Source organism: Colius striatus, chromosome W, assembly GCF_028858725.1.
Source record: "Colius striatus isolate bColStr4 chromosome W, bColStr4.1.hap1, whole genome shotgun sequence".
Lineage (NCBI taxonomy): Eukaryota > Metazoa > Chordata > Aves > Coliiformes > Coliidae > Colius > Colius striatus.
This window is the reverse complement of record NC_084789.1, coordinates 40507955-40650395: the sequence shown is the minus strand read 5'-3', so window position 1 is coordinate 40650395 and position 142441 is coordinate 40507955. Positions and strand designations below refer to the sequence as shown.

Sequence of the window (142441 nt, the reverse complement as noted above, 5' to 3'; positions counted from 1 at the left end):
CAAAATAGCCCATCAGGAGACTTCCAATTGCTATTTATTTTTTCTAGGGTTTTCCCAAAAGGACTTAAAATCCCTAATTTCTTCAAATGGGTTTGCATTCATTTTGTTTTTCCAACATTGAGTTTGATTGCCAGAGCAGTTGGTAGTCCAGTATCCATCAGGTGACTTTGGCCACCAGGTACTACTCGTTGAGTTAGTGGTCAAGATCATTTTGCAAGGTGTATGTCCAACATATTGTGTAAAATCACTATTTCTAGATATACAAAACTGGCCTATTACTTCATGACTTAGCACCCAACCTTCAGGCCTGTTTGTGCTGGATTTATGGGTATTGTTCCATTCTAATAATTGTTGGGGTTCCACACTCTCTCCTCTCCATGGCCACTGCTCAGTCATCTGAGACCCTCCACATATCCAACAAGAGGATACATTCAATTCTGTAGCTATTTTCTGCATCAAATCTACAAATAAATTCTGTCCTCTAGTTGGTAAATCCCATGTGCTCATCCTTTCTTTGAGTTTTTCATATAATGATTTTGAAGTTGAAGGAGGTCGTTTGCGATTTGTTTTTAATCTGTGTGTAACATTCTTTACTAATTCTTCTTTAAATCTATCTTGTTGTCCTCCCCCATCTGAATACCCCCACATTCCTCCTTGAGTGAAGCATATATATTTCTCTCCCTTGGGACAAGTTCCATAGCCATGGACTACTCTTCCTGTCTTGTCTCCAAGATTCTCAGCTACCCAAAGAGTCAATCCCGCTGTTTGGCATTTTTCCAATTGAGTTCTTTTATAACACCCAGCATTTATGTGGGTATGATAGGCCAGAGTTGACACCGTTTGTTTCCCATATGCCACTTGTTGGTATCATTTGGAGCACGAATCGGCTGAAACTCCATGTAGGATTAGGTTGATCCATACAAACAAAATCAAACCCCACCTTTTTACTCCTCTGCCTCCACCGCCTACTGGGGTGCTTCCAGCAGCGGGGTTATTCATCTTCACGGCAGCAGGGGTATTCTTCAGGGGTCTCATATGGATCATGCTAGATGAGTCTCGTATGGATTTTGCCAAACTTCAGTATTAAAGGGATTTCCTAGTTTATTTAGTTCAGTTTCTAACATGTGGCCTAACAATCCTTTAAACTTGTGGGGAGTTTCTCCCTACCTTATTGTAATAGCACTTTATCTTCAAAGTGTGCTTAGGTGTTGAGGGAGGGAATTTTTCGCAAAATGATCTTACCACCACTCTCAGTTACCGTCACAAAGTCTCCTTTGTTGCGTGTTCTTTCAAGATCTTCTGAGGGTCAATTTAGTCTCTCCAGGCTCAGATGCGACTTTCCATTCTTTCACTGGACCTTTTACTCGTGAAACGTGGGTCCATCCTTTTTCAGCAGTTCTCACAGCCATCTCTGTAGTTAACAAAACAAGAAAAGGTCCCTCCCAGAGAGGAGATAAGGTTTCTTCCTTCCATGCTTTTATTAGAACTTTATCTCCTGGTTCTAATTGGTGAATTGCAAATCCAATTTGGAGTCTGGGCTAACATTCCAATTTCTCTTAATTCTTTTAATCTTTTTCCAATGGTTACCACATATTTCTGGACAGTTTGATCCTCAATTACATTGTTCTCTAGAGGCATCCCTTGGGAATAGGGCATGCCATATAACATTTCATATGATGATAATCCAGTTTCACTGTGGGGTTTAGTTCTTATATTCAAAAGTGTCAATGGCAAGCACTTTGTCCAGGACATTTGGGTCTCAATCATCAATTTAGCTAACTGTTGTTTTATTGTTTGATTATTCCTTTCTACTTTTCCAGAACTCTGTGGGTGCCAAGGAGTATGGTATTCCCACTGGATACCTAGTGATTGGCATAATAATTTTATTACTTTAGAAGTAAAGTGCGTGCCTTGGTCTGAGTCTATGTACTGGATTATCCAATATCTAGATACTAAGTGTTCTAGTAACATTTTACTACCATCTGTGCTGTGGCTCGTGCCACAGGGTAAACCTCTACCCATTGTGTTAAGTGATCCACAATTACTAGTAAGTATTTTACCCTTCCCACCTTGGGTAATTCTGTAAAATCAACTTGTACTCTTTCAAAAGGTCTATAAGCTGTTTTTCTTCCTCCGGTTGCTACTTGTCGAAATATTTTCTTATTTATCTTTTGACACATTAAGCAACCCCCTGTAATTTGCTTTGTTATTTCAAAGATTCCAATACAGCCAAATTGTTTAAGAAGGTGATCACTTAATGCTTTCGTACCCCAATGCGTTTGTGCATGTAAGCGTTCCATAATCTGTCTAGCAAGGGCTTTTGACAACATTTCCTGCCCATCAGATAACATCCATTTCCCTTGTTCTAATTTGGCCCCTATTTTCTCCAACTTATTTAATTCCTCAGGGGTAAATTTCTTTTCTCTTTGTTCTTGTTCCTTTTCATTGTTGCCTCTCTTAGTTTGTACTACACAGACTTTAATCGTCTGAGCCCTGAGAGCTGCTTCCTGAGCCTCCTTATCTGCTAAGTTATTTCCTCTAGTTCGATAATCTAATCCTTTTTTGTGTCCTCTTACATGTACTATGGCTATTTTCTTTGGCTCCCTTAGAGTTTTTAGGATTTTTATTATTAATTCTTGATGTATTAAATTCTTCCCTTGGGTATGTCCTGGTTTTGGCTAGGATAGAGTTAACTTTGAGGAGGAAGTAGGAAGGGGCACAGCATGGGCAGCTGACCTGGGCTGGCCAACAGGTATTCGATACCATACTGACATCATGCCCAGTACCTAGAAGCAGGGAGCTAGTCGGGGGCGGGGCTTCGGGAGCACGGGCGGGGCTACCGGTCGGAGGGGGAGTCGCGTCGGGTCCTGGGTGGTGAGCAGCCGCGGCACGCGCCATTCCTTTTGTATATTCCCCTCGTGTACTGTTAAAACTGTTCCTTTTTCCCCCTGAACCTGTTCATTCTTATTGTTGTTCTATTAAACCGCTCTTATTTCAACCTACGCGGGTTTTTCCCCTTTTTCTCTGGTTCCCCTTCCCACTCCACCGGGAGGGGAGGAGTGAGCGAGCACCCTCGTGGCTCTTTGTTCCCGGCTGGGCAAAACCACGACACATTTGGCGCCCAACGTGGGGCCCGCGGGGTTGAAATAAGACACAGTAGGCTGAAACAATTGTCACAATGTTGATGGATTTGCTTAACTGCTGTTGGCCCGTAATTTGTCATATGCACTATGTATTCTCTCTGATAGTGTTTATGTCCTTTGGAAAAGGGACAAAAGCACTCGTTCTGATGTACTGGCTGTTACTGGCTTATGGCATGGTTGTGTCACTGGGTATGGAGCTAGGCCAATACTTGTACATGACTGGGTTGGCATTTCTGCAACTTGGACATTTATTTTCAGAAGGTAGTGACACTAGTGACACTCAGTTCATGGGAAAAATGGAGGGACGTAATTTTTCCATTTTTTCCATCCTCCCTTACTCATTCAAGTTAACTGCAATAGCTTTTGACAATTCCGAACGCACTTGGGATGTCCCAGCCATTGTGGTTTTATTGCTCTGTTCCCCAGGTAGGGTGTTTTTCTTGGGTAGAGTTGTGAAATGTGTTTTCCAGACTGTTATGAGGTTGGGCAGCTATGGAGGGATTGATATACAGAAGAATATGAACCGGTATTGGAAGAGTTTTTTACTTGTACAGATTAGGAATGCCACCCCAGCAACCACTGTGGCTATTCAAACTGAGGCAACTGATGCTGTTGCTGCCCTAACTCCAACAGCAGACACTGATTCTGAATCAGAGGATCAACCTGTGGCAGTGTCAGTTGCTCCTGTCCAGAAAAGGAAACACATAAAAAAAATCAGTTCGCCTTGTGAGGGATGAAGATGAACCAGTGTCATCACGGGAACGGGAGGAAGAGTCAGAGCCAGAGCCAGAGATAATCACCCGATCCTTGTCCCTGAGCGAACTGCGAGAAGTGCGAAAAGATTACAGTCGCCACCCAAGCGAGCACCTTGTTGCCTGGCTGCTCCGATGCTGGGAGAATGGGGCCCACAGCTTGGACTTGGAGGGCAGGGAAGCCAGGCAGCTGGGCTCTCTGTCCCGGGATGGCGGCATTGACAAGGCGATTGGAAGGAAGACAGAAGTCCTCAGCCTCTGGAGAAGACTTTTGTCTGGTGTGAGGGAAAGATACCCCTTCAAAGAAGATATCATATGCCACCCAGGCAAGTGGACCACAATGGACAAAGGTATCCAGTACCTGAGGGAGTTAGCTGTGCGGGAAATGATTCATAATGAGCAGTTACCAACAGACCCAGATGAGGTCCAGTGCACACAGTCTATGTGGCGAAGATTTCTGCAGAGTGCACCATCATCTTATGCTAATTCATTGGCAGTCATCTCCTGGAAAGAAGGTGAGGGGAAAACAGTGGGGGAAATGGGTGTTCAACTTCGGCAATATGAAGAAAGTCTGTCTTCCTCCCTACAGGCTGTTGTCTCGGCTGTAGATAAAATGTCAAAAGAGTTCCACCAATTCAAAGAAGATATGTCCCGCACTCCACCTGCCCGAGTCCGTACTTCAGCCATTAGTAGATGTCCCTCTGTTCAAGAGAGGGAATATAGAGGGCAGACACCACGAGGTGCTTTGTGGTCTTACCTGCGGGACCAGGGAGAGAGCATGAACAAGTGGCATGGGCAACCTACTTCGGCCTTAAGGGCACGGGCACGGCAGCTACGGGGAAAAACCACTACAAGGAGCAATTTCTCTTGGAAAGATGCTGCTCCAGTTTCCAGTGAGCAACTCCCTAGACAGAATAGAAGTGTTGAGCTCTATTCTAGTCCCCTCGAGGGGACTTCTAGCTCTTTTCTACAAAAAGTATCCAATGACTGCCATGGCCAGTACTAGGGAGGCCCTGCCTCCAGCCAGGTGGAGGAGAGGGACAACCGAGTTTATTGGACAGTGTGGATCCGATGGCCTGGCACATCAACCCCACAAGAGTACAAGGCTTTAGTGGATACTGGAGCACAATGCACTCTGATGCCATCAAGTTGTAAAGGGACAGAATCTGTTTGTATTTCTGGAGTGACAGGGGGATCTCAACAGCTAACCTTGTTAGAAGCTGAAGTGAGTTTAACTGGAGATGAGTGGCACAAACACCCCATTGTAACAGGCCCAGAAGCCCCGTGTATCCTGGGCATAGACTACCTTAAGAGAGGGTATTTTAAGGACCCAAAAGGGTACCGGTGGGCCTTTGGTGTGGCTGCAGTGGAGACAGAGGAAACTGAACAACTATCCAGCATGCCTGGCCTTTCAGAGGACCCTTCCGTTGTGGGTTTGCTGAAGGTTGAGGAGCAACAGGTGCCAATTGCGACCACAACAGTGCACCGGCGGCAATATCGCACCAGCAGAGATTCAGTGATTCCCATTCATAAGTTGATTCGCCAACTGGAGAGCCAAGGGGTGATCAGCAAAACTCGCTCACCCTTTAACAGTCCCATATGGCCAGTGCGAAAGTCTACTGGAGAGTGGAGACTGACAGTAGACTATCGTGGCCTGAATGAAGTCACGCCACCGCTGAGCGCAGCTGTGCCGGACATGCTGGAACTCCAATATGAACTGGAGTCCAAGGCAGCCAAATGGTATGCCACCGTTGATATTGCCAATGCATTCTTCTCAATTCCTTTGGCAGTAGAGTGCAGGTCCCAGTTCGCTTTCACTTGGAGAGGGGTTCAGTATACCTGGAATCGACTGCCCCAGGGGTGGAAACACAGCCCCACCATCTGCCATGGACTGATCCAGGCCACGCTGGAGAAGGGCGAGGCCCCAGAACACCTGCAATACATTGATGACATTGTTGTGTGGGGTGACTCAGCAGAGGAAGTTCTTGAGAAGGGAAAGAAGATAATTCAAATTCTTCTGAAGGCTGGTTTTGCCATTAAACGAAATAAGGTCAGAGGGCCTGCGCAGGAGATCCAGTTTTTAGGAGTAAAATGGCAGGATGGACGTCGCCATATCCCAATAGATGTGATCAACAAAATTGCAGCCATGTCTCCCCCAACTAGCAAAAAGGAAACACAAGCTTTCCTAGGTGTTGTGGGTTTTTGGAGGATGCATATTCCAAATTACAGTATGATTGTGCGCCCTCTCTACCACGTAACACGGAAGAAAAATGATTTTGAATGGGGTCCTGAACAGCAACAAAGTTTTGAACAAATTAAACAGGAGATAGTTCATGCGATGGCACTTGGGCCAGTCCGGACAGGACCAGATGTTAAAAATGTGCTCTACACCGCAGCTGGAGAGAATGGCCCTACTTGGAGTCTTTGGCAGAGAGCACCTGGGGAGGGTCGAGGCCGACCCCTTGGATTCTGGAGTCGGGGATACAGAGGATCCGAGGCCCGATACACTCCAACTGAGAAGGAGATACTGGCGGCATACGAAGGGGTTCAAGCTGCATCAGAAGTGATCGGCACAGAAACACAACTTCTCCTAGCACCCCGACTGCCAGTGCTGGGCTGGATGTTCAAAGGGAGGGCCTCCTCCACACATCATGCAACTGATGCTACATGGAGTAAGTGGATCGCATTGATCACACAACGAGCTCGTGTAGGAAGTTCTAGCCGCCCTGGAATTCTGGAACTGATCACGAACTGGCCAGAGTGTGAAGACAGTGAAATATCACCAGAAAAGGAGGCAATCCGTGCTGAAGAGGCCCCATCATATGAGGAACTTCCAGAAGATGAGAAGCGGTATGCCCTGTTCACCGATGGGTCCTGTCGTCTTGTGGGAAAGCATCGGAGGTGGAAGGCAGCTGTGTGGAGCCCCCTACGCAAAGTTTCAGAAGCTGCAGAAGGAGAGGGTGAATCGAGCCAGTTTGCAGAGGTAAAAGCCATCCAGTTAGCTTTAGACATTGCTGAACGAGAAAACTGGCCAAGGCTTTATCTCTACACTGACTCATGGATGGCAGCAAATGCTGTGTGGGGGTGGTTGCAGCAATGGAAGCAGAACAACTGGCAACGACGGGGCAAACCCATCTGGGCTGCCCCAATATGGCAAGACATTGCTGCTCGGCTGGAGAAGCTGGTTGTGAAAGTGCGCCATGTAGATGCCCACATGCCTAAGAACAGGGCCACTGAAGAACATCTGCATAACCAGCAAGTGGACAAGGCTGCAAAGATTGGAGCAGCTCAGATAGATTTAGACTGGCAACACAAGGGGGAGTTATTTTTAGCTCGGTGGGCCCATGACACCTCAGGTCATCAAGGCAGAGATGCCACCTATAAATGGGCTCGTGATCGAGGGGTGGATTTAACCTTGGATGCCATTGCACAGGTTGTCCATGAGTGTGAGACGTGCTACAATCAGACAAGCCAAGCGGTGGAAGCCCATATGGTATGGAGGACGATGGCAGAAATATAAATACGGAGAGGCTTGGCAGATTGATTATATCACACTGCCACAGACTCGCCAAGGCAAACGACATGTGCTCACAATGGTGGAGGCGACCACCGGCTGGTTGGAAACGTATCCTGTGTCTCATGCCACCGCTCGGAGCACCATCCAGGGCCTTGAAAGGAAAGTCCTCTGGCGACATGGCACCCCAGAAAGAATTGAGTCAGACAATGGGACGCACTTCAGGAACAACCTCATAGATGCCTGGGCCAAAGAGCATGGCATTGAATGGGTTTATCACATCCCCTATCATGCACCAGCCTCAGGAAAAGTTGAACGACACAATGGACTATTGAAGACCACACTGAGAGCAATGGGGGGGTGGAACATTCAAACATTGGGACACAAATTTAGAAAAGGCCACCTGGCTAGTCAACTCCAGAGGATCTGTGAACAGAGCTGGCCCTGCCCAATCGGAACTTTTACATACTGTAGAAGGGGATAAAGTCCCTGTAGTGCACGTAAAAGATCTGTTAGGGAAAGCAGTATGGGTGAGTCCTACCTTGGGTAAAGGTAAACCCATTCGTGGGATTGTTTTTGCTCAGGGACCTGGGTACACTTGGTGGGTGATGTGTAAGGATGGGACAACCCAGTGTGTACCTCAAGGAAAATTGATTTTGGGTGAGAATAGCCTGTGAATTCGTTGAATCAAATTGTATTATGTTAGTTGTTAAATAACATTGTTGTTATATGTCGTCATTACCATAGTTGCTCTATGCCATACCACTGACACTACAGTAAGGACCACCCAGATCACCGAAAGATGGACATGGACAAGCAAGATACAGAATAGCAGAATGTGAATTGGTGCCCAGTGACGTCCTCAAGATCAGTGCTTTCAACTTACAGATAAGACACACCTAAACAGCCAAATGGACTTAATGGGAATGTTAGGGGGGTGGCCTATAAACTGAGGGAATGATATACTTCTCTGTGTGTGCCCCTATTTTTTCAGGGAGAGGAAATGTGGTGCTCAGATGTTGTATATTGTGAAACTAGGCATGATGTAGATGGTATAGAATAAGGGGTGGAATGTCCTGGTTTTGGCTAGGATAGAGTTAACTTTGAGGAGGAAGTAGGAAGGGGCACAGCATGGGCAGCTGACCTGGGCTGGCCAACAGGTATTCGATACCATACTGACATCATGCCCAGTACCTAGAAGCAGGGGGCGGGACTTCGGGAGCACGGGCGGGGCTACCGGTCGGAGGGGGAGTCGCGTCGGGTCCTGGGTGGTGAGCAGCCGCGGCACGCGCCATTCCTTTTGTATATTCCCCTCGTGTACTGTTAAAACTGTTCCTTTTTCCCCCTGAACCTGTTCATTCTTATTGTTGTTCTATTAAACCGCTCTTATTTCAACCTACGCGGGTTTTTCCCCTTTTTCTCTGGTTCCCCTTCCCACTCCACCGGGAGGGGAGGAGTGAGCGAGCACCCTCGTGGCTCTTTGTTCCCGGCTGGGCAAAACCACGACAGGGTATTAATTAAGCCTCTTTCTTCCCAAATTTTTCCAAAAGTATGTACTATCCCATATGCATATTTAGAGTCTGTGAATATAGTCCCGCTCTTTCCTTTCAATAATTCTAAGGCATACAACTAAAGGGCATACAACTCACAAGCTTGAGCTGACCATGTTGGGCTCAAGGGTCCTGACTCTTACTATATCTAACCCTTTATTTATTATTGCATACCTCGATTTTCTCTTTCCCTCCACCATTCGAGAAGATCCGTCGATGAACAGTATTTCCCCTTCTTTTAGTTCAGTATCTCTTAAGTCAGGTCTAACTTTTGTTTGGGTCTCGATTATTTCTAAACAATTGTGTTGTAGTACCTCTAATGGTTCTCCAAATAAAAATTGTGCTGGGCTCTGTGCAGATGTTACTTTTAATTCTAGGTCAGGGGAATCTATTAATATTGCTTCATATTTTAAAATCCGACTATCCGTTAACCATTTTCCTGCTTTTTGTTGTCAAACTGTCCTAACATTATGTGGGGTGTACACTTTTAAGGGTGCACTAAAGGTAATTTTCCTGGCTTCCTCTATTAATAAAGCTGTCACGACTAGGGCTTAGAGACAAGCGGACCATCCTCTGCTTACTGGGTCAAGTAGTTTAGAGCAATATCCCACAGGCTTTTTGGTTCCTGCCCAGTCCTGAGTGAGGACTCCATACTCTGTTTGATTTGAGGTATTTACAAAAAGATAAAAAGGTTTCTCTAAGTCTGGGAGACTCAGTACAGGTGCTTGTATTAATGCACTCTTTATTTCCTCAAATCTCTGGTCATCTTCTGCAAGCCACTTAAGTTGGTTGTTAGTTAATTTGTTATATAAAAATTTTACTTTCTCACTATAATTTTCAAGCCATGGTCTGCAATATCCTAACAATCCTAATATCTGCCAAATTTCTTTTTTTGTTTTTGGTGGTCTTAAAAATAAAATTCCAGATACTCGTTCAGGGTCTAATTTTTTTCTTTCTCTATTTAGCCAATGTCCTAGGTATTTTACTTCTTGTTCTACAAATTGTAATTTTGACCGGGACACTTTCAATCCTCTCTCTCCCAAAAAGTTTAACAACTTTATGGTAGCCTTTCTAGTCTCTTCCTCAGTTTCCCCTGCCACTAATAGATCATCTACATACTGCAATAATTTAATTTCTTTGGGTATTATAAAATCCTGAAAAATTCTTTCTAAAGTTTGTCCAAATAGATTTGGTGATTCCGTAAACCCCTGTGGCAGCATGGTCCATCTTAGTTGTTGCTTTCGTCCTCTCTCAGGATCCTCCCATTCAAAAGCAAAATAATCTCTGGATCCCTCTTCCAAAGGACAAGCCCAAAATTCATCTTTTAAATCTATCACACTATACCAAGTATATTTTGGAGAATATCAATACTCAATAGAGTATAAGGATTTGCCACCACAGGGAATTTAGTGATGGTTTGCTGATTTACAGCCCTTAGATCTTGTACCATTCTATATGATCCATCTGGTTTCTTTACGGGGAGGATAGGTGTATTATGGGGTGACATACAGGGTTCCAAAGTCCCCTGTTCTAAAAGTCTGTCAACCACCGGTTTTAACCCCTTCCGACCTTCTATGGATATGGGGTATTGTTTGATTCTTATTGGGCGATGTGGGTCTATTATTTGAACACTTATGGGGTCCATTTGTATTTTTCCAGTTTCTCCCTCTTTATACCATACTAAGGGATTAATATTTTTCTCATCTTCTTGTGTTAGGGGATATAACTTAATCTGTAACTTGTCCCCTTGACTCTGGATGCTTAGATTTAATTTCAGGATCAGATCTCTCCCCAGTAAATTATATTCTGCTTCAGGGAGTAACAACAAATCATTAAGGCAAATTTTCTTCTCTGACTCTATTTCTACATCTTTTAGAATGGGCACTTTAAAGGGTTCTCCTTTTGCCCCAGTTACTGACATAATTTTTCTCTTTTTCTATCCCTTTTGGGAGCTTTTGGATGGTTGACTTTTCAGCACCCGTATCGACTAAAAATAAAACTTCTTCCTTATGGGGACCTATTAGTAATTTTATCAAGGGCTCTGTTGATGTTGAAGTCCCCAACAAATATAGCCCCTGACTCCCCTATTCTTCTTTAAACATTTTTTCATCTTGTTCCCGTTTTCTACAGTTCTTCTGAATATGCCCCTTCTTGTTACAGTAGTAACAGATGGGAATACTAGACCTCTCTCTAGAAGGTCATCCCCTGGGTGTCATCTCTATTTTCTTTTTCCCTTTCTCCCCAGATGAGATTTCAGTTTCCTTACTCTCTCTTATGGCTGCTACAAAGATTTTTTGCTTTTGCTTCTTGCTTTTCTTCGTCCCTCCTTATGTAGACTTTTTGAGCTTCTCTAAGTAATTCCTCTAACCCTCTATTTTGCCAGTCCTTTAATTTTTTCAATTTTCTTCTTATATCCCCCCAAGATTTTGCTACAAATTGTGTTCTAAGGGGGGCAGTCCCAGCCACTGTATTTGGATCTATTCCAGAATACATTTGTAAACTTTTTCTTAACCTTTCTAACCATTCCGTTGGTGATTCGTCTTTCCCTTGTTCCTCATTAAATGCTTTATTAATGTTTTGTCCTCGGGGGACCGCTTCTCTTGTCCCTTGGATAATTAATGTTCTCAGGTCTCTCATGTTCTGCCTTCCTTGGGGTTGTTGATGATCCCATATTTGGCCATTTATGATCCCCAGGAGGTCCAGCCTGATTTTGTCTTTCCCAAATTCTCATTCCAGCTTGTCTAATCATACCCCTTTCCTCATCAGTAAATAAGATCCCTAAAATAGATTGTATTTCTTCCCAGGTATAAGTATTGGGGCCTAAGAATTGGCCTAATTTTTCAGCTACCCCAAGGGGATCATCTAATAGGGTCCCCATTTCTTTCTTAAAATTTCTTACATCTGTGGTATTTAATGGGACTGCCACAAACCCAATGCCTCCCTTATTACCTCCGAGGGGTACTTCTCGTAAGGGATATAGAGAAGCTCCCTCAGATGTGGCAGTCCTACTTCTCGTAAATGCAGCCAGAGGTAGATCTAATTCCGGTGCTGTTGGTGGTGGAGGCAGGGGCAACGGTGGCACTGGTGGGGGTACTACGGCCACCGGAGGGGGAGCCGCCACCGGAGGTGGATTGTTAGAATATGGAGGCGGTAAGTTATCCAGTGGCTCCCATTTATCATCTTTTTCCTTTACTTTTCTATTTTTATCCCCTTCTTCTTCCTCAAACTTTTCATCTGCTTTCAATGTAAGTATTGAGGCCGGAAAAGGACGTGAAGTCCTAACCCATAATCCTGCATAATCACTTTCCTCCTGACTAAATGGTTCCTTTGAATTAACATATATATTTAAAGCCTGGAAAATCCAGTCCTCAAAAGATCCAAAAACAGGCCAAAAGATATGTGGCTTTAAAGGTTTCTTCGGCCTTGATGTGTTCGTGGTAGTGGTCCAACATAGTCAATTTGCCAGGCCTCACCATATTGAAAACCCAGCCATCGGCCTCTGTTCCAGGGAGACTTGATTCGTGTGGCTCGCTTGATTGCAGCACACGTTTCACATTCGTGGGTGACCTGTGTAATGGCTTCCATGGTCAAGTCCACCCCTCGATCACGAGCCCATCTATATGTTGCATCTCTTCCCAGATGTCCTGATGTTTCATGGGCCCACTGAGCTATAAATAGCTCACCTTTGCGCTCCCAGTCTAGGTCTACCTGAGTTACTTCAATTTTGGCAGCTTTGTCTACCTGTTGGTTGTTGCTGAAGACGACGGGAGACAAGCCCACCCTGTAGTGCAACAAGTCTCAACTTTATTTGCAAAGATACAACTCTTTTATAGATACAATAATCAGGCTCATACATATTGCAAAAGCTAAGCTCATCATTGGTTCCCAGTTAGGTGCAAACCTCGCCCTTGTTTCAACATACTCCAGATACTTGTGGCTGCTTAACCCAAACTAAGCTCCTGCTTTTTCATCCTGTTATCATACAGCTCTCTTGCTCTCACGGCCTTGAGCAGGAGTCCAATAGCTTATCGCTTAGTGCTTACTGCCTAACCAGCTGTATTCTATCATGTCCTCTTTTCTCTATCCAAGTCTCCACAAAACTCCCCACAGGTTGTTCCATTGTTCTTCAGTGGCACGGCTTTTGGGCACGTGAGCATCTACATGACGTATTTTCAGAGTCATGTTTTCCACCCAAGCAGCAATGTCTTGCCATAATGCAGCAGCTCAGATGGGTTTACCCTTGTGCTGCCAGTTGGTCTTCTTCCATTGCTGTAGCCATCCCCATAGAGCATTAGCCACCATCCAGGAGTCTATATAAAGATAGAGTACTGGCCACTTCTCTTGTTCTGCAATCTTTAGAGCTAGTTGGATGGCTTTCACTTCAGCAAACTGACTCGACTCACCTTCTCCTTCAGTGGCCTCAACAACTCGTCATGTGGGACTCCACACAGCAGCTTTCCACTTACGATGATTTCCTACCATGCGGCAGGATCCATCAGTAAACAAAGCATAATGCCTCTCATTTTCTGATAGTTCATTATATGGTGGTGCCTCTTTGGCACGAGCTACTTCCTCAGGCGATGCTCCAAAATCTCTGCCTTCTGGCCAGTCCATGATCTCTTCCAAGATTCCTGGGCGATTAGATTTCCCCAGCCGAGATCGTTGTGTAATCAACGCCATCCACTTACTCCATGTAGCGCTGGTTACATGATGTATAGAAGGGGTTTTCCCTTTGAACATCCAGTGTAACACAGGCAGACGTGGTGCCAAGAGGAGATGAGCTTCTGTGCCAATGACTTCTGAAGCAGCTTGAAGTCCCTCATATGCTGCTAGTATTTCTTTTTTAGTTGGGGTGTAGTGGGCTTCTGATCCTCGATATCCTCGGCTCCTAATGGTCGACCTTGGGTTTCTCCAGATGTTTTCTGCCAGAGGCTCCAGGTGAGACCATGGCTCTCCAGCGGCAGTGTAGAGGATATTCTGCACATCTGATCCTGTACGGATGGGCCCAAGGGTGACTGCACGAGCTATTTCCTGTTTAATTTGTTGAAAAGCTTGTTGTTGCTCAAGGCCCCACTCAAAACAGTTCTTCTTTCTGGTTACTCTAAAAAGAGGGCTCACAAGCTGACTATAACCTGGGATATGCATCCTCCAGAATCCCACAAGGCCCAGGAAAGCTTGCGTTTCTTTCTTATTAGTTGGTTGAGACATAGTCGCTATTTTGTTCACAACATCCATAGGCACATGCCGACACTCATCTTGCCATTTTATGCCCAAAAACTGGATCTCTTGTGCAGGTCCCTTTACTTTGTTTCTTTTTACAGCAAAAACAGCTTTTAGGAGAATCTGAATTATTCTCTTCCCTATCTCAAACACTTCTTCTGCCTTGTTGCCCCATACAATTATGTCATCAATGTACTGTAAATGTTCGGGGGCATCACCCATTTCCAGCACAGTTTGGATTAGACCATGACAAATAGTAGGACTGTGTTTCCACCCCTGGGGCAATCGATTGGACACCTCTCCATGTGAAAGCAAATTTTGGCCTGCACTCTGCTGCCAAAGGAATTGAGAAAAATGCATTAGCGATGTCAATCGTAGCATACCACTTGGCTGCTTTTGACTCCAGTTCATACTGGAGCTCTAACATGTCTGGTACAGCAGCACTCAGTGGTGGTGTCACTTCGTTCAGGCCACGATAGTCTACTGTTAACCTCCACCCTCCATCAGATTTTTTCACAGGCCATATGGGACTATTAAATGGGGAATGAGTTTTGCTAATTACTCCTTGAGCCTCCAATTGATGAATCAACTCACGGATGGGATCCAGGGAATCTTGATTGCCTCCGGTGCACCGTCCTGGTAGCAATTGGTACCTGTTGCTCTTGAACTTGCAGCAATCCCACAACAAAAGGGTCTTCTGAGAGGCCAGGTAAACTGGAGAGTTGTTTGATTTTCTCTGTATCTACAGTGGCTATACCAAAAGCCCATCGATACTCCTTGGGGTCTTTGAAGTATCCTCTCCTGAGGTAATCTATGCCAAGAATACAAGGGGCCTCTGGACCAGTCACAATGGGGTGTTTTTCCCATTTGGTCCCTGTTAAGCTAATACAGATAATACAGATAATTCTTCACATCCCCCTGTCACTCCAGAGATCCAGACAGAATCTGTGCCTCTATACCTCGATGGCATCAATGTACACTGTGCCCCTGTGTCTACTAAGGCTTTATACCTTTGTGGGTTTGATGTGCCAGGCCATCGAACCCACATAGTCCAGTAGATTCGGTCATCCCTTTCCTCCTCCTGGCTGGAGGCAGGGACCCTCTATTTCTGTTCTTCATCAGAGTATTCGCTATCTGATCCTTGCAATTTTAGACCTGAAGTCTCCTCATTGGCATCGAAGGAAGTGGTTGCAGTTCTTCTATGTCTTGGAGATTGCTGATTGTCCTCTTTTGTTCTGGCAGCTACTATGCTGACAGTCCTCTTGGCTGGTCCTTTTCTAACAGCTGTCTTCCCCCTTAGTTCACGTACACGCGCTTCCAGCTTAAAAGTGGGTTCACGATCCCATTTCCTCATATACTCTCCTTGGCCACGCAAAAAGAGCAAAAAGAGTTCATTTCGTGGTGTACTCCTGCGTCTGGGACTTCCTTTTCCCCTGGTCAGGACAGTGGATGACCGAATTCTTGGGGCAGTTCTGGCAGTCAGGCCATCATCCCACACTGGTGAAGAAGTGCAGAGGCTCTCTTCATAGTTCTGTAACCAAGAAGATACTCTCTCCACTGTTGGTATATCCATGTCTGGATGATACACCATTGCCAAGATATTAGAATACGTAGCTGGGGCACTCTGAATCACTTTTCTCAACATGGCCCGTGTACACTGGACATCGTCTGGATCTGTGGACGCCTCACCATTATCTAGATCACCATAGATGACTTCCAACACAGCTAATTCCCTTAGGTATTGGATGCCTTCATCAGCTCTAGTCCACTTTCCTCGGGCATTTACAAGATCTTCCTTGAATGGGTATCTTGCCCTTACACTTGAGAGGAGACGTTTCCAAAGAGGTCTTCTTTCCAATGCCTCTATCAATTCCCCGATCCCTAGCAAGAGATCCCAGCTGTTGGGCTTCTCTACCTTCCAATTGCTGACTGTCAGCCCTGTTATCCCAACATCAGAGCAGCCAGGCACCAATCCGCTCACCTGGCTGGCGACTGCAATCTTTTCACATATCTCTAAGATCTGTTGAGGTGAGGGACCGAGTAGTTTCCATTTCCTTTTCGCTTTCTTTCACTCCTTCTCCTGATCTCCTTACTGAAGGACCAGCTTCTTCTTCTAACCTTTCCTCTTCCTCCTCTTCTGCCCTTACTAATCGAGGATATGGACTTGACCTCCTTGTCCACTGTCTCTTTTTCACTACTGGGGCAACCACTGTGGTTGTTGTTTGATTCCCATGGTGGTCTCAGATAAACTTTGAATTTCCACCTCGGCCATAGTTCTCTGAGAGGACTGGAGTGCGGCTCGGTAGGCAGAGGCTAGGCCCCAGTATAGTGCCTGAACCTGATGGGCCTCATTGGGGTAGGTAAGACACCCTTCTATCAGGTGGTGTGCCAGTAAAGCAGGGTTTTTTATCTGTTCAGGTGTAAAATCCCAGGTTACAGGAGGTGATAACCGTCCTAGGAATTTGCCCAAATTCATCCACACACCCTGCCACCCAGGGACTGGCCGCTTTAGGGGGCATTTTAACATGTTTCCATCCCAAATTTGTCCTCTCTGATACTCAGATGTGTCCAGACTCCACAAGATATGTAATATACCAACCATGTTAATTAGTAATATTAAAACTCTCATATAAGGGTGACTAAGGACCTGGGAAGTCTGTATAACAAAATTGTCTACATCAGTCCGAGCTGAGGGGAAAGAGGTGCTTTGCCCCATGACCTTCACAAGACAGCTCCCACAGCACAGTAAATCCATCAGTAACAGAATGAGACTCACAATTATTATTTGGGCCATCATGTTCCCAGGCCCTTTCATCCTTTTCACAAAAATCATATAGCCAGCTTAGCAAAGCTATCAAGGTTAGAGCGCAGCACAGAGTCAGTGTTAGTAGCATCATGTCCCAAACATTACAAAGTGTAAGATAAGCTGCATTACAGCAAGGCTCCGTGACCAGCACAGGAACTTTGCACTCATTGGCTTACTGTAATTACAATGCAGTTAATGTAAAACTGCTATTATCTCGCCCCACGTTGGGCGCCAAAAGGGCTGTGGTAGTTTGAGCCTGGCTGGATGCCAGGTGCCCACTACACTGCTCTGTCCCCCACCTCCTCAGCAAGCCAGGGAAGGGGAGAAAATAAGATGGGAGTCTTGTGGGTTGAGATAAAAGCAGTTTAATAAAGAAGCAGCAAAGCCGCGCACGGGAAGCGAAGCAAAAGCAGATAAAGCTGTTACTCTCTACTTCCCATCAGCAGCGATGTCCGGCCACCTCCCGAGAAGCAGGGCTGCGGTACGCGTAGCGGTTACTTTTGGAAGGCCAGAAATGAATCTTGCCTCCCCTTCCTGCTCCTCTGCCCCAGTTTATATTACTGAGCTGACGTCATATGGTATGGAATATCTCCTTGGTCAGCCTGGGTCAGCTGTCCTTGCCATGGTCCCTCCCAAGATCATGCCCACCCACAGCTATTGGTGAAGGTGGGGGAAGGAATGCTGGAGGGACAGCCCTGATGCTGTGCAAGCACTAGTCATAATATTGATATCAACAGCAAGAGCTGCTGTGGAAAATCACTACTATCCCAGACCCACTACACTGGTTAAACTATGGATAAATGTAACCGAGGGGAAGTCTCCACAAACTATACAGTTTGATGCCTGTCAGGTATTGGACTGTGGGAATTTGAATAGTCAAAGACAACTTAGTAACCGTGATAAGTATTTGTGCCCAGAGAATAGCAAGCAAGCAGAGAGGGATTGACTGTAACAATTTAGAATGTAATCCCATAATGCTTACTGTCAAAGAAGCTGATTGCCTAGTAAATAGAACCTATGGACTTGGAGCAGATATAAGTGGAACAGATCCCATTGGCAGGTTCAGAATTGTGTGGAAATCAAAGAAAGGACAAAGCCAAAGGATAACAACTCCCACTAGGGTACCCAAAATAAAACAATGGGACTCACCAAATGACCCAAAGATTGTAACTATAACTGAAGTAAAGAACTTAACACAAACACTTGAGATGGAAACAGGATATGGAGATGCAAATGCCTGGATTGAATGGGTTAAATATACAGCGCAAAGTCCGAATTATAGTAATTGCTATGCATGTGCCTCAGGAAGATCTACTGCACAAGTGGTTCCCTTTCCATTAGGATGGAGTAAAGGACCACAGGGAATGAGATGTATGATTGCCCTATACCAAGAAAGGACTGCATGGGGAAAAGAGAGCTGCAAGTCTCTCTCACTGTTATTCCCTGCTCCGCAGAGCAAAGACATCAAAGTACCTCCTGTTTTCTCTGCAGTTGCAGGTAACCACACAGTTTGTCTCTCACGACAGGGTGAACGGGCTATCGGGTATCTCAGAGACCTGGAAATGTGTACTGAGTCATTCAATGTGACTGAGGATAAAGCCGGAAATTTTTTCGGCTGTGAGTATCCCCAGGGCAGATCTGTGGTGGTATTGAGGAGGAAGAATCCTGAGGCCTGTGCTCCCTCCAAAATGGAAAGGCACATGTGCCCTCATTCATTTGGCCATTCCATTTACCCTGGTGTCAATTAATGTCGTGGTTTTGCCCAGCCGGAGCAAAGGGGAAGGAAACCGCGACTCCTCCCCCTCCCCCTCTCTACGGAATGCGGAGGGGATCGGAGAGGGAGAAAAAAAAGTAAAAGAGCCCGCGTAAGTTGAAATAAGAACAGTTTACTGGGGAAATTGAAGAGTAACAACTATAACAAAGACAAGGGGATATTACAAAGAAAACTGGTGAGTGATACAGTTGCTCACCCCCCGGGACCCGACATGAGCGACCGCTCCGGACCGGCGACCCAGAGTCCGCACCCCCCGGAAGAGCTTCTGCCGGCCAGCCCCCACCTATACCCTGGGCATGACGGTTAGGATGGTATCGAATACCTGCTGGCCAGCCTGGGTCAGCTGTTCAGGCTGTGCCCTTTCCTGGTTCCTCACGGGAATTAACTCTATCTTGGCTCAAACCAGGACACCTGGCATTTGAAAAAGGATCATATGTTTCAGGAAAAAGAATAAAAAGAGGTCTGGGTGTGTCATTTGACAGAATCTATATTGATTCAATTGGAGTCCCCAGGGGGGTGCCTGACGAACATAAAGCACAAGATCAAATAGCAGCAGGGTTTGAATCCTTTTTATTTTGGTGGGTGACAATAAACAAAAATATGGATTGGATAAATTATATTTATTATAATCAGCAACAATTTATAAATCATACAAGGGATGCAATCAAAGGGATTACAGAACAACTAGATGCCACTAGTAGAATGGCATGGGAGAACAGACTAGTTCTAGATATGATATTAGCTGAAAAGGGAGGGGTCTGTGTAATGTTAGGGGACAAATGTTGTACTTTTATACCAAACAACACAGCACCAGATGGAACCATAACCAGAGCATTACAAGGACTTCCTACATTAGCAGAGGAATTGGCTGAGACTTCAGGGATAGATAACTCTATCACAGGGTCGTTGGAATCATGGTTTGGGAAATGGAAAGAAATGGTTGCAGGGATATTGATGGCAGTTGGATGCTGTATAGTTCCTTGTGTTAGGGGGCTTGCACAGTGATTAATAGAAACTGCATTGTCTAAACAAATGCCCTTAGACCTGCCTCCCTACCATGAGAAAATGTTCCTTCTCAAGGAACAAGAAGAAAATCAAGAAGAACTATTGTTAAAAAATAACTGTGAAATAATGTTGTCTAACCTGGAAGAGTCATTGCAAAAAGCAACAAATGTATTTTAAAAAAAGGGGGGGAAATTTGTAGGAATAGGAAATATTAATGTTGTTTTTGCAGGATAGAGCCAAGGGGATTAAGAAAAAGAATTTCTAAAGTTATCTGTTTCTTTGTACTGCTAATCAGATGCCGATGAGCTTTGAATTTTAAATTTTAGATAAGACTGGAGGGGTATGGGTGACATGCCTCGAAGTTTTCGGCTCTTGGCCTGAAAAAAACAGACTCGAAGTCTGAGAACCAGGCTCGAAGCCTGAAAAACCAGCTCCAAGCCTACTTCATGCGGCGATCAACCCAGGGTCCGATTCTCAGCTGGGTGGGAAGAAATCAGTCCTACTCAATGTGAGTGATAGCAGAAATCTTCTCTTTATTAAAAGCAGGCTCTAACTTATATCCAGCAGCTTCAAAGCTAGGTCAGCAACAGCAGCTAATAGATTACATTCTCATGTTCATCCTACTTGCGGTTTCTGCCATAAGCAAGCTCCCTCACATTTTCCCATCTTGTTTTTCTCCAAAGTTGTTTTCCACCTTGAGCTGTTAGCTCGTTAGCTGAAAACAGCCCGACCTTGAAGGAGCAGAAAGCGGCCTGCTGTCTGCGCTGACTGCGTGACAGCAACTGCTTTAACCATGGCTCTGACTCTGGTCTTGATTGTGCATTAAATTCATATAACTAGAACTCAGATTGCCTTGCCCCATCAGGCCTAACATTATACCCTGGGATCCATGTCCATGCTCCCTTAACCATTCCTCCACAGTGACAAGATAAGATCCTGACAAGAACCAGACATCCCCTGAGGGGAAGTTGTAAATCTTGTAGTACCTAATTAATGGGGAAACAAGGGAGGGACCTTGCAGGCTGGATAGGGAATAAAAAGCCGAATATTGTATCTATCAGCTGTGCCTACTAGCTAGGACACCCGCTCTTGCAAGAATGCTTAAAAGTGCTTCACTGCAGAGTCTGACCTGAGTCTTTCGAGAGAAAACTTGTTTATTACAGATGGGGGCTCGTCCAGGATCCCAAGTCGTCTTCCTGGGGGACCTCTGTCAGGAAGACGCATCCCGTTGATTTTAACGCTCTTGTGGATCATCGACAGGGGCTCCAGAGGAGACCAACTGGATCCTGAGACCAAGTTTGAAGGCAGACCCAGTGAACCACAGGGGGAAGGATAGGAATAGTACGCATGATCATATCGACCAGGAAACTCTGTGCATGGACCAATGTAAGAAACAAAACAAGCTTGTATAGTTTGTGGAGCCTCCCTGTCAGTTACATTTATCCATAGTTTAACCGAATACTACTTTGTCCCACTCCAGTGGTCATGATGCTGTCCCCTGGATTTCCAACAAACAATATCTGATTAGCAATACAAAGAAACGGTTATGGTAGAAATTCTTTGTCTTAATCCCCTTGGCTCCATCCTGCAAAAACAACATTAACATTTCTTACACGGGTGAATGCAGCCCCCTCTTGGGCTCCACCTGGGGGTAGGAGGAGTCGAATCCCAATCCCCCCCTATCCCTGCAGGCTGCAGCCCCCTCCAGCCCTGCCTCAGTTTCCCCATTCCTCTGCAGCACCTGCACCTTCCCCAAAAGCCACAGGGATGGCTTTCCCACACCTGAAGAAGCTGGTGGAAGCCTCTGGACCCCTGTGTCAGCTCCTGCCTCCCCTGCTCCCTGCCAGCCCAGGCATCGCAGGGACAGGCCTAGCAGCATGTCTCACTCCTACCTGAAGGGCTCCCTCGTGTCAGTGGCTCAGCCCCACCCCAGCCCTGGCTGTCCCTGGAGCATGGGGCTGGTGGTGGGATGGGGCTCCCCGCTGCCTCCCACCCACGCCCTGGCCCCCCAGCCCAGCAGGGTCAGCTCCCAGCCCTACTGTACTCAGTCTGGCTCCCACCCAGCTCCGTGCACCCAAAACCACCCCAACACTGAGGCAGAGGTGCTGGTGGGGGAAGGGGCAGCATAACAGGGGGGAAGAGGAGGATGATGGCTGTGGGACCCCCAACCCAGGTAGGGCTGCAGGGAAGGGGCTGGAGTGGGATGCATAGTAGAAGGGAGTTTAGGTCCTCCTGCCCCCCCAAACTACCCTCCACCCAGGTGCTGCTATCCCCTAGCCTGGGCAGACCCCATCCCTGTCCTCCTTTTTCCCTTCTGTGATGTGGGTGTACTGGGAGGGTGCAGAGTGGGGTATGTGTCACCTAGCACGGTTTGCCGTGGGCAGGTGGGCTGCAGGCCAGAGGGAGGCAGGGTGCACAGAAATATATGGGTGGCAGCTCCCACACCAGTTGTTCCTTCCCCCTGGGAGTGGAGCGAGTGAGGCTGGAGGGAGAGAAGTGGGCTTGTGTCCCTGGGATGGGGGATGGGCTGCAGCTGCTCCCTATAACATGTGGGTGTGGGTGGCTGCACAGGAACTGCTCTTCCTGTCCCACCTGTGGCCAAGCCACCCAGCAGTGCAGTGTGACACTGGCCCTCCCAGGGAAGCACATGCCATCCCTGCCACTCTCAGCCCAAGCAAAGAGAGCTGTCTGCTTTCTAAAACGTCTCCCAATCTGCCACACGTGCTCCTCAGTGACAGGAATCCAAATAAACAAACCCCAAACCCCATCACAGTGATGTCAGGCCCAGGACTCGATATAAAGACACGTTTCAGCCTTGAGGCAGAGAAAGTTACATTTAAGACATAAAGGATTCCTGCTTCTAAAACACTGCTCTGACCTCTGAAAGGAGGCACAAAAGGTGATGTCAGTTACAGTCAACAAAGAAATAAAGGATTTCTGCTGGAGAGCTGGGCACACATGAGATCCTGAGCAGGGAGTGGGCAGGTGGGCACCCTTCCCTGGGTGCAGATGGGGACTCCTCCTCCATGGCAACTGGCCTTGGGAAGTTGTAAGTCTTGGAGTACCTAATCAACGGGGAAACAAGGGAGGGACCTTTTTGGGATAGGGAATAAAAAGCCAAATAATAATAATAAAAGTGCTTCACTGCAGAGTCTGACCTGAGTCTTTCGCGAGAAAACTGGTTTGTTTCTTACACCGGGCAGGGGGTGCTGAGGCCTATGTACCTGCACCCCCCACGCTGCTGGTGTCTCTGTCCCTGACACTAGTGCAGGACACTGGATGTGGGGCACCAGCCTGGGAGTGCTGGTGGCCAGGCTAGGGGGGGCCAGTGTGCCCAGCCTGTGCCCCAGACCACTGTGTCCCGCTTTCAGCAGCAGTTCATTCTTTGTGGGCAGTGTACCCCAGTGTGGTGGTGCCCGGGGAGCCTCAGCCCTGGCTTGGCATGGATCTGTGGCCAAGGGGCTGTGGGATGGGCTGGGGCTGCTGGGGGAACGCTCTAGTCGGAGTGCCTTGACAGGACCCTGTGGGGGCACTGAGGTCCCACCACAACATCCCTGGGGCACCCAGGCACAGCCCTCTGGGCACTTGCTCAGAGCCTGGGGTTGAGGATTGCTCCAGTGCTGGGTGAGGGAGTGGTGCATGGTCCAAAGGTCGTGGCAGAGGCTGTGTGCTGGCACTGCTAGGCACTGCTGCCACTGTCGGCCCCTCTTCTCACTGGGCTGCACCATGCCAAAACACCTTCTGAGCCCAGTGATGGGCACCGGCACAGTGGCTGCCCCAATAGTTGCTGCTGGCACCTGCCCTCAATGTCTGCCTCAGTTTCCCTGTTGCCCTGAGCCATGTCCTGGTTTGCCTGGGGCCATTGGGTGTGCCAGAGCCATGTGTCACTGCTCAGGTCCTGCCCTTCTAGCCCTTCTGCCCCTGTGCATGATCCTCCTGGGCCCCGGCTACCCTGGGGGGGCTACGAGTCAGCCCTGGATGTGGGGAGGGCTCAGCATGGGGCTAGGCATCTCTCCATGTCACTCTGGGAAGGAAGGTCGCTGCCCTTGGCCACCCGCTGCTCTGGGCATGGGGCCTCTGGGTGTGTTGTTGGGGCAGAGTGCCCATGCCTGACCCCCTCCCTATCTCCCCCAGAGTCACTGCTGGATGACATCGTGCTCACACACTCACTCTTCCTGCCCACCCAGCGCTTCCTGCAGCAGCTGCACCAGCAATATCCTTGGGGGGCAGGGGGAGGGCGTTGGGGGTGCCATGAGGGTGGGCACAAGGGTGCAATGGGGAAGGGTCCAAGGTTGGGCACAGGGAGGGTGTGAGTGTGGTGGAAAGGTGAACATGAGAGTGCAAGCAGGAGGGCCTCAGGTAGGCATGAGGGTGGCACAAGGGTGGATATGGGGTTGCAAGGAGGAGAGGGGCATGGGGATGGCAGAGTGCTGTGGGGGGGCACAGGGGAGCAGCAAGGAGGGAATTGGGATGCCATGATGGTGGGGTGATACCAGGGTGGGCATGAAGACACTCACAAGTGGCCAGGGTGCAGTGGGTGCTGGTGAGTGCCTGGGGTCCCTTCCCACTGTGATTGTCCCCCTGGGCACTGGTGAGGCTGCACCTTGAGTGCTGTGTTCGGTGTTGGGCCCCTCACAGCAGCTGAGGGAATGGGGATGTTCAGCCTGGAGAAGAGGAGGCTGAGGGGAGACATGAGTCCTCTGCAACTCCCTGACAGGAGTTGACAGGCTGTGGTGAGGTGGAGGTTGGTCCCTTCTCCCAAGTAACAAGTGACAGGACAGGAGGAAACAACCTCAAGTTGCCCCAGGGGAGGTTTAGATTGGAGCTGAGGAAGAACTTTTTCCCTGAGAGAGTTGTCAGCCCCTGTCCCAGGCTGCCCAGGGAGGTGGGAGAGTCCCCATCCCTGGAGCTATTGCAAAGCCGTGGAGCTGAGGTGCTGAGGGCCATGGGTTAGTGGGCACTGTGAGGGCAGGGGGTGAATTCCATGAGCTTAAAGAGCTTGTCCAACCAAAATGATTCTGTGTGTCTCCTCTTTGACATGTCACCTTTGTGCTGGTCATGGACAGCCCCACGCTGCGCTGGGAGGACGGAGCCAGGCTGCGGTGCAAACAGGCTGTGCTGGCCGTGCTGCTGCATTTCCTTGAGACCTACAAGGGGCTGCTGCAGGAGGAGGAGAGTGCCAGTAAGGTGATCAAGGTGGGTGCCCTCTCCTCATGGCCCCACAGCCCCCCCCCCCACCCCCTGTCCTGAGCCCCTCTCGCCCCATCAGGAGCTTTACCTGTTCATCATGGACACATCCCTCCACCACGACCTGGAAGATGAGATCATGAAGCTGCACCAGCTTGTGGAGACTGTGGAGCTCAAGTGAGGGGGAAAAAGGAGATCCCTGGGGGGAGGGCAGGGGGTTCCTGTGGGTCAGGGGGTCCCCAGGAAGGACCAGGAATTGTATTCTCTGGGGATGCCCTGGAGCTGGAGGGGTCATGAGCTCATTAACAGCCCTTGTGTAATGAGTAAGGACTCATTACACGGCGGTAAACAAAGCGGAGGCAAGGCTCGTTTATTCGCGGCTTTGCGGCCGATTGAGGTAATCCGGGGCTTCCTGGAGCACGGGGATTGGAGGACAAGCGAGGAGAGCCGCCAGGACCAGGCAGCTCTCGTGAGGGGGACGGTCTTGCCGGGAGGTGGAGCCGCAGCAACCGCGGGGGATTTAAACGTCTCCCAGGGAGCGTGAGCGATTAGGAGTGTGGTGGCAGTTTGTGCAGGCACGGTGAGTAGGGAGGACGGGCAGGGAATAACCCCGTGTGGTAGTTTGAGCCTGGCTGGATGCCAGGTGCCCACCACACCGCTTTACCCCCCACCTCCCGAGAAGCAAGCCAGGGAAGGGGAGAAAATAAGATGGGAATCTCGTGGGTTGAGATAAAAGCAGTTTAATAAGTAAATAAGCAGCAAAGCCGCGCGCGCGGGAAGCAAAGCAGAAGCAGATAAGCTGTTACTCTCTACTTCCCATCAGCAGCGATGTCCGGCCACCTCCCGAGAAGCAGGGCTTCAGTACGCGTAGCGGTTGCTTTGGGAAGGCCAGAAATGAATCTCGCCTCCCCTTCCTGCTCCTTTCCCCCAGTTTATATTCCTGAGCTGACGTCATATGGTATGGAATATCTCCTTGGTCAGCCTGGGTCAGCTGTCCTGGCCATAGTCCCTCCCAAGATCATGCCCACTCACAGCTATTGGTGAAGGTGGGGGAAGGAATGCTGGAGGGACAGCCCCGATGTTGTGCAAGCGGTAGTCATAATATTGATATCAACAGTAAGCACAGCACTGCAGGAGCTGCTGTGGAAAATCACTACCGTCCCAGACCCACTACACCCCGCGTCCCTTTTAGAGAAGCAGACGTCAGAGAAGTGCCCCAGCTTCAACCTAGCAAAATGGTGAGCCAGGGCTCAGGTGGATAAAACTTATTTGAAGGTCAATGCATCCACCCAGACTGGGCCAGCTAGTAGAGAAGCTTCGGTCCAGGTGGAATGCAGGGAGAGTTTAGACTGCTTAGGGACCTATGCCTCTGAGGCAAAAATGTGTCACAGGTGCCCTCAAGTTCAAGAACTGCAGTGCCTGGTGAAAGAGCTGCAGGAAACTGTGAGTAGGTACTGTAGTATTGGAAGTGGGGGAAGAAGTGGAGATAGATGGAGACTTCCACAATCAGGTGCAAGCCTCCAGTGAATCCAATAAGTCATGGACCCTGGTTACAAAAAAAAGAAAGGCAAAGGCTCATCTTCCAAGCCCTCCTTCCAGAGTGCCCACTACGAATAAGTATGAGGCACAGGCAACAAGGGACTTTGATGAGCAAGCTCCAAGAGGGGAAAAACCCAATAAACAACCCATCAGCTGCTCCACCTGCAGTAGGTAATGGACATGGCAGGAAGAGGTGAAGGGTGCTTGTTGTGGGTGACTCGCTCCTAAGGGGCACTGAGAGACCCATCTGTGGAGCAGGTAGGGAGTCAAGAGAGGTGTGCTGCCTGCCTGGGGCCAAGGTCAGGGATGTGGCCGAGAGAGTGCCACGGCTCATCAGGGATGCAGACTACTACCCCCTGCTTGTGTTCCATGTAGGTATGAATGATGTCATGAGGCATGACATCTCTGGAGTTGAGGTGGATTTTAAATCCTTGGGGGAGCAGGTAAAAGGTAGAGGGGCTCAGGTTATTTTCTCCTCTATCCTGTTCACTGGTGATAAAGGAGGAGTTTGTAATGGAAAAATCAGCCAAGTGAACTCCTGGCTGAGAGGCTGGTGCCGGCAGGAAGGCTTTGGGTACTTTGACAATGGATCCTTCCTTGGGGACTACAGCTTCATAGGATGGGATGAGATTCATCTCTCCCGTAAAGGCACTGGATTATTTGGGAGTAGGCTAACAAATTTAATAAAGAAGTCTTTAAACTAAGGGACTTGGGAGGTGGGGGGAGAAGCAAAACAGAACAAGCTGACCCCTCTAGCTGGGAAACAGGGCAGGACAGGGAACACAATGATAAGTGCCCTTCATCTGTGCACTGGGCTGAGATACGGAAGGCTCACCACCCTGAGAAAGAACCAAACAGCGGAGGAACCTCCTGCACCCGCCCAGGGGAACATGTGTGTTTGAGTAAGCCCCTGTGCTGCCTCTACACCAATTCACACAGCCTGGGGAATAAGCAAGAGGAACTGGAGATGTGGGTGCAGATACGGGGCTACAACCTCGTGGTCACAGAGACATGGTGGGACAGCTGCCATGACTGGAGCACAGCCATGGAGGGTTATGTATTGTTCAGGAAAGACAGACTGACAAGGCATGGAGGTGGAGTTGCTCTCTATGTGAGAGAGCAATTAATGTGTACTGAACTGTGCCTGGGTGGGGATGAGGAGAGTAGAGTGCTTATGGGTAAAAATTAATGGCCAGGGCAAGGCAGGTGATATTGTTGTAAGGAGACCGCTACAGACCACCTGATCAGGAGGAGGATGTGGATGAGGCCTTCTACAAACAGCTGGGAGCTCCCTCACAATCACAGTCCCTGGTCCTCATGGGGGACTTCAACCACCCTGATATTTGCTGGGATAGCCACACAGCCAAGCACACGCAGTCCAGGAGGTTCCTACAGATTGCTGACGACAACTTCCTGTCACAGATGATCGAGGAACCAACAAGGAGGGGTGTGCTGCTGGACCTGGTACTGACGAATAGAGAGGGCCTGGTTGGGGATGTGAAGGTTGGAGGCAACCTCGGCTGCAGTGACCATGAGATGGTAGAGTTCAAGATCCTGTGTGGAAGGGGCAGAACACAAAGCAGGACCGTGACCCTGGATTTCAGGCGAGCCGACTTTGGCCTCTTCAAAGATCTACTTGGACGGATCTCATGGGATATGATTCTAGATGGTAGAAGTGCCCATGAGAGCTGGTCAATCTTCAAGCAGCACTTCCTCCAAACCCAGGATCAGTGTGTCCCAACGCGCAAGAAAGGAGGAAAAGGAGGTAGGAGGCCTCCATGGATGAGCAGGGATCGGTTCTGGGGCCAGTCTTGTTCAACATCTTCATCCATGACCTGGATGAGGGGACAGAGTGTACCCTCAGCAGGTTTGCTGATGACACCAAACTGGGAGGACTGGCTGATTCCCCAGAAGGCTGTGCTGCCATTCAGCAGGATCTCAACCAGCTTGAGAGTTGGGCAGAGAGGAACCTCATGAGGTTCTACAAGGACAAGTGCAGAGTCCTGCATCTGGGAAGGAACAACCCCATGCACCAGTACAGGCTGGGAGTCGAACTGCTGAAGAGCAGCTCTGCAGAGAGAGACCTGGGAGTCCTGATTGATAATAAACTAAATATGAGCCAGCAATGTGCCCTCGTGGCCAAGAAGGCCAATGGCATTCTGGGATGCATCAAGAAGAGTGTGGGCAGCAGGTGAAGGGAGGTTCTTCTCCCCCTCTACTCTGCTCTGCCCTGGTGAGGCCTCATGTGGAGTACTGTGTCCAGTTCTGCGCTCCTCAGCTCAAGAGGGACAGGGAAGTGCTGGAGAGAGTCCAGCTCAGGGCCACCAAGATGATCAAGGGTATAGAACATCTCTAATATGAGGAAAGACTGCGGGAACTGGGGCTGTTTAGCCTGGAGAAGAGGAGATTGAGGGGAGATCTTATTAACATTTATAAATATCTAAAGGGTTAGTGTCAGGAGGTTGGGACATCCCTCTTTTCTATAGTAGATAGTAACAGGACAAGGGGTAATGGGATGAAGCTGGAACACAAAAAGTTCCACTTAAACATAAGAAAAAACTATTTCACCGTGAGAGTGACGGAGCAGTGGCCCAGGCTGCCCAGAGGGGTTGTGGAGTCTCCTTCCTTGGAGGTCTTCAAGACCCGCCTGGACATGTTCCTATGCGACCTGATCTAGGTGAACCTGCTTCTGCAGGGGGGTTGGACTAGATGATCTCTAAAGGTCCCTTCCAACCCCTACCATTCTATGATTCTATGACTCGTGAGGGGGGTGGAGGGGGTATTGCAGAGCACTCTAGCACAGCTTGGGGTGCAGCATCCAAGGGTGCTGGCCATGCTGGGGGCCCTGCCTGAACCCATGCTGGTGCTGCAGGGTGGCTGATGAGACTCCCACTCTAAACAAGCAAGTGAAGCCGCTGTTCAGGCACTTCTGAACATCGCATCGACTCATGCCTGCAGACACGAGTGACCTTCTGGAGCTCTGATGAGAGTCAGTGACTATAGCCGAGTGCTGGAGTGGATACTGGGTGGTGAGATGGATGTTGGGTACCAGGATGGGTTCTGGGATGGGTGCTGAATACTGGGATGGGGGCTGGATGCCAGAATGGGTGTAGGGATGGGTGCTGTGTGCCAGGATGGGTGCTGTGTGCCAGGGTCCCCTCCTTTAGCTCACCAGCGACTGCGAGGGGCTGTACCTACTCCGTGACTCAGTTTCCCCAGACAGCTGCAGAGCAGCCTGGGGGGGGGTTGTATAGAGCCTGGCCTGGCCCTGACCTCCCCGTGCTCCCTCTCACCAGTCTTCTGCCCCATGTACATGCCCAACCACTCATACGTCACCATCCGCAGCTGCCTCTCAGCCTCATGCAGGACATCCTGGCCTCCATTACTGAGAAGCTGCAGTACTTGGAGGAGCAGGGCGTCCGCGAGGACACCCTCATCCTTGTCACCATGGTCTCCTCCGGAGGTGCCTCCGGGGCATTGGCTGGGAGGTGTTGAGGGCAGGGGTGGGGGTCTGGCTGGCGCTGACCCCCTGCCTGCATCATGCCCACAGAGAAAGCGGTGCTGCAGCCTAGCGAGGAGTGTGTGTTCACCACGCTGGGCATCAACAGCCACCTCTTTGCCTGCATCAGAAACACCTTTGACTCACTGGTGAGCACAATGCTGGGGCTGTGATGCCCCCCCTGGGCCCCCCATGGCATAGCCCTTTTCTGAGCATCCCCCTCATCCCCTGGAAGATGTCGTTGCCTGAGGAGATACAGGTAGTGCCAAGGGACATGGAGATCCATCACGTGGAGCCAGAGGAGATCGCCAACCACCTCACTGTCTTCCACTGGGAGCTCTTCCGCTGCATCCACGAGGTGGGGAGGAGGGAGAGCCCTGGGGGGGGCTGTGCCATGGTGTGTGTGTGTGTGTGAATCCTGGTGATGAATATCCCCTCTGTGTCAGCTGGAGTTCGTGGATTATGTGTTCCATGGGGAGCGGGGCTGGCGGGAGATGGCCAACCTGGAGCTGCTGCTGCAGTGAGGTGCAGCACTGGGTGGGCATGGATCTGCTGCTCTGTGAGTTGCTGGGAAAATGCACCCACCTCCTCAAGAAGCTCATCAAGATCACTGCCATTTGAGTATGGGGGCTGAGGGGTGCATGGGGAGGTGTCTCTGCCCACCCCCTCACCCTCTGTCCACGTCTCCAGCTGCAAGCAGAACCAGGACATGCTCTCCTTCTACGCCATCATCATTGAGCTCAACAACACAGCCATCAGCCACCTGCACCTCACCTTGGAGGTGAGGGGGCTTGGGGTCCTCCTGGAGCCCCCCCTGGGTGTTCAGGGGTCCCCCTGAGTTCTTTATGTTCCCCCCCCCTCCCCAGGTTTGTCTTGCAGAAGCTCTCAGGGAAATTCAAGAACCTGTTTCAGAAGTTTGAGAACCTGATGGTGAGAGCATCCCAGGAGTGTTAGGGGTCTCTCCCAAATCGTGCCCCCCCAGGGGGTATTTGAGGAGCTGATTGGCAGGAGGTGATTTCATGCCATCCCGGGGTGTCCTTGGCCTCACTGCAGCCAGAGTGTTGTGGGGGGGTCCAAGGCAGACTGAGCAGAGTGATGGCACCCATGAGGAGCTGCCACCCCCCAGTTCTGACCCCCCGTCCCCACCCCCCAGGATCCCTGCAGAAACCGCAAGACCTACTGGGAGGTGCTTGTCAAGATGACTCCCCCCCCGCCTTATCCTCTTCGTGCCGCTCATCCTCAAAGGTGATGGGGGACACAGGGGCTGTCCACATCCCACATGGGTCAGGGTACCACTGCCACCTCATGAGGCCTTGTCCCTCACCCCCTCACTCCCCTCCATATCTGAACTTCCTGCATGAAGGCAGCAAGACCCTCCCGGACAGGCTGGTCAACATGGGGAAGCTGGTGGGTACCTCTTGCTGGGGACACACACGACATGGCTGAGGAAGCCCTGGGGTGAGGCTAGGGAAGGGGGAAGTCCACTGAGGGGCTGTGACCCTCCTGCCCCTGCTGTGGAGTGGGGGGCCTTGAGGGGTGTGGGGGCTCTGGGAAAGGGATGCCCTAGAGTGGGGACAGTCCCCAGGGTCCCTGGGGGCTGGAGGCTGATTGGGGGGATTCTCTCTGCCCCAGCACTGCATCGCTGAGAAGGTGCGGACTGTCTGGAAGTACTGGAGCCTCTCACTCTGTGAGTACAGTGGAGACCCCCTGGGACGCCCCCCCAGCCCCAGCTGGGGAGGGGTGAGGGGCCAGTGCTGTGAGAGGGGATATGCATGGCCCTGCCATCCCTGCTGCTGGCTCTATATTGCCATCCCTGGCCCTGCATCCACCTTTCTGTGTCCCTGTCCCTGTAGCCCCACATCCCTGGAGGTGAGGGCCTGGTGCTGTGGAGGGAATTGACCCCACAGATGGAGGGACATGCATGGCCCCACCATCTCCCCGGTGCTGGCTCTATGGGGTGAGCATGTGTCTGGACCCCCATGTCCCTTCTTGCTTTGACATCTTCCCATCCCTGCATCCCCATTTCTGCATTGCCATCCCCCTATCCCTTCATCCTCATTCCTGCATCCTCCTCCTTCCATCCCCACCCCCACATCCCCATCCTGGCTCCTGTCCCGGGGGAGGGGCTGCTCCTGCTCCCCCCAATTCCAGCACTGTCCCCCACCCCAGGCCTGGAGCTGGAAGCATCCCCCAGCCAGCTGCAGACCAAGGCCTATATGCGGCAGCTGCGTGTCATTGACAACCAGAACCTGCTCTTCGAGCTCTCCTACAAGCTAGAACCCGGCAGCCAGTGAGGAATGGGGGGGTGGGCCTCCAGTCCGGTGACCACCCCCCCCACCGGGCCTCCCCCAGCACTGACGCACGCCAGGGGCTCCTTGGCACGGGGCGGGGGGGGATGGGACGGGTTTAGGGACCTCGGGCACATTCTTCCCCCCCTGGGACTCCATCCTGGGGGACCCATCTACCCCTCGCCCCTCCACACTATTTTTGTACGTCTTCCCCTTGCCCAACATCCCCCAGACTTGTATGTTTTGTACCGAACCGCCGTCCGGAATTTATTTTTTAAGACAAATGAGGAAAAAAGGAAAAAACCCAATCAAACAAAAAACCCAAAACAACCAAAAAAAACGACCCAAAGCGCGGGGAGGGGAGGAAGCCCCAGTAAAAGGCTGTCCCGGCGCTCGGCTCCTGCTGTAATGCTAGGGAATGACATTGTAGGTGTCACGCCGGGGGCACCGGCGGTCACAGCCGGTCCCCCCCCCGGTTCCCAGGAGGAAGGAGGAGATCTCGACCTTCTCAAGGTGGCGGCGGGCGACCTTTCCAATATGGCAGCTCACAGGGCGTCACCTGACCTTCCCAACATGGCCGCGGCCGGGGTTCCGTCCGCCCTTCTCAACGTAGCTGACGGGTGGGCGGACCTGGCAGTAGTAGCTGTGCTCGTCCGCGGCATCTCCGGCCTACAGCGGCGGCTCGGTGAGTGAGAAATCATTTTCCGGCGTTGCCGCGTTCTCCTCTCGCTCCTCTGGGCGCCCGCGAAGCCAGGTGCTCGCTCCGCTTGAGTGACCTTTCCAAGATGGCAGCCACAGAGCCTCTACGGCCTCGCGACCTTCCCAGCATGGCGCCGCGGCCCAGCCTACATTCGGTGCGAGGCATGGCGCAGGCGCATGGTGAGGTGGCCGCCGCCATTTTGCTTGTCGGCGGCTGGAGGCCGGACGGTGTCTTGTGGCCGCGTTTCCGGGTGTGGCGGGAAGAGGTAGCGGGTGAGCGCGGGGCACCGGCATGGGGGCTGAGGGGGACGGGGTTGCGGCCCGCGGGGTTTCCTTGTGGGAGACGGTGGTTCGGGATGGGCGTGTGAGGTATGGTGGGGGCTGTGTGGGGCCCCTGAGGAGTCCAGGAGCGGCCATGGGGTGCGCGGGGAGCGGGGGGTCGGGGAGAGCTGCGGAAGAAGAAAGGTTTTCACCGAGGGGGCTGTCAGCCCCTGTCCTAGGCTGCCCAGGGAGGTGGGGGAATCTCCATCCCTGGAGCTATTGCAAAGCCGTGGAGCTGAGGGCCATGGGTTAGTGGTGGGCTGGGCATTGTGAGGGCGGGGGTGGACTCTATGAGTTTAAAGGGCTTTTCCAACCAAAACGATTCCATGATTCTATAGCCCTGTTGGGATGCAGGGAGGATTGGGCTGGCTGTGGACGCGTTAGGGATTGTAGGGGGACTGGCGTGGCCGTAGGTGCGCTGGGCCCTGCGATGGCCGCAGTGACCGTTCCCGCAGGGACGCTGTGGAGGAGTTTCCCGGAGGAATGTCTGTGCTGGGGGGGAGTTGGCAGAGGAAGCTGTTGACGGCGGGAGGGGTCCGCGGGGATTCTAGGAGAACTTCCCCTGCTTCTGTTTCTCCCCATCTCATAGGAAGGTGCTTTTTCCTCAACCCCTCCCCCGGGGAGCAGAGTGGGCTCTGTGTCTGGGCAGCTACTGCGGGAGGTTTGAGTGACCAGTTGTGCTGTCCTGGAGGGGGTGATAGTCCCAAGGTAAGGCCAGGCCCAGGATCTCTAAGCAGCGTTGCAGCCTGAGCACTCCTCTGGACCTTGACATTGTCAAACTGACCTGAGCAGCCTCTGTCTATGAAATACCCGGACGTGGAGCAGCATATGGCCATGCAGTGAAATGCTGCGTGTTCTACTGCAGAGGCTGGACTCTCCCTTCTGCTCCAGGTAAATGTGGTGGCTCTGTGCTCCCTCCGCCGGCCCTCTTCCCCCATGACAGCCCCTGCCCTGCACTGCCCAGGCATCATCCCGGCCTTGAGAACACAGTTCCTCCCGCAGGTTTACGCTCTGGACCCATCAGAGCCCTGTCTGTAGGCAAACAAAACAAGTAGCTGATTGTTTTCTGCTTTTCCTTTGGGACAGAGGGAGAGTAGCAGTGTTGTGGTATGAGCAGTTGCAGCCTTTCCCCCCACAAAGACTCAGCAGAATTGATGCAGCTTGTGTCTGTCCTTGAGTGCCTATCTGGTCCCAATGAGAAGCTCTTGCCCACCCTGACTCTCTGTTCTCAGGACTTCCCATGCACCTTGATGCCCTTAGGAGGGCTGCAGATGGGTTCATGCTGTGGGGTACCTGTGCCGAAGGGGGATGAGCCCAGCAGGTGGGCTGTGCCCCTGAGCTTCTGTGTCTGGATATCGAGCTGTCCCTCCTCAGGCTCTGCTCCCATTGAATCATAGAATGATAGGGGTTGGAAGGGACCTCTAGAGATCATCTAGTCCAACCCCCCTGCAGAAGCAGGTTCACCTAGATCAGGTCACATAGGAGACAGTGTCAAAAACCTTGCTGAAGTCAAGGTAGATGACATCCGCTGCTCTAGCCAGCTGATTATGCACTCATAGAAGGATATCAGGTAGGTCAAACAGGATTTCCCCTTGGTGAAGCCATGTTGACTCCCCCTGGCAATCATCTTTTCCTTCATATGTTCAGTGATAACATTCAGGATGAGTTGTTCCCTCACCTTTCCAGGGATGGAGATGATGCTGACCGGCCTGTAGTTTCCTGGGCTGTCTTTTCTGCCCTTTTTGAAGACTGGAGTGACATTGGCCTTTCTCCAGTCCTCAGGCACCTCACTTGTCCTTCATGATTGTTCAAAAATGCTGGAGAGAGGCTTAGCAATCACATCAGCCAGCTCCCTCAGCACTCTAGGATGCATCCCATCAGGACCCATTGACTTAAGAGCCTTAAGCTTGGCCAACAAGTCTTTAACCTCTTCCTCTTCCACCCAGGGCAAGTCCTCTGCTATCCTGGCCATCCTGTTATCCTTGCTGGACTGGGCTTCCCTAGGGCCAGCCTTGGCCATAAAGACTGAAGCAAAGAAGGCATTCAGTACTTCAGCCTTCTCTGCATCCTCAGACACCAGGGCACCCTCAGTGTTTAGCAGTGGGCCCACACTCCCCCTCGCCATCCTTCTGCTGGTGATGTACTTGAAAAATGCCTTATTACTGTCCTTAACATCCCTGGCTAAATTTAATTCTAGAAGGGCTCTAGCCTTCTTAGTTGCACCTCTGCATGCCCTGGCAATGTTTCTATACTCTTCCCAAAAAAAAAAGTTTTGGTCTGGACATTGTTCCTCCTTGGCACACGAGCACACCGCTGCCTGCTTCACCTCTCACAGGGCACCACTTGCTGGTCTCGGGCCAACTGGGATCTGAGTGACACCCTGAAACACACCAAACCCACTCAGCATTGCTGAAGGGGGAGCATTGCCATGAGCAAGTGCTGCCCTGCTGTATGAAAGCCCCCAGATTATTGTACAGAATTACATCATCTCAGTTTTGCTTTTACATCCTGCTGATCTTCAGACTTTGCCTGTTTTCCACTCTCATGCTGCTGCTTTTCACACTCGCAACAGGGCATTCTGTAATATTACCTCATTGGCCCACAATCAGTCTCAAACTCTGAAGGTCTGTTTACATTTTTTGCCAATTACCAGTTCTTTTTTCCCACAGGGGGGTTTACCTCAAGTCCCTAATCCAGCTACCCCTCTGTGATGAGCAGAGGCCCAGGCTATGTTCCTCCTGCACCTACTTGGATTTGAGCAGTCTTTCCGGGGCCTGTGGAGTGGAATGCAGAGGGAGGAGATGCCAACTGCCTCCCAATCCTCAACTGACAGGCAGATATGGGACATTGAACTGATCTGCTGTACATTTCCCCACTCTAGTGGTCTGGGGAACACTGTCCTCACCTTGTCCAGTGGGAAGGCAGCAGCAAGGGGCTGGTGCAGCAGCATCCTTGAGCCAGGTGGAGGCAGAGGTTTGACATGAGAAGTCATTTTGGTGAATGTGGTCTGGGCTGAGTGGGGGCTCTGGGCCAGGTGCTGCTGTCCCAATTAGGCCTTGGTTCACCTTTGGCAGACTTGGCTCTGGGCAAGTGTCCGCCTGGGTTGCTCTGGCCTGGCCTGATCTCTGATATGGAGTGTCACTGTACTGAGCTGCCACAGAGACTGATCTGCCCTGCTGCTGTCTCCAGCACCAAAGGAGTCAGCAGGGTTTGCAGATGAGGTGTGAATCCATCCGGCTCCAACAGGGCAGAGCTACCTGTTGAACACATCCTCTGCTTTTCTCACCTCACTGCCTGCCTTCCTTCCTGCCTGTCTCAGCTTACCATGTCTGTCATGTCCTCAAGGGATTTTGGCACCACTGTTTTGGCTGAGGCCCCCCCAGGCGTGACATCCTCTCCTGTGGTGGTGGTGGTACAGCGGCTCTCCTGCTTGCTGCAGTGCAGGAATGCAAAAGGCAGAGGCTGCTTTGGGGCTGGGAGAGAACAGACCCTTCTTTGTGCTGTGGGGGACGAGGGAGGGTTTGGCTTCATCTTACTGGAAACAATTGGGGCCTGTTGGCCATGGCATTGCCAAGCTGGTACCATCTGGAGCATGTGGTGCCTGGCAGTGAGACGTGAGCATGGCACAAAGGGCAGCACTGCTGACTGGTGCCACTTTTCCCAGGGAACTGGCTCTCTGGGAGTTTTTGCCACTAAAAGCAGGTCTAAATGCAGACATGAGAGGCTGCAAAGCTTTAGACCCTGACAGGGAAGTCACCACGCTGAGTGTCACTTGGCCACAGTTGGGCGTTCTGCTCTTGCTGAAGGTATTACCCCCAAGGTGACACACACTGCTCCTCCCTCTCTGCCAGTGCCAGAGGGAGTGCCAGTGCAGTTGAACTGAGCTGCCTGGGGAGTGAACAGTTAGGTTTTGCCATTTTCCATTCTCCCACCAAACCACTCCTGCTTTGGCTTGGATTTTACTTGCGTTGGTAAAAACAGTTAGGCCTTTAATGGGTACTGTTGATCTCAACGGCCGGTCTTCCATTTGAAATTTAACAGAAAACAATTTATGGGATGGATAATGATTATTTATAGTCCCCGGATATGACAATAAGGCCCACTGTAATTCATCTGACTGTTGCAGTGCCCAGTTCAAGAATTAATCTGTGAGAGGAACAAAAATGACGTCTGCCTCAATCCAGCAGAAGTTTTCTGGCCTTAACTATTATTTTCGCAATTGCCTCTAGTCTCATGGTGATTGTTTTTTGCAAATTATATGGCAAAAATATCCACTCCAGGATCCTCAATGGGTCTTTCGCTACTGAATCCCATTGCATCAAGACTGCCTGCATCAAGACATGCTGGTTTTGACTTATCACAGCAATGTTAATTGACAAGTCAGGATCATATCGGTGACTGTAGTTATTGACTATTTTGTTTCCTATTTTTTCTATTGCTTGTATTTGCTGCTGGGACAGTTTTCGTGCACTGTCAGCCTCTACTGAGCCTTTTAACAAAGGCATTAGTGGTGCAAGATCCTCATTCGTGATACCACATATGGTTCGTACCCATTGGATATCACCTATTAGCTTTTGAACGTCTGTTAAATTAGCAATATCTGTTTTAATTGCCACCTTCTGAGGATAAATGCGCGCATCGGTGATAATATTACCTAAATATTTCCAAGAGGCGTGCATTTGTACCTTCTCTGGCGCGATCACCAACCCGGAGATGCTCAACTGTCGCTTCACTTCTTGTAGAATGCGATGCTGGTCCAGGTCTTTTCCTGCAATCAAGATATCATCCATATAATGGTAAAATAAGACACGAGGGTATTTTTTGCGCAGAGGTGCCAGCGCCCAGGCAACATTTGTTTGACAAATAGTTGGCAAGTTCTTCATTCCCTGAGGTAAAACTGTCCATTGATACCGTTTTGCCAGCTCTTGTTTGTTAATAGATGGTACTGTAAAAGCAAACTTCTCACTGTCATCCTCATGTAGAGGAATTGTGAAAAAACAGTCCTTTAGGTCAGTCACCAATAGGGGTCATTCTTTTGGAATCATTGCAGGAGAGGGTAATCCTGGCTGTAAAGTACCCATGTCCTGCATCACTGCATTAACAGATCTTAAATCATGTAACAGCCTCCATTTCCCTGATTTTTTTAGGGACAGTAAATATTGGTGTATTATATGGACTAGTGAATGGCTTAATATGACCTTTTTTTTCTAATTGTTCATTTACTAACTCATGAATCTGGGCAAGCTTTTCTTTGCTTAGCAGTCGTTAACCAATCCAAACTGGTTTATCTGTCAGCCAGGTTAACTTCAGGATTGGTCGCCCATCAATGGCCGCCACTAAAAATTTTCATTTGATGAATGAAAGCCCGTTTGGCTTAAGGCATCTCTACCTAAAAGCCAAACTGGGTCTAATTGTACACACCTATTTTCTTCATCCTGTATCCATACTGAAATCAGGTCTCTGCTAATTTTTGTCATCTGTGTGCCTCCTACTCCGACAACAGGGATGTCTAAATTCTTTAAAGGCCAGCTTTTCAGCCAGTAGGATAACGGAACAACAGTTACATCTGCTCCCGTATCCAGTAACATATTGTACCCAAACATTTGTTCACCATTTGGATGTTGGAATACAACCGTCTGAGTGGGCTTTGCCTGTGAAAATGGCATAGCAAGTCTTACCTCAGGTACTCCTGTGGATCCAAAACCACCATCTTGATGCTCATGACCACCTGTAAATGTAACTTTAGCCCTGAAAGGAACTAATTGAGCTATTTTAGTTCCTTTAGGTATATAAACTGGTGGCTGCCAAAGTTTAACCATTATTCCAATGTTTCCTTGATAATCTGCATCAATAACACCAGGGAGCACGAAAATACCCTGTCGAGAGGCCGATGACCATCCTAAAAGCAGAGCACTTAAACCATAGCTAAGGGGTTCATTAGCACTGGATGAGATAACTGTTATATCCATATTGTGGATGGTTACCTCTACTAGTTTCCACATCCACTCCTGTGCTTCCTGCAGTGACTGATCTGAGGCCATCCAGGCAGCTGCTGGAGATGAAGAGTGTTTTTGTGTCATTGCGCTCACCCTTTTTGCACTCCTTAATCTATTTCCCTTAGGCATTTGTGGTAGTTTGACCCTGGCTGGATGCCAGGTGCCCACCACACCGCTCTATCCCCCACCTCCTCAGCAAGCCAGGGAAGGGGAGAAAATAAGATGGGAGTCCCATGGGTTGAGATAAAAGCAGTTTAATAAAGAAACAGCAAAGCCGTGCGTGCGGGAAGCAAAGCAAAAGCAGATAAAGCTGTTACTCTCTACTTCCCATCAGCAGCGATGTCCGGCCACCTCCCGAGAAGCAGGGCTTAGGTATGCGTAGCGGTTGCTTTTGGAAGGCCAGAAATGAATCTTGCCTTCCCTTCCTGCTCCTCTTCCCCCAGTTTATATTACTGAGTTGACATCATATGGTATGGAATATCTCCTTGGTCAGCCTGAGTCAGCTGTTCCCTCCCAAGATTGTGCTCACCCACAGCTATTGGTGAAGGTGGGGGAAGGAATGCTGGAGGGACAGCCCTGATGCTGTGCGAGCACTAGTCATAATATTGATATCAACAGTAAGCACAGCACTGCAAGAGCTGCTGTGGAAAACCACTACCATCCCAGACCCACTACAGCGTTACATGTCTGGGTACTTGAGAGTGGCACTCAGTGGCTCTATGTCCAAATTTGCCACATTTGTGACAATTGCCATGAAATCTGCCCTTGGACCCTGATGGTCTGATTGAGCTGTTTGTCTGTACCAATGGTCTGGATCAACATTGTTTTTTCACGTCTCATTTTTCCACAATTGAAGCATTTTGGCCTCCAATTTCCTTTGTCCTGTCGAACTAATGGTTGCAATGCCGTTGCCATAGCTTCAGCTAGATGTGCCAATGATCCTACTCGAGAGCAGGCTTCTATCATGTTGACCAAAGTTGTCATCCACAGGAGAGCCTGCAGGATCTTTTTGCAATCATGGTTAGTGTTAGCAACTGCCAAGTGTAATCCCATTTCTGCTTTTACTTCGGCCAACATATTTGGTATACGATCCAGAGCTGCTCTTAGACAGTCTAAAAAGGTCATAAAAGGTTCATTGGGCTTCTCTATAATGGTTGTGTATGAGGGAACTGGCACCCCCATGTCAGGGACGATCTTAAACGCTTGATGAGCCAGTGTCTGTGTTGTAAAATGGATTCATGCAATCGGGCTTGTACCTGAGGATCAGCAAATGGTCCTTTTCCTAACATCATATCAGCTGTGATGACTCATCGCAGATCTCCCTGCTGTAAGTCCATATTTTCTACTGTTGCCACATCGACTCTTTTTTCCCATTCAGACTCCCATAGTAATACCTGAGTGGGCTTCAGGAAAGTTTCTGCTAGCTTCCGGCAGTCAAATGAGGTCATTAATCCACTGTCGAAAATATGATCTAATAAGGTTTGAAGGTATGGGTTGGTCAAGCCATATTGCATCACAGCTTTCTGGCCTTCCCTTACCAACTTCCAATCCAAAGGTGCCCATTGTCGTTTTGCACGATTATTATGTGCTACTATTACTGGAAAGGCTTGCGGAATGAATTCTCCTTCAATTCCCGCATTGCATATGAGGCCTCTCCATTTCTTAGCCAGATCATAGTCATCTGGCCGGGGGTCTCTGAGCACCTGTGGGGGTGAAACTTTAATCTCTGGTTTAGTTAACTCATTAAGCCGTTTCAACAGTTGATTAGCTGTTGCTTTTGGCTTTTCTATCAGTTCCTCCAAGTTGGTCAAAGTCCGTTTCGGATTTTCTCCGTTCCTTATTAATTCTTCCTGTAACAATTGTCTTTGTTGATCTTCCCCTTTCACTAGATGTTGGGGGTGATGATGGAAGAAGAATACACTCAGGGGTTGATGAGTTCAGGGGCAATGGCAGATCTGTAGTATCATGGGCAAAGCGTAATTTTCATTCTCTGGCAGGTACTCCTTCAGGCATGGCAGCAGGATGGTGAAGGGTGGGTGGGAGGGGAGGAGAAACAATGCGTACATTCAGCTCCTGGGACAGTGACCTAGGGGGTTCTGGGGGGAGGGTGGGCTCACATCCACACTTTCCTCCTCAGGAGGTGGAGCCAAGGGTACTATGACATTATCACCTCCAAAGAACCTCTTCTATGGCACTATAAAGTCACCACCTCCAAAGAACCTCTTAGTGTCTACTGGAAACGCAGACAGCATAGCATTTTCCGCATTCACAGTAGCAGCCATAGCCCACTCAGCTTGTAGCTGTTGTAGAAGGGATAATACCAGTTTACACAGGCCAATAGCATAATTCAACATGTCTCCTAGATTTTCCCAATGTCACACTTCATATACTTCCTGTGGGGAGGCGAAGAAACCTACATCCTGTCCCCATCTTACAAATCTTAACAAAAATCTCTCTTTCATAGTTGAATCCTTTCTCAGCAAGGATACACTGGAGAGTGTTAATAGGGTTTTCTTCTTTGTTTATCACCTTTTCCATTATACCGGTTTAGTTGGCTCACTTGCCTTTTCAGACAGGAATCCAGGCAATTTTCTGCCGAGAGGTCTTAACCCAACAAATTTGGTTGATTATGTCGGGGTCACCAAATGTTGTAGCAGTGCAAGAAATATTCATTCAAAGATGTAGAGAAGCTAGGTAATGCACATGCAGAGACATACACAAGCAACATAATACAACCAACAGAGTTGACTCAAAGCCACCCTTCCTTTGCTAGCTACTTCCTTATATGCTGCTTCTGCCCATGTGATCACCCAGGGCCCAATTGATTAACTCACAGCAGCTGTTTCTGATAACTGGAAGTAGCTTGCCAGCTGCATTAACTTGTCCCTACCATCTTTATTCAAGCTGGCTGGTCCAAGTCATATTTGTACCTACACTATGTGCTGAAATGAAATGACCTATTTCTTGGGAATTCAGCTCCAGTTTATCTTCAAGCTGCTTTAGCTTAAACTATTCTGACTCTTCTAGGTCAGAGCCTTTATCTGAATGTGGATTTCAGTGCAGCACTAGTTTTAAGGGCATGTTAGATATGGGGAGATAATGACTCATGGTTTTCTTTGTAGAAATAGCCCTCTCCTCCATGACTGTGCTTAGGGGAGTCATTTTTGCTGTGGGATTTTCCTTGGCTGACACAGGGCTTACGTGGAGGGCAGCAGGGCAAAGGGGGAGACCTGAGCAGCATGTGTCCATTTGCAGACGTGTTGCTGACTTGTCTTCTGGCAGCTGACCAGGCCCTGTCTGTCCATCTGCATGTGATAAGGCAGTGTGTCCCCATCACGGGACTGTCTGAAGGGGCTTTTGTGACCCCAAATGCCATCGAGATGCAGAGCTAGGTGGGAAGCATCACCCTATGAAAAAACAACTGGCTGAGAGTATAAGGGGGAGGTGATAGGGATGTTTCTGTTCCTATGGGTCAGGAGCAGAGATGACAGCCCACAGCGCTGGCACTGCTCCTGTGCTGGCTCAGGCCTGTGACATGAGATCCAGGCACGAGTCTTGTTACCTGGCACGTTACTTAGCTGTATCTCTGCTAATTACCTCCAGTTGTTGGTGTTCAAACAAGGCCAGGGCACTCCAGCTTGTCCCCTCCTGCCAGTCACACCAAGGTGCCATCACACCATGCCCTCGACATCATGCTCTGCCCTGGCAGCAGCAGCTCATGCCAGCCAGGCCTGGAACCATCTTGCCATCTTGGCTGAGAAGGAGCATGGTGGAAAAGTGCTCCTGTTGAAACATGTCCTCGCAGTGCCAGCAGGTCCCAGATGAGCACATTATGAGCCACCTCTGATCTTTGGTGGGAAAGGTACCAACCAAATGGCTTTGACAGGCTTTGTTCCAGTCCGGGGCGTCTGTCATGGTTTTGCCCAGCCAGCAATGAAGCACCACAACAATCTCTTGTTCGGTGCCCCACATCCACCCCCACCCTCCTTAGGATGGCGGAGGCCCCACGAAATGGGAGGAAAAAGATAACCAAGGATGTGGATTAAGACAAGGGCAGGGAGGGCTCACTGCCAATTACAGTTCCGGGCAAAACAGACTCCAGTACTCGATTTAGAGAGGAAAGTTTATTCTACTGCCTACAAGAAACAGAACAGAATAAAAAGCAAAAAGAGAGCAGAATGATGAGAAAATTACAACCAGCACTTTAAGATCTCCCTCCTCCATCCCTCCTTTCTTCCTGAGCCCAGCTCACTGCTCCCAATATCTCTACCTCTTCCCCCCTCAATGGCTCAAGGGGGCAGGGAATGGGGGATGTGGTCAGTCTCTCACAGATGGGCTCTGCCGCTTCTCTCTTCTCAGAGGATGACTCCCCTGCTCCAACACGGGGTCCCTCTCACAGGACACAGTCCTTAATTAACTCCTCTGGTGTGGGTTGTTCCCAGCAGCTACAGCTTCTGCTAATACAGGATCCCTCACATGGGACACGGCCTCCTCTGGCCATAGTCACTGCCCCTGATGGGGGATCTTTAACAAAATGCAAACAACTCTCAGCTTCACCAGTCCTCCACAGGATGCAGGGGAGTCTCTGCTCTAGCACACCTCCTCCTCTCTTTCCTCACTGACCTTGGGGTCTGCATGGTTGCTTCTCTCTCAACTCCTTGCACCACCACCATCCGGAAAAGAAGGAAGGACAGAACAAGGATCAGGAAGGACTCTCCTCTTCTGGCTTCTTCTTCTTAAAAAGTGATCGTGGAGGCATCTAATTGGCTCAGCCCCAACAGTGGGTCTGGCTCAGAGCTAGAGAGAGTTTCGAGCAACTTCTTACAGGAGCCATCTTTACAGCCCCTTCCCCGTTACCAGAAATGGCTCCATGTCAAACCATGACAGTGTCCTGGCTTGGAAGGAGAAAACACTGGATGTTGGCTTTTCTGTTTGAGGCCTCCAGCTTGGTCCAGATCAAGGTAGCACTGCATGTGTGGGGGGAAAGCAGGAGTGAGGTGGCTGACCCATCATGACAGATGAGAACCTGCTGAGTCATGACAGGTTCCCCAGCTCCACAGATGTGTGTCAGGTGCCACCAGAGAGCTGGAGATCTCAAGTGACTTATAAAATGCCAGAAGATGGAGGGAAGGATGTCTTCCCAATGAGGCTGCCCGTAGCTGAGGAGTTTCTGACTTAGTAGAAGAGCTACTTTTAATTAAAAGGCAGTTTGCTTCTTTATTCTCCTGATGTACAGAGAGATGGTGGTTTGCTGGAGGGCAGAGGAGCCACTGGCATCACAGCAATGCTGCTCATCCATTTTTCCTGTTCTCACACCTCTGCTGTGACAGAGAGTGGCAATGTCTGCCACGTGAGGACCAACCTAGTCTTAGCCTGGCCTCCATGTACCATGTCATTGGTTAAATTGTAGCTTATCTAGTAAAGGGTGAGTCTGGATTTTAGTACCTGGTAAAAAACATTTCAAAGATCGTGGGCAGCTGGATTTCAGTACCTGGGTTGTAAAGAGACTTTCACTGTCGTGGTGGATGTATCTCTGGCCTCTCTGGTTGTGTGCCCTGGAGGTCAGGGATTGGGAGTTGGAAGCTTCAACTGTGCAACTCTCTTGTTCTTACCTCACATTGGTATTGTAATACCCTTTAATAGTTAAGGAATGAGTTTTCCTGGGGGAAAGACATCCGTGGCCCAGAGAGGGACATTTATCCTCTGCCTCTCAGTCAGCCTCGAGTACCCGAAACTCCCGGTGTGGCGAGTGAGGCCTCCAGTCACCACATTCCTATTCCCTGAGCCGGTGCTGCCGGGATGGCCCTACCTGCACACTGCTCAGAGCTGCTCAGAGGCATGAGCTTGCCAGGGACCTGTCCTGTGACCTCCTGGTGATTCAGACTCCTCTTCCTGTCCCCACTTCCTCTGTGCTCGCTCTGGGATGCTGACCGGAGCTGCTGGGCTCGTGCAAAGCACTGGGAGCCTTTTTGGGTAAGCCATGGGGTGGGATGAATTCATTGTGGGCTTGTGATGAAATGAAGCGTAACCAGACTGATGTTGGGAAAGCATGTTTTGTTGCCTGCTGGGATAGCTTCAAGGGAGCTTTGGGGTTGTAGAAATGGAGTGAGGCTCAGGCAGCCTTCAGAGTGTTGGGAGATTGTTGATGTAGGATCTGAATGGTTGGGAAAATCTGCTTTATGTGTCGGGGCTGTTCGGGGACAGGTGCGTCTCTGCTTGTAGGTGCCCCAGGACAGCCCTGTGCTGTGTCCTCTGCTCGGTGATCTGTCTGGCAGATTTAATGGTGCTGGTGACTGGAGGGACCCGCTGGGCTGCATGCTGGGGCTGACCATGCTGCCTGTGCCTTTGTCACACTTCCACATGAGGAGCCTCCAGCTGTAGATAAAGGAGCTGGCTTGGTGGCATGGGATGAGCTTGGCTGGGTTTTCTCTGCTGAGCAAGGTGGTCGTGTGAAAAATGTCCTGGGTTTCAGCTGCAGGCTCTGCCCTGGCTTGGGAGCTCTGGTTTGGGGTGAGGGGTTGTGCTGGCTTCCACAGCTATGACCTGCTGCTCTGGTGTGTTGGGAGAACATCTGGTTCTGGGCTCCCCAGCTCAAGAGGGACAGGGAACTTCTAGAGAGAGTCCAGCGCAGGACCACCAGGATGATCAGGGGACTGGAGCATCTCTCTGATGAGGAAAGGCTGCGGGAATTGGGGTTGTTTAGCCTGGAGAACAGAAGGTTGAGGGGGATGTCTCATTAACACTTAAAAGTATTTAAAAGGTGAATGTCAAGAGGATGGGACTGCACTTTTTTCTGTTGTCTCCAGTGACAGAACAAGGAGTAATGGACATAAGCTGGAACACAAAAAGTTCCACTTAAACATAAGGAAAAACTTCTTTACTGTTGAGGTGAAGGAGCCCTGACACAGGCTGCCCAGGGAGGGTGTGAAGTCTCCTTCTTGGGAGGTTTCCAAACCCACCTGGACGTGTTCCTGTGCTCCCTGATCTAGGTGGACTTGCTTCAACAGAGGGGAGTGGACTAGATGATCCCTAAAGGTCCCTTCCAACTCCTACCATTCTGTAAGAACCAGGAGGCCCTTTGAGCTAGCTAGGAGAGAACAGCCCCAACTTCTGCACTTCGTGGAGAGCTCCAGGCACAGGGCACTAGTTTACTAGCCTGGGGCCATGTTTCTGTGTGGCCACTTCACTGGCTTTCTCCTCAGTCCCTAGCCACTTCCTCCTTTCCTGCAGGCATGAGTGACCAGGCTTGTCCCCAGCACTGAGCAGCCAGAGCCACCAGGAGCTGGGCCAGGATGCCGATCCCTCCTCCACTGCCTCCTACATTCAGTCAGGTAGGACTCTGGTGACCTGGTTGATTATAGGGTGGGGAGGTGGCCTGTCTCCACATGGTGCTACTTGCCAGAGGCCCCTGTGTTTTCTCTGGACCTTCTCATGTCCAGCCTCCAAGAGCCTCAAGCGCTCCATGGACTGTGCTTCAGTTTCCCTTGCAGCAGAGCACATGGAAGGGGTGACATGTGGCTTTTCTTTGCGTTAGTGTCAGAACAGAAATTCCACGACAGCTTGGGAGGGGAGGGCAGGGGATCTTGCACATGGCTGTAACTGAGCTGGGATGTGGGTTGCAGGATCAAGGTCTCAACCTCACTCTATAGAATAGCAGTGTTACCTCCTGGGGCAGCCGCATCGCTCCGTCTGGAAGGGAGCCCCTGGAGAAGGCTGTCTGCTGGCAGGGCTGGGGGTGCTTGGGTGCTCTGTGTGGGAGGAGCAGGAAGCGGAGAGTGGGGCTCTGTGGACCAGGGTCTTCGTGTGCACAGGCAAACTGCTGAGCTGCTTCTCGTCTGCAGGTGAATACAGAGCTGCCTAAACTGAGCCGAGAGGAGCAGCGAGGCCGCGGGGCCCTCCTGCAGGACATCTGTAAAGGGACCAAGCTAAAGAAAGTGACACAGGTCAATGACCGGAGCGCCCCCATCCTCGAGAGTGAGTATGAGCCCAGTCTGTGTGTCCCCCCCACCCCGGGAGGCTCTCATCCCCATGCTGGGTGCTGCTGTGCACTTCAGAACAGCTCTTGGGCTCTCACCCATCTGTTTTCTGGCAGCTGCTCGTTGGAGGAGCTGATAACACCAGGCTTAACCTCTCTCCTTCCAGAGCCCAAGGGCAGTGATGGGGGCAGTTATGGCTCGAGCTCGGCTGCGATCCAGCTGAAGGGCAGCCTCTTCCAGGGTGGTGTGCCCAAGCTCAGGCCCATGGGAGCCAAGGACAACTCTGGTAATGGCCATCTGACCATATTTCACCTGCGGGTTCCCCGGGGAGGTCCTTGAGCAGGAGGGAGTTGAGGATCTTGCCATGTTTGCCTGAGGATTTCAGCTAGTTAGAGGCAGAGACCCCAAACCAACACCTTCAGTGAGAGAAGCTTGCCTTTTCTCCCTGCCACACTGTCTCGCCACACAAACCTCCTCAGAGGGCCTGGGAGTCACGTGTCTCGCTGAACATTTCTCTGTGCTGTTTTCTGTGGCAACCTGCCTTCCAGCAAGCCAGAGAGCGAATAGCAGCGGTGAGAGAGGAGCTATGTGTGGCTGAGCACGGTGCCAGCTCCCTGCCCATGCCAGACAGCGTTCCCCTCAGTCTGGCTGCCCTCAGCCAAGCAGGCAGGCTGCCCTGTGCAGGCTTGGGGACACAGCTCTGCACCCTGCCTGGCCACTCACTCTCTTGCTTTTCCTTCCCTGCAGACAGCTCCTGTAAGCAAACCCTGCAAGTCCCTGGCTCCAGGGCAGCCACTCCAAGGCCCCCAGTGCTGACCAGCAACAACCGACCTCAAGATGATGCAAACAGCAGCCACGGCTCCCCGCCGGAGCTGCCGCGCACGCAGAGGCCATCACTGCCTGATCTGTCCCGGCCCAATGCCGCTGGCAGCATGGGCATGAAGCACAGCTCATCTGCCCTGCTGCCACCACCGCCGGGCCGCCGTGTCACAGCACCCCCTGCCGCCCCCCCCCCCCCCCGGCCCCAAGGGCTCCTCCTACAACCGGGAGAAGTCTCTACCCCCCGGACAGCGGCTGCTCGGTAGCAGCAGGGACGGATCCCCTGCCCCACCACTCATCAAACCCCCTCTCTCCCCAGTCAATCTGCGAACAGGGTCAGGGGCTCAAGGTCAATCTCTCACCCCTCCACTGCCCCCTTATCGACAGCCCCCTGGTGTCCCCAATGGCCCTTCCAGCCCCATCAATGAGTCTGCCCCGGAGCTGCCACAGAGACACAACTCCTTGCACAGGAAGATGCGGGGTCTGGCTCCGCCACCGCCCACTTCAGCCTCCCCGTCTCTCCAGAGCAGTCGTCCCCCTCCACCTGCCCGAGACCCTCCCAACCGGGGAGCAGGTAAGAACCACTTCCTCTGCTGGGCCCAGCTCCTTTGTGCTGTGGTGGGTCAGGATGTGGCTGTCCGCCTATAGGGACTGGCAAGGAGATGCCAGGGGAAGTCAACACCAAGGCTTCTGCACATGGCAGTTGGCGTAGAGATTGAGCCAGGGGAGGTAGCTGGGCTGTCACCTTCCATATCCATCCCTGGTCCTGCCCTCTGGTTATCCAGCTCCTTTCAGGCCTGATGTTGGTGGTGGGTTGTGGCTGGGCAGCTCCTGCCTGTAAGCTTGGTGTGTCCTGGGGACAGGGAGGTGAGAACATGATGGAACCAGAGCCATGTACGTTGCAACTGCTCCCCTAACCTGAAATGTCACTGGGATGGTGACAAAAAGCTGTGGCAGAGCAGGGAGAAACCTTTCCCTCAGCCCTCAGAAACTGTCCTGCCCCTGTCTGGGCTGTTTTCAGCACTGCGTGGTTCAGAGCGCAGCTGGTGCTAAAGGCTCTGTTGCCACTGGTGCAGGGGTTTTGGTGTTGAGTACCTTTTGAAAGGGTCACTCGGTGAAAAGCTCTCACTGTCACTGCCATGCACACATCTAGGTGTGAGTGTGTCCCTGCTGCCAGGAGCAGCAACGGCTTCACCCAGTGCCCCCTCCCCTGTGCTCCTGGGCTCCGTGTCCAGACTGCAGCTCCCACCTGGGCCCCTGCCAAGCCACTCTGTCCTTCCAGCCCTGCCAGAATTCCTCCTTTGACTTAAGGCTGGGGATTTGCTCTCTTTAGTTCTGTGTGTAATTAGCCTAATGAGAGGCATGAACTGCCACTGTGGGAGGCTGGGCAGGAGTGAGAGGTGGGTTGGAGGGGCCATGGGCTTGTCACCACCTTAGTGGCAGCACAGATGTGGTTTCCCAGTCCTGGCAGGCAGCATCTTGAGGTGCTGTCCTCAAACCCTCGTGTCTGCGGGCTTGTAGCTGCTTCTCAGATCCCCTCTCATACAGAGGGTGACCCCGGGGCTGGCTGTGGGATGGTGGGGTGGGTGGTGAGCTGTGGGGGAGTGGGCTGGCAGGTCCCCTCCACTGCAGCTGATGAGAGGAATGCAGATGTCAGGAGTGAGCAGGAAATCTGTGGGTGAGTGTAGGAGCATCCTTGGACTGTCTGCTGGAGGGTCTGTCTCGGCACCCAGCCTGGAATGATGCCTCAGAGTGTGTCCTTGGCCCCGCTGCTGCAGGGAGGGTTTGCCCTAGGGCCGCTGCACCTTGACAGGCCATAGGGGGCTGAACTGGCACTGACCCCGCTCTCCCTTTGCAGCCCCACTGCCCCTTCTGCTGATGCTGCGAAACAGGGGGCGTGATGCCCCCCCACCCCCGCCCCCCTACAGACTGCATGGCTCGGCCGAGCTCCCAAGCCGGGGGAAGCCGCCGCTGCCACCCACAAGGATGCCAGCCGGGCTGCCGCCGCCACCCGTGCACAATGGGCACCGCGACCCCATATCCACTGTCAGAGCATTCCTGGGTACGTGGGGCTGCAGGGGACTGGAGCTGAAACTGGGGGGAGCCCTGCTGTGGGGCCAAGCCCTTCAGCTCATCCAGAGCCACCTCCTGACTGGCCCGTTTTCCTCCTCCTCTGCAGATGACTTTGAATCCAAATACTCCTTTCATCCTGTTGAAGACTTCCCAGCCCCAGAAGAATATAAATGCTTCCAGAGAATCTACCCCAGCAAAACTAACAGAGGTAAGAGAGGAGGAGGAGGAGAAGGAGGAGGAGGTGGCCTGTCTCCCTTCCTGTGGCTGTCCACTGTCCTGTGTGTCCTGCTCAGGGTGGATCATGCTGGGGCTGGTGAGCCACCCCAAGCCCTGGACTCGGTGAGGTGCTGAGGAACACAGTGGTGGCAGCGTGAGGTCAGGGGTTGGACTTGATGATCTTAAAGGTATTTTCCAAACAAAATGATTCTGTCATTCTACGTCTTGCCCATGTCTGTGCAGCAGTGTTGCCCTGGGGCCTGCACACGCCCCAAGCTGTTCTTGCAGGGTAGGACCCCTGAGGATTTGGGCTGTGAGGACGTCTCCTCTGACCTGTCCCCTCTTTTATCTGCTGAGACCATGTGGAGAAACACCACAGGGCTTGTTCCTGCCCAGTTAAGGGCCTTCAGTACTGAGTGTGTTCCCCACCTGCAGGGTAATTGTGGCAAACTTCGGAAGTAAAGCAAACCAGAACTTCACTTTTACACCATAATTATACGATTGGAATTGGGAATGTATTTTATATACAGCCTCAATCAGGATAAAAATATAGATTTTCTGTTTAAGGAGGCAATGGGTTATAGGAACGTTTACTACACAATACTGTAGCTACTACTTATTAATTGAATTAACAGTTCAAAGCTAGCTTAATGATCCCTTATTTCATGGAGAATGATGTTCCTCACCCATATTAATGACAGTGGGTGATTCTCTTTCTCTCAGCTCCAGAGGGTACCCTCGAAGGGTGTCCCTGCTCAAGGGAGGAATTTCCAGACACACTCTAAGGAAGAGTATGTAGGAACCCCCTACCCCACAGCAATGGGACTTGGCTTTTATAGAATAAAGTGATGAACTGTCAGTCATCTGTTGCTGAATTTCCAGCTCAGCAGAGCTGGCAGAAACCTCTGGTTTCTAGCAGCAGTGTTACCTTGGACATGTCTGTCTCGCAGCCCACTGTAACTCCCCAGTTGTTCTTGGAGATATCAGTCAGGCTGGTCTGTGCTAGCCTGAAGCTTATGAATTCAGCTTGTATCTTTTCATTAGGCACAGCATGCTGCTCCAGTTTGGCTACCAAATGACCCCAGCAGCTGGCCCCATGGCTGACACTGGCATGGGGCAGGAGCTTGAGGGGGCAGAGAGCCCATTGGTGGGGCCATGGCACAGCACAGAGAGCTGCTGCTGCATGTCAGTTCTGCGGCTCCCGGAGGAGACTCCAGGGAGAATGGGATGCTCATTTATTTTTAGAGCCAAATGAATGTTTAATGTGGATTTGAAAAGCCCTGAGCTCTCCATGGCATGCTGCAGTGGCTGGTTCCAAGTCATAAATCCCAGGCTCCAGATCTCTATGAAGAGGGAAGAAGGGGGGGGGGGGGCAGCTGGCATGGAGAAGGGAAAGCAGCCATGGTAGATCCTGCTCTGTTCTCCTCTGAGCTGGTGCTGGTGCCTGTGGCATGAGGCATGCCATGCCAGCCACCACTCTCAATGGGCTTTCTTGTCTCGCAGCTACACGTGGGGCCCCCCCTCTGCCTCCCATCCCCAGGTGAAAGTGGGCTGCAAAGGTGGATTGTTGCTGAGCAGAGATGGACCTCCTTCCCCTTCCTCAGGCGCACCCCCACCACCTCCCTGCTCCCCAGGATCCTGCATGAGAACCTCCCGGCGGCTCTGGTTTCCCCAGCTGTGCCAGGACGGGCCGACACTGCCAGCCCAGCTCTCTCCTCCAGCCCACCTTCATCTATGCATCTCCCCCGGGACTCAGTGACCTCGTTGGCAAACCTGGACGGGACATTTCCTCCTCCCTTGTCGCAGATCCTGGGTTGGGCTGGGACCCAGCCACCAGGACTTTGGGGCAGAGGTTGGGCCTGTCAGCAGCTCGATGCCCCATTCCTTGGGGCTGGGGCAGAGTGAGGGCCCAGAGAGGAGCTGGGGTAGGGCAGGAGATGGACATGCTGCTGTGTGCTCACCGGCTGTGCCAGCACCACAGCAGAGGAGCCGGGACCCCTGGGAGCTTTGTTATCCCAGAACAGCCCATTGTTTTTTTTGCACGGGAGCCACTGGAGGGGAGAGGAGTGAGCTGGGGACCATCTTGAGGGACCCTAATGGGGCTGAGGGAATGACCCCTCCTCCCATAGGGGCACATCCCTTCTGCACCCCAGCAGCATCGTACTCAAAACCCCCCCTCAGTCACTGGGTTTTTGCCATGCTGGGATAAGGAGGCTTTTAACACTGAATGACCGAACTCTAGCTTTTTCCCAGGAAGACACTGACTATCCATGGAGGAAACTAGGGGTGACATTAGGGGGGGAGGAGGCGTGTGGGGAGGGCCCTGAGCCTCCAGCCCCTTCCCCTAGGGGAAGCTGCCATTTTGTCTTACAACCTTCCCTGTCTGATGGTTGTGGCTGGGCTGCATTCTCTGTATTTACTCTCAGTGCAAGGTGGGGAGGGGGTGATTTGGACATTAACTGTAGTTACTGATTGGTTTTGTGTTGTAGAAAGCTTGGGCTGGCTGCAGGTAGGCTGAACCCTCCTCTCTAACCCCTTTGGGGTTTGTTTGGGTTTTTTGGCTTGGTGTTGTTTATTTGCAAAACAAAGGGTGAGGGGGGCTTGGGTGGGGGGCCGATTCTCTAGAGGATAAGTTCCTTCTTCCCCCCCTCCCCCTCCCCCCCCTGCCGCACACACACACCCCGGTGCTGCCATTTGGTTTAAAAGAGATTAGACCAAAAAGGTTCTCCCCCTGTGCTGGCAGCCCCTCCTGGGGCACAAGGGGCCATTTGAAGAGGGAACAGAATAAAACCGGAGGAGCTTGAAATTACATTTAGATAAAAGTTATAAAGATCCACGACTCTTGGTGTCTGAGGAAAGGCGGGGGCTGAGATTGTGGAGAGGCTCAGTGCTTCTCCTATGGATCCCTCCGCTCATTTTGGGGGGTGGTGATGGCTGTGGGGAATGGGGTCGGGGTGTGGCTGGTACTGGGAGCACGGGGGAGGTGAGACATGGGGGCACGGCGAGCGGCTGGCGGGGGGGGGAAGCAGTTCTGGGAGCACGGGAAGGTCCCGGCACCGCCCCGGCAGACTACACTTCCCGGCGGCCCCCGCGTGCCCTCGCCGATTGGCTGCTCCTTCGGGCGGTGGCATTTGGCGCGGAACGTTGCGATTGGCGGCGGCGGCTGGCGTCGCAGCCAGTGAGGTGATGGGGACGCGGTCCGGCTTGGTGGTGGGAAGCGCAGAGTCAGAGCTGAGTTGGCGCAAAGACTTGGTGGTGGTAGAGGTAGGGAGGGAGGGATTCGTGGCGGGAAGGAGCTCGGGGGGATATGGGGGGCTTCGGGGAGTCAGGTCTATGCCAGTGGGAGGGTAGTGGGAGCGGAGGTATGGGACGGGGATGGGAGTGAGCGCAGGGAGTGGTGGGCAGGAGGCGAGGGCGGCCAGGAGTCGCGGGACCGTGGATCTCCTTGCCCGACCAGTGTCCCCTCTCTCTCTGTAGTCCACCGCCATGGCTAGCAGCAGCCCGCAGCGCCAGCCCATCATCGACTTCCCCTGCAGGAGAAGCTCCTGCTATCTCGCTGTCCGCCCCCAGTCCACAGCACAACCCAAAGTGCTGCCCCTGAGCCTCTGCAAGCACCTGAGTTGCCCCTTCCTCTAGGACCTCCCGGGAAAAGTGGGGTGGAGGGCACCCATTTCCCAGAAGCTGCTGTGGGGCTGGGAGCTCCCCCTGGTAGGGCTGGGGCAGGCAGAGAGAGGAACCCAGCCCCATCCTGTCCTATCTCTTGTACAGCTGCGTTTCTGGCTTCCCCCAGTTTCAGGGGGAAACTGCTCCGGGGGGGCTGAAGTGCAAAGTCTCCCCCCAGGGAGAGTGATGCCTTGTTGCAAATAGCTTCTTGCTTGCACACGAGAGCACCAAGATTGGGCCCATGCACTTGGCTGCTGCCCTGACTCATCCTCTCTGCAGGTGATGATAACCTCTGCAACATCCCCTGTGCCCAGCCCTGCTCCCCACCTAAACATAACAAAGAGAGCTAGAGGCATCACTTGTTTTTTGGGGACTGCCCCCTCAAGAAGCCCAGTAGTCCAGAGTTGTGGTGGGGAAGGGGGGCAGAAGAACCCCTAGAGCTCAAGGCTCAGGGGGCAGCCTTCCTGCCCCCAGCTCCTCAGGCAGGAAGGTGAGTGTGGTTGGGGAAGGGGAACGGGGTCTTGTTGGTGCCACAGTGTTGTGGTTTGGCCCAGCTAGCACAGCAGCACCACGACAGTCTCTTGCTCAGTGCCCCCATTCACCCCCACCCTTGTTAGGATGGCAGAGGCCCCAGCACAATGGGAGGAAAAAGATAAGCAAGATTGTTGTGGATTAAGAAAAGGGCAGGGAGGGCTCACTGACAATTACAGTTCTGGGCAAAACAGACTCCAGTACTCGACTTAGAGAGGAAAGTAGGAAAGTTTATTCTATGAGAAACAGAATGGAATAAAAGCAAAAAGGGAATAGGATGATGAGAAAATTACAACCAGCACTTTAAGATCTCCCTCCCCCATCCCTCCTTTCTTCCCGGGCCCAGCTCACTGCTCCCGATATCTCTACCTCCTCCCCCCTCAACGGCTCAGGGGGGCAGGGAGTGGGGGATGTGGTCAGTCTCTCACAGATGGGCTCTGCCACTTCTCTCTTCTCAGATGAGGAGGACTCCTGGCATCCTTCCCCTGCTCCAATACTACAGGGTCCCTCCTCCAGGACACAGTCCTTAACAAGTTTCTCTGGTGTGAGTTGTTCCCAGCAGCTGCGGCTTCTGCTGATACAGGGTCCCTCACACGGGATGCAGTCCTTGGTGAATATCTCTGGCTTGGATTCTTCACCACGGCTGCAGTTTCTGCAGTTACAGGGTCCCTCTCTCGGAACAAGGCCTCTTCTGGGCATAAGTTTAATGAGCTTCTTTGTCGTGGATTCCTCCCCAGAGTTACAGCTGTGGATAAAGGGTCCCTTCCTCGGGACACGGCCTGCTCCGGCCATAGTTTTAAAGAAGAAAATCACTGTCCCTGGCTCGGGGTCTGCAGTGAAGTGGTTGGGTCCCCCCCACCGGACACGGCCTCCTCCGGCCATAGTCACTGTCCCTGGCTCAGCGCCTTTAATGAAGTGAATCGCTGCCCCTGGTCTGGGGCCAGCTTTAGCAAACTGAGTCTCTACTGCTGATGCGGGATCTTTAAAGAAATGCAAATAAATCTCAGCTTCACCAGTCCTCTCTGTAGAATGCAGGGGAGTCTCTGTTCCAGCACACCTTCTCCTCTCTTTCTTCACTGACCTTAGAGTCCGCATGGTTATTTCTCTCACTGTTTCTACTCCTTGCACCACCACCAGCCAGAAGAAGAAGAAGGGGCAGAAGCCTCTTCTTCTGGCTTCTTAAAAAGTGATTGTGGAGGTGTCTAATTGGCTCAGCCCCAGAAGTGGGTCTGGCTCAGAGCTGGGGAGAGTTTCAAGCAACTATTTACAGGAGCCATCTTTACAGCCCCTTCCCCATTACCAGAAAAGGCTCTCATGTCAAACCAGCTACCCCTGAGCCCCTCTCCCTTCCTGGTTCAGGTACCTGCTACCAGCAGGCGAAGCAGGTGCTGTATGTGGCTGTGCCCAACCATCTGCATGGCAGAGAGAGGGAGATGGGCACCATCCAGCAGTTCCTGTGGGAGCACATCTGCAGGTGCCAGCCCGGCAGCCTCTACATCTCCAGAGCCCCTGGGACAGGGAAAACTGCCTGTCTGAGCAGTGTCCTGCTCAACTGCAAGGTGTGCCATGGCCGAGGGTTCTGTTTTGGGGGTACTGTGGAGTAGGGAAAGGTTGGTAGGGGAGACCTGGCAGGAGGAGTGAGAACTGAGCATGGCTCAGGGGAGTAGCAGGTGATCAGTGGCATAACACTCCTGCCTCTGCCAGGATGAGCTCACCAAGAGCAAAACCATCCTCCTGAACTGCATGTCACTGAGCAGCCCTCAGGGCATCTTCCATGCTGTGGCACAGCAGCTGGGCCTGCCCGTGGCCACTGGCTGGGAGAGCCCACAGCCAGCCCACAGTGGCTGGAGAAGCAGCTGACAGTGCAAGGGCCCATGGTGTAAGTTCCCTGCCTGCTGTGGGGGTGATGGGGAGGACCCTCCCTCAACACCCCGAGCACGTGGCCAGCTGGGAAATGTGGCCCCAGAAGCAGCTCTCCTGTTCAAGGTGCTGTGAAGGGGCTATGGGAGTGGTGGGCAGAGCTGGGGCTGAGCTGGGCTCCCCTCCTCTCCCCACAGTCTGCTGGTGCTGGATGAGCTGGACCAACTGGAAAGCAAAGGGCAGGAGATGCCCTCTTTGAGTGGCCCCAGCTCCAGCATCATCCTCATGGATGAGTCTACAGCTGCATGGTACCGCCTGCCCTTGCAGACCTTCCCTGATTTGGGAGGCTGATGGAGGATTTGCACAGCCCCCATCCTTCCCCTCCTCACCCCTCTGCCCATACTGATGGCCTGTGGTGCCTCAGGAGGTGGCTGGTGACCCCATCCTGGATGCCACCACATTCCAGTTCTGCACCCATAAAGACTTTGCGGTCTCCGGTGATGCTCGCAAGGCCCTGGATGTCTGCAGGTCAGTGCATGTCTCGAAACCCAGTGGTGCCAGGGCCAGTGTTGGTCCCTGCAAGCCCCACATGGCTCCCCTGCCCTGGGAGTCCCAGTGCTCAGGGCTGTCTCTCCCCAGGTGTGCCGTGGAGGTGGAGCTGGAGGTGTGGAGCCAGACCCTGCTCAAGCCACTGCCCAGTGGTGAGTAACTGCTGCCAGCAGCCACAATCTGACAAGAGGAAGTCTGTGTATGGGCAAGGGATTATGATCTGGTGGCTATTGCAGAGACATGGTGGGACAGTTCACATGACTGGAATGTGGGCATGGATGGCTATGTCCTTTTTAGGAAAGACAGGCCAGCCAGGCGAGGTGGTGGAATTGCTCTTTATGTGAGAGAGCAACTTGAATGTACTGAATTCTGTCCAGGTGAGGATGAGGGGCAGGTTGAGAGTTTGTGGGTTAGAATTAAGGGGCAGGCTAGCAAGTGTGACACTGTTGTGGGTGTCTATTACAGTCCACCTGATCAGGCTGGGGAAGTTGATGAGGCCTTCTACAGGCAGCTGGGAGCAACCTCAAAATCACAGGCCCTGGTTCTCATGGGGGATTTCAACTACCCAGACATTTGCTGGAACACCTACACAGCTAGTCACAATCCAGGAGGTTCCTTCAGTGCATCGATGATAACTTCTTGATGCAAATGGTGGATGTGCCAACTAGGAGAGGAACACTACTGGATCTTGTACTCAAACAAGTAGGGTCTGGTTGAAGGGGTGGAGGTTGAGGGCAGCTTTGGCCTCAGCGACCACAAGATGGTGGAGTTCAGGATCTTGTGTGGTAGGAACAGAATACCAAGCAGGATCACAACCCTGGGCTTTAGCAGGGCCAACTTTGGCCTTTTCAAGCAATTGCTAGGGGACATCTCATGGGACAGGGTATTAGAGGATAAAGGGGCCCAAGATAGTTGGTCTCTTTTCAAGGATCACTTCCAGGCTCAGGATCAGCATCCCAGCAGGTAAGAAATCAAGCAAGAGAACAAGGACACCCACATGGTTAAACAGGGAACTGTTGGTCAAACTCAAGTGAAAGAAGTGAGTCTATAGATCATGGAAGGAAGGGATGGCCACTTGGGATGAATATAAGACTGTCATCAGAAGATGTAGAGAGGCAACTAGGAAAGCTAAAGCTTCATTGGAGTTGTGCCTTGCAAGGGAGATCAAGGACAAAAAGAAGGACTTCTTCAAATATATTGCAGACAAAACTAATGCTAGAGGCAATGTAGGCCCATTGCTGAATGAAGCAGGTGCCCTGGTGACAGAGGATACGGAGAAGGCAGAGTTACTGAATGCCTTCTTTGCCTCTGTCTATACTGCTGGAGACTGTCCTCAGGAGCCCCAGACTCCAGAGTATTAGCATTACTGTATATGGAAAGTTAGAAGTAGTTAGGCTAAGGTCTGTATCGAGGCCTAGTGAGCAGTGTGGGAATGTTGATGTAACCTAGCAGTTTAGGGAACTAGTGGGGCATGCTGAGCTTGTGTATTCTTGCTTAAACAAGCAAAGAGATTAGTGAAGCATGTGGAACGCCGAATCTTGTTTTTCTCAAAGAAATTGTTATCTCAAATGATTACTCGTTTGTTATCTATAGAATTTATGACTGTGGATTTAGACAAGCATGTAAGAATTATAGTCTCAAGTAACTGCATGAAAGAGCACAATATAATCATAAAGTTTAGGAAAACTGGTAAACAGCACGTGGACCTGATGAAGTAATCATTTGTGAAAAGTATATAAACTCTGTGAAATTTTCTGTTAGTGGGGGCTCTGACTTTGGACACTAGTCCTCAGGTCCCTAGGGCCCTCAATAAAGCACCGCATAAAACGACCTCGGTTGTTTTGTGTTTTCCTTCGGGAACGGGCAACAGTTTTCTGGCGACCGCGGCAGGACTCCGAAGGTGGCTGGGGCGGTTCGCGTGCTGATTTACCCCACGCCGGCACCGAGAGATTCTCGGGGAGTCATCGGTTCGTGCCTGACCCCCGCACCTGGCGGACGACTGCTATAAGGTAAGCCCATAGGTGCTTTATTTTCTGGTATGGGTGCCTGCTCAGGGTCCCTCTGCTCCACCCTATGTTCCACCTCAGATGGAACAGGATAGTGAGGACGATGATAATGAGGAGGAAGAAGAGGAGAACGAAGACAACGGAATAGTAAAATTTCCCAGCCCTCCTAGAACTCCTCAGGTTTCAGTTACTCTTCGCCCTCAGACTCCCTCTCCGGCGAGTCACTGAAATATACAGAGAACCCCCTTGCAGAACGTACCAGACAAGGTAGAAGGAATCAGGGAGAGCCTCAGCTAATAGCTCCTTTACGGGAAGCAATGGGACCCCAAGGAGGGAAGGTATTAATAAAGGTTCCATTCTCTCCTAGCGACCTGGTGATTTGGAAACAGTCAGCTGGTAGTTATCGGGAGGACCCTGAACGAGTAGCGCGAGTGGTTAAGATGGTAATGAAAACTCAGAATCCTGATTGGAATGACTTGCAAGTTTTATTGGATACAATTATGGATACTACAGAAAAGGAAATGGTTTTAAGGCTCTGCCCAAGGAAGAGGTGGTTATGGTCAGGGAAGAGGGGGATTTCGAATGGGAAACCCTAACCAAGGAAAGTTAGGTTTTAATCAGTGTGCTTTTTGTCGACAGATAGGACATTGGAAAAATGAATGTCCTGTGAAAAATGGAATGGAGGGTGGCGCCGGGACAATGGGTAGTTATCCTATGCCTCCGGCAGATGTCGCCCAAGCCCTGGTTTTGGGGAATTACCAAAATCAGAGCTGACTAGAGCAAGGGTTAAAGGTAAGGTTAGAAATAAATGGTAAAGAACAGGAATTCACAGTTGATACAGGAGCTACTTATTCAGTTCTCAACAAAAGACTGGGACCAATAAGTGATACGACCGTACAGGTGGTAGGGACTATGGGTCAGCTGGAAGAAAGACCATTTTTGCAGCCTCTAAATTTGAAATTTGGGGGAAAGGAATTGGATCATCAATTTTTGTATATGCCCAATTGTCCCAAGCCCCTGTTTGGAAGGGATTTATTGTCTTTGTTAAATGTGAAAATAATATTTGAAAATGGGAGAGTAAAATTGGAGATTCCAAATGAAGAAATTGGGAAAATTTTTGTAATAAAGGAAATAGAACCTACTCCCATTCCAGAAGAAATAGATCAGGCAGTTGTACCCTGGGTATGGGAAACAGGGACCCCAGGAAAGTCAAAAGCTGCCCAGCCTGTTGTTGTAGAACTGAAAGAAGGAGCCCAGCCGGTTAGGGTTAGACAATATCCAATTAAGTTGGAGGCTAGGAAAGGAGTGGCTCCACTGATAACCCAATTTTTGATTCAAGGAATTTTACAGGAATGTGAATCTGAGTATAACACTCCTATTTTTCCTGTAAGTAAGCCTAATGGTAAATATAGGCTAGTGCAAGATTTAAGGGCCATAAATGAAATTGTAAAGGACATTCACCCAGTGGTTGCTAACCCTTATACTCTGTTAACATCTGTGTCGGAAAGGTTTAAATGGTTTACAGTAATTGATTTGAAAGATGCCTTCTTCTGCATCCCGCTGGCATTACCAAGTAGGAAGTATTTTGCATTTGAATGGGAAGATCCAAATTCGGGAAGGAAGAAACAACTGACATGGACACGGCTTCCGCAGGGTTTCAAAAACAGCCCCACTATTTTCGGAAATCAATTAGCCAAAGAGTTGGAGGAATGGAAGACCGAACAGGTAAGAGAATCTCCATTCTCTTATGTGATTTTGCAGTATGTGGATGATATTCTGTTGGCAACTGAGGAAAAGGAAGTTTGCCTGAAGCTTACAATTGCCTTACTGAATATGCTGGGACAAGCAGGATATCGAGTATCTAAGGAAAAGGCCCAGCTCCTCAAAGAGAATGTTCTTTATTTGGGATGTGAATTGATGCAAGGTCAGAGACGATTGGGCACAAACAGAATTGAGGCAATATGTGCCATACCCCTTCCAAGGAACCATCAGGAACTGAGATCATTTTTAGGAATGGTTGGTTGGTGTAGACTGTGGATTCTAAATTTTGGATTGTTAGCCAAACCCTTGTATGAGGCTTTGAAGGAGCCCCAATTGGAATGGAGTCCACAAAGGAAAAGAGCCTTTCAGGAGCTAAAACAAGTTCTGAAAGAAGCACCTGCCTTAGGGTTGCCGGACTTAAATAAGGATTTTCAACTTTATGTAAATGAAAGGCAGAATCTGACTCTGGGAGTGTTGACCCAGAAAATAGGGTCATGGAAACGCCCAGTGGGATATTTTTCAAAACAACTGGACAATGTTAGTGCTGGTTGGCCGTCATGCTTGAGGGCAGTTACGGCCACAGTGATCCTCATACAGGAAGCCCGAAAACTGACTTTGGGAAGGAAAATGGAGGTCTTTGTGCCCCATATGGTCTTGGCTGTCCTGGAACAAAAGGGGGGGTCACTGGTTATCATCCAGCAGAATGTTACAATATCAAGCTATATTAAGAGAACAAGATGATGTGGAACTTAAGATAACTAACCATATCAACCCAGCAGGATTTCTTCGCAGTAAACAGGAAGAAGGGGAGCTGGTTCATGACTGTGTAGAAACAGTTGAACAGGTGTATGCGAGCCGAGCAGACCTAAAGGACACACCGTTAGAAGATTCAGATTGGGATCTCTTTACCAATGGATCTAGCTTTGTGGAAAATGGAACCAGGTATGCGGGATATGCGGTGGTCACAGCTGCACAAGTGATTGAAGCAAAGGCTTTAGCCCCTGGGATATCTGCTCAAAAGGCAGAAATAATTGGACTAACCAGGGCATTAATTTTGAGTACCAGAAAGAAGGTAAATATATGGACTGACTCGAAATATGCCTTTGGAGTTGTACATGTTCATGGTGCCTTGTGGAAGGAATGGGAACTGTTAAACTCACAAGGGACTATGATAAAACATAGATCGGAAGTTCTCGCCCTGTTGGATGCGGTACATAAACCAGAAAAGGTAGCAGTAATGCACATCAGGGGACATCATAAAGAAGAAGGAAAGATATATTGAGGGAATGAACTAGCAGACATCACTGCTAAAGAAGCTGCTCGACAGGTTTGGACTCAGATGGCTTTAATACCAACCAAGGTGAGCCCTGTTTCTTGTTATATGATTCGGGAACCGAGCTATTCTGCCGATGATGAGAAATTGGCGACATATCTGAAGGCCCAGAAGAATGCAATTGGATGGTATGTAATGACAACGGGACAAGTGGTGACACCCAAAAATGTTATGAAGTCCATATTAGAGACTGAACACAATAAATGCCATTGGGGAGCGGAGGTTTTGGTAAAATTTTTGAAAAAGGAAATAATTTCCAACCAAATGTTAACGCTGGCGAAAAGGGTGAATGCCATGTGCCCAGTTTGTTTAAAGAATAATCCTATTGTAAGGAAACAGGTGCAGTTGGGAAAATTACAAATAGGACCAGAGCCTAGAGATTATTGGCAGGTCGACTTTTCAGAACTTCCAAGGGCTCAGGGACTTAAATACCTGTTGGTGTATGTGTGCACCTTTTCGGGGTGGCCAGAAGCCTTCCCTTGTAGAACAAACCAAGCGAATGAAGTGGTGAAAACTTTGTTGAAAGAAATAATACCTAGATTTGGAGTACCACTGGGATTATCATCAGATAGAGGCCCACATTTTGTGGCAGGGATAGTTCAGGAGGTGGCTAGGACGTTAGACATTACCTGGAATTTACACACTCCATGGAGACCCCAGTCTAGTGGTCAAGTAGAAAGGATGAACCAAACATTGAAAAATCATATCAAAAAGATATGTCAGGAGGCCAAACTTCAGTGGCCCCAAGCTTTGCCGTTAGCGTTACTTAGGATTAGGATAAAACCTAGGGAAAGGATAGGAGTAAGTCCGTACGAGATACTGTACGGCAAGCCACCGTGTTAAAAGGAGACCCGCATGTATCGGGAGACCAGGTGATTTTAACTATGTTATGTCGCTCAATAGAGTTCTCAACGCTTTACGGGTGCCCTTCAATGGAATCAGCCGCTCCCGCTGGAAAATCCAGTGCATGATATTCAACCGGGAGATCAGGTCTATGTGAAGAATTGGTTCACAGACCCACTGAGAGAGACATGGGACGGTCCCCATCAGGTGATCCTGACAACTTTCACAGCTGTGAAGGTAGCAGGAACCGACACTTGGATTCACTACATTCGAGTCAAGAAGGTTCCAACCAAATGGGAAACCCAAGTAGTATCCCCAACTCGAATGATATTCCGAGCAAAACCGCATTTCTGATTATTGTGATATTAGTATTGTTGAAATTTGTACCTGTTGATGGGTTTGTACTTGTGACTATTACAGAACCGGTGGTTGCTGTCATGGAGGGAATGGATGTAAACTTGACCTGTGGAGTTACGAACGACCAGGGAGCTGGAGCTGAGGAGATGATTGTGGTTTGGACACAAGGATCAAAACGAATTAATGCAAGTATTGTCACTATTTGGAATAGGGATATACAGGAAAGAGAGATAATTGGTGTCGGATAGCCAAAGATGCGTGGTGGGCCCACTCTAGGATGTTAGTATCATTAATTAGAGGCAAATATAGCCGAAGGAGAATACGGGATCTAGGAAATGGGACAATAAACTTCCATGGAGATGAAGGACAGGAAAACTTAGTGGTCGGGTTGATTAGAGATTTTGGAATGATTCAGAATGTATCTAAGATTACAGCATGTTTGCCACTACCTCAGGCTGCAGGTGAACCTATACCCTGGGGAATTATTCCAATAACAACCATGCCAGAAACCTCTGTTAATTTTACTTGGAATTGCAGGCAAGTATCAATAAAGTATGAAGAGTGGATAAATGGGTGTTTAATAAAGGGGGATTTAACGGAAAAAGAGTGTAGATCATTGCCGGGGTATTATAGATGGGTTAGAACAGGTCCTTATGGGAGAGGTGGCAATATTAAAGGTTGCTGTACAGTAGATGGTACTATTCCAATAATTGGATATTGGTGTAGTAGCACAAGAATAAAAGTTGAAAAGATTAGGAATGAAGAGATCTGCCAGAATGTTACACGACAACAATCTTTGGAAGATGAATGGGACACAGTATGGGGACCTGGTTTGTTGGAATCATATAGTTACCTAGGTCCAGTACAATGGTGTATACAATGGACAGGGGAGAAAGATCAGACTCACGATAGTGTGATGGCTACATACACTTCCGTGAGACCATCCAGTGATCAGAAGGAAATATAGAACTGTACGAAAGTTTTTACTTGTGACTCCCCAGAGAGTCAGATAGGTTTAGTCCCTGTGAGAATTCTGCTGAAATGGGGGTGTGAATGTCGGGGATACAATCATATGATTAAAGACAAAATAAAGGGAGATGTACATGAGAAAGGGATGTATGGAAAAAGGGTCATTAGTTGCAAATCCACTACAATCAGAAGTCCAGGAAACTTAGTTTGGGTTATGGGTCATGGGCAATGGACCACCCATTTACCAATTGATGGTCCAGTAACTCAAATAACATTGGGAGTTCCCACATTGTGCCCATTTTGGAGACAATCTAAATTAGAAACGAGGATAGCTCGGAAGAAAAGGGAAATAGGTGATGATATCAAGGTAGAAGATGAGTGGCATGAACCAAGTGATGGAGTAAAATTTGGCTGGGCTTTAGAGTCTTTGTTTGCACAGGTTGCATCCTACCGTAATAGGGAAATGTTGTATAAGCTACTAGGCCAGACTGAAAGATTAGCAGCAGCCACCAAGAAAGGGTTTAAGGATATGAATTTGCAGCCACAGGCAACTAGCAGAATGACTTTGCAGAATAGAATGGCCTTAGACATGTTGCTGCTGCGGGAACATGGGGTCTGTGGTTACCTGAGCAAAAGAATTGATCACTGCTGTATCCATATTCCAAACATGACAATCGAAGTAGAAAAAGATATTTTACAATTGGAAAAGGTTGAAAACGAAACCAAAGAAATTGAAGAAGAAGCTCAACATAATTGGATAGGAGCAATATTTGATTCATTGGGGCTCCAGGTCTCTGGGTGGATTTCCTCGGTCATCCAATATGTAATTATGTTTGTTATACTGTTGATGATAATTTATATAGTTTACAAGTATATTTTAGGAACCATTACCAGAGAAAAGCTCAACACCCGCAGATTAATGAATGAGATGACCAGAAATGGAACTGGAAATGGGTCTCCTCCTCCGTCATATAAGGAAACCACTACTTGAGACACGGACAATAGAGACAGATGATGTTGAGCATCCTTGCAAGATAGAAGAATGCTCAAAAGGGGGGACTTGTTAGCATTACTGTATATGGAAAGTTAGAAGTAGTTAGGCTAAGGTTTGTATCGAGGCCTAGTGAGCAGTGTGGGAATGTTGATGTAACCTAGCAGTTTAGGGAACTAGTGGGGCATGCTGAGCTTGTGTATTCTTGCTTAAACAAGCAAAGAGATTAGTGAAGAATGCTGAATGCTGAATCTTGTTTTTCTCAAAGAAATTGTTATCTCAAATGATTACTCGTTTGTTATCTATAGAATTTATGACTGTGGATTTAGACAAGCATGTAAGTATTATAGTCTCAAGTGACTGCATGAAAGAGCACAATATAAAGTTTAAGAAATAAATAAAGTTTAGGAAATATGCATAATAAAGTTTAGGAAAAAGTTTAGGCATAATAAAGTTTAGGAAAACTGGTAAACATCACGTGGACCTGATGAAGTAATCATTTTTGAAAAGTATATAAACTCTGTGAAATTTTCTGTTAAGGGGGGCTCTGACTTTGGACACTAGTCCTCAGGTCCCTAGGGCCCTCAATAAAGCATCGCATAAAACGACTTCAGTTGTTTTGTGTTTTCCTTCGGGAACGGGCAACAAGAGGAAGTCAGGTTAAAGGAGTTTTGTTTGGTTGATGAGGACTGGATTAAGGATCAGCTGAGCAGTCTGGATGTACATAAATCCATGGGCCCGGATGGGATGCACCCCCAGGTGCTGAGGGAGCTGGTGGTAGTCATTACTAAACCACTCAATCATCTTCAGTAAGTTGTGGAGAACAGGAGAGGTGCCTGAGGACTGGAGGAAAACAAATGTCACATTTGACACTGTCTCCCACAGCATCCTCACAGCAAATCTGAGAGAGTGTGAGCTGGATGATCAGGTAGCAAGGTGGATTGTTAACTGGTTGAAGGGAAGAAGACAGAGAGTTGTGATTGATGGGGCAGGGTCTAGTTGGAGGCCTGTGTCTAGTGGATTCCCTCAGGGGTTAGTGCTGGGACTGGTACTGTTCAATATATTCATTAATGACCTTGATGAGAGAACAGAGGGCACTGTCAGCAAGTTTGCTGATAATACTAAACTGGGAGGAGTGGCTGACACACCAGAAAGCTGAGACCTGGACACGCTGGAGGGTTGGGCAGGGAGAAATCTAATGAAATTCAACAAGGGCAAGTGTAGAGTCTTGCATCAGGGGAGCAGCCCTGCTCGCCATCTACCAGTACAGTCTGGGGAATGAACTGTTAAAAGAGTAGTGTAGGGGAAAGGGACCTGAGGGTCTTGGTGGGTAGCAGGATGACCATGAGCCAGCAATGTGCCCTCATTGCCAAGAAGGCCAATGGCATCCTGGGCTAGATTAGAAGGGCTGTGGGCAGTAGGTCGAGAGAGGTTCTTCTCCCCCTCTACTCTGCCCTCATGAGACCACATCTGGAATATTGTGTCCAGTTCTGGGGCTCTCAGTTCAAGAAGAACAGGGAGCTGCTGGAGAGAGTTCAGCACAGGGCCACAAAGATGATGGAGTGGAGCATCTCCCTTATGACGAAAGGCTGAGGGAGCTGGGGCTCTTCAGCTTGGAGGAGACTGAGGGGTGACCTCATTAATGTTTACAAATGCATAAAGGATAGGTGTCAGGAGGATCATAGAATCATAGGATGGTACGGGTTGGAAGGGACCTTTAGAGATCTTCTAGTCCACTCCCCCTGCAGAAGCAGGATCACCTAGATAACGTCGCATAGGAACATGTCCAGACGGGTCTTGAAGACCTCCAAGGAAGGAGACTCCACAACCCCTCTGGGCAGCCTGTTCCACTGCTCCGTCACTCTCACAGTGAAATAGTTTTTTCTTATGTTTAAGTGGAACTTTTTGTGTTCCAGCTTCATCCCATTACCCCTTGTCCTGTTGCTAACTACAATAGAAAAAAGGGATGCCCCAATGTGGAGGAATGGTTAAGGGATAATGGACATGGATCCCGGGGTATAATGTTAGGCCTGATGGGGCAAGGCAATCTGAGTTCTAGTTATATGAATTTAATGCACAATCAAGACCAGAGTCAGAGCCATGGTTAAAGTAGTTGCTGTCACATAGTCAGCGAAGACAGCAGGCCGCTTTCTGCTCCTTCAAGGTCGGGCTGTTTTCAGCTAACGAGCTAACAGCTCAAGGTGGAAAACAACTTTGGAGAAAAACAAGATGGGAAAATGCGAGGGAGCTTGCTTATCGCAGAAACCGCAAGTAGGATGAACATGAGAATGTAATCTATTAGCTGCTGTTGCTGAGCTAGCTTTGAAGCTGCTGTTTATATAAGTTAGAGCCTGCTCTCAATAAAGAAGAAGATTTCTGCTATCACTCACATTGAGTAGGACTGATTTCTTCCCACCCAGCTGAGAATCGGACCCTGGGTTGATCGCCGCATGAAGTAGGCTTGGAGCTGGTTGTTCAGGCTTCGAGCCTGGGTTTTTCAGGCTTCGAGCCTGGGTGTTTCAGACTTAGAGTCTGGTTTCAGGCTTCGAGCCTGGTTTCAGGCTTCGAGCCTGGGTTTTTCAGACTTAGAGTCTGGTTTGCAGACTTCGAGTCTGGTTTTTCAGGCCAAGAGCCGAAAACTTCGCGGCATATGGCGCCCGAACAGGGACATCACTGGATGTTACCGGGTAAGGAGCCTGCCTGTGAGGAGCTGAGACTTGAAAATCCGGAGGCAGAGGCAGTCGTTGGAGGAGGAAGCCTGCCGGATCCCAAGCAGAGTTTGCTGTACCCAGGGGAGTGACTACAGGTTGCGGTGAGACGAGGATCAGACAACATGGATAAGGAGGTAGCACTCTCACTTTTACATCGCTTTTTAGAAAAGCGGGGGGTGGACTTAAACTGACCGATTTGTCTGGTCTACTTGTACATAGTAATTGTAAAGGCTTTTTTAAAGACTCTGAGAAATATTTTGATGAGGAGGAGTGGAGAGCATATGGGACTTGTCTTTGGGACTTGGTTATAGACGAAGATAAGACTGCTCGGAAACTGATGAAACAGTGGAGAGAAGTAATTAACTGTTTGAAAAAGTATAAGTTGGAAAAGGATTTGGCCGCTGCTGTAACTAAGTGGCTTGATATGCCTGAGACTGTAGCCGAGCCAACAGCTGGACTGTTTGGTATCAGGACTAATTATGTCTCACCTCCCTTTTCTGGTGAGTGGCGAGAAATTGGAAACCTTCTCTGGGAAGCCACTATTAGTGGTGATAAGGACAATAGTAAAATCAGTAAAGATCTAGGTCTCGTTTGGAGAGACGTGCTGAATACTTTAAAAGAAATGCCTGCAGCCCAGGGGTTGACCGTTGCGCCGAGGCTGAAGGAGACAGACAAGGGAACGGACAGGTTCCTGCAGGAAGTATTGAAGAAACTGGAGCGACAAGGGACCATCGAGACACGGCCTGTCACCACTGAAAGCCAGCCCGGTGCGCAGCCCGTCGCTGAGCGGGGCGTGCTGAGAGAAAAAAAAAAAAAAAAAAAGAGTTCTTCTCTACACAAGAGTTTTACAAAGTCAGAGAGGCGAAGGGCCTTCGGAGCAGAGCCCCCGCGGGAGAGCTACTCCCCATTCAGAGCCCAACACGACGAGTTACCCCTGGGACGACTTGCAGGGGAATGCCGAGCGGGCGGAGTCGGGCGGGGGTGCAGCGCAGGATGATCAGAGGAGAGTGGGGGAGCGCGACCCCGTGTTAGACTGGGCACCATCGGGCATGTGAGGGGAGACAAAGAAAACACAGGAGAGACTAATACCGACTGCGCCGCCGGCGCCGGGGCCGGCACGGAGTGAGCCAGACCCCCCCCGCCCCTTCCATCCGCATCCGCCGCCGCGCAGCCGCTTCCCGCGCCCGGTCAGTGTCTCCGGAGCCCCCCACACACACCGCGCCGACACCGCCGGCCCCGGCCCTCACGGACCGCTGGGCTCGTCCTTTCCATCCTCAATCCGTTGCCTCAACGAGTGTAAAAACTGTTGATCGTGATGTTATGCAGTTTGCTGTAAATGTGATGATGAATATTGGTTTTCTTACAGTGGAAACTTTCTAAGGTGTTTTAGGTGTCAGGAACAGAACATTTTGACATTGAGAAGCTAAAAGGTGGTTTGTGTTTTAGACTCATTGGTGAAGGATTTTTTTTGTCAGGAGTAAAAAAAAAAAAAAAAAGGATTTTGTCATACTGTTGATGCTTCAAATGATTGTGGTAAATGGTTTTAGGCAATTTCAACAAACCAAGCAAAACATGTGGCTTACACTGGCCAAAGCAATCAATCAGTCTACAATATGTTTATCAATGGCCACTACAGATAATTATTTTTCTACCTGTTTGGTGGGAGTTCCATCAGATGTGGCACAATGGCCTGTACCAAATGCATTAAAAACAAATCCCTTCGTTAAGGGTAATGGCAAAGTTGACAGCTGGGATTTGATCATTTCATGGTTGCCAATAATGACAACAGAGCCACAGGAGTTAGAATTATTGGGATCTATAAAGATGGATTTTTGTGTTATGTTTAATTTTACCAGCAATACCAAAACATTTGGGACAGAATGTGGATCCCATCCTGGGCATGTATAAGAACACAACATCTTCGTGCAATTATACTTCACCAAAAAGATCCAGGTCTAGTCTTGTGCCTATACAGTTACCAAAGGGAATTTTTCTGATCTATGGGGACCAGGCGTGGCCTGGAATATCCTCAAGATTACAGGGGGGACCACGCAGTTTGGGACAACTGACGGTCTTGATGCCTAATCACACAATGATTTAGAAACATCATTGTCCAAAACAATTTGTGCATGCATTTACTGACAAATGTGATGACCATGTTACCTTTGGTCTTCCTCAGCAATAATAGCAACTAGTGTATTTGCTCCAGGTGTAAGAGTATCTGCTTTATTAACTCAGCTATGCAAAGTAGGATGCTGGCTTAGCAAACAAAGTAACCAAACCTCAATGACATTAGAAGGCTTGATTAGTGATGTAAGTAGTATTAGACATGCACTTGTGTATCATTGTATGCATGATATCCTCATTGCTCAGGAGGAGGCATTTACTGTAGATCAAGAGAAAGATCTAGAAACCATGTTATTTAGGGAAACTAGCTTTGTTTGCTCCTCGACAGCAGGACTGGTTAAAAATTACCAAGTTACGGAAAACAAGAAACACCCACAACTTAAAAGGAGATTGTGATGGTAAAGTACAATTGTGGTCCATTATGGCGAATGTATTTGCTTCAGCATTTGTACCTGGGTTGGCTGCAGCCCAGGCCTTACGGCAGTTAGAAAAAATTAGTGTGTTGATCGGAGCAGCAAGCTAATGTTACTACTGATGTTATTGAAAAATTGTTAGCAGACCAGAAAGGCCTTAGACATGCCTTATTGCAAAATCATGTAGCTATTGATTTTTTGCTATTGGCACAAGGGCATGGATGCCAAGACTTTGAAGGCATGTGTTGTTTTAATCTTTCTGATCATAGTGAATCTATTCACAAAGCTTTGACATATTTAAAGGCTCACGCTAAGAGTATTACGGTGGGTTATAACCCTTTTGATAATTGGCTTCAATCAGCTTTTGGGGGTTGTCACCTTGGTTGACTATGTTAATCAAAGAAGGGTTAAGATGGATTTTGGTTATTTTGCTTTTGCTTGTAATGTTTAGAATAGTATATAGTTGTATTATGAAGGCAGTGCATAAATTGACTGACTCAGTCTTGATTGTGCAAAAACAAAACGGGGGATTTGTGGAGGAATGGTTAAGGGAGCATGGACATGGATCCCGGGGTATAATGTTAGGCCTGATGGGGCAAGGCAATCTGAGTTCTAGTTATATGAATTTAATGCACAATCAAGACCAGAGTCAGAGCCATGGTTAAAGTAGTTGCTGTCACATAGTCAGCGAAGACAGCAGGCCGCTTTCTGCTCCTTCAAGGTCGGGCTGTTTTCAGCTAACGAGCTAACAGCTCAAGGTGGAAAACAACTTTGGAGAAAAACAAGATGGGAAAATGTGAGGGAGCTTGCTTATCGCAGAAACCGCAAGTAGGATGAACATGAGAATGTAATCTATTAGCTGCTGTTGCTGAGCTAGCTTTGAAGCTGCTGTTTATATAAGTTAGAGCCTGCTCTCAATAAAGAAGAAGATTTCTGCTATCACTCACATTGAGTAGGACTGATTTCTTCCCACCCAGCTGAGAATCGGACCCTGGGTTGATCGCCGCATGAAGTAGGCTTGGAGCTGGTTGTTCAGGCTTCGAGCCTGGGTTTTTCAGGCTTCGAGCCTGGGTGTTTCAGGCTTTGAGCCTGGGTTTTTCAGACTTAGAGTCTGGTTTGCAGACTTCGAGTCTGGTTTTTCAGGCCAAGAGCTGAAAACTTCGCGGCACCCCAACCTCCTGACACCCACCGTATAGATATTTGTGAATATTAATGAGATTCCCCCCTCAATCTCCTCTTCTCCAGACTAAACAGCCACAGTTCCCACAGCCTTTCCTCGTATGAAAGATGTTCCAGTCCCCTGATCATCTTGGTGGCCCTGCGCTGGACTCTCTCCAGAAGTTCCCTGTCCCTCTTGAGCTGAGGAGCCCAGAACTGGACACAGGACTCCAGATGAGGCCTCACCAGGGCAGAGTAGAGGGGGAGCCAAATCTCCCTTGACCTGCTGGCCACACTCTTCTTGATGCATCCCAAGATGCCATTGGCCTTCTTGTCCATGAGGACACATTGCTGGCTCATGTTCAGTTTATTATCAACCAGCGCTCCCAGCTGTCTCTCTGCAGAGCTGCTCTCCAGCAGGTCAATCCCCAGCCTGTACTGGTGCATGGGGTTGTTCCTTCCTAGATGCAGGACTCTGCACTTGTCCTTGTTGAACCTCATGAGGTTCCTCTCTGCTCACCTCTCAAGCTGGTCGAGATCCCGTTGAATGGCAGCACAGCCTTCTGGGGAATCAGCCAGTCCTCCCAGTTTGGTGCCATCAGGGAACTTGCTGAGGGTACACTCTGTCCCCTCATCCAGGTCATTGATGAAGATGTTGAACGAGACTGGCCCCAGAACCGATCCCTGTGGAACTCCAACTCGATTCTGTGCCATTGATCACCACCCTCTGAGGATGGAGCCAGGCTGTTCTCAGTGATGTCCAATGATAGGTCAAGGGGCAATGGGTATAAGCTGGAACTTAAGAGGTTCCAAAGAAATGCAAGGAAGAATTTCTTCCCTGTTCAGGTGAGGGAGCACTGGAACGGATTGCCCAGAGGGGTTGTTGAGTCTCCTTCTTTGGGGACATTCAAAACCCACCTGGATGAGTTCCTAGGTGGTGCTGCTCTGGCGGGGGGGTGGACTAGATGATCTCTCGAGGTCCCTTCCAACCCTTGAGATTCTGTGATTCTGTGAAGGAGGCACCTTCAGCCTGACCTCACGTAGGGGGTCCAGGGTCCCTTTGGGACACCTGCTCTGCGCTGCCCCCCACCCCCTGAGGTGCCCTGCAGCCCCGTCTGTCCCTGGTGTCCACCATCCCCAAGCGCCTGGGGCTGCTGCACATCTCCCATGTCATCTCAGAGGTGTTTGAGGAGCGTCTGGCAGCAGGGGGCCAGGGGGGGCCAGGCCGCCTTTCCCCTGCAGCAGAAAGTGCTGTTCTGCTCCCTGCTCCTGTTTGTCCAGTGCCTGCGTGTCCGGGAGGTAATGCTGGGGAAGGTGAGTGGTAGTAGGACCCTTGGGGCTGGATTTGGGGAGTGGGTGGGTGTACCTGGGGTCTCCCTCAGATGCTCTGCTGCGGCATAATGCTTGCCCTCCCCTTCCCAGCTCCATGATGCCTACAGCCGGATCTGCCAGTGGCAGCAACTCCCTGCCGTTGACCAAGCTGAGTGTCTGCCCCTTGTCATCCTTCTTGAGCCCCTTGAGCTGAAGAAGGCCAAGGAAGCCCGGCTGGCCAAGGTACCATAGGGGGTGCTGGGGTGGGGGGTCCGTCAGCAGGGCAGGGGGTCTGTCAGCATGGGCACAGCCCTGAGCAGCTCTCATCTCTCCCCCTAGGTCTCCTTAAAGATGGAGGAGGTGGTGCTGGAGCACATGGTGCAGGAAGTGTTGGTGGGCAATATCCTGGCCCAGGGCCTGGGTTGACCCTCTCCCCAGCACCCGCTCCCTATGCCCCTCAGTGTGAATTGGGCTGTTGCTGTCCTGGGTGGGATTTTGGTGTATGCAGGGCTTGTCTGGGCTATGGCAGGAGCAGGAAACTGGCTCCTAGAGGCTTTGGATGTTGTTTGTTTTGTTCTGCCTTCTGAGGCTCTTGGTCTGGGGTGATTTTATTATTATTATCATCATCATCGTTATTATCGTGTGTCTGGAGCTGTGGTGGGAGGCTGGCACCAATGGCTGTGGGTGGTGGGTGCTCTGGGTGCTTCTCTCATCCCCGCAGGTGTCATCCCCGGGGCTTGGTGTTGCTCTTTGCTCTGAGCCATGCCTCTGTTTTGGAGCCTTCTGGGGCCCCACCAAGCCCCCAGTTGCAGGAAGGACAGTCCTGGTGGTGGCAGAGGCAGAAGGAATGCATGGTGCCCTTGGCTACCACCTGTGCCTAGCCAGAGCACTGGGCCCTCTGCTATCTCCTGGCATTAATAAAGTCATTTTGCTTCAGCTCTGGTTCCTGCCTCTCCTCACCTCTCCCTCCCCTCCCTGTCCCAGGGCTCTGGGGGCCTGACTCTTGTGCCCCCCCCTAGCCCCATTACTCCCAGACTGCTACCCTCCAGCTCTCCCCAGCTCCTGGCCCCAGCTCCTCTGCTTGTGTGAGGAGGGGCTAGAGCTCTATGGGTGCTCTATGTCCAGCCAAAGCAGAGCCTGGTGCTGCCACCATTGAGCCTCCTGCTGCAGCCCCCCCTCTCACCCCACATTTTGGCATGCTGTGGCATGGCCAGTCCCTGTTATGCCAGAGGACACCTTGGGCAACAGGCAGGGCTCATTCCCCATGGGGAACAGGGGGGAAACTGAGGTAGAGGCAGGGGGGCAGTGCTGGGGGCAGTCAGCAGCCGGTAGCCCTTACTGGTCCCCCGGGGCAGCTCAAGCTTGCTGGAACCGGGCTATTTATAGCCTGAGCCGCTGCCATGTGTCATAAGTGTGCTGCGGCCCAGGAGGGGAGTGGGGGAGGTGGCAGGTTCAAGCCAGGCTCTGCTCACTCTTCTCTCTGTCCCTATCTTGTGGTGGGGGAGGGTGAGGGGGGATACTGTCCCTAATCCCTCACCACACCATGGGGCTGAGCAAGGACCGTGGTCCTGCTGCCCAGCACCAAGCTGAGTGGGTACGGGCATCCCCACACCCTGTGCCTTGGGCTGGGCACAGGCTGCTGGGGGGGCGTCCGCTCCCCACAGGCCATGGCGGCCACATCTTTCCCTGCACCAGCCCTATGGCTGTGACACAGCCCCACAGCACAGGGCGAGGGTAGGAAGGAAGTGGCTGGCAGCGTGTCTGACCACAGTGATGGGAGTGGGCACTATGGTGCTCTCTAGATCCTGACTGCTCTTGCTTTCCCTATGCTCACCATGGTGCTGGGTGAGAGAGTGGCAGGCAGAGTATGGGGCACCCAGGACAGACCATGCTGAGCATCCACTGGTGAGGCTGGAGGGTTCCTGGTCCTGGCACTGTCTCCCGAGTGGCCTGGCTGTGCTGGAGAGGACAGGGACAGTGTGGCAGTATGCGGGGACATGGCCCCGCAGTGTGGGAAGGTAGGTGCCCTCTCCATGCCATCCTGCCAGGGTGCCCACAGCCGCAGCTTCATTCTCTGCCACAGTGGATGAAAAATTGATAGCACAGGTGGATTGAGCCACACAGGTGCCAGAGCTCCTGCTGGAGCCATTCATCACCACCTGGTGAGGGGTCAGCAGTGCCAGGGCAGGAACATGGCAGTGCGGGGAAGTCACTGCTGGGACACTCTGGGCCACCCAGGTCCCTGCCAGAGCCTGCAGCTGGGGGAGGCCAGTGGGGCCCTGCCCCCTCCCACCGCACTGGCACCAAGGTTCCATCTGACAGCCCCGTTCTGCTCAGTGTGCCAAAGGTGGCGGGATGGGGACAGCAGCTCTGCTCCAATGGCACCCCCCATCCATGCTTCGGCACCCCGACACCATGGGATGGGGCTTGGGCCCCACAGCCAAGGGCAGAATCCAACCAGATTTATTAGCCCCCCAGCAGGGGGGTTCCCAGTGTGCAGTGGTTGCGCCAGAGGGCCACTGCCGGGGTGGCGAGCTGGCTGCCGAGTACATCTGGCAGTAATTTGACACATTCCTCCGGCCTGAGCACATGCCTTGCCTGCTAATGGGATTGGGGGCCACAGCGGTCGCGCCTCGGGCCGTGCGTGCCGAGATAGCGCTGCTGCTTTCGCCTGAATTGGGGTGGCCTGTCTCGCTCTACTGAGCGCAAGGGGAAAACTGAGGCACGGGAGAGAATACGCGAAGCGGCCCCTTTAAGAAACTGCTCCCGCTCCGCGTGGCGGGCGCACCCGCATTATCCCCCTCCCCCCTTCTCGAGATTTTTCAGAGTTACAATGCAGCGCCGGCCCCGCCCACGTCACGCCCCGACAGTCAATAGAGGCAGTGCCCCATTTAGTGTCGGGGCGTGTCGTGAGCGGGCTCCGCGAAAGGGGTGGGGCATCTTCCCGCGCTCCTCCACCCCCGCCCCCGCCGCCCCGGGTAAAGTTTCCCTGCGAGCACGACTCGCAATGGCCGCAGCTGCCGCTCGTTAAGTGTATCTTGTAGTTCTTCCCCCTCCCCCCGTTACCTAGGTTCCTCCCTCCCCAATTTTACGCTTTAGGTCAGGTCACCCCATACTGCCGCCATGCAACTGCTGCCGCCGCTACCACCACCGGGAGCTTCCTGGTTTTAAGGATCTCGGTGTGAAATTTCCGTGATCAGGTAAGGAGTACAATATCCGTGGGAGGGGTCTCGTCACGGCTTAGCGGTGTTGGGGGTTTTGGGTAGGGGAGTTCCGCCGCTTTCGCGGGGTTGTTGGGACCGGGTGAGGGTGGTGGGGGCCGTCCCGCTGTGCACTCAGGATTTCTTCTACTGTGGGTTAGTGTCCGTCCCCACCTCTGTGAGGGGCTGCTGGAGGGGGTCCTAGGGCGGTGTGTGGTGGGGGAAGGGTCCCATCTCTGGAGGTGGCGTCGGCGATCGCTTTCCGGTAAGGGGGTTATCCTGCGGATCGCCCTCGCTCTGTTTCGATAGTGAGGTTCCCCCCGGGAGAGTAAGGGGCCCCGCCTGGCTGAGGTTGCCGTGAGACCCAGAAGGGTGGCATTGACCCTGACTCCGGATCGTGGCTTTGCCTCCGCCTCCCCACCTCGGCCTTGACGGTGCTGGGGGCCCCCTGGTTACCGGTGATGGGGTCTCTTGTCCCAGGACCGGCTGTCTAGGCGCTCCCGAGCGGCAGCGCTGCCTGTCCCCATTGGGCACCCCCAACTCGGGAGACTGAGGTTCGTCACCGCCCCGGGGGGGGTCACCGCCAGGGAGCGCGGGGCTGGGGGGGAAATCTCCCCAGAATCGCCGGACCCTCCCCCGGGGCCGCCGGTGCGGGCAACCGGGTTCTCCCCCCGTCTCCTCCGACGGGGGCGGGCAGGAGGGGGAAGTCGAGGCCGTTTCCTCTTTTCGGGGTGCGGGGGAACCGGAGTGCAGATGGCGAGGCCCAGAGGGTGAGAAGAGCCGAGGATGCAGGGGGCACTAGCGGCGTCTGCGCCGTTTCCTGGCAGGCGGAGGAAGCCATTGCTCTCCGCCACTGACAGGGCGCTCGCGCGGGGGCGAACTGGGCTGGAGGCGCCGACCACCGCCTTCCCCCGCCGCAGCAGATGCCTGGGGGCGGCGGAATCCCCGGGGGCTCCTGGTAGCGGAGGGATGCATGTGTGGAGGGGGTTGTCCCGCTTGGGGCTTCCTGGGCCGCGGCACCGTGGGGAGGGGGAATACCTGTGTGGGACGGGCAGCAACCCCCCGGGCGGTGCGAGAAGCCGCAGCAGAGCCCCCCTGCCCGTCCGAGTCGGGATGTCCCCTAAATCTGTGCCTCTGACCTTTGATCTCGTTGAGTGGCAGGGGCCATCCTGCAACCCAGTGGGTGCTCGAGGAGGGAGGGGACACGCAGACACAAACGCTTTCCCTGCAGTGCCCATGTTGGTCCCTACTGCAGGAGTGGCTGTCCCGCTTGGGATTTCAGGCAGGCACTGGCTGGTGGCTCTGGGTGCGGTGCCCCAACTGCTGGGCTCTGTGCTGGTATTAGCAGGTGATGGCACTGAGGCTTAGTGGCCCTGTGGCTGCCCCTCCTGGACCATATGTCACCCGTGGGCCCTGCATCCTGCCCTTGGGGGTGACCTTGCTGCAGCATGGGGACATGCATGGCCCCGCTGGTGCTCACACCAGGCATGCCAGTGGGTGCCCGATCCCTTCATCTACTGCTCACAGACACCTCCCCTTCCCTCAGGTGACGTGGGCACCAGGACAGTGGTGAGGAAGGCATGGCCCTGTACCCCATCCCACACTGCCTGGTGCCAGTGGGTGCTCTATCCCAGCCAGCATACCCGACTGTCCTTGCGCACCCACCGTGTCCCCAGCACTCAGTCCCTGTGCCAAGAGCAGCATTGTGGCCGCCGAGCCTGGGGAGGGCCTATGCCTGCCCTGCAGTGCTGGGATTCACCAGCTCTGTGGCTTTGACTCTGGCATGTCAACGTGCCACACTTGGCTGTTCTGGCTGTGGGCAGTGTGTGCCCAGGGACACCCATCCCAGAAAGGGCCTGCACCAATACCAGTGCTGCCACCAAGGGATGACTGGGCTCTGGAATCCCCTGGCCCTTTTTTGGGGTGCTGCTGCAGGAGTTTGGGGACCTCTCAGCTGGTGGAGCTGTGGAGCCTTTGCAGTGTGTGCCTGGAGTCTACAGGTACCTCATCCCATGGGGCACCCCCATGCCAGTGCCTACTCTGGGGCTGGGGAAGGCATGTGGTGCTGGCAGGCACGGTGAGGGGAGTGTGATCATATCTGTAGTGACACGTGCTGATTATACGTGTGCCTGCCATGGCCTCTTATTCCCTGGCTGAGCCACGACTGCCAGGCTGGTGACAGGGAGATGGCAGTGGCACACATCCACATGCCCTCCTTCCTGCAACTGGCCTGGCTATGTGGCACAATCAGTTGTAGTGCTTGTGGCACAAGGTGGTTTGCCCACCACTCTCCCAAGTACACCAGGTCCCAACCTTGCCTGGCTTGATCTTGACCCACCCCATGGGAACCTGCCCAGGCCAGGGGGCGTGGTGTCACCAAATCCTGGTGTCCAGGGGATGTTGTGCAACTGCCTGCCCTGTGGGTTCTATTCACCCCCACCAGCAACGGGCACTGTGTCCTGAGCGTCCCTGTGCTGTGGGCTGGTGGTGCAGCCAGCTGCACTCGTTTGCCTTCTGTCTAGGGCTGTGCTGTTCCCGGCATGCCGTTCCCAGGGCGATGGCTGCTGTGGCACATCCAGGGCTAAAAACAACTAGGGGCTGCTGCGCTGCAATCCTTCTGCTTCCTGGGAACTCACAGGGACACCTGTGATGGGGTGCCTGTTTCAGATGGGGCACCCTGGAACTGGGACATCCCTGATGGCAGGGCTACGGGACCTGTGCTTGCCTGGGCTTATTCTCAGGCTTGGGATTGTGCTGCAGTGTGAGGGCTGGACTGGGCCCCGGGAGTGCCCCCTCTGTGAGCAGGCAGTGCCAGGCTGGGGATCCCCAGAGCACTGAGGGGCTGATGGGCTTAGGCACTCCTGGGCCTTTGGGGTTGAGCTGGCCTGGCCTGCTCCTTCCAGGTTCTGGCGAGCCGACATCCATGGTCCGTCCCAGGGGCCATGGCACCTGTTCCCACTGAAGAATGGCATGTCTGGCAGTGGGTGTGGGAGGTGTAGAGCGGCACATTCCTGGTGTTAACTGGAGCTGGTCTGGCCGCAACAGGTGGAATTTCAGTTTGTGGCTCCCACCTGGCAGTGGGACTTGGGAGTACCGGTGTGAGGACCCATGCAGTGGGACTCCTGATTGCTCCCTAGGGTTGCCCCCCAGGGGGCAGACAGGCCAGCACAGACAAAGTGGCAAGGACACCATCCCCACTGGCCACCATTGTGGCTCTGGCCCTCTGTTCTTGCTAGGGGAAGTGGTGGTGGTTGGGTATGGGCTGCTGCTGGCCTGCAAATTGCTGGGGTATAGGGGCACCAGAGCTGCCCAGGGACCTGCCATGGGACTGAGTGAGCCCTCGGATGTGCTGCTGGCCCTCAAGAGCAGCATGCAGGGCCTGGCATCTGCACTGGCCCCAGCACCCGCGGATCCCTTTGCATGAGGGCCACAGGCAGCCCTGGCTCTGTGCAGGCCACCTGTGCCAAGCGTGTGCCACTGGCTCTGGCCCTGCTGTTGAACTGGGGCATGATTCATGCCTGCTTGGGGATGTGAGAAACGTGATGGTGACTCACAGCTGAGATGCTGTGGGGATGCAGGGAGGAGGTAGGTCTCAGTTGGCTGTGCTGCTGAGTGTGGGGAGTTTTGTGGAGACTTGGCTAGAGAAATGAGGACATGATAGAATACAGCTGGTTAGGCAGTGAGCACTAAGCGATAAGCTACTGGACTCCTGCTCAAGGCCGTGAGAGCAAGAGAGTTGCATGATAACAGGATGAGAAAAACAGGAGCCTGGTTTGGGCTGAGCAGCCACAAGCATCCGAAGTATGTTGAAATGGGGGGGGGGGGTCGTATGTAATTGGGAACCAATGATGAGCTTAGCTTTTGCAATATGTATGAGCCTGATTATTGTATCTATAAAAGAGCTGTGTCTTTGCAAATAAAGTTGAGACTTGTTGCACTACAGGGTGGGCTTGTCTCCCGTCGTCTTCAGCAGCTGAGGGGGGGATACCTCACACCCCCTGCACCACCTTGGCTGACCTGAGTGTGGTGGCAGAAGGCAGCTGGGCCCTTGGCCTCATGTGTGAGACCACCCCAGGCTGGGTGCTGACAGCAGCGAGGAAACCACGGACTACAACTGCATGGTAACTCCATGGATGCTTTCTGCCCTGCCAGGGCAGCTGCCAGTTGAGTGAGGCCACCCCATTCCCCATGTGCGGGGGACATGGCACATGCTGCAGCAGAGGACTGGCACCAGGGTGTCCCCATGGCCTGTCCCAGTGAGGATGGGGGCATGCAGGCAAACAGCCACCACTGCCAGATTTGGGGAGCAGAGTAGGCTGTCAGGGAGCTGGGCAGTGGGCTCTGGGGTGGCAGTGGTGCCAGGGCAGGGGACCAGGGTGTCAGAGTTCAGAATGGCAGGGAAGCAGGATGACAGTCTGGGGTGGCAGAGTTGACTGAGACTGAACTGAAACCTATCTGCCCCAGAATTGAGAGCAGCAAGGGGAAACTGCGCGGGAAGAGGTTCCTCGTGTCTGGGATTTGGCTCAGGCCTTGCGGCTGTGTTTTCCGTGGGGCTTGAATGAGGCACCAGATTCCAGGAAGCTCCGAGCCCTATCCAGCTCCTGCTGGGGACTGGAGGAAAAGGCACTAGGGAAGCACAAGTGTGGACCCCTGCTGAGGGACTGCGTGACCTTCAACCCCACACTGCTGGCCTGGGATGCTCTGGGATCAAGGCCTGGACAAAATGCCCAGGACCCCTGTTTGGGATGCCCAGGACTTCCAAGTCAGGTGTGCTGGGGTCTGTGTTGGCACAGGTACCCATGGGGACTCCATCAGGCTGCAACTCCTTCTACCCACAGGGACCCATGGGAGCGGGGCTGGCTGGGCTCCCTGGACCCTCCTGGCCACTGATGGTCTCATGGGGCTTTGGGAAAGAGCTGACGGGGCAGCAGCCACTCTCCATGTTTGAGGCGCACAGTGACCAGGCCAGGGTGCTGGCCTGACTCAATCCCAGGCCAGTGGTGTGTTGGGGGGGCAGGAGCAGGTTAAGTAGTTGGGCCCTGGTATGATTGGCACAGTGCCTGGTGAGCACTGGGCACCAGCAAACAAACAGTTCTTCCTGTGCCTCCCTCCCTGCTGCTCCCCCTGGACAGTGTGGCTTGGGGGCCACAACCTGGCTGGGGGGGGGGGGCATGGCAGCCCCTTGCACTGGGGACCAGTGTTCCTGTGGCTTCGCACAGGGACTCCACATGAGGTCTGTCACCTCCCCAGCACTGAGCCATGGCCCCTGGGCCTGGGTGGACGCTGGCCTGGCGTCCAGCACTATGCTCTGGTGGTGCCCACAGGAATCCCGCATGTGTTGTGACACCCAGCAAGGCACTCTTTACCAGGGCATGAGGGGGGATGTGACCCTCACCTCAGCCATTGCTGAGTGCCCACCGCAGGGGCAACTGGACTGGGAGTCTCCTCATAGGTGTTCCAGTGGATCCCCATGGGGATGGGGGGGAGGGAGGTCGATGATGGGGCCGGGGATGCTGGTGTGAGGTGGGAGGATGGGGGCTTTGCCTTCAGTGGATACACCCAGCTGGGTGCTGAGGGGATGGGCAGAGCTGTGCCGTGCCTGGCCCAGCCCCTCCCCAGTGCATTGCCAGATAACCCAGTCTTGTTCCTCTGGATCCTTTTCCACCTCTGCAGGACCAGGAGCCAGCTATCTCGGCAAATAAACAGCCCCTGCTGGGCCCTGTGCCAGTGCTTGAGTAAACAGCCAGCCTGGGATTGTGAAAGCCCCATGGCCCCCTTCCCACCACCGCCCCCTGCCCTGGCCTGGGCCATATGAGTCTGTGCCCCACAGATTGGCGTGGGAGCTGCTGGAACGGTCCAGCACATGGCATGGGGTGGGGGCTGCACCCTGACAGGCAGCACCCAAGCCCTGTGGCCAGTGGGCATGCTGAGCCCCTGGCTGCTGGTCCCAGGGCCACTGAGTGCCCTCTTGCCCCCGGGCCAGGTAGTTGAGCCCCTTCACATTCGGTGCAGACTTAGGGGAGGTGTAGCTGGCAGGGGCACATGACTGACAGCAAAGAGCTGGGCTGCTGCCGAGCCACTATTCTCAGGGGACCCCGGTGTGCCGATCCACCCCGCAATTGCCTCGCAGCCCCCTGTGCCTGGGGCAGGGGGTGCGGCCCCCTTGGGACCTGTCCTGTGTGTCCCTACTGCCAGGGCAGACCTGTGGGAGTAGGTTTAGGGGGCCCACTGTGTGATCCCTTGCCCAAGGGGATGGGTGCCCTGTGGGGCCTCAATGTCCCCACGCTATTACTTGCCCCCTCAGCTGCTAAAACAGGATTAGCAACCTGTGCCTGCTGGTCCTCACCGGTCCTGTTGTCATTAATCTGGGGGATTATTGTTAATCTCACGGGGAGTGCTGGACCTGGCTGGCTGCGCCCTCGGGAGGGAATGTGACCCTCGGGGATGGGGAGGGTCAGTCTGGAGAAACTGAGACATGGCTGGTTACTGCCACATCAGGGTGGGGGTCAGGCATCTCAGCCCCTCTGCTAACATCCTCCCCCTCTGCTCTCCCCTCAGTGTCGCAGGAGCCAGAGAGAACAGTTGCTGGGCAGCAGGTTGCCCATGGGCCCCATTCTCTGCTTGGCCCCTGTGCCCTGCACCTGAGAGCCCTGCACCCTATGCCAGAGATCCATCACCATGGCCAGCAACAGCAGCTCCTGCCCCACGCCGGGAGGGAGGCACCTCAATGACTATCCAGTGCCCCCCTACACCTTCTTCTTCCCCCACATGCTGGGAGGGCTCTCACCTCCCAGCACGCTGGCTGGCATCCAGCACCACCTGCCTGTCAGTGGATACAGCACCCCATCACCTGCCAGTGAGTACCATGACTGTGCTGGGGGGATGGGGGGGTCATACTCTGTGCTGGGGTCTGTCGCCAATATGAGATGTGGGTGCTGACCCCAGGTTACTGCTCCAGCAGTGGTTCATGACCTGCCCAGGGTGGTGACACTGGCAATGGGGGCAGGGAGGTGGTCTCCTGACTCCCAGCCATTGCATTGCCCACCTGTGGGCTTTGGGGCACCAGCTCCTTTTCTGGTGGGAAGTGAGTTCTGGATGCTTCTCCTCATGTTGTCTCCCTCTATGTTGCCACTGAGGAAACTGAGGCACAGAGTGGGGCAGTGGCAGCTGGTGAGATGTGTGTCAGTAAATTGCTGTGGTTTGGCTGCCTTTGTTAATGGCTGTGTTTATACACTGTCTGTTAATGACCCAGCTAGGGCCTGTTGGCTGTCACCATCCCTTACAGCCAGCCGGGCTGAGAGACAGGGACTTGGCAGTGGCGGGGGGCTGGGTAGGCTGGTCCCACACTGCATCCCTGCAGCGGATCTTTGTTCAGTGGTGGCATGGGGGCTGCCTGTGGGGGAGACGATGAAGGCAATCATCGTGTCTGCTTCTGATTCAGTTTCCCCTGACAGGGTCATCCATCACAACCCCAATAATCACCATTCTGCTGTGCCAGCAGCTGGGTCCTTCCTGCACCATGTCCCCAGCCCTGGGCTTGCAGCCTGCCTCAGTTTCCCCAGACCCTCTCTGGGTGTCATGGGGTGGCTGCCACATCCCCTTCCCATTCCTACCACTGCCACGAGCCAGTGCCTTTGCCCGTTTCCATGCCATATTGGCATGGGTGCCTTGCAGCACCTGCTGTAGGGGAGGCCCCTGTGGGTTGGGGTGTAGCGAGGCCCCCACCAGCCCATCCCTGGCCTCCGGGGATGGTACAGGAACCAGGAGCTGGAACTGCCCCTGCAGTGGTGGGACCCAGTGGGACCAGTTCAGTGACTGGGTGGCCGTGGGTGGGGGCCGCCCCACCCCTCTCCTTCCCCCTCCCCTGCACTGGTTCTGGGGACATTCCCAACGCACAGTCTTGTGGGAACAGGCTGGAGGAGTGCTGTTTACCCGATCCCTCCTTCTCTGACTATAGGGACAGGGCAAGATGGTGCCCTGGGGCTGATGGCAACTGGCTGATCTGTGCCTCAGTTTCCCCTTCCCTGATGGGGTGCACCAAGATCCCAGGGGACACAAGGGGTGAGGACACCATGTCTGCCATCCCTCCATAGTCCCTGTGCAGCTTGGTGGGTGCCTTGTTTGTGTAAGTCCTACAGTGTTTGGTGTGTGCTGGATGCCTCTGCTCTCACTCATAGTGATGCCAGGGTCTGTATCCTGGCTGAGAGGGGACTTTGGGGGGGGGGGGGGGGAATACTGCAGAGGGACTGATGCACTCCTCCGTCCCCCCATGCATGTCTGGCCTGCCCTTGCCAGATGTACTACAGCTGTATGGCCCCCAAGCTGATCTGGCTGGTCCCTCTTGGGATTCGGCTGGGTGCCCTGCTGAGGCTGTTGGTGTTGGGATGGGAATCTAGTGGTGTTGGAGTTGCCAGTGCTGGATCTGGCCTTCCAATGCGCTATGTGTGTTGCCCCCAGTGTGGGGAAATGGCTTTGACTGTATGCTGTGTGTGGGGCTGGGGGCTGCCCTGCTCACCTTCTCCTCAGGCACAGGGTGCAGGTGGGGGCCTGTTGCACTCCCTAGCCTGAGTTGGGCATCCCTGGGAGCCACTGTCCTTAACAGGGCCCTTTGTGCTGTGAGTCGAGAGCACTCAGCAAAGGGGTTGTGAGCAGAGGTGCTGGACACAGGCCTGGGGACTCCTGGCACAAGGAGAGTACCCAGATGTGAAGGTACCCTGGGGTAGGTGGAGAGCACCCAGGTTGGTCTTGAGGGGGGCTATGAGGGCTCGTGAGAGGCTCCCTGGGCTGCCACCCCCATTGGGGACCCTTTCTCCACCCTGTTTCCCAGACTGTGGAAAATGAAACCCCAGCATGGCCCCCTCCCCCTGTAGCCAGGCCCCCTGGCCCTGCCCTGTGCTGCCAGGCCAGGAGACTCGGCAGCTGGCTCCCAGCCTGTCACCCTATATGCTGGCTCTGATTTCCTCTGCATCACAGCCACTCCCTCACAGTGCCCCATAATTAATTAATTTTTAAAAATTAATGAGCAAAATGTGCTCCTGTAGGCTGCAAGCAGGGAGGTTGGTGAGGCTGGGAGGGCTCACTTGGGGTAAGGGGCTGGGGAGCTCCAGTGGGGTGTGGTGCTGAGACCACCCCCCTGACCCCTTAATCTCCACCTGGGGAAGATTGATGAGGCCAGGCTGAGTGCTGGGCCTCCATGCCTGGGAAAGCCCATTACAGCAGAGGTTTTCTATCACTGTCATGGGGGCTGGATGGAGCCGCCTGCGCCAGAATTCGCTGCTCTCAGAAGCTGCTGAAGGGGATAAATGGGGTCTTTTGAAGTGGGTAGGAGGGAAGGGGGGCTGTGGGGCCCCGAGATGTCAATGTTGGGGATGGGGGAAGGGGTTAGGGCCAGGAACCATGTACCCCAGGCTGGGATTGGTGGGTTTTCTGAGCATCCCTGTCCACCTCTTGTTGTCTGCTGGGGCTGTGTCCCTGCACTCCCAAAGCTGCCCATGCTGGGCACAACAGAGTCCCCTGAGGTGTCCCCCATGGGATTTGTGGCTGGGGCTCCATCATGTTAGTGGGGACAGTCTTATGTTCCCTGGAGCATCAGCCACCCTATTAGTGGGGTGGGGAGGAAGCGTGGCCAAGGGGTGCTGCTGAGGGGAGGGGTGGCCCATCCTGGTGTTTCCAGGCTGTTGGCATGGTGATGGGACAGGATGCCTGGTGGGGTGTCCCCAGCCCCCTCATGCTGTGGGGCTGCATGTAGAGTGCTTCCCTCATCCAGTTCCTCTTGGCTTCTACATTAAGGTTTTGGGTTTGGTTGTGTTTTCTTGTTTGTTTTGTTTTGCTTTTCTTTAAAACTGTTTCTTCCTGTTGCCACCAGTGTGGACAAGAAGCGGTTGCCGCCAGGGCAGCTGCTGGTGTGTGTGCATGGCAGAGCCATGCCATGGCCCAGTGGTGTGGTGCCACTGGCCCAAGTCCCCTGCGTCCCCTCCTTTGAAACCACATTCTTTCCAGCTCTGATATAAATGAGTCAAAGCAGACATTTGTCATGTTCACCGCAGGAAGTTGGAGGAGTGCTGTGCTTTTGTTCAGAAACCTGCTGGCACATGCGCGCGCACACCCACCCACACCCACACCCACACACCCACCCACACACACCCCCCCCCCCCCCCCCGGTCTTTTTCTTAATTCTTTGTTTTGTTTTCCTTCTTTCCCCTCCTCTCATTATAGGGGGGGGAGGGCTGGCTGCTCACTTTGGGGATGGAGCTAGCCAGCATGTGCAGGGCAATCATAGGTGAGTGGGGTGCCCTCAGCATCAGGGGAACATGTGCACATGTTGGGGTGGGGTTTGTGCATCCTGCCGTGTGTGCACACACATCTGCTCATGCATGTGGCCATGCAGGGCCAGTGTGTGCTGTGGCCCCTGCATCTTCCCACCTCTATTCCTCAGTGCATATGCCTGTGCTCCTCTTGCCCCTTGCCTGTGCCAGGATCTGGGTAGGGGTTCAGTCTCCTTCCAAGGGCTTTACTGGGGTGGGCAACATGGGGCACAGGGGCAGAGCAGAGCCCTGTGGTGTGGTCACCGGGGCTGAGCCCGAGGCATGGCTGTGGAAGAGGTGCCATGCCGCAGGAAGCAAAGGGGGGGAGGGTGAGACCAAATGATGGGCAAGTGTCACCACTGGAACCTGGCCTGGGTCTAGCTGTGGTGTGTTGGGATGATGCTGGGCTATGTGAGCAGTGTTGTCACTTCTTGGGTTGACCCCAGAGGGATACCCTGGGTTTGGGGATGTCAGCCCCAGGGAGGGGAAAGGTAGAGTTTGATGCTCTGCCCTACATAGGCCCTATACAAGCACACGTGTGGGCAGTCGGGCTGTGCACATATATAGATACAGCAGGGCCATGCACACACATGCATTCTCACCCCCGGGGGGGGGGGGGGAAGGGTGCCCAGGAGTCAGGCCGAGGTGAGCCCTTCCCCGCCGGGTTCACCCGCAGTTCACCCGCATCCCATTAGACAAATGAGCCGCGGCCCGGGCAGCCTCCCCTGGCCTGTTCCCTACCGGTGCTGTCTCCCTGCTGCTGTGTCGTCTTCCCATCACCTCCCCCGCCCAGTGCCACCCGGCCCGGGGATGGGAGGCGGTCGGGGGCGGCCCCGCGGAGCGGGGCGGGTTAAGGCTGTTGAGGGGAGGTGACTGGTGTCGGGAGGGACCTGGGCTGCCGGAGCCGCAGAGCCGGCGGGGCTGCGCCTTCCTCCTCCACCATCGCCTGCCCGGGCGCGGAGTGGCGGGGCCCCGCTCCCCGGGCTGAGCCGCGACGGGGGCCATGGCAGCGCGGCGTAGGGCGGCCCAGGGACCCAGCTACCGCGGGGGAGGGGAGAGTTGATCGCTCGGGCCCCCACCTTCCACCTCCGCTGCCGCCGAGGGCGCGGCGGTGGCGGGGCTATTTCCCGGCCCCTTCCTCCTGATGGATTTCTACGGGTCGAGCCGGGGTTGCCTGCTACCGGAGCGCGGCCTCCCCGCGCCCCGTGGGCCTCCCCATGCCCCCCCTGCCCTGGAGCAGCTTCGGCCACTGTAGGTACCTGCGCTCCGGGGGCGGACGGGCCCCTCACCGTAGCCTCGGGCCGCGACTGGAGCCCGACCGAGCGGGAAGAGTGGCGTCGAAACCCGGCTCAGAGCCGGAGGGGGGGGGGGGGGGGGCGGTGCTGAACAGGGTGCTAGGTGCTAATCCCGGTGAGGGGGTGCTGAGCTCAGCCATCGGCTCCATCGCCGGGCCGAGCTCTGTGCTGATGGCGCCAGTTCGACAATAACTGAAGCCTGGGACTGAGGCTTCGGCTGAGCCTGGCACAGCGTTCCCCCTCTTAGACCCCACCGGGGCCGTGCTGTCCTGAGTGGAGTGTCTGGTGGCCCATCATCTTCGTTGTACACCCAGTCCTGTGGGAGAGTGGCCCTCCCTGTTGGCCACAGCTCTGGGTGTGATGACTGTGATGCCAGGGGCTGGGACACCTCCAGGCTTTGGTCATGGTGACTATGACTTGGTGGGCACTTGGGCAGTGGGTGCTGGTGGGACTCCCTGGCAGGGTGCCCTGCTCTCTATGTCATGCTAAGGTGCTGTGTCTCTCCATCCCAGGAGTGCCAGCCCTGTGGCACAGCTCAGTGGTGTCAGGGGCAGCCATGCTGTGCCTTGATTTCCCCAGAGACAGCGGTGGCCAGTGGGGCTGGCCCCAAGGTGCTGCCTGCTGGCCTGACACTTGGTGCTGCCTTACCTGGTGGGATGCCATCTCACTGATCCTGGGGGTGGAAGAGCCACTCCTCAGGGCACAGGGAACCTTCCTGCTACTGCAGCGGAGCCTAGGGACGTTGCTGCACCACAGTTGGGGAAACTGAGGCACGATGTGGTTCCCAAGCTGTAGCAGAGATGTTTGTGGGAGCCCACTGAGGCAGTGGGCATCCCATGCCAGGGTGGACCTGCATATTGCAGAGGGGTTTTGGGGGATGCTGTGAGGGTCTCAGGTGGGTACATGAGATTGGGTTGCACATGAGCACTGCCTTGCTAGGCACAGGGTGGCCCTGCTGTTGCCTTGTGTTAGCCACGCTCCGCCAGCCTGGGCTGGCCAGTTGTGCTCAGCACTGTGGCACGGGACGGTGGCAACAGCATGGCAGATGGGTGAGTTAGGTTGATGAGGACCCCAGTGCTGGCAGGGAACAGGACCCCCTGGGTCAACTGAGCAGGATACCCTGTGAGGACCAAGTGTGGTGACAGTGCCCAGTGGGCTAAGCATGGCGCCTGACATCATGTCAGCAGGACCAGACACCCCACAGGCCTGGAGCACCCCATGTCTCAGGGCTCCTGTGACTCTCCCCCAAGCCCTCACTTTCAGAGGCCCAGGGATTTGGGGTGTGTAGTATCCTCATGTACAGGAAAGCCCTAGGTGTGTGCCCACCCTCCAGCTGGGTGTGCCAGGCCCTGTGGCGCGGGCACGGGGCTGCCCTGTCTGGTATGGTGCTGCTTGCCACACTGAGCCCTGTGACGGGCATCAGACAGGCTTCACTCCTTGTCCGACCGGCTCCAGAGCTGAGACTTGTCCCCAACTCTATCCTGGGAGTGCTGGCTGATGCTGTTGGAGGTGGTGGCAGCCTGGCCTCCTGGGTGTCCCTGGGCCCTGACACATGGTGTGACCCTGAGGGCACTTTCCCATCCCCGGGTGGGGGTGCCCCGGAGCGCTGGCGGAGCAGGGGAGGGGGGAGACCCATTCACCAGGGGATGCTGACGGAGCCACAGCATCTAATCTGCAGTTGTGCCCCACTTCCTCCAGCCTGTTGGGGTGGGGGGCAGAATGCCAGAAGGAGAGGGGACTGGGGAGGGAGCCCGGATGAAAGGGATCCCTAATGTCCTCTGCACCCATCCTGCTAGTTCAGCTCCTTTGGATGCTGCTCTCTGCTTTCCCCTGGGTGCAAGGAGCACCCAGGCCTGATGCCACCATGAAGGGCTCCTGCGGAGCTGGCCAGGCAGGCAGCTGTGCCCGTGGCCCTATCCTCTTCACGGTGACATGGTGGTCCCTTGGCCAGTGGCTGTGGTGGCTGGGGATTCCTGTGGTGCTGGCACAGCCGTGAGTGACACTGGTGTGCGCTAGCACAGGGGAAACTGAGTCCCCTCCCTCCCTCTGCACACAGCACATCAAAGTCTTGTCAAATCTGGTGTAACTCTCCACGAGGAAGTTCTTAAATTATATAAAAGAGGCGATAAATGATGTTTTCTCAGTCACTTTAATGGCTCCACTCCCTCCAATGGCAGCAGTGATTTATTCAGTACCACCTGGGAAGTGCTGCCTGGTGTGATCACCTCCGTGCCCCACACACTCATACCTACCCTGCACGCTTGCCTCTGTGTCCTGCACACTCATACCCACCCTGCATGCTCATACCTTCCTCCATGCTCATGCCCACCTTGCATGCTCATACCCATCCTGCACACTCATATCCACTCTGCATGCTCAGCTCTGTGCCCTGCATGCTCATATCCCACTCTGCATGCTCCTACCTACCCTATGCACTCATACCCACCCCACACACTCACCTCTGCACCTACACACTCCTACCCACCCTCCATGCTTGTTTTCATGCCCCACACACTCATACCCACACTGCATGCATGTGCCAACCCCACATGCTCATGCCCACCTAGAATGCATGTCTCTGCCTTGTACACACCCCACACGCTCATACCCACCCCCACACCCTCATGCCCACCCCCCACGCTTGTACTCCATGTGCCTCAGACTTGCTTCCTACCCTACACGCGTACACATCGCTGTTGTGCCATGGGACAAGTGTTGTGGGTGGCTTTGTCTCTGTTGTCCCCGGGCCCATTGGCACCCATGACCAGTGGCACAACCAAGTGGGGACCCCCCTGCCCTCACCGCCAGTCCCAGCCTTTAATATCCTGTTTGACTGGTTTGCTGGGCTCCAGTGCAGAAAAACATTCACTAACATCCCAGAGGAGCTGGGGCGTACTTAACTCCTTCCTAGCTGCACCCCGTGCCTTCCCTGCAGCTGAGGCAGGTGACAGGACTTGTCCTGGGGGACTTGGGCACCTTCCAGGTGGGCCTGGGACAGGGATAAGCCTAGAGGGTAGGAGGGAACACCTTCTGGGTGGGCCTGGGGACAGGGATAAGCCTAGGGGGTAGGAAGGAACTAGCACATCTCATGGGATTTTGGGAGACAGGAGGGGTTCAGGCACGTCTCATGGGATTTTGGGGAGTGGGGAGCACTGACTGTGTCTCCTGGACTGGCTTTCAGCATGTGGTAGTTGGGGACTGCCCTCAGCACTGCTGGCAGGGACACTCCCTCACCAGAGACGTGTGGGGTGCCAGCTGGGTGACACTGTGCCTGACCCCTCTCTGGTTACTGAGCATTCAACTCCAGGGTGGTGGGTGCAGCAAGCAGCACCCCTGGGCCATGCACATGTATGCCCACACATGCAAGTGGATGTGTGGCATCGGGGCCCCCCCACTACCCATGGCAGGCCCCACAGATGCTGTGGAGGGGGCTCCTGGGATCCCTTCTTTTTTCTTTCATTCTTCAATCTTTTCTGTGTGTCTGCCTGTGTTCTGCGACATCTCCGTGGCCTGGAAATGTCAAGTTTAATCTTCTCAGCTCATGTGCTGACCCCGTGTGACCCAGCCCCATGATTGAGCAGGACTGGGGTGGACAGTGTGAGGAAGGGGGCTGGCAGGACCCTCAGACTCGGTGACAAGCCCTGGCACTGTCACAGGGATGAAGGGCAGGGAGAGTCTCCATGGGGTCCAACCTTGCCTGGGGGTCTCTGTGCCCCTGAGCGCCGTTGTCTTCCCTGCAGCTGTGGAGACGCAGAGCACCAGCTCAGAGGAAATCGTGCCCAGTCCCCCTTCGCCCCCGCCCCTGCCCCGCATCTACAAGCCCTGCTTTGTCTGCCAGGACAAGTCCTCGGGCTACCACTACGGGGTGAGCGCCTGCGAGGGCTGCAAGGTGAGAGCTGCCAGCATCCTGTGCTGGGGCCACTGTCCCCATGGCTCCCCAGCAGGGTGGAAGTCCCTGGGCTGGGTGCTGACTGGGGCGTGTGGGATCCCCAGGGCTTCTTCCGTCGCAGCATCCAGAAGAACATGGTGTACACATGCCACCGGGACAAGAACTGCATCATCAACAAGGTGACACGCAACCGCTGCCAGTACTGCCGCCTCCAGAAGTGCTTCGAAGTTGGCATGTCCAAGGAGTGTGAGTAGGGATGGGGACAGTGACAAGGACACCCTGCTTAGGTGCAGACCATCCTGGCAGCCCAGCAAGGGGGAGGAGAGGGGGCTTGTATCACGTCCTGACTGTTGTCTAGGCAATCTGATTGATGATGTCAGAGATAAATGACACCTGCATGCCAGTTGTCATGGTACCCAAGCCACGCAGCATCACTGGGGGTGGGTGAACAGGGGCAATGGTGCTGGGGAGCAGGTTCTTTCCCCAGCTGTTTGCTCCTATGGGGCCCAGGACCACCCCTGGGGAGAGGGATGGTGATGCTGTGGGGGTTCCCAGGTGCTGCCAGGGGGTGTTTGGCATCACAGTTCACCCTGCACTAAGGAGGAGGGGGTCCTGGCCCCCCCAGCCCACAGAGACTGTTCCTCCCCACAGCTGCTGCCTCTGCGCACTCCCACCATGAACGCAGTGTCTCAGCCGCCATTTCCCTTTCCGGTGTTTCTCTCATCTGTATCAGCTTTAGAGAGCAGAGCTGAGCACCATCCCCATGGTCAGGACTGTGCCCCCCTCTCCCCTTGCCTTGGTGTCACCCTAAATTGCGTCCCAGTGACTTGGGGGCTTATTGAAAGGAAAACTGTGGGGCTGGTAGCTCCACCTGCTACAGATCCCGTTGCTGCTCTGGGAGGACAGAGCATGGTGGGGCTGAGACTCCACCATGGGCAAAGGCCGGGTGACACTGGGCAGGGTGACACTGACCCTGCTGTCCCTGCAGCTGTCCGCAATGACCGGAACAAGAAAAAGAAGGACGTGCTCAAACCAGAGTGCTCGGAGAGTTACATGATTACGCCCGAGGTGGAGGAACTCATTGAGAAGGTGCGCAAAGCTCACCAGGAGACCTTCCCTGCCCTCTGCCAGCTTGGCAAATACACTACGGTGAGTGTCGGGGGGTCCCAGGGGAAAATGTTTGGGAGCATGGGCAGCCCCCCCCACCAAGCCTTCACCCCCCTCACCACCTCCCACTGCAGAACAACAGCTCAGAGCAGCGGGTCTCGCTGGACATCGACCTGTGGGACAAGTTCAGTGAGCTGTCCACCAAGTGCATTATCAAGACAGTGGAGTTTGCCAAGCAGCTCCCTGGCTTCATCATGCTCACCATTGCTGACCAGATCACCCTCCTCAAAGCCGCCTGCCTCGACATCCTGGTGAGCTTGGGGATGGGGGTGAGGAGAGGGGATGGGATGCCAATCTGAGCCCCCTGCCCTTGCTGCCTCTCCCCTCAGATTCTGCGTATCTGCACGCGCTACACGCCAGAGCAGGACACCATGACCTTCTCGGATGGACTGACACTGAACCGCACGCAGATGCACAACGCCGGCTTTGGGCCCCTCACAGACCTGGTCTTTGCCTTTGCCAACCAGCTGCTGCCACTGGAGATGGACGACGCCGAGACAGGGCTGCTCAGTGCCATCTGCCTCATCTGTGGAGGTGGGTGCTGGGGCGGGGGGTGTGCAGGGATGGGCACCCCAACCAGCTTCCCCAGCAGACCCCCACTGCCTGCCTGACTGTCCTCCCTAAATGTCTGACCAAGGGAGACCCCCCAAATGATGCCTCCCCAGTCACCCCTTTGGTACAGGGAACTGTGCCCAAGGAGGGATGCCAAGGCCCCTTATAACCACTGTGTCCCCCACCGCTTTCCCCAGACCGTCAGGACCTGGAGCAGCCCGATAAAGTGGACAAGCTGCAGGAGCCGCTGCTGGAGGCGCTGAAGATCTATGTGAGGAAGAGGAGGCCCAACAGGCCCCATATGTTCCCCAAGATGCTCATGAAGATCACGGATCTCCGCAGCATCAGTGCCAAGGGTGAGCACTGTGGAGAGGGAGTGGCCTCGTGTCCCAGGAGAGCATCCTGGGGGAGCAATCCTTGAGCTCAGCATCATCAGGACAGGTCTGAGTTGCTCATCCTTGCCCCAGGGCACAGCATCCTCCGGAGGGAACCAGGGAGGGGATATCCACAGCACTGCATCCTTCAGGGACACTGAGGACATGGTTATGTCCCTTGTCCTTGGCACCCAGGGAGGAGCAGAGCTGGGAGGTGTTGGTTTAGGGGTGCTGACAGTGCCCTGCCCCACTGACCCTGCCCCATTCCCGCAGGCGCTGAGCGGGTGATCACGCTGAAGATGGAGATCCCGGGCTCGATGCCACCCCTCATCCAGGAGATGCTGGAGAACTCGGAGGGCATGGACGTGCTGGGGGGGCAGGCGGGCAACCTGGACCCTCCCCTGGGTAACTGCAGCCCCAGTCTTTCGCCCAGTTCCAACTGCAGCAGCCTGGCCACACACTCGCCGTGACCCATGTCTGGCTTGCACCAGGACAGAGCCTGCCAATGCCGGCACACAGCGTGGGTGGGGTGGGGGGAGGGAGTTCGACTCCTTGACCGCCCCCCATCAGTGCTGCCCCAGGACCCCCAACAACCCCCACAACTGACAGAGCCCATGGTGAGCCCTGCAGCCTCCCAGTCCTGGGCCAAGCACGTTGGTTGAGTCACATTTCAGAGGCGCGGGGGCCCTCGTCTGCAGCCCTCCAGGGACGCCCTGGCCCCACCAGCACCAGCACACATGGGATTGCCACCACTGAGCCCCTCCCTGCCCCCTAAGCCATCCAGTGGGGAGGACCTGGCCAGACCTCGCATGCTGAGGAAGCAGCAGAGTCACTTTAAGGAGAAAAGAAAGCAAAATAAATAACTATAGATATCTATAAATAAGTTTTAAAACCTTTGTAAAAGTTTGGAGGGGTTTTTAGACCTGTGCAGGTGAAGGGGCCAATGGTGGATGCTGCCAGGGGATGTCATGGGGGGGGGGGGGGGGGGCACACAATTCATTATTATTAAATCTTTTTGTTGTTGTTGTTATTGTTGAGATTTTAGTGGTTTTAATGTTGAAGGGTGCTGGGTGGGCCCTGCTCCAGACCCACCCAGGCAGGTGGGGGCTGGGTAGGCATGTGGTGATGCCATCCCAGGCAGCGGGACCCAGCCCTGCCGGTACAGGGAGGATAGTGGTGGGGGGGGGGGGGCTGGCTCCAGAATAAAGTTTATTTATTCTAGTTCCTGTCTCATTCTTGCTGTGGGGGCACCGGGGGGAAGTGGTGGAACATGGTCAGGGCTGTGGCACCCCCCAAGTCCAGGGGGATTCTTTGCTGCAGGATGACACACAAAAACCCCTATCTGCCCTCCCTGGCTCTGGCTGTCCCAAAAGCTGGACTGAGGTGCCCTCAGCAACCCCAAAATTCTGTTCTGACACTGCAGCTGTTTCCCAAATGCCAGGGGCCAGCCCTGGTCCTGCAGATCTCCAATGCATTCATGACATCCCCAGCACAGGGTGTGGGAGCAGTCCTGTCCCCTCCAATCCCCCACTGCTGGGCTGAAGGGGGCAGTGAGGGGATCAGGGGTGTCCCTGCCCCTGCATAGGGATGAGATTTGTTTGTTTTCTTTTTTGTCCATATATTTTTCCAGCAGCTGCCAGGTGAGGCCCATCCACCACCCACAACAAGAACTGGGGGCACTGGGGCACAGTCCAGCCCTGTTTCATCAGCACAGCGAGGGCTGTGGCAGGGCTGAGTGGCCACAACTCATGGTGGCGATGGCCTGGGCCCAGCTACACCATCAGGTCTCCCCATGGTGAGGGGGACAGTAACTCCTCAGTGGCCCCAGCCAGCTGCCCAGGTGCTGGGCCACGCTCCTGCATCCGGTGGCAGCAGCTGGGCTGTGACGGGGGGCCTTTGCACGGGAGGTGGGCAAGCTAGGCCAGGATGAGCAGTGCCAAGATCAGACCAACCATGAAGTAGAAGTGGATGATGATGGTTTTTCTCAGTGGGGCAGGAGATGAAGCAGTCGACGCGGTGCAGGCAGGGCTGCTGGCAGCAGATGAAGAGTGGTTGTACCCTGAAGCTGTAGAGCAGCACTTGCCCCCGCAGGAAGCCCAGCTTGGCTGCAATCTGTGCCACCACACTGCCCACGTAGAAGGGCTGGAGGTGGCAGGCAAGCCGCCCCAGGGCCCTTGTGCCCCATTTTGGCTGCTTGGTGCATGATGAAGATGATGAAGAGGGTGGCTGGTGCCGAGAGCACGATGACATGGAAGACGAGGAAGCGGTAGTGGGAGATGGGGAAAGCAGTGTTGTAGCACACAGGTTTGCAGCCCAGCTGCTGCGTGTTGGCAAACTCCTGCTCATCCTCAAAGATGTCGCTGCCCACTGTGGCCAAGACCAGGATGCAGAAGAGGAGCATCACCACCAGCCAAAACCTCTCCACCATGGGCGAGTGCTCCTGCACTGCATCCAGCAGCAAGCTCAGGAAGCCCCACTCACCCATGGCCATGCTGCAGGAGTGGAGTCAATGATGGAAGGGATGCTGTGCCCATGAGGATGGACCCCAGTGGGCAGCAAGGCCCCCTCCAGCTCCCTATCCTCCATGCCAATCCCAGTTGCATCACACTAGCCCTGCTTGCAGGAGGGTGCTAGGGCAGTGCCAGCCCTGCTCACTCCATCATGAGTGACCCCAGTTGTCTGCTGTGCCCCAGGACTCGCTCCCCCAGAGATGGGTCCAGGTACACCAGCTGGGGCAGAACGAGCAGGTTCCTCATCCCTTGTTTCCCTTCCCCCCTCCAATCCCACTCAGCCCAGCAGATCAGCCCCAATATCTGTGGAGGCTGCAGTCGTGGTATGCAAGTGTGGCTGGTACTGGCTGTCCAGTCCCTTGTCCAGGGGTGATGGAATGATGGTCCCATGGCCATGCCTGGAGTCTTTTTAAAGAGACAGAGCAGCTGCAGGGGCACCCAGAGGGGAGGGAAGGGCTCAGCTCTTCCTAGGGGGTGAAGGAATAGGGGGAGACAGACACACACCTCAAGGACAAACCCTGTCCCTGTCCTGGGGCCAGCAGCTGCAGGGAGTGCAGGGGGCAGTGGGCCCCTCCCATACAGAAATACCTCCATGCCCATGCCTCCCTAAATTCCCCCTGGGGCCTCAGGGGTACAAAACCACAGGACTCAGCCCCCAAAAGTGCCCCACAATGTTGACATCACCTCCCTGCCCCTGGCAGAGCCCAGATGCATCAGCTGCATTCAATCATGTCTCCTGCCCTGTGGTCCTGCCTGGGGCTGGGCTCTCCCACAGGGAGCTGGGATGCTGTGCCTGGGGATGCTCAGGATACCATGCCTCCTTGCTCCATGATGCTGTGCCCAGGCTGTCGGGGCCATAGAGGGTCCCATGGGCCATCTCAGACTGTACCTGGCTCTGGCATATGCTGATGGGATGCCATGCTGCTGGGCAACTCTGGGGTGAAAGTGTCACAGCTATGTCCTGCTTGACCCCCTGTGGCAGCCCAGGAGCCACTGCCAACTCCCTGTGCCTGCTGGCATGTTGGTAGCCCCACTTCCACCATGTCCATGAGGCTATGAGGGCCCTGAGCACCTACCTGCATGGACATGGGACAGCACAGCTCATCCTCCAGGCCCTCATTAATGACCCTGATCCCATTTCTGCCAGGATCAGCCAGAGCAGAGTCCTTCCTGCCCCCAAACTCCATCCAAGAGCATTAGCTTCACTCAAATCCGTCATAGAATTACAGAATAATTTAAGTTGGAAAAGCCCTTTAAGCTCATGGAGTCCACCCCCTGCCCTCACAGTGCTCAGTCCACCACTAACCCATGGCCCTCAGCACCTCAGCTCCACAGCTTTGCAATAGCTCCAGGAATGGGGACTCCCCCACCTCCCTGGGCAGCCTGGGACAGGGACTGACAACTCTCTCAGGGAAAAGGTTCTTCCTCAGCTCCAATGTAATCCTCCCCTGGGGCAACTTGAGCCCATTTCCTCTTGTCCCATGATATTACTTGGGAGAAGGGACCAACCCCCACCTCACTACAACCTCCTGTCAGGTAGTTGCAAAGTGCTCATGTCTCCCCTCAGCCTCCTCCAGGCTGAACACCCCCAGCTCCCTCAGTTGCTGTGAGAGGCCCAACACTGAACACAGCACTTGAGGTATAGTCTCACCAGTGCCCAGTACAGGGGGACAATCACTGCCCTGGTCCTGCTGGCCACTATTTTTGATACAAGTCACAATTCCATTGGCCTTGGGCATCTGGGCACACTGTTGGCTCAAATTCAGCCATCTGTCTCCACATCCCATCACTCCAGAGTAAAACTCTCCATCCTGGGGGCACTGAGCACATCAGAAACTTGCGGCTGCAGAAGCAGAACCTGAGGTAGATGGTTATGTGGGCAGATGTTGGGCGCCACAAGGGCCTTCACAGGAATTTGGAAACCTCAGTTATGGAGTCAAGATAGTGGTTTTGTAAAGCCACAGTTGCAACACCAGCTCTAAAACCCTGATTTGAGCTTTCACTTTGCAATGGCAGAGCAGAGAGCTTGATGCAAACTCTGCAACAGTCATTTCCATAACAATGCCAAAATTGGCTAAAATCAGCACTGGAAATAACCTGACCCATTTAAGGACCAGTCATGGCAGCAGAGAGTGGGAGCCGATGACCTCTTGCTCTTGTGAAAGTAAAGAGCTTCAAGTCTTCAACACGAACAGAGCCAAGTCATGGCTCAGGGGAAGCGGCACAAGGGAAAACAGAGGGAACAGGCAGCTGAGGATAACTCCTTTTTATTGAAAAAAGGTTTTATTACATATACAAATATTTACATATATATTACATTGTAGTGGGTCTGGGATGGTAGTGATTTTCCACAGCAGCTCCTGCAGTGCTGTGCTTACTGTTGATATCAATATTATGACTACCGCTTGCACAACATCGGGGCTGTCCCTCCAGCATTCCTTTCCCCACCTTCACCAATAGCTGTGGGTGGGCATGATCTTGGGAGGGACTATGGCCAGGACAGCTGACCCAGGCTGACCAAGGAGATATTCCATACCATATGACTTCAGCTCAGTAATATAAACTGGGGGAGAGGAGCAGGAAGGGGAGGCGAGATTCATTTCTGGCCTTCCCAAAGCAACCACTACGTGTACTGAAGCCCTGCTTCTCGGGAGGTGGCTGGACATCGCTGCTGATGGGAAGTGGAGAGGAACAGCTTTATCTGCTTTTGCTTTGCTTCCCGCGCGCGCGGCTTTGCTGCTTATTTATTAAACTGCTTTTATCTCAACCCACGAGACTCCCATCTTATTTTCTCCCCTTCCCTGGCTTGCTGAGGAGGTGGGGGAGCAGTGTGGAGGGCACTTGGCATCTAGCCACGGTCAAACTACCACAGCAAGAAAGGAGGAAAAGGAGGTAGGAGGCCTCCATGGATGAGCAAGGATGTGCTGGGACAACACAGGCAGAAAGCAGCCACCTATCAGAGGTGGAAACAGGGGCTGGCTTCTTGGGAAGAGTATAGGAACATTGCCAGGGCATGCAGGGATGCAACTAAGAAGGCTAGAGGCCTTCTAGAATTAAATTTAGCCAGGGATGTTAAGGACAGCAATAAGGCATTTTTCAAGTACATCAGCAGCAGAAGGATGGCGAGGGGGAGTGTGGGCCCGCTGCTAAATGCTGAGGGTGCCCTGGTGTCTGAGGATGCAGAGAAGGCCGAAGTACTGAATGCCTTCTTTGCTTCAGTCTTTATGGCCAAGGTTGACCCTCGGGAAGCCCAGCCTGGCTAGGATGACAGAATGGCCAGGACAGCAGAGGAATTGCTCTGGGTGGAAGAGGAAGAGGTTAAAGACTTGTTGGCCAAGCTTAACACTCATGGATCCTGATGGGATGCATCCTAGAGTGCTGAGGGAGCTGGCTGATGTGATTGCTAAGCCTCTCTCCAGCATTTTTGAACAATCATGGAGGACAGGCAAAGTGCCTGAGGACTCGAGAAAGGTCAATGTCACTCCAGTCTTCAAAAAGGGCAGGAAGGTCGACCCAGGAAACCCAGGCCAGTGAGCCTCACCTCCATCCCTGGAAAAGTGATGGAACAACTCATCTTGAATGTTATCACTGAACATATGAAGGATAAGATGGTTATCAGGGGGAGTCAACATGGATTCACCAAGGAGAAATCCTGTTTGACCAACCTGATATCCTTCTATGAGTGCATAACCGGCTGGCTAGATGAGGGGACAGCAGTTGATGTCATCTACCTTGACTTCAGCAAGGCTTTTGACACTGTCTCCCATAACATCCTCATCAGAAAGCTCAGGCAGTATGGCTTGGATGAGTGGACAGTGAGGTGGATCAAGAGTTGGCTGAATGACAGAGCCCAGAGGGTGGTTATCAATGGCACAGAGTTGAGTTGGAGGCCTGTGGCCAGTGGAGTTCGACAGGGATCGATTCTGGGGCCAGTCTTGTTCAACACCTTCATCAACGACCTGGATGAGGTGACAGAGTGTACCCTCAGCAAGTTCCCTGATGACACCAAAGTGGGAGGACTGGCTGTTTCCCCAGAAGGTTGTGCTGCGATTCAGCAGGATCTCGACCAGCTTGAGAGTTGGGCAGAGAGGAACCTCATGAGGTTCAACAAGGAGAAGTGCAGAGTCCTGCATCTGGGAAGGAACAACCCCATGCACCAGTATAGGCTGGGGGTCGAACTGCTGAAGAGCAACTGGGAGTCCTGATTGATAATAAACTAAATATGAACAGCAATGTGCCCTCGTGGCCAAGAAGGCCAATGGCATTCTGGGATGCATCAAGAAGAGTGTGGCCAGCAGGTCGAGGGAGGTTCTATTCCCCCTCTACCATCAGTTTAAATGAAGCTTCCCACTCTGCTACAGATTTGCACATTTTCAAGCAGTGATTTAAAGCCAGAGCTATAGTTTGGTTACTTGGGGAGGAAGAGTAGACACAGGCAGTGACAAGGTGTGATGGTCCACGCTCTGGGTTCTCTCTTCAGTTATGTCCAGCTCCTCCGTCAATCTTTTCACAGAATCTTAAGGGTTGGAAGGGACCTTGAAAGATCATCTAGTCCAATCCCCCAGTGTCCAAAAAGCTCTTTGATCTACATCTCAGACTGTATCCTAGTACTGGTTTTGTCTCAAGCCCTCCTAAAACCCCTCTTCACTACTCAGACTGGCAATGGACCACCTTCCAATGGCCACCTTGATGTCATGACTCCCTGGCTCAAAGCAGTACTGCTCCTATCCAAGCTAGGAAGATGAAGCAAGCTTTCACTTCCCTCCTATGCAAGACATAACAGTTATCCTTTTTAGTTTCCTTGTTATGACATAAAAGTCAATAAAGAGCTAATGGAGAAGACTACAAGGGAGTCAGCCATCTGCACGGAACATCAACATACATCAAGTTGTTCAATGAAAATAGTAAGGTCTTCCTTTCACAGATCAACGTCACTCCTGTGCTTCAGGTTTTCCAACTCCTTTTTCTAAAAGGAATCACAGTTGATAATCATTAGTCACATATTTTTTAAATTCCACCATTAAAAAAAAATTACATAACAATGCTTTTCTAAGGAGGAAAACCATACTTTGTTATCTCTCTGCTTGCAGAGCTCATCTTAGAATCACAGAATCATAGAATGGTAGGGGTTGGGAGGGACCTTTAGAGATCATCTTCTTTCTTTTTAGTCAGATACCAAAGGGGCATGTTCAGCAGATAGTTGAAATGTGGTCTGGTAGCTGCAGCTGATTCTTTGTCACTCTCCTCCTCCTCCTCTTCCTCCTCTCATTCTTGATTGTGGATCAAATATTGTCAAGAAATCTAGTGACATCCAAGAGTCAATATTGATCAAATTTGGACTGCATCGCAGGTGCTCCATGTGCTTATGGCGTCCTAGACTCTTCTAGAGCCATTCAGAAATGGGTGAAGTTATGCTTCCTGAAGCTTCAACTGCTATCACACAGAGGAATCTATCTGCAAAAAAAATTCTCAAAACTCTTTTGCTTTGCTCTCCTCAGGCTAATTAAGAGCCATCTTTCACAACTGTGTCTGTCATGGTTTGACATGACAGCCTTTTCTGGCAAGGGGGAAGGGGCAGTAAAGATGACTTCTGTAAGAAGTTGCTCAAAACTCTCCCCAGCTCTGAGCCAGACCCACTTCTGGGGCTGAGCCAAATAGACACCTCCATGATCACTTTTTAAGAAGAAGTCGGAAGAGAAGGCTTCTTCCTGTTTCTTCTTCCTGTTTCTTTCTTCTTCTGTCCCTTCTTCTATCTGGTAGTGGTGCAAGGAGTAGGAAGAGTGAGAGAAACAACCATGCAGACTACAAGGTCAGTGATGACAGAGAGGAGGACATGTGCTGGAGCAGAGACTCCTCTGCATTCTACGGAGACGAATGGTGAAGCAGTAATTTGTTTGCATTTCTTTAAAGAACACACACCAGAGATATTCACTAAGGACTGTGTCCTGGGGGAGGGACCCAGTAGTATCGGAGCAGGGGAAGAATGTCAGGAGTCGTCCTCATCTGAGAAGAGAGAAGTGGCAGAGCCCATCTGTGAGAAACTGATCACATCCCCCATTCCCTGCCCCCCTGAACCATTGAGGGGGGAGGAGGTAGAAATATTGGGAACAGTGAGCTGGGCCTGGGAAGACAGGAGGGATGAGGGAGGGAGATCTTAAAGTGCTGGTTGTAATTTTCTCATCATCCTATTCCCTTTTTGCTTTTATTCCATTCTATTTCTTGTAGGTAGTAGAATAAACTTTCCTACTTTCCTCTCTAAGTTGAGTACTGGAGTCTGTTTTGCCCAGAACCATAATTGGCAGCGAGCCCTCCCTGCCCTTATCTTAATCCACAACAACCTTGTTTATTTTTTTACTCGCATTTCGCTGGGGCCTCCACCATCCTAAGGAGGGTGGGGGTGAATGGGGGCACCGAGTGAGAGACTGTCGTTGGTGCTGCTGTGCTAGCTGGGCCAAATCACGACAGTGTCTCACAGGCAGAAGGAAGCCCTTAAGCAAGAGCAGAAATTGCTGTGGCAGGAGGACTTGACATGACAGACTCAAACCTGAATGACTGAGTCTCAGTGCCTTCTGAATAGGAGGCTGAATTTTTACTTGTCTTATGTTCCCCATCAGAAATATAACTGCCACACAAGCTCTTGAATCCTCCAAATTGAAAAGCATCTTGAGCTTCTTCGTATTGATTATGAAGCTTCAGAAACAGGGGCCAGTTTGGATCTATTTAGAGGGAGCATTACCTTGTTTTGTGATTCCTTCCAAGCCTTCACTGCATCAGATTTGTACCCTCTCTGGATAAGAAGTTGAATCAACTCTTTCTTGGGTTTGTTTTCTTGAAAGACACATTTCAGGATTGCCAGTTAGTGACCATTACCAATAATTTTTAGGAAATACAGATGAGCTTTCAATTTTGGATCCCATGGTTCTATCAGCTTAGCATCCTATCAGGCTCTGAAACACCCTTTCCTCATCAGAGCCTGAAATAACACCTTTTAGCTCCTACTTGGCTGATTTGTCAGGTCAGCATTGCTCCTATACCTATCATGAACATCTGCCAGAGTACTGTAAATAATTTTCTTATTCACTTCCACATCTGCATTTCCCTTGCCCTAAGCAGGTTTTGAACTTGGAAAAAAAAAGTGTGATAGTATCAAAAAGGTTCCACAATAATAGGCAGGTGGAGGGGAAAAAAATCCCCCAATAGCACCCTGAGGCTTTGGTACAGCATGCACCTCATCAGACTTCACCTGGGAAATTTAGTGCCCCAATGAATGGAAATGCTTCAGCTGGAATTTGCCCCTTTTTAAGGTGTCAGAAGCAATCAACCATGAGACACACCAACACAAATTAAAGCAGTTCTGCCAGCCTCTGAACTACTTATTACAAAACCCCAAGAAAATGCATTTCAAGGTAATTATTTCTCTCCCTGAGTCAAGTCAAACAGACACAGGCTGTTGGGATGGTTGGGCTGCCTTCAGACACAAACCACAAAGTATCTTATGACACTTTGTCTAGCTGCATCCTCCACAAATGGAAGGGAAATACAGACTGCCTTTGAGACCAAGGTGGAAAAGTTTGGACAAATTTTAATGCTAGGAACAAAGATCTATTTCTTTTTTCTAACTCATGATTCTCAGATGCTGCTAACTTGAAAGTTCTTGTAAGTTTCAAACCTCAATCCACCAAGAACATGATTTGGAGTATTTTTGCAGAGGTTCACAAACATAACACAAAGAGATAGGGAATCTTAAGTAGACATTTGAACAGAAAACAATACCCTTTTCTAAAGCCACCAGTACTTAATACTGAGTCAAAAATAGATAGGAATTACTGCTACACTATTAAAATTCTACTCTCAAAATAGTGTCAAATACACAGTAGGAAAATTGTATGAGTATCTTGTTTTAATTAATCTGTGCATAATTTAGATTGGAGCTGTGGAAGAACTTTTTTCCCTGAGAGGGTTGTCAGCCCCTGTCCCAGGCTGCTCAGGGAGGTGGGGGAGTCCCCATTCCCTGAAGCTACTGCAAAGCCGTGGAGCTGAGGTGCTGAAGGCCATGAGTTAGTGGTGGACTGGGCACTGTAAGGGCAGGAGGTGGACTCCATGAGCTTAAAGGGCTTTTCCAAGTTAAACAATTCTATAATGCTCTATAGACTAAGGATACTCTGTGAAGTATTTTTCTCTTGCACATGACTGGAACAGAAAGATAAGCTCTTATGTAGTTTGTTATGAGCCACTCTGGGGTTGAGAGGGTGCTGACAGAACCCAAGGGAGCGCCTAGTTCCTCTTCCAATTTTGTAAACCAGGACTAATACATACCAATCACAATTTTGCCATCTATTTTCTCCAGGATGAAGCGAGCCTGGTTGCTCAGCTTTGCAGACTCAGCTCCAGTAAGCTATTCCTTTCTCAGATTGTAGTATCGGAGCCTGAGCTCAAAGAACTCTTTAAGAATATCCTGGAGGGAGTTGTACTTCTTGAGGAAGCCCACATGGTCAAAAAGAACCTAGATCAAAGAACATAGGGGTTAGGATGATAAAATTGATTTCCAAACCCACTTAAAATTACCTGTAACACAGGTGTGATAGTACAACTGAATTGAGCCAACAAATTATAAAACCTTACTGGCATTTTAGAAATTGCTTCTGTTTACAAGCACAGCACCAGAGACTATGTTTGGATTTCAGAGTTCTTAAAAATACATAGTAGGGGGTTAAGGTTCCTTGAATCTTCTCTGTAAGATAAACATCTTGCATAGAGCTTCATGCATGTCTCTCTAAACCCTGTGATTTCAGATCACTTCTTGACTCCTTCAGGCAAAACCATCTTAGCCTGGGCCCATGTCCAAGCCAGTCTCTTGACCTTTTAAAGGTACATATAGAAAGCTGATTTAAAACTAAGTAAGAGCAGAAAAAACAAAGAGCGCTTCTGTTACAGGCAGCAACTGCAGATGTCCATACAGTCTTTGAGTTAAACCAAGAACTCTCTTCAAGCAAAATCTATTCACAGAATCACAGAATGGTAGGGGTTGGACGGGGCCTTTAGAGATCATCTAGTCCAACTGCCATGCAGAAGCAGGTCCACCTAGGTCAGGTCGCATAGGAACGTATCCAGACGGGATTGGAAACCTCCAGAGAAGGAACCTCCACACTCCCTGGACAGCCTGTGCCAGGGCTCCCTCACCTCAACAGTAAATAAGTTTTTCCTTATGTTTAAATGGAACATTTGTGTTCCAGCTTATGTCCATTATGCCTTGTCCTGTCACTGGAGACAACAGAAAAAAGTGATGCCTCAACCTCCTGACACCCATCATTTAGATATTTGTAAACATTAATGAGATCCTCCCCTCAGTCTTCTCTTCTCCAGAATAAACAGCCCCAGTTGTCACAGCCTTTCCTCATAAGGAAGTTGCTCCAGTCCCCTGATCACCTTGGTGGCCCTGTGCTGGACTCTCTCCAGAAGTTCTCTGTCCCTCTTGAGCTGGGGAGCCCAGAACTGGACACAGGACTCCAGATGAGGCCTCACCAGGGCAGAGTAGAGGGGGGGTAGGAGAATCTCCCTCTACCTACCGCCCACCTCTCAAGCCAGTCGAGATCCCGCTGAATGGCAGCTCAGCCTTCTGGGGAAACAGCCAGTCCTCCCAGTTTGGTGCCATCACAGAACTTGCTGAGGGTACACTCTGTCACCTCATCCAGGACATTGATGAAGGTGTTGAACAAGACTGGGCCCAGAACTGATCCCTGTGGAACTCCACTGGCCACAGGCCTCCAACTCGAATCTGTGCCATTGATCACCACCCTCTGGGCTCTGTCATTCAGCCAGCTCTCGATCCACTTCACTGTCCACTCATCCAAGTCACACTGCTTGAGTTTTCTGATGAAGATGTTATGGGAGACAGTGTCAAAAGCCTTGCTGAAGTCAAGGTAGATGACATCCGTTGCTCTCCCCTCATCTAGTCAGCCAGTTATGCCCTCGTAGAAGGCTATCAGGTTGGTCAGACAGGATTTCCCCTTGGTGAATCCATGTTGACTCCCCCTGATAACCATCTTATCCTTCATATGTTTAAGTGACAACATTGAGGTTAAGTTGTTCCATCACCATTCCAGGGATGGAGGCGAGGCTGACCAGTCTGTAGTTTCCTGGGCCATCCTTCCTGCCCTTTTTGAAGACTGGAGTGACATTGACTTTTCTCCAGTCCTCAGGCACCTTGCCTGTCCTCCATGATTGTTCAAAAATGCTGGAGAGAGGCTTAGCAATCACATCAGCCAGCTCCCTCAGCACTCTAGGATGCATTCCATCAGAATCCATGAGCGTTAAGCTTGGCCAACAAGTCTTTAACCTCTTCCTTTCCACTCAGGGCAAGTCCTCTGCTGTCCAGGCCCTCCTACTATCCTTGATGGCCTGGTTTTCTGAGGGCTGGCCTTGACTGTAAAGACTGAAGCAAAGAAGGCATTCAGTACTTTGGCCTTCTCTGCATCCTCAGTCACCAGGGCACCCTCTGTGTTCAGCAGCAGGCCTACAATACCCCTAATCTTCCTTCTGCTGCCGATGTACCTGAAAAAAAATCTTCTTGTTTTCCTGGCTAGATTTAATTCTAGAAGGGCTCTAGCCTTCCTAGTTGCACCACTGCATGCTCTGTCAATGTTCCTATACTCTTCCCAAGAGATCAGGCCCTGTTTCCACCTCTCATAGATGTCTGCTTTCTGCCTGAGTTGTCCCAGCAGATCCTTGCTCATCCATGGAGGCCTCCTGCCTCCTTTTACTGCTTTTCTCCCTGTGGGGACACACTGATCCTGGGCTTGGACGAAGTGGCGCTTGAAGATCAACCAGCTCTCTTGGGCACTTCTATCTTCTAGGATCTTATCCTAGAGGCCGAAGTCGTCTTGTCTGAAATCTAGAGTCACAGACCTACTTTGTGTCCTGCCTCTTCCACACAGGATCTTGAACTCTGTCACCTCATGGTCAGTGCAGCCAAGGTTGCCTCCAGCCTTCACATCCCCAGACAGACCTTCTTTATTTGTCAGCACAAGGTCCAGCAGCACACCTCTCCTTGTTGGTTCCTCAATCACTTGTGACAGAAAGTTGTTGTCAACGTTCTGTAGGAACCTCCTGGACTGCGTATGCTTGGCTGAGTGGCTTTGCCAGCAAATATCAGGGAGGTTGAAGTCTCCCATGAAGGGATTGGGATTGTGAAGCAGCTCTCAGTTGTTTGTAGAAGGCCTCATCAACTTCCTTCTCCTGATCAGGCAGCCTCTAGCAAACTCCCATGATAGTATCACCTACCTTACCCTGCCTCTTAATTGTACCTCACAAGCATTCAACCTGCTCCTCATCCCCACCCAGGCAGAGCTCAATGCACTCTAATTGCTCTTTCACATAGAGAGCAACTCCACCTCCTCACCTCCTTAGCCTGTCTTTCCTAAACAATCCATAGCCCTCCATGGCTGTGTTTCAGTCATGTGAGCTGTCCCACCACATCTCTGTGACCACAATGAGGTCATAGCCCCGCATCCGCACCCACATCTCCAGTTCCTCCTGCTTATTCCCCAGGCTGCATGCATTGATATAGAGGCAATGCAGGGGCTTACTCAAACACACAGATTTCCCTGGATGGATGCAAGAGTATCTTCCCTGATTTGATACTCCTTCAGGGCAGTCAGCCTTCTACATCTCATCTTGGTATGGGGCTGAGGAGCACTCATCATTGTATTTCCTGCTCTGACCTGTTTCCCCATTAGATGGGATGGCACATACTTTGTCATTTCACTCCCCACCCCTAAGTCCTTCAGTTTAAAGCCCTCTTCGATCAAGTTAGCCAGCCTATTCCCAAGTATTCCAGTGCCCTTGTGAAAGAGGTGTATTCCATCCCGCCCTATCAAATACAGTCCCCAAAGAAGATTCTGTTCTCATAAAAACCAAAATCTTCTTGCCAGTACCAACCTCTTAGCCAGGAGTTAACTTGTGTAACTTTTGTATTGGTGACTGCCCCTTTTCCTCTGGTGGATAAGATGGAAGAGAAAATAACTCGTGCCCCCCTACCCTTTACTTGTTCCCCCAAGGTTTTATATAATCCTGCTTGATTCTGGTAACTTCATGTCTCATTACATCATTCATCCTCACGTGGAAGAGGAGTAGGGGGTAGTAATCCGCATCCCTGACAAGACATGGCACTCAGCCACATCATGGAACTGGGCTCCCAGCAGGCAGCACACCTCTCCTAACTCCTTATCTGATTGACAAATAGGCCTCTCAGTGCCTGTTGCCTCTTTTTTCAATGCCCACTGGCTGTTGCTGGCAGAGCAGCTGGTGGTGAATTATTTGGTGAGTTACTCCTCCTTCTGGACCTTGCTCATCTGTGTCACCTGTCATCAATACCTCATACTTATTTCTGATTGGCACTCTGGAAGGAGGGTTATGAAGGGGAACCCTGCTTTTCTTTGTCACCAGGATCCAAGGCATTTCAGTTTCACTGGAGGCTTGTACCTGATTGTGGAACCATCTGTCAATCTCCACCTCTGCTCCTCTAATACTACACAGTCTACTAATGGTTTCCTGCAGCTCTCTCACCTGATGCTGCAGCTCTTGAACTTGAGGGCACCTATGACACATACTTACCTCAGCAGCAGATGTGCCTAAACACTCCCTGTACTCCACCTGCACTAAAGCATCATTGCTGACCGTCTCTGTCTGGGTGGATGTGTCAATCTTCACCAGGGTGTTGTCCATCTGAGCTTTGGCTTTAGCCCTCAGGCAAGTGCCCACCATCTTGTTAGCTTAAGGCAGGAGCACTTCTCCGACTTGCAGCTCTCTGTTTGGGCTGTGGGATTGTTTCCTGACTGTTGTCCCTGCTTTCCCTGCCTGCATGAACTGCTGCATGAACTGCCCTGGCTGCAGCTCCTGGTCTTCACACTCCTTGGGGCCGTTTAAATCCTCCACGGTTGCTGCAGCACCATCTCCCAGCAGGATGCCCTCTTGAAAGAACTGCCAGCTCCTGGTGGGCCTCTCCTCACTTCACTCCCCGTGCTCCAGAAACCCCCGGAGCTCAATCGGCCATTCAGCTGTAAAAAACGAGCCTTGCCACTGCCAAGTGTCTCACCGATTGGTATTACATACCATCAAGTTGCATGTTAAATTTGTTTGGAGTTTGAAGACTTTATGCAGCCCCACTGATTCCGCTTCAAATAGTTTTCCCTCAGTCATCTTCACTATAAACTTCACTGTTGTGTCTGTGTGATATTCTTTATAGTCTGTGATTAGTGGGAGTGTCTTCTCAGTCCCATTTAACATTGGCTCCAGAACTTGCTCTTTGTAAGTCTGAGGAAAGAATGTCAGACCCATGCTTTCCATGCAGATGAAAAACTCCATAATCACTTTGCTTTACATGGGCAAATTTGCTATTACCTTTGTCCATGTTCTGACAGGAAACTCATTGATCTCAAGGTTGTAGAATCAAGGATAGACACTTCACCACTTATCACATGCTGATTAGGTCCCAGTTCATCTACTGTGCCTTTGAAATTCTTGTAACTAGGAAGCTGAGTAGAAAAGAACAAAGGGTTCAAGCTTTGTGTTGATGCTTCTATTTTTCAGCACTTGCACAAAATGCACCAATATGTGCTGAACAAACTAAGACGTACGACATTGATTTACAAATATGTTATTTACCATAGGCAGTGACTCTTCTCCATCCATCAGACATTGGATACTGTTCACAACTTCCCTGATATCAAAGTTGGGGATCTTGCAGGATCAGCCAGTACCAATCCCCTCTGCTCCATTTATCAGCACCATGGGAATGACGGGACTATACCATTCTGGCTCCACGTGTTGGTTGTCATCTGTCCTGGTTTGGGCTAGGATAGGGTTAACTTTGATGAGGAAGTAGGAAGGGGTACAGCATGGGCAGCTGACCCAGGCCAGCCAAAAGGTATTAGATACAATACTGATGTCATGCCCAGTACATATAGGCAGGGAGCTAGTTGGGAGGGGCGCTACGGAACCGCGGGTTCGACTGCCGGTCAGGAGCGGCTGTGTCGGGTCCCGAGTGGTGAGCAACTGCGGCATGCACCATTCCTTTTATATATCCCCTCATTTACTGTTATAACTGTTTTTTCCTGAACTTCTTTCTTCTTATTGTTGCTCTATTAAACTGTTCTTATTTCAACCTACATGGGTTTTCCCTTTTTCTCTGATTCCCCTCCCCATTCCGCCAGGAGGAGGAGGAGTGAGCGAGCACTCTCGTGGCTCTTTGTCCCCAGCTGGACAAAACCACATTATCTGACGCCCAACGTGGGGCCCATAGGGTTGAAATAAGACAGAATGGGCTGAAACTAATTTCTTGTGTACATTTCTGATATTAGTTAAAAAAGTTGCTGGTCACAATTTTGATTTATATGCTTAAATGGTGTTGGCCAATAATTTCTCATATGCACTATGTATTCTCTGTGATAGTGTTTATTGCCTTTGGAAAAGGGATGAAAGCACTCATTCTGATATACTGGTTGGTATTGGCTTATGGTATGGTTATATCACTGGGTATGGAGCTAGGCCAGTACTTGTACATGACTTGTTTGTAATTTCTGCAACTTGGCCATTTCCTCTCAGAATTTAGTGACAATAATGACACTCAATTCATGGGAAAAATGGAGGGACATATTTTTTCCATCTTTTTCATCCTCCCTTACTCATTCAGGTTAACTGTAATAGCTTTTGACACTTGGGATGTTCCAGACATTGTGGGTTTATTGTTCTGTCCTCTAGGTAGGGTGATTTTCTTGGGTAGGGTTGCAAAATTTGTTTTTCAGACTGTTATGAGGTTGGGTAGCTATGGAGGGATTGACATACAGAAGAATATGAACAGGTATTGGAAGAGTTTTTTACTTGTACAGATTAGGAATGTCACCCTAGCAACAACTGTGGCTATTCAAACCAAGGCAACTGACAATGTTGTTGCCCTAACTCAAACAGCAGATACCGTTTCTGAATCAGAGGATCAACCTGTGCCAGTGTCAGTTGCTCCTGTCCAGAAAAAGAAATAAAAAAATCAGTTCGCCTTGTGAGGGATGAAGATAAACCAGGGTCATCACGGGAGTGGGAGGAAGAGCCAGAGATAATCACCCAGTCCTTGTCCCTGAGTGAACTGCAAGAAGTGCAAAAGGATTACAGCTGCCACCCAAGTGAGCACATTGTCACCTGGCTGCTCCGATGCTGGGAGAATGGGGCCAACAGCTTGGACTTGGAGGGCAGGGAAGCCAGGCAGCTGGGCTCCCTGTCCCAGGATGGCAGCATTGACAAGGCAATTGGACGAAAGACAGAAATCCTCAGCCTCTGGAGAAGACTTTTGTCAGGGGTGAAGGAAAGATACCCCTTCAAGGAAGATATCATATAGCACCCAGGCAAGTGGATTGCAATGGACAAAGGTATCCAGTACCTGAGGGAGTTAGCTGTGCTGGAAATGTTTTATAATGAGCAGTCACCAACAGACCCAGATGAGGTCCAGTGCACACAATCTATGTGGCAAAGATTTCTGCAAAGTTGTGGTAGTTTGACCCTGGCTGGATGCCAGGTGCCCACCACACCACTCTATCCCCCACCTCCTCAGCAAGCCAGGGAAGGGGAGAAAATAAGATGGGAGTCTTGTGAGTTGAGATAAAAGCAGTTTAATAAAGAAACAGCAAACCCGCACGTGCGGGAAGCAAAGCAAAAGCAGATAAAGCTGTTACTCTCTACTTCCCATCAGCAGCGATGTCCGGCCACCTCCCGAAAAGCAGGGCTTCGGTACGCATAGTGGTTGCTTTTGGAAGGCCAGAAATGAATCTTGTCTCCCCTTCCTGCTCCTCTCCCCCAGTTTATATTACTGAGCACTAGTCATAATATTGATATCAACAGTAAGCGCAGCACTGCAAGAGCTGCTGTGGAACATCACTACCATCCCAGACCCACTACACCAGTAGAATATCAAAGGCAGAAAATCAGCAATGAAATCAAGGGTTAGTTACCAGGGTGATCACAGCATCATCTGTAGGTCCAGAATAATTGAAGCCAATTTGATGTTTAGCCATATCTCCAAAGTATTCTTTAGCTTCCTTAGATGTGCTGGTACCCAAATCTTCAGAGATAGTACTAGTCAACCCTAGTAATTTCTTGTCTAAATTGAGTGGCAGTTTAAAGAAATATTTTGCTATGCCTAGTTTCTGCAGTGCAGCATATAAACGTGCAGCATGAAGCTAATCTACCAAAAACTTATGTTACTTTAAAATCAGATGTAAGGTATAAAAACTAGAATAATTAGGGATAAGTGAGCAGCTGCATGTGTTTCTTTTGGATTTTGCCCATAACTCCTGTAGATATCTGAAATGATTAACTGCCAACTGGAAATGATTCCTCATCATCCAGCCATTGTTCTGCAGTTGGCAACTTTCTTTAAGCAATTCTGGAGTAAGTACTTAGCTTACAGCACTAATGGCAGATAAGGACTGTTCTATGGAAAATAGCACGTAAAATTGAGCATTATTGCCTAATAAGGGCTGAAGGAATGATAAACTACAATATTGTAGTTCTATTTTGAGAGATTTTATTGAGATTTATTCCAGTTAAGTGGTTATTGTTTCCTTACATTTATATTTTGTCACATGCACATGTAATCAGAATGTCTGAGGAGGAAAAGAGACTTGGAGGACACCCTGACCAAAACCTTTCTGCAAAAGCAGGGCTAAATGAACTGAACTTAATCATGAATACTCTTTACTTGGGCCATTTAATTTCACCAGATTAAGTTTTCTACAAACCTTTATAGTACTTGATTTTCCACGTGTTGTAGTTCTATCTACTGTTTTTCCATTCTTCAAATTCAGGAATGCTGTAGAATGCAATTTCTTCTTTGTTTTTAGAGACCTACCATGAACAAATATTTTAACTGTGATATGAGAAGAAGATTTGGATCAATGGATCCTTACACAATCACCTTACCATCTACTCAACTCTCACCTTGATGATAGGAGTAATATATTCCTCCGAAAAATTGTGTCTTAGAAGTGATGGCCAGTTGTGATGGATGAAGTTAATCAGCAAACCTTTGATATGGGATCCATCATGATCCTGATTTAAAAAGAAGGGGAAAAAATGATATATTTTATCTAGGGCATTATATAATTGACAATTGTTAGCTTAATAGTAAATGATTCTATTGTTTCAGCTAACTGACTCTATTAACTTTCACTTCTAAAAAGGTGACCATGCTGGAAATTAGGAGAAACAGAAAAGGCACAGTCTTGGTGAAAAAGTATACCAAGGACTGGTCAAGGACCTTGAATCTGCAGATGGAAAGACAGTATTTAGCTATAAAGTGATACTATTCTCCCCTCTCTATCTGTTTTGGTTTGTGGCTGAAAAGACATTACGACCCACTAAAATACAGAATGATAAAAAGAAACAAACACAGGGACTAAGGTACAACAGTGGCAATGGGAGAAAGGTAATATTTTCTTCTTTCCTCTGTATTCAAGTGCTGGTTGTTTTCCTCTCACAGTTTTCCATTTTAGTGAACCTAATCTGATCTGTCATGATCATAATCTTTCCACAGCAAAGACTCTTTAAAGATTCTCCATCTTCATAGTTTTCTTATACTGTAAATCCACAATTTTGATGATGTCATTGATTTCAGCATTTTCCATAAACTAGGAAAGATCACATGGAATAAAAATTTGCCTTTCAGTCTTAATATGTTGCTCAAAAAAGTCTAAAAATCATCCATAAGTATACCATTGAATGAGCTTTCTCTTGCCAATGGATTTTTTTTTCTGTTCAGAAACTTATAATTTCTAAAATGAAGTCTAATGCTTAAATTATTCTACATCATCCCAAATATTTTCTAGTCCACAACACAAACATGATCCCTTCAGGCAAAACATTGAACAGGACTAAGTCAATATTCCCACTTAATCATAAAGATGAGACTAGACTTGTGTTTAAGATTCTACTCCTTTGAGTTACAGTGTTCAATTGGACTGACTCAGTTAAAAAATTGCATGATACACAGCAGTGTACCTTCTAACACACAGATTATAACAATTGTCCAACTAACTTGCTTATGAGAAACTTCCCTTACGTTGAGAATTTTCCCATATACTCCAAATACTCCATATTTCTCTCTACCAACCACTCCTAGACCAGACATAGTCAGTGTTTTGGCTGAGTCTCTCTCAGTCAGTATAAGTGTACAATCCAAAGAATTCTTGCTGCCTAAAAACACAGATAGTAAATGGGGAGAAACATAGGAAATAGGACTGTAAAATGAGGATAAACTATAGTTGCAGTTTTTCTCATTTTTCATGTGGAGACAATACTTTCATTTGTTTAACGAAAGAGTTTTAACTTTTTTTGAATGGATTCATTGCAAAGGATGTAAAATGCTAACCAGCATCATTGACATCATCCAGCTTAGGAATACCCATAACCTAGGTGAGTTTCACAGCCAAACATTTCTTATTCAACTGGCTCTGAGCTTTAAATTTTAGCCAGTTTAGGATACTTTCAGCAATGCCACAACCAACTGACTGGAATACAAAAATAAACCCAAAACTATTGTGGGAAAAGGCTTAATGACAGAATTTAAAGTCACGTTTTCTTTAGGTCATGGCATTACTTCCAAAGTATTTATTTGCCAAATGAAACATGATGCAGTTTTTCTTGATTATCCATGTATATCAATACTTATAACCTTAATAAATTTTTCACTCAGTTTACAGATTGAGCTAAAGCTCTTTGCTTGCAGAGTCATCTTCTCCTTAGTCCAAGTCAAAATTTAGGTTTCCAATTAAGGCATTCACGAAGATCCACATGTAGTACTTCACCTACAGTTAAACACAACAAGCATCGTATGTTACACTAGGCTCATCTCAGCAACAGCATTAGCCTGTCAGAATTGCCCAGTGAACCAAAAGTCAGTTATCATTGCATGATTTGGGATTTTCCTAGATGTCTTCAAAGAATTTAGGATAGTTAATGAACCTTAATGAACTATTGTATGATTTGGGATGTCTAAATAGGTATTATATATAGAATGATAGAATGGTAGGGGTTGGAAGGGACCTTTAGAGATCATCTAGTCCAATCCCCCTGCAGAAGCAGGTCCATCTATATCAGGTCGCATAGGAACATGCCCAGGCAGGTCTTGAAGACCTCCAAGGAAGGAGACACCACAACACCTCTGGGAAGCCTGTTCCACTGCTCTCTCATCCTCACAGTAAAATAGTTTTCTATTATATTTAAGTGGAACTTTTTGTGTTCCACCTTCATCCCATTACCCCTTGTCATGTTGTCAGATACCATCAAAAAAAAGGATTCCCCAATTTCCTGACACCCGCCATTTAGATATTTGCAAATATTAATAAGATCCCCCCTCAGTCTCCTCTTTTCTAGACTAAACAGCCCCAATTCCCGCAGCCTTTCCTCATATGAAAGATGTTCCAGTCCCCTGATCATCTTGGTGGCCCTGCGCTGGACTCTCTCCAGAAGTTCTCTGTTCCTCTTGAGCTGAGGAGCTCAAAACTGGACACAGGACTCCAGATGAGGCCTCACCAGGGCAGAGTAGAGGGGGGGAAGAACCTCCCTCCACCTGCTGGCCACACTCTTGATGCATCCCAGGATGCCATTGGCCTTCTTGGCCACCAGGGCACATTGCTGGCTCATGTTTAGTTTATTATCAATCAGGACTCCCAGGTCTCTCTCTGCAGAGCTGCTCTCTAGCAGGTCAATCCCCAGCCTGTACTGGTGCATGGGGTTGTTCCTTCCTAGATGCAGGACTCTGCACTTGTCCTTGTTGAACCTCATGAGGGTCCTCTCTGCCCACCTCTCAAGCCAGTTGAGATCACAAAAAATGGCAGTACAGCCTTCTGGGGAATCAGTCGGTCCTCTCAGTTTGGTGTCATCAGTGAACTTGCTGAGGGTACACTCTGTCCCCTCATCCAGGTCGTTGATGAAGATGTTGAACAAGACTGGGCCCAGAACCAATCCCTGTGGAACTCCACTAGCCACAGTCCTCCAACTCGATTCTGTGCCATTTGATCACCATCCTCTGTACTATGTCATTCAGCCAACTCTAGATCCACCTCACTGTCCACTCATCCAAGTCACACTGCTTGAGCTTTCTGATGAGGATGTTATGGGAAACAGTGTCAAAAGCCTTGCTGAAGTCAAGGTGGATGACATCCGCTGCTCTCCCCTCATCTAGCCAGCCAGTTATGCCCTCGTAGAAGGCTATCAGGTTGGTCAGACAGGATTTCCCCTTGGTGAATCCATGTTGACTCCCCCTTATAACCATCTTTTCCTTCATATGTTTAGTGACAACATTGAGGTTGAGTTGTTCCATCACCATTCCAGGGATGGAGGCGAGGCTGACCGGTCTGTAGTTTCCTGGGCTTTTTGAAGACTGGAGTGACATTGGCATTTCTCCAGTCCTCAGGCACCTTGCCTGTCCTCCATGATTGTTCAAAAATGATGGAGAGAGGCTTAGCAATCACATCAGCCAGCTCCCTCAGCACTCTAGGATGCATCCAATCAGGACCCATTGACTTATGATCCTTAAGCTTGGCCAACAAGTCTTTAACCTCTTCCACCTAGGGCAAGTCCTCTGCTGTCATGGACATACTGTTATCCTTGCTGGACTGGGCTTCCTGAGGGCCGATCTTGGCTGTAAAGACTGAAGCAAAGAAGGCATTCAGTACTTCGGCCTTCTCTGCATACTCAGTCACCAGGGCACCCTCTGTGTTTAGTAGCGGGCCCACATTCCCACTAATCTTTCTTTTACTGTCGATGTACCTGAAAAATTACTTATTAATGTCCTTAACTTTCCTGACTAGATTTAATTCTAGAAGGACTCTAGCCTTTCTAGTTGCACCCCTGCATGCCCTGGCAATGTTCCTGTACTCTTCCCAAGAAGTCAGCCCCTGTTTCCACTTCTCATAAATGTCTGCTTTCTGCCTGAGTTGTCCCAGCAGATCCTTGCTCATCCATGGAGGCCTCCTACCTCCTTTTCCTCCTTTCTTGCGCATTGGGACACACTGATCCTGAGCTTGGAGAAAGTGGCGCTTGAAGATTGACCAGCTCTCATGGGCACTTCTTCCTTCTTGAATAATATCCCATGAGATCCGTCCAAGTAGATCTTTGAAGAGGTCAAATTTGGCGCACCTGAAATCCAGGGTCACAGTTCTGCTTTGTGTCCTACTGTGGAGAAAAAATGAGGGAGCATGGACATGGATCCTGGGGTATAATGTTAGGCCTGATGGGGCAAGGCAATCTGAGTTCTAGTTATATGAATTTAATGCACAATCAAGACCAGAGTCAGAGCCATGGTTAAAGTAGTTGCTGTCACATAGTCAGCGAAGACAGCAGGCCGCTTTCTGTTTCTTCAAGGTCGGGCTGTTTTCAGCTAACGAGCTAACAGCTCAAGGTGGAAAACAACTTTGGAGAAAAACAAGATGGGAAAATGTGAGGGAGCTTGCTTATCGCAGAAACCGCAAGTAGGGTGAACATAAGAATGTAATCTATTAGCTGCTGTTGCTGAGCCAGCTTTGAAGCTGCTGTGTATATAAGTTAGAGCCTGCTCTCAATAAAGAAGAAGATTTCTGCTATCACTCACATTGAGTAGGACTGATTTCTTCCCACCCAGCTGAGAATCGGACCCTGGGTTGATCGCCACATGAAGTAGGCTTGGAGCTGTTTTTTCAGGCTTCGAGCCTGGGTTTTTCAGGCTTCGAGTCTGGTTTCAGGCTTCGAGCCTGGGTTTTTCAGACTTAGAGTCTGGTTTCAGGCTTTGAGCCTGGTTTTCAGACTTCGAGTCTGTTTTTTCAGGCCAAGAGCTGAAAACTTTGCGGCATCCTACCTCTTCCACACAGGATCTTGAACTCTACCATCTCGTGGTCACTGCAGCCAAGGTTGTCTCCAACCTTCACATCCCCAACCAGACTCTCCTTATTTCTCAGTACCAGGTCCAGCAGCACACCCCTCCTTGTTGGTTCCTCGATCATCTGCAACAGGAAGTTGTTGTCAACAATCTGTAGGAACCTCCTGGACTGCGTATGCTTGGCTGTGTGGCTATCCCAGCCAATATCAGGGTGGTTGAAGTCCCCCATGAGGACCAGGGATTGTGATCATGAGGCAGCTCTCAGCTGTTCGTAGAAGGCCTCATCAACTTCTTCCCCCGATCAGGTGGCCTGTAGCAAACTCCCACAATAGTATCATCCACATTACCCTACCCCTTAATTCTCATCCATAAGCACTCTACCTGCTCCTCATCCCCACCCAGGCACAGTTCAGTACATATTAATTGCTCCCTCACATAGAGAGCAATTCCATCTCCATGCCTTGTCAGTCTGTCTTTCCTGAACAATACATAGCCCTCCATGGCTGTGCTCCAGTCATGGCAGCTGTCCCACCACGTCTCTGTGACTGCAATGAGTTCGTAGCCCTGCATCTGCACCCACATCTCCAGTTCCTCCTGCTTATTCCCCAGGCTGCGTGCATCGGTGTAGAGGCAGGGCAGGGGCTTACTCAAACACACAGGTTTCCCTGGATGGATGCAGGAGGATCCTCCCTGATTTGGCTCTCCCTCAGGGTGGTCAGCCTTCTGCATCTCTGTTGCCGCTACCAGCAACATCAGCAGGCCACCCGCACGGATCACTCAGTCCACCCCTGCTGAGGGGAGAAGATCACTACATACACAGTATGGATGATGCTTTATTCCAACTAATTCCTTACACCATGTGCTTTTATCTGCTAACACAAGCATCTCCTTTCACTCTACCCTGTGCCCGCCTCTTCTGTACCCTCCACCCCTTGCGTTACCACTCGAGATCTTCCGGACGCCTACAACATCTCCCCCTCCCTATACTCCATGACTCCAGCATCCTGTGGCACGGGCTGATACATAACGTGTCTGCCCAGCACACGTGCTAGCTGAGCCAATTGCGGGAAGATATAAACAGGTGCTGGCCGTGTTCCATTTCACTACCCAATCTCACCAATAGTTGAGTGACCACAGCTGGATCTGCGTCACGGAGAGCACTCCAAAGAACATGTCAGTCTGCAAAAGAGAGTCAGTAGACCGTTAGACTCATATCTCTGGTCATATTCATTTCACCGGGACCCACTGCTGGGTTCCCTCCTCTTCTACACAAGCATACCCTTGGCCCAGGCATCTAAGCTTCCACCCTGATTCCCACTCCCCAGTGTCAATTTGCTGTAATTTGACTGCTGGTAATTTATCTACAACTACCGGTTCTTGCTCCCTTAAGTGTGCTTGCACCGGTATGGGTCCTGATCGTCGAACAAAGTGGTTAAGGACGTACAGACAGCGCATTAAAATATGGTGTTGCCTATCGGGGGGAGTTCTATGTCCCATGCTCTCCCCCTCCCTAAGATGGTTGAGCTGTACTTTTAGAGTAGCATGAGAGCGTTCGACGATTGCCTGTCTCTGGCTATTGTGAGGGATACCGTGCACCAATTTAATCTGCCAGGTTCGACAGAATTCCTGTGTCACATGGGAGGTGTAACAAGGCCCATTGTCAGTTTTGATTTGTTCAGGACATTCTAGGACGGCTATACATTGTAGCCAGTGCCTGATCTCATGGAGCACTGTGGCTCAGCACATGGGGGTAACTAGTATGTAACCACTGCAGGTGTCAATGGTGACATGGAGGTGATGGTTGGGGCGAAAGGGCTCATAAATTGTGAGATCTGTTTGCCAGATGTGATTCGGGAGCAACCTTCAGGGATTAACTCTGGCTTCCACCGAAGCACATTTGAGAGCAAGCAGTAACTATCTGCCTTGCCACTTGGAGAGGGATCTTGGTCTGATGATGTAGAGCCTGCACTCCACAATGCAAAAAGGCGTGCAGCTGTCTGGCCACTGGGAAATCCTCTTGAGCAGAGATACGCCATACATGCGTTGCTGCTTCATCCACCTTTTGGTTACCTTCGGTGAAAGCCCCTGGAATACTGGTGTGACTGTTGATGTGTACAATAGAGCAGGGGGCAGCACGAGTTTGTAAAGCATTCAATATGAGGTCTGCTATACTGGTAGAGGCACAAATGGCTCGTGCACATTGTCGAACCTGTTCAGCGATGAATCCCAAGTCAGTGATGATATTGAGTGGCGTTGAATGCAATGTCTGCAGGGTAAGAGCGACAGCCTTGGCCTCCAGATATTGCATCGATTTTGTCGCGTCAGTATGCAAGATTTTCTCCCATCTGTCTCCCTGTTTCCACACCACTGCCACTGTGTTGGTCTTTGATGAAGCATCTGTAAACGTGTGTCTTTACAGTCCCATGCAGCTCCTTCACAACCTTTGTTTCTAGGGGAACCCATTCATATCTGCCCCCATTGGTCATTGAATCATAGAATCATGGAATCATAGAATGTTAGAATGTTAGGGATTAGAAGGGACCCCCAGAGATCACCCAGTCCAACCCTCCTCCTGCAGAAGCAGGTTCACCCCGACCAGGTCACATAGGAACATGCCCAGGCAGGTCCTGATGACCTCCAAGGGAGGAGACTCCATAACCCCTCTGGGCAGCCTGTTCCACTGCTCCGTCACCCTCACAGTGAAATAGTTTTTGGGATTTTTTTTTGGTTTTTTTAGGTCATAACTCAAATTTTACTAACAAGCATCAGAGTTTTATAATCAGCAGCAAAGCTAGCATGTTTACACTACTTCTAATTGGTCCTTTCTCTAAAAGCTAACTGTACTTTTCTGCGATAAGCCTTGCAGTTTTACATACTGCTTCAGCCTCTGTCTTGCTCGAGCTTGTTATCATGTAGGCATTCTTTCTTCTTCTTTTCTCACAGTTGAGAGCAGCTCAAGGACAATCTGCACATTAGTTCTCAAAGCATGGGTTGTTCACTGTTACTAAGCCGTGGCTTCTTTCAGACAGAAATTCCTCCACAATTCCCCCTTTTTGAGCAACCCATGCCTGGTAAGCTTCTTTTTATACACTATAAAAAAAAAAGTACAGCTGACAAACAAAATTATTACACTTGTGCTAAAAGTAAAAATCTCTATTTTGCAAGGTTGCATGTCTAATACTACTTACATCACTAATCAAGCCTTCTAATGTTATTGAGGTTTGATTACTTTGTTTGCTAAGCCAGCATCCTAATTTGCGTAGCTGAGTTAATAAAGCAGATACTCCTACACCTGGAGCAAATATACTAGTTGCTATTATTGCTGAGGGAGACCAAGGGGTAACTTGGCCATCCATATTCGCTAGTAAATGCATGCACAAATCATTTTGGATGACGATGTTTCTAAATCATTGTGTGATTAGGCATCAAGATCGTCAGTCGTCCCAAACTGCACGGTCCCCCTTGTGATCTCGAGGGTATTCCAGGCCATGCCTGGTCCCCACAAATCAGAAAAATTCCCTTTGGTAACTGTATAGGCACAAGACTAGACCTGGATCTTTTTGGTGAAGTATAATTGCACCAAGATGTCGTGTTCTTATACATGCCCAGGATGGAATCCACATTCTGTCTAAATTTTTTTGGTATTGCTGGTAAAATGAAACATAACACAAAAATTCATCTTTATAGATCCCAATAATTCTAACTCCTGTGGCTCTGTTGTCATTGTTGGCAACCATGAAATGATCGAATCCCAGTTGTCAACTTTGCATTACCCTTAACTAAGGGATTTGTTTTTAATGCATTTGGTAAAGGCCATTGTGCCACATCTAATGGAACTCCCTCCAAACAGGTAGAAAAAGGATTATCTGGAGTGGCCATTGATAAACATATTGTAGACTGATTGATTGCTTTAGCCAGTGTAACCCACATGTTTTGCTTGGGTTGTTGAAATTGCCTAAAACCATTTACCACAATCATTTGAAGCATCAACAGTATGACAAAATCCTTTTTTTACTCTTGATCCAAAAAAAAAAAAAATCCTTCACCAATGAGTCCAAAATAGAAACCACTGTTTATAAACCTTTTTCATCCTTTTTTTTTTAAATGTGTCACTGACTTCTCAATACCAAAATGTTCTGTTCTTCCAAGTTCCATTCCTGACACCTAAAACACCTTAGAAAGTTTCCATTGTAAGAAAACCACTATTCATCATCACATTTATAGAAAAATGCATGACATCACGGCCAACAGTTTTTACACTCGTTGAGGCAACAGATTGAGGATGGAAAGGATGAGCCCAGCTGTCCGTGAGGGCTGGGGCCAGTGATGTCGGCGCGCCCGGTGGGGGGGGCACTCCGGAGACACTTAACGGGCGCGGGAAGCAGCTGCGCGGCGGCGGTGGCTGCGGATGGAAGGGTCGGGAGGGTCTGGCTCACTCCGTGACGTCCCCGGCGCCGACTGCGCAGCCGGTATTACTCTCTCCTGCATTTTCTTTTTCTTTGTCTCCCTTCGCGTGCCCGATGGTGCCCAGTCTAACACGTGATCGCGCCTCCCCACTCTCCCCTGATCATCCTGCACCGTACCCCCGTCCGATTCCGCCCGCTCGGCATTCCCAGTCCGCATCCTCTGCAACTCGTCCCAGGGGTAACTCGGCGGGCGGGGCTCGACTGGGAAGCAGCTCTCCCGTGGGGGCTCTGTTCCGTGGCCGCACCCCTCACTCTCCTCCTCGGTGTCAAGTTTATCACATTCCGCGTCCCCACACAGTGACGGACCCGTCTGCGCCCCGTGATTTTCCACTTCCACGCTCATTTGAGTCTCCTGGTCGCTACAAACTCTCTCCTCTGTCTGCGCTTTCCGCCCCTCCCCCCGGATAGCTTCCTGCGCTGACAACAAAAACTGTTTCTCCTCTGCTGCCTTAGACAGAGTCCTCTTAACCTCCCCCCATGCTTTAAGATGTTGATCCATCCCCTTGGTCCCCGCTAAGGCAGCCTGTAACATCTCCTCCTCTACCGCCGTCCAATTCTGGACATTTAATAACTTTGTGGGTGCCTGTACCACACTCTGCCTCCGCATCCATAGCATGCACGCAGCCGTGGGCGTGCGATTAATCCGCTCGCCCACCTCAGGCGCCACCGCCTTGAGTACCTTAATCACCTGTTCCAACTGTGCCATGGCTGTGGATGTCCTGCATTCCGCCGATCACGTCGGGGTCACCGTATGTTGCCGCTACCGGCAACATCACCAGGCCACCCGCACAGATCACTCAGCTCACCGACCGCTGAGGGGACAAGATCACTACATACACAGTATGGATGATACTTTATTCCAACTAATTGTTTACACCATGTGCGTTTATCTGCTAACACAAGCACTTCCTTTCACTCCACCCCATGCACGCCTCTTCTGTACCCTCCACCTCTCGCGTTACAACCCGAGATCTTCCGAACGCCTACAACACATCTCAGCACAGTGTGCAGATGAAGGGCAATCATCATTGCATTCCCTGTCCTGCCCTGTTTCCCAGCTAGAGAGGAGAGCTTATTCTATTTTGCTTCTCCTCCCACCCCTCGAGTTCCTTAAAGACCTCTTAATAAAGTTTGCTAGCCTACTCCTAAATATTCCAGTGCTCTTAAGGGAGAGATGAATTCCATCCTTTCCTATCAAGCTGTAGTCCCCAAGGAAGGATCCATTGTCATAGAATCCAAAACCTTCCCACCAGCACCAGACTCTCAGTCAGGAGTTCACTTGGTTGATTTTTCCATTGCAGACTCCCCCTTTATCTCTAGTGAACAGAATGGAGGAGAAAATAACCTGAGCCCCTCTACCTTTTACTTGCTCCCCCAAAGTTTTAAAATCCTTCTGGATCCTGGAGGTGTCATGCCTCATGACATCATTCATACCTACATGGAACACAAGTAAGGGTTAGTAGTCCACATTTATGTAATAGAAGTTACTTGGTCAAAATGCACTTGATAAGTTCTTGCATCTACTTCCAGTTTCTTAGACATTCACTACCCACTAATAACTTGTCAATCATTGACTTAATGGGTCACCTCACCTAGAATCTCATAAAAGATTTTGTATAAGCCAAGCACATAGGTCACATCTCTGCAGTTAAGGCCCACATCCTGATCAAAACCCCATATTTGCTGAAAAGAAGGCAAGAAATACGTAAGTCCTCAGCACATCTTACATACCATCATTTTGTAAAGCGGATGTTTTGGGCTTTATAAACAGACGTTAAAGACTTCTGGCCTGCACTGAGTAGTTCAGACGGCTGAATCCCCCTGCTCTCCCTTGCCCCAGGCTCTCCCGCACCTGAGTGACTGTCTCCACGGAGCCGATGTAGGTGTCTGGCCAGAGCAGGATGTGCTCCAGCTACGTCTTCTTCTGGTAGATGTGCTCCACCAAGAGCACCTTCTTGGTGCCATCGCCCTTGGGCAGTAGGGGATTCTCATCCGCAGGCTGCTCGAGGAAAGACAGCAGCAGTGAGGGGCAGCGGACCCAGGAGGGGAATTGGGGGCGAAGGGGATCAAGGCAGGGTAGGGGGTTGGAGTGGGCCCAGGTGATGGGGGACCCTGACATGGTACCAAGGAGTTGCAAATCTGCTGGGGAAGAAAAAACTTATCTACACAAAGATAGATAAGCAGAGACATCCTTTATTTGACAATGCACTGGGGACACAGGATCATTCCCAAAGAATGTCCAACAAAGCATTAAAATTAACAGATATTTATACCCAATGTTCTTTTGCTCTTTATTATTATGCATAAAAGCCTGTTTATAATTGTTCATTAAATTTACCCTTTAACTTGATTGGTTATTTGTTACTTTTACACATTACATCAATCTTATTGATTGGTCCCTTATTACACATATATATTTCAAAAATACTTGGCCAAATAGCTGATTTAGGCTACTGATTATTTGGTGTTCTGTACCAGAATGGTACTAATTATCTGGTGCTCTGGACCAGAATGTTACCTGGTGCTCAGCACCAGAATGTTATGGGGGTTCAGGACAGTGAACAGCCTAATGGTTAATATAACAAACTCTTTTCTTCCTCTGAGGCAGTTACTCCCAACATTGTTCTTAGATGTTTTATGGTTTGCAGGTGCATGGATTTAAACAATCCCCCTCATTATAACTCTTATTTTCATTGTGCTTGATTTCTCATGCATGATCTTCTCTTTGGGAGTGGCTTCACCAAGGAGGCCTAGTTTTGCTTAGTTATGCTGACTTACTTATGAATTTTACTTAAGAATAATTATTCGATAAAATTACTTGAATTTTTATACCTTCTATAACAAAGGGAGAGGAGGGAAATCGGCGGGGGGAGGGGTGCACAGAATCTGAGAAACGGGGGATCTGAGGCGCCCAGAGGGGGAAGAGGCCGTGAGAGGGTGTTCTGGTTTAGCAAGGAGCAGCTTTTGGCTTAGTAACAGGGGGAGAGGGTTGCAGTGAAGACCCGGTAAAGAGTTTTCGGACTCTCCCCCGGCTCCTGGGTTCAGACCCACCTCCGGCCCGGCTGGGCCAATCTGGTGCCTCTGCGATCACTATTTAGGGGACAGGAATTTGAAGTGCAGGCAGGAGGTGTGTGAGTGATACAAGATGGAGGCGACCACGCGGACCCTTCAGCCAGAGAAGGAGGAAGGAGAAGCAATAGACCAGAGACCCCTCTGTTAGCATTACTGTATATGGAAAGTTAGAAGTAGTTAGGCTAAGGTCTGTATTGAGGCATAGTGAGCAGTGTGGGATGTTGATGTAACCTAGCAGTCTAGGGAACTAGTGGGGCATGCTGAGCTTGTGCATTCTTGCTTAAACAAGCAAAGAGATTAGTGAAGAATGCTGAATGCTGAATCTTGTTTTTCTCAAAGAAATCGTTATCTCGAATGTTTACTTGTTTGTTATCTATGGAAATTTATGGCTGTGGATTTAGATAAGCATAGTCTCAAGTAACTACATGAAAGAGCACAACATAATCCTAAAGTTTAGGAAAACTGGTAAACATCACGTGGACCTGATGAAGTAATCATTTGTGAAAAGTATATAAACTCTGTGAAATTTTCTGTTAATGGGGGCTCTGACTTTGGACACTAGTCCTCAGGTCCCTAGGGCCCTCAATAAAGCACCGCATAAAACGACCTCGGTTGTTTTGTGTTTTCCTTCGGGAACGGGCAGCAGTTTTCTGGCGACCGCGGCAGGACTCCGAAGGTGGCTGGGGCGGTTCGCGTGCTGATCTACTCCACGCCGGCACCGAGAGATTCTCGGGGAGTCATCGGTTCGTGCCCGACCCCCGCACCTGGCGGACGACTGCTATAAGGTAAGCCCATAGGTGCTTTATTTTCTGGTACTGGGTGCCTGCTCATAAGACGAGGCGGCGATCCTCGCAGAGTTGGGCTAAGACGTCTTGGTGGAAGCCTAGGCGCCGGCTGTAAGACGCGGCGAAAGCTGCGCAGGTCCGGCACTTGCCCCTCGCGGCGTCGAGAAGTGGCAAGTTGGTTTGGTACTGGTTATTGGTTTTGTGGTTTTTGTTTGTATCGTTACAGTGTTTGTGTTTGCTGTTATTTTGTCTGCTGTTATTTTGTTTCGTGAATACTTGAAATGATGCCGCTTAAAACTTTTAAGGTGTTAGTTCAGTCTAATAGTAAAATCCCAGAAAACACCCCATTAGGATGTTTGCTGGGAAGATGGAGGAGTGCTGGATTTTATCAGGATTTGAATAAGGGTAAAATGATAGACTATTGTAATCATTGGTGGCCTTTATATGAGTCAGAAGGGGGACCTGCGTGGCCCCTAAACGGTACTGTCGATTCGGGTATTATATCGCCTTTGATGCAGTATTTATGGGACAATGAGAAATGGGATGAGATCCCGTATTTGGATTTGTTTTATTATTTAGGGCGAAAACTGGATTGGCAGAAGGAATGTGGTATTTTAGTTTTGGAAACAAAGGAATTAGGGTGTAGTGAATGTAAGAAGAGATCTATGTGTGTTAAGTGTTTAGCTGCCTCCTCTGGTCCAGAGGAAGATTTATCGTTATTAGTTGCTCATAGTGGACAGGGTCCCTCTGCTCCACCCTATGTTCCACCTCAGATGGAACAGGATAGTGAGGACGATGATAATGAGGAGGAAGAAGAGGAGAACGAGGACAACGGAATAGTAAAATTTCCCAGCCCTCCTAGAACTCCTCAGGTTTCAGTTACTCTTCGCCCTCAGACTCCCTCTCTGGCGAGTCACTGAAATATACAGAGAACCCCCTTGCAGAACGTACCAGACAAGGTAGAAGGAATCAGGGAGAGCCTCAGCTAATAGCTCCTTTACGGGAAGCAATGGGACCCCAAGGAGGGAAGGTATTAATAAAGGTTCCATTCTCTCCTAGCGACCTGGTGATTTGGAAACAGTCAGCTGGTAGTTATCGGGAGGACCCTGAGCGAGTAGCGCGGGTGGTTAAGATGGTAATGAAAACTCAGAATCCTGATTGGAATGACTTGCAAGTTTTATTGGATACGATTATGGATACTACAGAAAAGGAAATGGTTATGGTCAGGGAAGAGGGAGGGTTTCGGATGGGAAACCTTAACCAAGGAAAGCTAGGTTCTAATCAGTGTGCTTTTTTGTCGACAGATAGGACATTGGAAAAATGAATGTCCTGTGAAAAATGAAATGGGGGGTGGCGCCGGGACAATGGGTAGTTATCCTATGCCTCCGGCAGATGTCCCCCAGGCCCTGGTTTTGGGGAACTACCAAAATCAGAGCTGACTAGAGCAAGGGTTAAAGGTAAGGTTAGAAATAAATGGTAAAGAACAGGAATTCACAGTTGATACAGGAGCTACTTATTCAGTTCTCAACAAAAGACTGGGACCACTAAGTGATACCACCGTACAGGTGGTAGGGACTATGGGTTAGCTAGAAGAAAGACCATTTTTGCAGCCTCTAAATTTGAAATTTGGGGGAAAGGAATTGGATCATCAATTTTTGTATATGCCCAATTGTCCCAAGCCCCTGTTTGGAAGGGATTTATTGTCTTTGTTAAATGTGAAAATAATATTTGAAAATGGGAGAGTAAAATTGGAGATTCCAAATGAAGAAATTGGGAAAATTTTTGTAATAAAGGAAATAGAACCTACTCCCATTCCAGAAGAAATAGATCAGGCAGTTGTACCCTGGGTATGGGAAACAGGGACCCCAGGAAAGTCAAAAGCTGCCCAGCCTGTTGTTGTAGAACAGGAGGAAAAAAAAAAAAAAAAAGGAGCCCAGCCGGTTAGGGTTAGACAATATCCAATTAAGTTGGAGGCTAGGAAAGGAGTGGCTCCACTGATAACCCAATTTTTGATTCAAGGAATTTTACAGGAATGTGAATCTGAATATAACGCTCCTATTTTTCCTGTAAGTAAGCCTAATGGTAAATATAGGCTAGTGCAAGATTTAAGGGCCATAAATGAAATTGTAAAGGACATTCACCCAGTGGTTGCTAACCCTTATACTCTGTTAACATCTGTGTCGGAAAGGTTTAAATGGTTTACAGTAATTGATTTGAAAGATGCCTTCTTCTGCATCCCGCTGGCATTACCAAGTAGGAAGTATTTTGCATTTGAATGGGAAGATCCAAATTCGGGAAGGAAGAAACAATTGACATGGACACGGCTTCCGCGGGGTTTCAAAAACAGCCCCACTATTTTCGGAAATCAATTAGCCAAAGAGTTGGAGGAATGGAAGACCGAACAGGTAAGAGAATCTCCATTCTCTTATGTGATTTTGCAATATGTGGATGATATTCTGTTGGCAACTGAGGAAAAGGAAGTTTGCCTGAAGCTTACAATTGCCTTACTGAATATGCTGGGACAAGCAGGATATCGAGTATCTAAGGAAAAGGCCCAGCTCCTCAAAGAGAATGTTCTTTATTTGGGATGTGAATTGATGCAAGGTCAGAGACGATTGGGCACAAACAGAATTGAGGCAATATGTGCCATACTCCTTCCAAGGAACCATCAGGAACTGAGATCATTTTTAGGAATGATTGGTTGGTGTAGACTGTGGATTCTAAATTTTGGATTGTTAGCCAAAACCTTGTATGAGGCTTTGAAGGAGCCCCAATTGGAATGGAGTCCACAAAGGAAAAGAGCCTTTCAGGAGCTAAAACAAGCTCTGAAAGAAGCACTTGCCTTAAGGTTGCCGGACTTAAATAAGGATTTTCAGCTTTATGTAAATGAAAGGCAGAATCTGGCTCTGGGAGTGTTGACCCAGAAAATAGGGTCATGGAAACGCCCAGTGGGATATTTTTCAAAACAACTGGACAATGTTAGTGCTGGTTGGCCGTCATGCTTGAGGGCAGTTACGGCCACAGTGATCCTCATACAGGAAGCCCGAAAACTGACTTTGGGAAGGAAAATGGAGGTCTTTGTGCCCCATATGGTCTTGACTGTCCTGGAACAAAAGGGGGGTCACTGGTTATCATCCAGCAGAATGTTACAATATCAAGCTATATTAAGAGAACAAGATGATGTGGAACTTAAGATAACTAACCATATCAACCCAGCAGGATTTCTTCGCAGCAAACAGGAAGAAGGGGAGCTGGTTCATGATTGTGTAGAAACAATTGAACAGGTGTATGCGAGCCGAGCAGACCTAAAGGACACACCGTTAGAAGATTCAGATTGGGATCTCTTTACCAATGGATCTAGCTTTGTGGAAAATGGAACCAGGTATGCGGGATATGCGGTGGTCACAGCTGCACAAGTGATTGAAGCAAAGGCTTTAGCCCCTGGGATATCTGCTCAAAAGGCAGAGATAATTGGACTAACCAGGGCATTAATTTTGAGTACTGGAAAAAAAAGATAAATGTATGGACTGACTCGAAATATGCCTTTGGAGTTGTACATGTTCATGGTGCCTTGTGGAAGGAACGGGGACTGTTAAACTCACAAGGGACTATGATAAAACATAGATCGGAAGTTCTCGCCCTGTTGGATGCGGTACATAAACCAGAAAAGGTAGCAGTAATGCACATCAGGGGACATCGTAAAGAAGAAGGAAAGATATATTGAGGGAATGAACTAGAAGACATCACTGCTAAAGAAGCTGCTCGACAGGTTTGGACTCATATGGCTTTAATACCAACCAAGGTGAGCCCTGTTTCTCGTTATATGATTCGGGAACCGAGCTATTCTGCCGATGATGAGAAATTGGCGACATATCTAAAGGCCCAGAAGAATGCAATTGGATGGTATGTAACGACAATGGGACAAGTGGTGGTGCCCAAAAATGTTATGAAGTCCATATTAGAGACTGAACACAATAAATGCCATTGGGGAGCAGAGGTGTTGGTAAAATTTTTGAAAAAGGAAATAATTTCCAACCAAATGTTAACGCTGGCGAAAAGGGTGAATGCCATGTGCCCAGTTTGTTTAAAGAATAATCCTATTGTAAGGAAACAGGTGCAGTTGGGAAAATTACAAATAGGAGCAGAGCCTGGAGATTATTGGCAGGTCGACTTTTCAGAACTTCCAAGGGCTCAGGGACTTAAATACCTGTTGGTGTATGTGTGCACCTTTTCGGGGTGGCCAGAAGCCTTCCCTTGTAGAACAAACCAAGCGAAGGAAGTGGTGAAAACTTTGTTGAAAGAAATAATACCTAGATTTGGAGTACCACTGGGATTATCATCAGATAGAGGCCCACATTTTGTGGCAGGGATAGTTCAGGAGGTGGCTAGGATGTTAGACATTACCTGGAATTTACACACTCCATGGAGACCCCAGTCTAGTGGTCAAGTAGAAAGGATGAACCAAACATTGAAAAATCATATCAAAAAGATATGTCAGGAGGCCAAACTTCAGTGGCCCCAAGCTTTGCCGTTAGTGTTACTTAGGATTAGGATAAAACCTAGGGAAAGGATAGGAGTAAGTCCGTACGAGATACTGTACGGCAAGCCTTATCATGCCACCGTGTTAAAAGGAGACCCGCATGTATCGGGAGACCAGGTGATTTTAACTATGTTATGTCGCTCAATAGAGTTCTCAACGCTTTACGGGTGCCCTTCAATGGAATCAGCCGCTCCCGCTGGAAAATCCAGTGCATGATATTCAACCGGGAGATCAGGTCTATGTGAAGAATTGGTTCACAGACTCACTGAGAGAGACATGGGACGGTCCCCATCAAGTGATCCTGACAACTTTCACAGCTGTGAAGGTAGCAGGAACCGACGCCTGGATTCACTACACTCGAGTCAAGAAGGTTCCAACCGAATGGGAAACCCAAGTGGTATCCCCCCCTCGAATGATATTTCGAGCAAAACTGCATTCTTAACTGTTGTACTGTTGATATTATTGAAAATGGTATCGGTCAATGGATTTGTATTTGTCACTGTTACAGAACCTGTGGTTACTGTCATGGAACGGATGGATGTCAATTTAACCTGTGACATTGCTGATGACCAAGGAGCTGGAGCCGAGGAAATAATTGCGATTTGGAAACAAGAACAAACCAGATTGACTGCAAGTATTGTTACTGTTTGGAATAAGGACACCCAAAAAAGGAAGTGTTACCTTGCAATTGACTAATTTAACGTTAGGAGAAGCAGGAGTATACATGTGTTTGGTATTAATTCGGGAAAATTTTGATTATAAGCGAATAGATTTGAGAGTAGTACCTTGGTCCCCGATTCAGGAGGGAGTAGAAGTAATACCAAAAATAGCTTTAATGGATATGTGGGATGGCCCACCCTTGAGGATAAAACTGCGCTTTTACTTCACAAAGAGAATGTGAAGCCCCGGTTCAAGTTAAATGGTGGAAAATGGGACCTCAAGGATTGTGGGACAGGATCGAGGAAGGAATCAGTTGGTGGAATGTGGGGAACAGAGGGATAGGAGGGCTGAATTATACTCAACCTCTGTTGGGTAAGGTGGATGGACAATATCTATGTGTAGTTGTATGTGGACCCTACTCTAATTATGGAAAAAGAAATGTGCAGGGCCGACCTCATTTGAATCAAGGAATTAGGGCCACACAAGGGGTGTATCGGGCCAACAAAGGGAAAATAGTTATTTTAACATGTAAAGTGAATCCCAGAATGAGTTTTTCAGATTTTGGGTGGTGGTTTGGAGATAGCAGTATACAGCCTGGAAGGAAATATCGGATAGAGAAGAGGTTAGGCGGCACCATAGTATTAATAATAAATGACGTACAGTCAGATGATGAAGGAATGTATTGGTGTTGGATAGCCAAAGATGCGTGGTGGGCCCACTCTAGGATGTTAGTATCATTAATTAGAGGCAAATATAGCCGAAGGAGAATACGGGATCTAGGAAATGGGACAATAAACTTCCATGGAGATGAAGGACAGGAAAACTTAGTGGTCGGGTTGATTAGAGATTTTGGAATGATTCAGAATGTATCTAAGATTACAGCATGTTTGCCACTACCTCAGGCTGCAGGTGAACCTATACCCTGGGGAATTATTCCAATAACAACCATGCCAGAAACCTCTGTTAATTTTACTTGGAATTGCAGGCAAGTATCAATAAAGTATGAAGAGTGGATAAATGGGTGTTTAATAAAGGGGGATTTAACGGAAAAAGAGTGTAGATCATTGCCGGGGTATTATAGATGGGTTAGAACAGGTCCTTATGGGAGAGGTGGCAATTTTAAAGGTTGCTGTACAGTAGATGGTACTATTCCAATAATTGGATATTGGTGTAGTAGCACAAGAATAAAAGTTGAAAAGATTAGGAATGAAGAGATCTGCCAGAATGTTACACGACAACAATCTTTGGAAGATGAATGGGACACAGTATGGGGACCTGGTTTGTTGGAATCATATAGTTACCTAGGTCCAGTACAATGGTGTATACAATGGACAGGGGAGAAAGATCAGACTCACGATAGTGTGATGGCTACATACACTTCCGTGAGACCATCCAGAGATCAGAAAGAAATATGGAACTGTACGAAAATTTTTTACTTGTGACTCCCCAGAGAGTCAGATAGGTTTAGTCCCTGTGAGAATTCTGCTGAAATGAGGGTGTGAATGTCGGGGATACAAACATACGATTAAAGACAAAATAAAGGGAGATGTACATGAGAAAGGGATGTATGGAAAAAGGGTCATTAGTTGCAAATCCACTACAATCCAGGAAACTTAGTTTGGGTTATGGGTCATGGGCAATGGACCACCCATTTACCAATTGATGGTCCAGTAACTCAAATAACATTGGGAGTTCCCACATTGTGCCCATTTTGGAGACAATCTAAATTAGAAACGAGGATAGCTCGGAAGAAAAGGGAAATAGGTGATGATATCAAGGTAGAAGATGAGTGGCATGAACCAAGTGATGGAGTAAAATTTGGCTGGGCTTTAGAGTCTTTGTTTGCACAGGTTGCATCCTACCGTAATAGGGAAATGTTGTATAAGCTACTGGGCCAGACTGAAAGATTAACAGCAGCCACCAAGAAAGGGTTTAAGGATATGAATTTGCAGCTACAGGCAACTAGCAGAATGACTGCAGAATAGAATGGCCTTAGATATGTTGCTGCTACGGGAACATGGGGTCTGTGGTTACCTGAGCAAAAGAATTGATCACTGCTGTATCCATATTCCAAACATGACAATCGAAGTAGAAAAAGATATTTTACAATTGGAAAAGGTTGAAAACGAAACCAAAGAAATTGAAGAAGAAGCTCAACATAATTGGATAGGAGCAATATTTGATTCATTGGGGCTCCAGGTCTCTGGGTGGATTTCCTCGGTCATCCAATATGTAATTATGTTTGTTATACTGTTGATGATAATTTATATAGTTTACAAGTGTATTTTAGGAACCATTACCAGAGAAAAGCTCAACACCCGCAGATTAATGAATGAGATGACCAGAAATGGAACTGGAAATGGGTCTCCTCCTCCATCATATAAGGAAACCACTACTTGAGACACGGACAATAGAGACAGATGATGTTGAGCATCCTTGCAAGATAGATGAATGCTCAAAAGGGGGGACTTGTTAGCATTACTGTATATGGAAAGTTAGAAGTAGTTAGGCTAAGGTTTGTATCGAGGCCTAGTGAGCAGTGTGGGAATGTTGATGTAACCTAGCAGTCTAGGGAACTAGTGGGGCATGCTGAGCTTGTGCATTCTTGCTTAAACAAGCAAAGAGATTAGTGAAGAATGCTGAATGCTGAATCTTGTTTTTCTCAAAGAAATCGTTATCTCGAATGTTTACTTGTTTGTTATCTATGGAAATTTATGGCTGTGGATTTAGATAAGCATAGTCTCAAGTAACTACATGAAAGAGCACATCATAATCCTAAAGTTTAGGAAAACTGGTAAACATCACGTGGACCTGATGAAGTAATCATTTGTGAAAAGTATATAAACTCTGTGAAATTTTCTGTTAATGGGGGCTCTGACTTTGGACACTAGTCCTCAGGTCCCTAGGGCCCTCAATAAAGCACCGCATAAAACGACCTCGGTTGTTTTGTGTTTTCCTTCGGGAACGGGCAGCACCTCTGCAAGCTGTGGCGAGAATGCAAGCTGTGCCCCTGCAACCTATGGGGATCCATGGCAGGACTGAGAGTTACCAGCAGCTCCATGTGAGTGAGCCCGGACGGCCATAGCCCAGGCCGTGTTGGAGAGCCTGCACGCCGCAGAGCAGCCCCACACGAGAGGCAGAGAGGAGCTGCAGCCTTTGGAATAAGTGAGCGTTGGAGCAGCCTGTGCAGGTCTGCCATGCGTGTGAGTTACCCCATGGACTTGCAGGGAGGACTGGCGTGGAGCTCACCCGTCCTGAGGAGGGACAAACAGCAGAAGCTATCGGGAACAGACTAACTGAACACCCCTCCTCCCCCCAACAGTTCAAGGGGGGACGAGGTAAAAACCCCGGGATCAGGGCTCTGAGCCCGGGAAGAGGGGAGGTGTGGCAAGAAGGTGTTCTTAAAAAGGCTGGTTGGACTCTTCATTGTTGTATTACTCTGTGTTATTTTATCTTGGTTATGTTTGGGGGGGTATGTTTTAGTTGATGTTGCATTAAATTATTTTCTGTTTTCTTCTCCAAACCGAGTAGCCTGATCTGTTTTGTCCTGAACCTTAAGCGGCAATTAAGCTCTCCCTGCCGTTGGAGAGGGATGCGGAGAAACCCTGGAGAGAGCTGAAGGAAGTCGAAGCCCTGCGGGGAAGGGGGGCCACAGTGCCGCATGCACCTGAAAGGGCGGTGGGGACTCTGGGAGTTCCATAACGGCCACCAATAGGTGCTGCTGAGGGGTGGCAATGGGGCTCACAACGGCTTGGCACCTTTCAAACCTCCACTCAGCCCACACGGGGCACAATCAATCGCAGCGGGAGGGCGTGGACCCAATTTGCCCATCCCCTTCCCTCTCGCTAATCAGAAGGTGCTACACGCATTCAAACCTTCCACTCAGAAAGGACAATTGAGGGATGAGCAGTGAGGCTGGCCAATAGAAGAGAGACGAGGCGGGGGCTGTTCGCCTGATTGCTCTTGGTGTATTGGGATGCACGGGTCACATCTCCGGGGACACATTGGAATACACTGGGATAGATTGAGCAGGCTCTGGGGATACACTGAGACACACTGGGGACAACTGGAATAGACTGGGCAGGTCCTGAGGACACACTGAGGCTACTGGGATAGACTGGGCAGGCCCTGGGGATATACTGGGGACACTAGGATAGACTGGGCAGGCATCAGGGATACTGGAATAGACTGGGTAAGCCACAGGGATGCAATTGGCAGGTCTCAGAGACACACTGGGATACACAGGGCAGCTGCTGGGGATATGCAGGGTCTTACTGGACAGGAAGTCACACTGGATAAACTGGGCTACAGCCCCTAGTGTGTGTCCCTATGTGCAGGCCCAAATCTGGATGCTTCCAGCCCTGTCCGCATGCTCTTTCCTTCCCACTCCTCTGCCAAGGCTGCAACATTGACTGCTTCTTGTTTGTTCTGTTTCTGTCCAATGCTCATGGAAGGGCAAAATCTGCTGCTTGTGACCCAGGAGAGGCAAATCCCTCTGCCCTGCACTCCTGGAGGGGCTGCTTTGTTGATGCAGCTCCCAACCACAGTGACTGCTGGAAATTGAACCTTGAGTCTTAATATCCCTATGACATGTGTCCCCCCTACCAGCTCCTTTGTGCTGATCCCAATGGGGCTGAACACCATGCGTGGCTCCAGACTCTCTCCCTGTTCCCCAGACTGGCTGCAGCATGCTCACTCATGCCTCTTGCTTCAGCAGATGTCCTGGGCAGGGGTACGTGTGTATGTACCCTGTAACAGCCCTGGGTGTCAGTCAAAACACCAAATATTTTTGTGTGTTTATTCCTGGGGCAGTGACAGGTATTCAGTGCACAACCTGACATCATCCTGCCACCCCATGGCTTGGGGATCTGCAGGGATGGCACAGCTGGGAATGAGCATGGAACAACCCAGCCATGGGTTCAGCATCCTCTCAACGCTCTTGCACAGCTCCAGCACTGCAGTTCTCCCCCTGCACTGCCCACAAGTCTCCTGGGGCTGTTTCCCCAGCCCTGCAGAAACGGGGGGGCTGCCTGGGACACGTGGCTGGGGTTCACTAGTTCTGTGGTGCCACGGTCACCACATGTGCTGGTAGGGAAAGGTCACCTCCACGCAGTGCCTCAGAGCAGTTGTGCCCAACCAGCAGCCTGCCCTCACTCAGGGGGGCAGCCAGGGCCTCCCTGGGGCCAGAGCTACTCCAGCTGTGGCAATCTTGTCTACAGGCTTGGCTACCCCATGCTGTGGATCCATGTCAGGCCAGCCATTGGGGCCTGCAGATGGGGATAGAGAGGGTCTAGGAGACATCCTCCAGGGCTCAGTCACAGACATGCATCAAGGTCTCTCTGCTGGCTGAGTTTGGAGGGATTCCCTGGGCACCTCTCCACCCCCTCTCCCATGGCTGGGCCACCCATCTCCCACCTTTGGGACCAGACATTGCTTACTGATGGGATTCATGGGGTGATAGTGGTCAGCGGGATTTGGGGTGGCCCTTGTTCCTCCTCCTTCTGAATCTGGAATAAAGCAGCTCAGGTCAGAGCAGAGACACCCACTCCTGTGCCATGGCTGTCATGAGTGCTGTACCCTCCCCATCCCATCCCAATCCCAGGCTGTGCATGTGCCGGGCTGGTGCTGCCCAGCCAACATGGTGCAACCCATCTTCATGGCATGTCCCTCCTGGTTCAGCCAGACCAGTGTCAGGGCTCACCAGGAACTCTGTTGGGGCCAGTGCAGGTGGCCTCATGTCAGGACTTCTTGTTTGTTGCACTCGCTTTGCTTCCTGGATGGAAAGGAGAGGACAGTCCCTGGGAGGGGCTGTCCACCCCCATCACGCAAAGGAGGGCTCTGCTTTTTCTTGGACGTGAGCCGGTGGCTGCCCACACCTGTACCTCACCTGGTACTGTGGGGTGGAGGTGGAGGGGTCGTCACCAGCGAAGAGTGATTCTGAATACTCTAGTTGCTCAATGCAATGAGCAGAAGGATGGATTAGGGGGGAACTGGCTCCTTCCCCAGGTTCTGCTGCCTCAGCACCATATTCAGCCCAGTGCTGGCTGCTGGGGCTGGAGCCCCGACACCCCTTCCCTGCCAGGGATTCCAAGGGATATGCTCGGTGCATGGTACCAGGACACAGCTCCAGTCGGTGGGGGTCTGGAGGAAGGCACTGCTCCCTTCCTGCACGTACACCAGGCTCCCCTTGGGCACTGTGCCACTTCAGCATCAGCTCCTTGGACCAGAAGACCCACATCTGGCACTGAGGAGGATGGAGAGGTTCATGGGGCAGCTGCAGCGCCTGGGAGACTTGCCCATGGCCGCAGCCAGGATGCACCTGCAGGTTGATGAAAGAGCCCAGTGGTTCTGTCTGAGGGATGTCAGCATCTGGAAAGCACAGAGGGGATGGGGGTCACCAGGTGCCCCAGGGCCAGGGATCCATTCAAGGTGGTATTGCCCTGTGTCACGGTTTGACATGATAGCCTTTTCTGGTAAGGGGGAAGGGGCTGTAAAGATGGCTCCTGTAAGAAGTTGCTCGCAACTCTCCCCAGCTCTGAGCCAGACCCACTTCTGGGGCTGAGCCAATTAGACGCCTCCACGATCACTTTTTAAGAAGAAGCCGGAAGGGGAGATTTCTTCCTCCATCTTCTTTCCTTCTTCTGTCCCTTCTTCTTCTTCTTCTGGCTGGTGGTGGTGCAAGGAGTAGGAACAGTGAGAGAAACAACCATGAGGACTCCAAGGTCAGTGAGGAAAGAGAGGAGGAGGTGTGCTAGAGCAGAGACTCCCCTGCATTCTATGGAGAGAACTGGTGAAGCTGAGATTTATTTTCATTTCTTTAAAGATCAGCGGTAGAGACTCATTTTGATAATGAGCCTGTATCAGGGGCAGAGACTCATTTTGCTAAAGCTGGTCCCAGACCAGGGGCAGCGATTCACTTCATTAAAGGCCCCGAGACAGGGACAGTGACTATGGCCGGAGGAGGCCACTTCACTGCAGACCCCGAGTGTCCTGGTTTGGGCTAGGATAGAGTTAACTTTGAGGAGGAAGTAGGAAGGGGCACAGCATGGGCAGCTGACCTGGGCTGGCCAACAGGTATTCGATACCATACTGACATCATGCCCAGTACATAGAGGCAGGGAGCTAGTCGGGGGCGGGGCTTCGGGAGCACAGGCGGGGCTGCCGGTCGGAAGGGGTCGCGTCGGGTCCCGGGTGGTGAGCAGCCGCGGCACGCGCCATTCCTTTTGTATATCCCCTCATTTACTGTTAAAACTGTTCCTTTTTCCCCCTGAACCTGTTTCTTCTTATTGTTGTTCTATTAAACCGTTCTTATTTCAACCTACGCGGGTTTTCCCCCTTTTTCTCTGGTTCCCCTTCCCGCTCCACCGGGAGGGGGAGGAGTGAGCGAGCACTCTCGTGGCTCTTTGTTCCCAGCTGGGCAAAACCACGACACCGAGCCAGGGGCAGTGATTTTCTTCTTTAAAACTATGTCCGGAGCAGGCCGTGTCCCGAGGAAGGGACCCAATATCCACAGCTCTAACTGTGGGGAGGAATCCATGACAAAGAAGCTCATTAAACTTATGCCCAGGAGAGGCCTTGTCCCGAGAGAGGGACCCTGAAACTGCAGAAACTGCAGCCGTGGTGAAGAATCCACGTCAGAGATATTCACCAAGGACTGTGTCCCGTGTGAGGGACCCTGTATCTGCAGAAGCCGCAGCTGTTGGGAACAACCCACACCAGAGAAGTTCGTTAAGGACTGTGTTCCGGGGGAGGAACCCCCCCGTGTTGGAGCAGGGGAAGAATGCCAGGAGTCGTCCTCATCTGAGAGAAGTGGCAGAGCCCATCTGTGAGAGACTGACCACATTCCCCATTCCCTGCCCCCCTGAGCTGTTGAGGAGGGAGGAGGTAGAGATATCCGGAGCAGTGAGCTGGGCCCGGGAAGAAAGGAGGGATGGGGGAGGGAGATCTTAAAGTGCTGGTTGTAATCTTCTCATCATCCTACTCCCTTTTTGCTTTTATTCCATTCTGTTTCTTGTAGGTAGTAGAATAAACTTTCCTACTTTCCTCTCTAAGTCGAGTACTGGAGTCTGTTTTGCCCAGAACTGTAATTGGCAGTGAGCCCTCCCTGCCCTTGTCTCAATCCACAACAACCTTGCTTATCTTTTTTACTCCCATTTTGCTGGGTCCTCCGCCATCCTAACGAGGGTGGGGGTGAATGGGGGCACCGAGTGAGAGACTGTCGTGGTGCTACTGTGCTAGCTGGGCCAAACCACGACACCCTGGCTCCCAGAAGGCAGGCAAGGCTTCACCAAAGGTGTTTCCTATGAGGCTGTAGCCCTTGAAATAGCTGAGAACTGACCTTACCTGCTGTCCAGCCTGCATCAGCAGCTGCCTGTGAAGGCAAGTGGGGCCCATTACTGCTGCCAGGCACAGGGACACCCTTCCCAGTGCATGGAGGGGATGACAGGAATAGTGAGACTGCTTGCAGGGTGGCTAGGCACAGATGAGGTACACCCTCTGGAAGCAAAAACAGACAAGTTTGCAGGGAGCCCCTCATGCTGTGCACGCACATGTATGAGTGTGTTCTGCACAGGCATGTGCTGAGCCTTACTTTGAGGTAGAGGAGACCTGGTGCTCTGGGGGGGGGGGGGGGGTGTCCAAGGGGACCAAGGTTCCCAGGGGGATGTCAAAGACTGCAGTAGAGCAGTGCAGAGATTGAACTGGACTATTTTGGTGCTGCCTTTTATAGGGGCAGCTTTAAGACGCTCCATTGCTGTCCCTCATCCTTCCCACTCCGTTCCCCTCCCGGGACTGAACCTCCCCAGGCAGAGGCAATGTGCAGCCAGGAGTCAGGTAATGTCTCTCACATGTCTCTCTCACTCCATAAATCTGTCTCTGCCCTGCAGAGAAAGAGGAGATTGAGGCTGATATCCATCCTCCCTCTCACTGTCCTCCATCCCCCCATATCAGCTGCGGCTGTGAGCCTTGTGGGGCTGCAGGTGGGGTGAGCCATGCTGTGGGGCATGCAGAGACACATGGGCTCTGGGAGCAGTGTTCCCACATCCAGTCTGGGGTCCCTGGGCACCCCTCACCATGACAGGGCCCCAGGAGCCCTGAGGACTCACCATTTGGTGCCCACTGATGGACACCCAGGAGCTGGACTGACTGCCAGTGCTGGGGAAGGGGAGGTGTCCTGGTTTGCACCCATGTTCCCTGTAGCAGCATCCCTGGGTGAACCACAGAGAGAGACGATTAGAGCCGGTGGTGGGGATGGGTACATGCACTGTGTATGTGCATGGCTGCACTGCATGTGTACATGGCTGCATTTACATGTGCCACAGGGAACGGAGTGACATGCCACACCCCCTCATGCCCCAGCCCATTTGGGGACTCTGGCAATGAGGCCAGGGCAAGGTGAAGGCTGGCACTGCCCTGGCACAGAAGGTGGTGGGGGAGCAGAGGCAGCACGTGGGGCTCAGGGGTTCCTACTCAGGGTGTGGGAACAAGACCCCTCCAGTCATCTACCCCTACGCTGGTGCCTGTGACTACAAACCCACTCTCCAGGGTCACCCTTTTCTCTGTGTAAGGAAAGCAGAGAGGTTCCATTGGTGCCCCAGCTCTGAGGGTCCCTGGGCACTCTCAGCCCCTCAGCCCAGCACTGTATGTTACTTCATGGGCTCACACCCACCATGGAGCTGTTTGGTCTTGGCGCTGGCACCAGGGAGCAGCCATAGCTGATGCCATCCCTGTGCCCTCACTGCCAATACCCACCACCCACAGCCCCCAGCTCACCTTGGGACCTAGAAGCCCAGCAGATCCATGGTGCCCTGCGTGGCATGAGTTGCACTGGAAGGAGAGGACATGCTGAGGTTAGCGTGGGGACTGCCCCTCACCCCCAGCACCCCGACTCCCCTGGTAGTCCCCCGGCAGACCTGGTGGCCCCATGGGATTGGGCATGCTTGGGGAGCCTGTCTCCCCGGTGTGGCCAGGGCTCCCTGGCATACCAGGCAGCCCATGTTCACCTTGCTGGCACATGGCATGGGGTGGTGAGCATGGGGGCTCAGCACCCCGTGTGCCCCCAGGGCCTGCAGCAGCAGGGCTGGGGTAGCCCTGGAGCCCTCCAGATCTGGGTGCTGTTCCCCACCAGGGAAGAGCGAGGGGCTGGTAAGCTGTCTGCTCCATCCCTACCCTGCTGGCTCTGCACTGACCTGAGACCCCCCCTTACCTTTAATCTGGGGAATCTTGGCTTGCGTTGGAGCCCTGGTTTGCCAGGAAGTGACACAGGTGCTATGGGATCAGGGAGTCCTTCATGCCCAGGCACTTCAGGGGGACCTTGTGGCCCTGGGAGCCCTGGTGCCCCTGGGGGTCCGTCTGGCCCAGCTGAGCCTAGAGACCTTGGAAGTCCTTCAGCCTCAGGGAAACCAGGTGATCTCAAAGCCCCCAGTGGGCCAGGGGGTCCTGGCTGCCATTCCCTTTCAGGGACTCCTGGGGAGCCTTTGTGGCCTGGAGGACCTGGAGGGCCCTGGGGACCTTGGTGACCTGACTGCCCTGGGCTGCCAGACTTCCTTCTGTCCCCAGAGAATCCAGGCTGGCCTCTCTCCCAGGAACCCTCCGTCACCTTTCTCTCTCTGTCAGGGAAAGACAGAGCCTGACTTCTGGCATTTTCCTTTACCAGTGCCCACCACAGGGATCTGCTGCCCCCAGGGAACACCTGAGTTACCTCCCAACACAGACTCCATAGTAAAGAGTCCAAATTCTGAGCAGAAAATGTTTTTCACGGCCAAAAGAGT

General features: G+C 51.0%; 2 protein-coding genes and 4 pseudogenes across 4 annotated transcripts; 4 read left to right on the top strand and 2 right to left on the bottom strand.

Moving 5' to 3' along the window:
• The first annotated feature begins 21249 nt into the window (after nucleotides 1-21249).
• Nucleotides 21250-32283, top strand: LOC133628561 (rap guanine nucleotide exchange factor-like 1; annotated as a pseudogene).
• Nucleotides 32284-33168: 885 nt separating this feature from the next.
• On the top strand, nucleotides 33169-53213 carry LOC104559480 (WAS/WASL-interacting protein family member 2-like). The gene is given in 11 exon segments (XM_062016760.1): nucleotides 33169-33249; nucleotides 33887-34005; nucleotides 34090-34188; nucleotides 46524-46624; nucleotides 47135-47267; nucleotides 47436-47555; nucleotides 48017-48273; nucleotides 48275-48662; nucleotides 49947-50150; nucleotides 50268-50369; nucleotides 51881-53213. Coding segments are annotated over 8 exon segments (1284 nt in total). The 5' UTR covers nucleotides 33169-33249; nucleotides 33887-34005; nucleotides 34090-34188; nucleotides 46524-46585; the 3' UTR covers nucleotides 51922-53213.
• Nucleotides 53214-55960: 2747 nt separating this feature from the next.
• On the top strand, nucleotides 55961-73386 carry LOC133628432 (cell division control protein 6 homolog; annotated as a pseudogene).
• A 2548-nt stretch (nucleotides 73387-75934) lies between these two features.
• Nucleotides 75935-94696, top strand: LOC133628558 (retinoic acid receptor alpha-like). Of its 3 annotated transcripts, none has more exons than XM_062016917.1 (9): nucleotides 75935-76160; nucleotides 82719-83016; nucleotides 91500-91648; nucleotides 91753-91894; nucleotides 92637-92797; nucleotides 92890-93066; nucleotides 93283-93349; nucleotides 93565-93723; nucleotides 94015-94696. In XM_062016917.1, exons 2-9 carry the CDS (start codon nucleotides 82839-82841, stop codon nucleotides 94209-94211), a joined length of 1230 nt encoding a protein of 409 aa, XP_061872901.1. In that variant the 5' UTR covers nucleotides 75935-76160; nucleotides 82719-82838; the 3' UTR covers nucleotides 94212-94696. The 3 variants fall into 3 exon arrangements, with proteins under 3 accessions (XP_061872901.1, XP_061872900.1, XP_061872903.1); XM_062016916.1 differs by having other exon boundaries at nucleotides 93145-93349; XM_062016919.1 differs by lacking the exon at nucleotides 92890-93066 and having other exon boundaries at nucleotides 93145-93349.
• Nucleotides 94697-95657: 961 nt separating this feature from the next.
• On the bottom strand, nucleotides 95658-96226 carry LOC133628667 (gap junction delta-3 protein-like; annotated as a pseudogene).
• A 4898-nt stretch (nucleotides 96227-101124) lies between these two features.
• On the bottom strand, nucleotides 101125-123321 carry LOC133628431 (DNA topoisomerase 2-alpha-like; annotated as a pseudogene).
• Nucleotides 123322-142441: the final 19120 nt, after the last annotated feature.

Excerpts from the sequence above, each read along its gene's own strand:
- LOC133628558 (XM_062016916.1), top strand. The coding sequence starts at position 82,839 with ATGGCCAGCAACAGCAGCTCCTGCCCCACGCCGGGAGGGAGGCACCTC. Across the intron at positions 92,798-92,889 it reads AGCTTGGCAAATACACTACG|AACAACAGCTCAGAGCAGCG; the intron begins GTGAGTGTCGGG and ends CTCCCACTGCAG. Across the intron at positions 93,350-93,564 it reads CATCTGCCTCATCTGTGGAG|ACCGTCAGGACCTGGAGCAG; the intron begins GTGGGTGCTGGG and ends CGCTTTCCCCAG.